We start from the raw sequence: 115,195 nt of genomic DNA, 5'->3' as shown, positions 1-115,195 counted from the left end.
CATCCTTTGCTTCACTCTTGAACACATCAATGATAACCCTCGTGACCAAGGTTTGTTAAAAGGCGCACTACTAAATCAAATTATACACTACGAAAACAAAACAAGTCAGAGTCACGTATACTTAATACAAAGTATGCATGCCTGTGGAAACAACTCGTCTATTTCAGAGAGGACCAGAATATGAGCCATCATGATAAATAGAGCTTGTATTGGTAATCTAATGGTTATCTTGCTCAGGTAAAGTTGACAAGCACTTATTTTGACAATGAAATGTTCCAGAGCATACTAAATATTAACAACTTACCACCACAAGTAGCAAACTAATACCACCGAAAACAAGGATATCAGAAAGAATAATCCATGTTTACACAAACGATGATGATATTGCGCAAACTTATACTCTCCTTGTAAATACTCATTCAATACCAACTAAAACTCTATTTTAATAGTCCAAATATGTGAATTGTTATTTCCCATGTACAATTTGATATAAAAAACCATTGTAAGGCGATGGGCCGAACTCAATTTATAGAGAACCTCGTAACTAAAACCCGGGGCAAAAGATCCCAGAAATTTGTCAATTAAGAAAATATATGCAGAAGTTGTCTTGATCTCCAGACTCAAGCAGGCTAACATGCAAATAACATTAAATTATACCAGGTTTAAAGCCATAAATTCGGTCAAAGATGACATCAACTTATACTTTAAATAGTATTTGTGAAACTGATGGCTATGATCCTGGATATTATGCAACAATTATTAACAAACACATTAATGTTCACTTTAACTGTTTATCTCTTTTTTCCAGGAGAGAGAAGGTTTGCACAGTCGATCCAAACAAAGTTTACTGAAATGCTAATGGCGAAATCAAGAAAATTCATGAAAATCTTACTTTTCAGTTGAAGAATTTATACATACATTCGTAAACTTGACTCTTAAGCTCAAATTGTAAACTTGTAAGAGTTTACTTCCTATTAAAATACCAATAAATAACATATTAATTCAACATTTTAATCCCATAATAAAATTAAATGGTAAACAACAATAATAAAGTAACTAAATCTAGTAGTTGATTACTTATAAATATACACCAAATTAGAATAAAAAAACATTTTTTTCAACAATTCATATTCTCAAATTTGTATGAAGACAAAACAGAATATTCAAGCAAAACTAAGATTCAAAATACAAACAATAGAAAGATCATTTCTAGGGAGCTGCAATTCAAGTTGTTCCCAGGAGCTGAATTTATGTCCAAGGTGCTAGAGTTACAATTGCGGATAAATCACAAAGAAGACCAACAATGGCAATGTAATCATAGTGAGGAAGGAACAAAACCAAATCGCAGTGAGGTAAAGCAACAAAGCCAGATCACAGAGGAAGAACAACAAAGGAGTTTGGTTATGGGCATCGTGAATGGAAAAGGTGGTGCAAAGAGAAGAATAACAAAGACAAAGAGAAGGGAAGCTAAGGAATGTTGTAACGAAGAACCCTTATTGCAGTCCTTCTCCTTTTTCGTATTTCTGCACGCCAAACGAAAGAGAGGGGCTGTTTCATTTAAAAAACAACCACAAGCTGAGTTCGTCAACTCAGTCCTAAACTCACAAATTTGGCGGAGTTCAGCCAATTCATCCCAAGTTCACTGAGTTCACTCAAACAATTCTACTGCCGAGTTAACTTGAAAATGGGTAGTGAGCTTTACAAGTTAAATCGCAAGTTTGATAACCACGCTTTTAGCAAAATTTCTCCATCCCAACCCCCCAAAATAATAATAAATCCAATCATCTAAAGTAAATGCAAACTCTAGTCATCTCCTCTAGAGATCTCCAAAACCATCACAATTGCCAACCTTTCATGAGAAAGAGTACTAGTAACTTCAGTGGGAGCTAATTACTCTAAGCTGACTAATATCACCAGTGAGATCACTAAAAATCAGAAAAGGGGGAATCAAGATAGGATAGGTTTGCAAATATCAATTCAGGTACCATGTCAAATATATGTTATTATTATAACGAAAAAATAGGCTAACTTTGAACAAATCTCACTTGGCTACACTCACATTTCTGTGACACCAACTAAACAAGCAATGCTGGCTTTATTTAGCTCTTTTTCTAATGAGTATATCATCTAAAACTCAACACATACAAAACAATAACCTAAATTATTTTGCAGATACTTTCATTTAAAAATAAAACATTACAAGATATTTTGAAGAAAAAGTAGAATGGCTATAATCCAAAATATTAGGACTGGATTGAATACTAACCACAGCAATCCATGCCCTTCTAAGACCATATGCATTTGCTTAAGACACCTTAGACCTCACCACAAAAAGTCATTCAAATCCACCATCCATAACTCAGCTGGTAAAGTCACACCAGAATGAGCATAGTTCCATATCAAATAAGATTATACAACAACAACAGCAAAAGTGGTATTGCTTACGATTAACAACAACAAAGACTTCTTCTGTTCTACATGTTATTTTGTTGTCTAAATAACACCCGCATTGTACAAAAGTTATATAGTCTCTCTCAACTAAAACACTATTTTCAAAACCTAAACTGTTGGTCAGAAAGAGTTCTCCATTTCATATTGTTATGATCACCCTATATTACCGTTAACGGCTAAGGTTAACCTATCCACTGTCTAGATTCTTCCACCCAAAATTATTGTCCCAAAACATATGCGGAAGATAAACAGAAAAAAATAACTGAGGCTGCAATCCAAATAAAATAAAACGCTATAAAAAATAAAAGCAATGCATCAATTAGATATTTCAGCACAAAAATAGCTTCTCTTCATTAACCCTACTATTTATATCCACCACAAACCTAGCCAGCAGTAACTCAGAACCACCATTACGAAAGTAAACTAAAACTATTAAACTAACCAGTAATCACCTATGGCAACATCTGAATTACCATATGACAGTATATAAGCAAAAACAAGAATGAGTATAAAGGAAAGAGACAAAACAAAAACTCATAACCTTCCTCAGTCCCTAGCACCTGCTCCCTCCCTCTCCAGTTTCTGCGAGAAGAATTTGGTCGCGAACATGTTGTCCTCAAAATACTCCATGTAAGGATGGTCCTTAGGAACAAGCCTGCGAAACTTATCAAATTGCTTATCAGCTTCGTCTTTCTTCCTTAAGAGGGTATATATAATACCCTGACACAAATAAGGCCTGAAATCTCTGGGTTCTTCCTTCACCAAATCCTGATAAGCCTTAAGCGCCTCAGGGAAATCCCCTTCCATCACTTTAATCTGCGCAATCAAGAGCCTGAAGTCCCTCACATCCGAGTCCCTCTTCTGCTTCTTGCAAGTCTCAGTCGCCGCCTGTACTCTCTTCAACAACGCTCTCAACGGCTCATTCAACTGCGAAGTCGCCATGACGAGGCCGTGGAACGCTTCCACGCGGAGCGGGTCCTTCTTCAACATTTCCTCGAACAGTTCACGCGCAGCGGCGTGTTCGTCGTTGTAGATGTGCATGTTGGCCTTCAGCAGCGGCCACTCGTACTCCTCCGGCTGGAGCTCGATGAGACGGTCCAGAACGGCGAACGCTTCGTCAAGCTTGCGCGCTTTGATCTTGCACTCCATGAGCGCGCGCAGAGCGTCGACGTCGGCGGGGTTGGCGCTGAGCCGCTCCTCCAGAACTCTCTCGGCTTCCTCCTCGGTGAGCGCAGTCTCGGAGTCGGCAGCGGGCGGGGAGAGGGTGGCGGCGATGGCGGGCGTGTGGTGGAATCGCATGAAGAAGAAGGCGGTGGCGGCGATGACGATGCAGGTGGTTTGGGCGAGGGGGGAGAGGAAGGAGTTTAGGGTTTGGAGAAGTGGGGATAGAGAGAGGGCGTTTTTGGAGGAGTGAAACGCAGGGTCGTTTGAGGAGAGTGAAGAGGAGGCTCTGATGGAAGGTAACCTGAACGACGATGAAGAGGGAAAGTGTGGTGGTGGTCGAGAGCGGAAAGAGAGGGAAGAGGATAAGAGCGTGGGTAATGGAGAAGTGTGGTGGCTGAGAGTGAGATTGGAGTGGCGCAGTTTTGGAAGAGAATCCATGGGTAAAGCCCCAGTTGGAGATATGAGACTGAACATTGGGGTTCTTGGAAGAAGAAGAAGGAGAAGGAGAAGAAGCTAAAACCCTTACTTAGGTGTTATTGCATCCAAGTCTTCTTCCTTTTTTTCTGGTGAAAATTTTAAGACAAATCATTTCTTTCTAATATTAAATATAGTGTCAGGATCACGTGCTCCTCTGTGTTTTCAATTTATTTTATTATACACCATAAAGCTAAAATGACATTTTTAATAATCCTTTAATTTCTAACTTTTATTTAATTTCGTTTTATTATTTTTATAAGTCTCAATTTAGTGTTATTTATGATTAACCATTTTAGTTTTCTTAAAAGAATTATTATTTTTTCACATTAAAATTTTAACCACTTTTCTTTCATCTTTCATTTGTTATTTATTTTTCTTTCATTCTTGGACAGTGGGCCAAAACCTTTATTCATTTTTGCTCTTTTCGACCCGAGTTAACATTTTGTGTCCCATTAAACCCCATTCCAACAAAAAAAATATTGCTTCCTCCACTCCCAAATCTAAACCTGCATCTCATCGAGTGTGAAATGTCATATTTACCCTTACGGGTGAAGGTAGAAATTGATGGGGTGCACTTCCGAAAACAACAAAGGCTATAAATGCAAAGAAAATGAATCAGGCCTCAAGCCCATTTAAAGTAAAATGGAATACAATATTCATCCGTGGGTAGTTTTAGTATTTAATCATCTTAATATTTTTAATTTATAAATATAGAAAATAAGATATATAAACTGTCTGCTCTCCAATTTTTCTCAATTGGAGATGATTCGTTTTGGAGCTCCGTGTCGCCTCAATGAATGGAAGCAAGTTGCATTGCCTTCAACTTGCAAAAATATTTCAATTATATCATAACAAAATTGTTATTTTCCCTCTATTTCTTCTCCTTCAATCCAACATATCATAACACACCAAAGTTGTTTCAACTGGACTCAAACCCATAACAAAGGCACTGGGATTTTGAAATATATAACTATTATGGCAAGAGATCCTATCATTGTGCATTGGCTATGTAAGCACGTAAAAAAATCTGAATTCAACAATCATTGCAATCCTTATGGAAAAAGGGATGACTAATGTATTGAAATTAAACCTAGAGACGTGTTCCCATCTAAACATAGTCTCAACTTCAGAAAAATCATTCTCATAGGAGACAGGTAAATTCATAAGATCTTTTTTTTATAATTTCTTTCATATCTCAGACTCAATAATATGAATCTCCTTCGACTCTCCCCACATGTGATACTTTTATTTATATGATCCAATATATTACTAGAGTCACGCTAATTTATTTCACAAAGTCTCACAAATCAACACATTCTCATAACAATCTCAACACAATATTTTGTTATGTCTTGATCACACTTTTAGTTGATTTATTAATCATTTTACACATCATAAATCCATTAAAGATCAAATATTTAACTAGCACATTCATTAAAATTAACAAAAATCATTACACAATAACTAAGCAAACGAAAAATCAAAAGAAGTTTTGCACATCATACATCCATTAAAGATAAAATATTTAACTAACACATTCATTAAAATTAACAAAAAATCATTACAAAATAACTAAGCAAACGAAAATTAGAAGATTTTTTTTTTTTAGCTTGAACGAAAATAATTTTGCTTGAGCACAAATTTTGTGCTTGAACGAAAATGAGGTAAAAAACAAGTTCAGTTTCTGTACCGGGATGGCCGACCGGTCTATTGACCCGGTCAACCCATGCGTCAAGACCATACTTTAAGGTACGAGGTTGATCACGTGTCATATGTGGCCGACCGACATAAGGTGCTCAAGTCAAACTGTTGACCTAATTAGCAAAGGTCAACCCACGGTTAGGAAACGACCTAATCCAACCCTAATCGCTAAACAACCCCCTAATTCGGCCCAACAGCAAGGGCCCATCAAGGTAATATAAATATCACGCATTCCAAGGAAGAAAGTAGGTCATTATCTACAGTATTCTAACCAGCCGAATACGATACCCCACTGACTTGAGCGTTGGAGTGCCATCTGCAGGTACCCCACCAGCCTGAGGAGTCGTTCAGCGAGAGGAACCGAAGGAGGAAGTGAGATACGACCGACCGAGTGACATCCGAAGACAATAGTTCTCTCAGTCCCCAACCTAGTTCGAGAACAGTTTCAATACTATTTTCGCTTGAACGAGAATCCTCTCACTCTGGTAAAAATAGACCCGAAAGCAACCAAATTTTTTACTCCATTTGGATTAGGCTTTTTGGAACAACTTTTCATAATAACCTTTCTAGATTTTTTTTTTGGAAATATGTTTCCGAAATTTGTTTTTCATAATTCCTTTTCTGGAATTTATTATTTGTATTCCGTATTTGCTTTTCCAAAATGAGAATTTGTTTTTCCAATTCTATTATGGAATTTTATTCTCACAACACAAAAAATCTATTATGAATTTTCTTTTCCAAATGTATTTTCCAATTCTAGAATTTTAAAAATTGATTGGCTGCAGGTTAAAACTGATTGGGTGTATAAAGAAAGAACCATTACTTTGTTTGATCCACTCCATGTTCTTGTAAACCTAGACATTCACTAGTGCTTCTTTACAAAAAAAATGTTTATTCTCAACAACATGCACATTGAACAAATATTACACATCAACATACTAAGTTACACCGTATAATTTTTCAAAAAGTCTCAAAAAAAAAAAAAAGCAAATTATCAAATAACACAATACTAAGTTAAATTAATAATTTTTTTCATCTCTTTCACTAATATTGAATAAAGCTTCAAAAGAATTCATCTCATCCACAGTTGGAGATCTCACATCGAATAAAGATAAGGACATTTTAGAGTATATAAGTGAGTGCAAATATTACATCGAATAAAGATAAGGACATTTTAGAGTATATAAGTGAGTGCAAACCTCACCTTACAAATCAGTTTGATAAAGTTGACTTGAGGTTAAAGTCTACTTCTTAATATGATATCAAAACTATTTAAAGTTTATCTTAGTAACGAGTTGAAGGGTCTAGTAGTGAGGGTTGTGTGTTGAAGATCCCACATATACTATATATAAGAATATTTCATAATATATAAATGGGGACAAATATCAATTTAAACAATCACAATTAATGATTTTCTTGTAATATTTTGTTTTGATATATGTATATATTTTAAATTTTTTATAAAAAGAAATATATTTTATATCACTTTATGAATTACCTGTATATATACATATATTTCAATATATATTTTACTTTATGATATATTCTTCATGTATTCTTTATGTAATGTAACTATGGATGTTATATAAAAGAAATTAGTTTCTTAAAATATTTTGAACAACATCATTAATGGTATTATATAAAAATAAAAAAATAAACTTTTTTTCTCCAATTTCAATATTTAGAAATTTTTTTTTTGGATAACTTTAAACTCATGTGAGGACCATGATAAAAATAACAAAATTATTATTCATATAAATAAAGAAAATGAGTTAAGAAAATCCTATTAAAAAGTAAATCATTCAATACTTTAAGCATGGTTTATTTTCTTTTATACATATTCTTCCAATATTATCCTTAATAGTGTTTCGATAACCTAAAATTGTTTTAGAATTTATCCCTAGATACTGAACAAATTTAAGGGCAAATTACATCTAATAATTAGATTAGAAAATAATTCATAATATATTATAGTTTATCTTTCTTTTTGGCATGTAGGGCAACTTGAGTTGGGACTTGAACATTAAAAATTAATTGTTATCGATTTAGAAATAATCATTGTTTTTTATAATAGAAAGGACTGCAATGCAAGAGAACATAGATACAAATATAAAAAATTATGATGCGTTTGGTCTTGTTTTTGTTGGTTTTCTTTTTTTAATTCTTTAAGTTGGTACAACTTTAATTAACTTAAAAATGGCCATAATGGGATGCAGCTGTTTGCCACAACATTTACCATGCTTTAAAAAAAAAACAAAAAACTCTTTAAGATGTGTTTGGATAAATGAGGAGATGTGTGAGAATTTGAAGGAATGAATGTGTGGAGATGTGAGAAGAAAATGTCAAGAAAGTGAGAGTGTTTAGATTGAGGTATGTTAGGGTAGATGTATGAAGAAAGTTTATACGAGTTTGTGAGTGATATAATGGTTGTGAGAAAATTTAAATTTTTTTTTTAAATTGTTAAATATTACTTTACAAATTTATCCTTGTCTATTAAAAATTTGTAATAATGAAAGTTATTTTTTTAAAAAATAAACAACTTTAAAAATTAAAATTAAAAAATAAATCTATATTAAATATAAATAGATATAATTTAAAAGTTATAATTAGAAAAAAAATTACTCAACAAATTAAATAAAAATAAAACTTCAAGTAATTTCTAAATATTAAACATGCATTATAAAATTAGAAAAAAAATCAAATCTTATATAAATAAAAAATAATATTTTTTATCATTAAAACCTTATAATAATGAAAAATAAAAAATATTTAAAAAATATAACATAATTAGCAATAGAAAATAATTTATAAAAAACTATTATAAAAAAATACTAACTCATAAACATAATAATTATAAAAAAATATATTAATACAAACAAAACAATAAATTAAATAAAAAGATAACTTCAAATAATTTCTTAAAATATTAAATATATACTATAAAATTAGAAAATAAATCATATTGTATATAAATAAATAAAAAATACTATTTTTTAATATTAAAAACTCTGGTAGATGAATGAAGGTAAGTTCGGAAATAATACATGCTGACGTGACTTTCCCTCTACATCTCTTCATTTTGTAGGAAGAAGATATTCACTGTTCACAAATATATTATTTTTTTTCTCTTTACTACAAAACCTGAATCTAAACAACTGATATCCTCTCACTTCTTTTCTAGTGAATTTTTTTTTTAGTAAATATGCATAAAAACAAACATATCCTTAATGTCAAATTTAAAAGAATGATTTAGTTTAAAAAAAGGAAAATATTCATTACAGGTCTATAATTTCTCTGTAATGATTAATTCTTATACCACTAAATAATAAGTTTGATTTATCACGTAATTGTTGACATAGTTTGTCGTTTTTACAAGATCTAATTGCAGCAGGAATAAGATTGAGCTGCATAAGTTTGTCCTATTGATTAATTGCATTATCATAGACTAAATAATTATTGTGGGCCTTAGGTCATTCTCAGTAGAAAAATAAATACACGTTAAATGCATAACTCGTAATTGATACTAGTGAAAACATATTTACTACATGTATCTGATACGCTCAATAGGAATCGAAAATAAAGTCAGTTATATATATTTTTCTCTTTTTTATATTAATGAAAAATAAATTAAATCATTACAACATGACCTACAACACCAGCATGTCCCCTGGCTATAAACATTTCAGCCATGATAACAACCTAAGCAGGGTAACTCAAAAGATGTTTTTTTTAAGATAAAATCGTGAAACTTGAGGTTGGAACATAAAAAATTATAAAATTATTATTTTTTATAAATAATTTATTTTTTGAAATAAAAAAATTATTTAATTATTTATTTTATTAAATAAATTACTTTTGTGTTAATTAATAAAATTTTCCAATTGGATCGTAGGTAGATTTTTTTTATACAAGTAGTTATTGCAGTTTAAATTTTTTATCTTAGTAGAATGGTAAGAATTTGTGTACATAAACTTATATACAATGAAAAGTCAACACAAACACTCGTTAGGATAGGCTCGAAAATGGTTCTGATACCATATCACGAATTGGACTTTAAGCCTAACTCAACCCCATAAAACCGGCTCATAGGGTTGAGGTTTGTACCCACTTATATACCATGAAAGGTTCTAATCTCTAGTCGATGTGGGATCTCCAACATCGCGTGAATGTTGTTACCAATAATATCATCTTAAAATATAAATTTTAAGTCTAATTCAATTAGTAAAATTAACTTATGAGATGTGAATTTTTGTAGTTTTATTTGTAATTTTTTAAAATTTATAGTTAATACAGAAAAATTCCAATAGCTCTTATAGTTCAATCTATGCGTAAACTATTAGCAATGTTGTAGGATTAATTTGACTAAAGAATTTTGGTTTTTCATAACAAATTTTCCAATATCAACTCTTAAACTTGAAGCCTTAACTACCAAGGTGGATGAAGAAGACCAGACGTGAGATTTATTCAAACATATTTAAGGTTTTTTAGTTATAAAAATAAAATAATATGGGTGGATGAAACTGTGTACAGTTTTCCGAAACTACAAATGATCTCAATTCATCGAACTTGTACTATACAACAAAAATTCAAACTGTCATTATAACCATTCTCCAAATTGAAGTTTTAAAAAAAAATTGTGATTTTTTTTTAATTTTTTGTCAGAATTTTTTTAATTATAAAAAATATGAATAGATGCGTTTATGCTTTTAAATAAATAGTTAAGAGGATATGATTTTCTAAATAAATAGTTAAAAGGTTGTTTCTCGTAAAAAACACACACATCTAACTCTAGTGCCAAACACTAATGAAGCAAACGTGCCATTGGTTATTGTGACCCGTTCTTATCACTTGCAGCATCAACCAAAACGACATGATCACAGCTTTCAATAATATATTAGTAAAAGACTAAACTCTGTTTTTCTGTGTGTTTTTATATAAAATTAGAGTTTACTTCTATACTAATAATATTATTTAATGTTAATTTTTATTGTGTGTTTCAAAGTAAAAATTTTATTTTTAAAACATATGAACACTACTTGATCTAGAGTTATATAACCTATGCAGTATGAGTTCCTTAACCTAATCAATATCTGGGTTCTTTAAAAATGTACATTTTTTCTATTAAAATCATAATAAATTTTTTATTCCTATAAATAAAAGGAGAGAAAAATATTAAATTGAAAATCATGACTAATCAAAGTACGTAAGACTGTAGGATAATTAGTTAAATATGGTAAATCTGATGCACGAGATGTGGGTATGAAGCCATGACAAATTGGGTTGGGCTGACTAGACACATGTTTAATGAGCTTAATCATTGTATCTCTTTTATAATCTCTATTTAAAGAGATCATTGTACTTGGTGTGCAATATAATATAATGAAAACCTAATAGTTGTTGTCCATGTGGATGTAGATTGTAGTTAGCGACCGAACCACGTTAAATCATATGTTGTTTATTTTCTGCCGTTGATTCATGATTATGTGTGTTGCTTCCACGTGCGTTTTTTCGATCACTAGAAACCTATCATAAGGATTCTCAGCAAAAACTACAGAAAATAAAAATGAATGTGGAAATGTGATTTTCTCCTATCACAAATATCTTGATCTTGCTTATTTTGCTAATACTCTCATTTTGTATACGAATTGAAGTATTTGTTAAATGTTTTCTTCCTTATCTACTTGTTTTGTTAATACAAAAATTTAATTTAATTAAATATTATTTTAAGAACTAAAAAAATTATTCATATATGTAGTTTATATTATTAATAAATAATTTTTAAATTAATATTTAATTAATTATAAAAAAATATTTTTATCTGTATAGTTAATCTCTATTTAATATAAATGACTAAAATTTGTTTTCTTTTCTCGGAAGGTTTCAAGTATTACTTACAGTGTGGGATAAACATGTGTTAAATCTATTGCTTTTGATAGGAATATATTACTTTGCCCAACTTAAAAATCCACATTTTATATTTGAGAAAATTAACTGAAATGAAAAAATCATTAAAAAATGAGCATAATAAACAAATAAAAGGATTCGTTAAAAATTGGAAACAAAAAAAAAGTTAATAACTAATTTTTGTTATTGATCAGAAGTGCTATTGAATTATAAGTGTTTAATAGAATTATTTTCTGAAAAAAAAATCAATAAATATAAAATAAATGAATGAACATCTTTTAAATGATATTTTATGTCACAGTTAATTCAATTTTATTAATGAAAACATTTTTTTGAGATATTCATAATTAGTTTCTTGAATAAATTTATACTCTATAATCTTTAGCTGTAGATTAAATGTTTTAATTATTTTGTTTAATTTCAATTATTATGTTTTTTATTTGTATGTTTCACTATCACTCAAATATGTTTAAAATAAAAGTAGCATAGTTTATTTTTATTAAATGGTGTTATGGTTAAAATCTCCTAAGATCTAAAAACATTTACCTTATTTGAACTTGAGGATAATAAATATAAAAAATTAGCGTTATGACGTTAATTGAAGGAATGTCTACAAATCATTATAAACTGTTAAAAAATGTTTCTCAATCTTTACATAATTTTTTTGTAATTGGTAACATCTTTATGGAATAATAATTTTTAATATAATTTTTTAAATCATATTATTATTATTGTATATATTTAGACATTTTATTTTATACACTTTGAGTATGATTCAATAATATAGAATATTAAAACTTCATATTAAAATTCACGTGAAATGTTGTGTCTTGTATAATGTCTATACAAATCAAATGTAATTAGTTTGCAACATTTTGTCTAACACACCTTGAATGACAAAAGAATTTCAGTATTTGTCTGACATGTTTAATATAATAAAATTTGATAAGACAAAGCAAATTTAACATATTTGAAGAACTTCGTAGTTAAACAAATTATATTTGAGGAAAAAGGTTGAATGAAAAATTGGTAACATAGATAAACAATCCAAGTTGATGAAATGAAACTTGCATGGAATGCATGTAGGTTTAACCCAACTATGTATTCCAAGGAAAACTACACCAAAACTTAGACCAACTAAATGGAAATGAAATTATTAAGGGTCTTAACAAATCATTTGGTCAGACCACACATCATAAGAACATAATTCTTATAATAAAAAAATAAAAAAATTACTTTACCCTTTGTTATTGTTCATGACAAATTTAATTCACGAAGATAAACTTGAGTAGATTATTTTTCTTCTACTTCATTAATTAGTAGTCTTCCGATATAATTTACCGAATTATGTTTTTTATAAGAATTGTAATTCAAAGTAAAAGAAGTGCAATCATGAAAAAAATTTGCTATAAAGAGGACATTGCAATTAGATAAAGAACTTCACTCTTAAAAGAGAAAAAAAATCTTAAAGAGGAAGAAATATTACCATAACAAAGATAAAACTCTAATATTTAAATATTCATTATATTATTTAAATTATTATTATTTTACTATTTTACTCAATGAAATGTTCCAAACCTCGTTCAATTTTGATTCATGATTGTTTTGATCTTAACAATGTATTTTCAATCTTAATGGCTTTGTTGGGGAAGTAGATTTGGAGATTGGGGACAGATAAAGGTGGTTTGTGTAAGGAGATTCTTGAATCTAAATATGAAGTTTGGAGAAGTTTAAGAGAGGACCGGAACCGTTGTTGGGGTTTGCTTTAGTGGAAGGATTTGAAGGAAGTGTGGGCTTTAGAGGGATGAGCAGGGAATTTTGAGGACGCTGTTAAGTGGAAAGTTGGTGATGGAAGAGAAATCTCTTTTTGGGAGGACAGTTGGTTGAATTGTGACGCGTTGAAGAGGGGTTTCCCGAGGTTGTTTTCTTTGAGTTTGGTCAAAGATGCAAAGGTGACACAACTTGTGGTATGGAGTAATGGTGTTTGGGTCTGGTTTTTAGACTGGAAAAGGTCGTTCTTCGAATGAGAGAAGCCTTCGGAGTGTCGTCTTCTTCGAAATTTACATAGGGCAGGGTTGGTTTTGGGAGAGAAGGATAGGTGGCTTTGGGAGGTAGGAGAGTTTCAAAAGTATTCGGTAAGTTCCGCCTACACCTTGTTACGACGGGATCGTGAGGAGGATTTGTCTTCTGTGTATAGTAGGTTGTGGAGATGTAAAACTTTGCCTTTTGCTCTTCTCACTACTTGGAGGGTTTTGGAGAATAGGATTGTTACTACGATCAATTTGGAAAGGCAAGGAATCGTGGTTGACAATCTGTTGTGCTGCTTGTGTGGGAAGGATGACGAATCCCACTGCCATTTATTTTTCGATTGTAGATTTGATTGGCTAGTCTGGTGTCTTTGTTTTGAGTGACTTGGTGTGACGTTCGTGATTCACTCTGATCCTGTTTCAAATTTTATTCAGTTCGGGATGTGTAATGCTTCAGGTCAGGTTAATGAGTTTTGGAGAGTAATATGGGTTGGAGTCGTGAGTGAAATTTGGAAACATAGGAACAATGTCATTTTTAATTGGAGAAAGGTCGATGTGTCAGAAGTGTTTGTCATGGTTCAAGTCAAGGTTTGGTCTTTGATTTATTCTAAGTCTCGTTTTATGATGTTCTCTTATTCTAATTGGTGTTTGGATCCTGTGGTTTGTATGAGGTTGGCTATTTGATGTTTTGTCATGTGAGATTGTCTTATGATAGTTTTGGGATTGTGTCTGTTTGGTAGGTTTCTCTTGGGAGGGAGGAGGATATGAGATGTTTTTTGTTTATTTTTTTTATAAGGGTTGGATCACTCTTTAAGTGATTCATATTTATTAATTATTTTTGCTGATAAAAAAAATAATCTTAATGTATGTCTAATATTACACTAATTTTTACTCATGTTAGTTTAAATTATGTGTAGACAGATTTGACTTTAAGAATTTAAATAGATAATATTTAAACAAGACGAAAAAATCTTTTACTAAATTTATAACATTGAATCAGAAAATGCATCTAATCTAATAGTATATTAGTGTTATTTGTGTCACATTAATATTGAATATATTAATTCAATATTAAAAGATGAATCTTATAAAATCCAGATAATCTTGAGATTTAGTTTTAAACTTGTAATTTAAAAAATATTGAAAAACTTGTTTTGTGAGAATAAATTTTCGTTTTGCTTTTAAAACTAATATTTTTTAATTTTTAAAAGTGATAAAAAAATTATATTATTTTAACTTTTCACCTTCAAATTCTATTTTTTATCAATAATGTTTTTATGAATGGATCAACCACACACTTTTTGATTGATACAAACTATGAGTTAATGATCCACATGATCTGTCCTGTATTGTGATTCTTAACATCCTGTATTGTGATTCTTAACATCCTGCATTGTGATTCTTATTTTCTGTCTATTCTATAGTCTAAGTGAATTTTATAGTAAATTTTTTGTTTAGTTTTCTAAATCTTAGAACTTAAAAAGTAAAACTGACTGAAATTTATGAGACATAATTTTCTGCAAAAGATGTGCATGATCTGTTACTTTCTTGTGACACCCTGTAATTTGTGTCGTTCATGAATAAGAATAAAAAAGACTAGAAGATGAGTATTTTTTCATGACTCAAAGAACACAACAAGTTAAAAGAAGAAAATAATGAAAAAAATGAATAGATTGAAAGTGAAGGAGAAATCTCAAAGACGTGTTGTACAATGGAGAGAGTGATTGGTTTGCTATTCCAAACACAAACAAAATATAAGGCAAGGAGTCTGAAAATAATGAGGATGGTCCATGACCTTTATGTGTACCTGCATTACTTTTTTTACACTAATCATTAACCATTTGCGAAACATGCTACCGACAATAAAACTCTTCAAAATATGTACACATCTCTTCTGTTTTACACATAATACCATCAAGGAGACAAATATGGCAGACAAACACACGTATGACATCATCACTCCATTACTTAGATGCACGCTCATATTAATATCAGAGAACATATAAAAAATAATAATACTAGCAATAAATTATATATATATATATATATATATTTTTGATATATAATAATAATAAATTAAATTAAAAAAATTATGTTGATAGTGTAATTTTTTTATTAAAAATGTATTAGGAGATAAATGCTTGTTGATTTTTTATTTTAATTAGAAAGTTAGAACATTAGATATTCTTAAAATATTTCTTATTTATTAATTTATTTTAATAATAAAATTTACTAATATTTAACCATAACATCTGAAAGAAAAAATTCAAAAGATGTTAATTAAAATATATAAAAATTACATGAACTATTATACTTACAATATTTTTTTGTAAACTGTAATTTTTTTTATAATTTGATGGTTGAAAGGTTTTATCACTTAGATCATGTACATATATATATCACTTAATGTTCATTTTTTAAATTTTTTACATATACAAAATTAATATAATATATAATTATAATTAAACCATCATATTATAAAAATTATTCTAATAAAAATATTAAAGATATCATGTCTGATTTAAGGTGGTTTTGATCACTGCTTTCATTATATATATAGACATTATTTTTAACATATGAGTGATTTTTTAATTAATTAATTAAATAATTATTATTTTACATATGATAGTTGAAGTTTAAAAAAATGGTAAGACATATTAAGGGTAGAAACGGAAAAATGTGAACAAGGACAAAAGGATAAAGACATAATTTACATGATTTTTTCTCTCTTTATTCTCTTGTAATTTATTCTTTTATTTCCTCTTTTAGTGACAATATAAAAAGTTGATTGGTTCAAATTAAGTACAATTTTTTATCGCAAGATATTAAATTAAATTAAATTACATTAATATGTTTTTATGATAGTAAAAGAATTAAAAAATTATTATTTTGATTGTATTATTTCATTAAATATTTTGAATAAATTTATTTATTTTTGAAATCAAAGACCTAAAAATGTTCATACATTATATAATTTGTTTTTATGAAATTGTGTTCCATATATAGATTTTGTCTTTCATTGACCATGTGGTTGTGTGTCATGTTATTTCATGCTACAGTATAGTAGTACACAATAAAAAAAAAAAGTTATGTTTCAGTGTAATTTTATCTCACATTTTTTTTTTATCAGCAAGCTTTTTATCTCAAGAGTTGATTCAGGTGTATATGTGTACATTTTTATGCATACTTTTGCAATATACTATTGGTTACAAATAAATAAAAGTATATTATCCAATATATCGTTGTTATTGTTAGAAGAGAGAGAAGGAAATAATGTATTATGTATTATGAATTACAATACTGGCTTTTATATATATATATATATATTAATAATATTAATATTATTATTACTAATAATAATAATAATATTAATAATTAATATCAATATTATTATTATTATAATTATTAAAAATATTATGTATGTAATACATTATATACGGATATAATTTGTATGTAGTTATTTTCGCTTTATAATGTCAAAATTTTGTACTGATTAAATTTGTATGCAATCATTTTTGGTTTATATACGAAAAAATTCGTATTTAACGTTTATTTACATATTGATTTAAATCCATATATAAATATTCGGATGTAGTCACTTTTGGTTTACATACGAAAAAATTCGTATCTAATCACTTTTATTCTTATATGCAGAAAAATTCGTATTTTTGGCTTACATACGAAAAAATTCGTATGTAATCACTTTTATTCTTATATACACAAAAATTTGTATGTAATTACTTTTATTCTTACATATGGAAAAACCTGTATGTAATGTCTATTTACATATTGAATTAAATTCGTATGTAATGCTTATTTTACATACAGATTCAAATCCGTATGTAATAATCGGTATATAAATGGACAATTCTTGTAGTGTATTTTAGTAATTTATTTCAATTTTTAATGTTTGTTATGTTTATAAACTAAGAAAGAACATGTTAGTTTTAGAACGTAAATTTGGATAAGTTAAAATTATTGTATTGAAAATTTGTGTAAATTGTACAATTAGATACTCAAAGAGCATGTGTGAAGATTTTATAAAAACTTTCAAAAGTTTTCTAAATCATTTTATCTAAAGAGAAAACAGTATGCAAATAATAAAAAAAGTTCATGGATTTTTAGTTTTTCAATGTACACTACAAAAAAATTCATTAAACAAACAAATGTTTACAAATACTATCATTGTCACTTCTAACTTGCATAATTTATTTTGTATACATAATTGACCATTATGGACTATTCAACATTTATTTCCTAAAATAAACATTATATTTATTATCACATAATTGACTTATCTTCAATAGATTATGTTCAAGACCTTATATTAAAAGCACAAAATCAATACACCGACAAAATGTGTGTTTGTCGCTTTTTCATCGATAATGCGCACTTATTGATGGATTTTTGGTCTTACTTATGAATTTTGATCATCGATAATATGCCTTCTTTTGTAGTGTGCTAAGCAAATTTTTGATTTGCTAAGGCTGAAAGTAATTTTGTTGGGTGAAATGTGTTTAGCAGAATTTTCATCCAGCAAAATTATACAGAGTTTGACATTGTTCAAAATTTCCAAAACCATTTCCAATCTTCAACCAATTCTTTGTTTAATACAAACACATTTCTAACAAGTTTCAAATGATTACCTTTAACTACTACTGACAATATTTTCACTTTGGCATCAACCCAATCAATTTTGACTATACAAAACCAATTGTTAAATTATAAGTAAATCCAAGAGTTGAATGAAATTCAAAATTTATCATTCAATCTTAAGCATTTCCAATATCCTCAACCAAGTCAAATCATCCATCTTCAAGTTTTCTCTAGAAAATTACTAAAACAAAATCCTTATAGTTACTTTCTCTAATTGGACAACATCAAATATCTAAAGTATGAGTTCAAAATTTATATTAACATAAGAAAGTTAACCATATCAAACTCAATCATACAATCTTAAACAAAACAATTAGTTTTTAAAGATGAACTTATCACACTCATATTCAGTTGTTATAATAAATTTTACATTCATCAAAATCCAATACTACTATTAAGTCATAACTCTTATGTTCAACAATAAAAATTCTCAACACACAAACATAATTGTTCAATCAATTCAAGAACGGTAAATAATATCAATTTGAAGTATCTCAACAAAATTTCTTCTAAACTCTAATGTTTCACATGTCTTCCAAGTTCAATTTCAACTAAAGAATAAACTTTCAATAATGATTCATCAACTTGAGCATTTACCTCTGGCTCATTTAGAAAAGTAAATAATAATAGTTTCGCTTACATGAAAATGTAACTACTCTAAAAATATTCCAATTGATCTTGATTCACACGTGAAGCTCAAACAGGCCCACAAAAAACTCTAATAATGAAATTGCAGATATTGTTATGACCCTAAACTAATAGAGATTTATCTTTGCCTATCAAACTACACATGAAAGCACATGAACTAGAGATGAAAACTACCCTGCTTATAAACAACCTAAGGAAAAATGGATATAGAGGAACTTATTCTAAACATAATTATGATCAACATTTAACTAAGAAATCTAAAGAAAGGGTAGAGGACAATTGTTTTTTTTAGAGATGATGAATTTTATGAAATGAAATTTCAATAGTTAATTTTTTTATTTATAATCTTTTTAACTTAAGCAATAAAATATCTAAACTTCATCTCATTTTAATCACTTCCACTTTAAGACAAATTAATTCAATTCTTACATATTAATGCTCACAAAAGCTTTTTAAAACATTTTAAGAGACAACTAAGAGAAACATTGTGCGAGTAATAGGTAATAATAATGAGCAATTTATATTTTATACTAGTTTACCCTTAATTTGGCTTATGCCTAACTCTCAATTGCAAATTGTAAAAGGTTCGCTAAACAAACAAATGTTTAAAAGTATTTCCACGGCTACTTATGACTTACAAGAGTAAGCAAACACTTTCCAAGATACCCATTAAACTTTCCCTAAGTTTAGTAATAAATATACAACATATCTCCACGCTATACAACAATGCGTTATTTTAAAAAATAATATGAAATACAATCACTCATTGTCTATAATCTAACTTCACACAAAAGTGAAGAATATATACAATTAAAACACACTATTTTACAAGTTATATGAAAGACAAGGTTTCTTAAGCACTAGAAATTTTTAAAGAATGAAATAATTGAGAGTCATTCATGTAAAGAGTTTTGCATAAATGTTTCATCAAAAATTTAAGGGCATGAAGAGCTTTTATTTATAGGTCGCAAAAAAATCTTTTAAGACTCAGTGCTTGTGCATGATCCTAGGTATCAAAACTTTTTAGAAAATATGTTGACTTTGGGGTGACACTCCATTTTATACTCCATTTGTTGAGTAAAAAGACATGATTTATCTTTGCAACTATTTCAGTTATATTGAATACATTGAAAAGAGCATGCAACGCTCAATAAGTAGACTATGTGTGTCTCAAGATCTTTGTTGAAATTCGTGAGTTTGCTCTTCAAAACTTGTAGACAATCTTCTCAAGTGTCCAATATTTTACTAGGACCATCAGTTAAGATCTTGATAGTCTAACACTTCAATCTTCTTAAACTATAATATTTTTTAATTTCAAAGGTTGATTAGAAAAATATTTTTTATCATGATGAGAAATAAATTCCCTAATAAAGCATATTGGTATTAGCAAGTTTTGGTTCATTGATTTTCTTAATTGCCATCTTTAAAATTTATAAATCATACTGGTATTAACAAATTTTGGTTCATTGATTTTCTTGATCCTTAAAATTGTTTTCTGGAATGGTTATTGAGGAATCAAACTTTATAAAAAAAAATTAGGATGAAATAATGATTAATGATTTAATAAATTATAAGGAAAGAGTGTAAGTATTTTGTATTATTAAAAGTGATTTGAGAGCATGTTTAGTGAATTTTCATCCCAGCCATAGTTCTTGCTAATAGTTTTATTAAATTTTCTTATTTTATATATTTATGTTTTGCAATTATTATTTAATAAGTAATTACTAATTTCGTAAATATCGAGTATCATCTTTGTAGTTATTGTGAATACTAAACCATTTGAATAGAATTAGATAAAATAGTTTACATATAGCCTAAACAAATACTTTCTATTACTCATTATTTGCAACGATATTCTTTTATTTTGAAGTATAAAAATTGTATTAGTCACACAACTTTTAGACTTTTAGTTCTCAAAAGCATATCTACATTTACTATACAAAAGAGTTCATATAAGTAAAATTCTTTTATATAGTGTTGATGATACCACTGCATCATCATTTGATCAAAAGAAGTTACAACAATAAATAAGGGTAAATTAACTTAAATTAATAAATTAAGCTCATGATATATAATAGATATATACATACACACAGTGTGTATATATTTGTACACATGTATATAGACACACACCAATGTTACACTAGCATAATAGACAGCGAATAAATTGTATAGATGTATTAAATTTTAATTTTCCTAACCTAAATATATAGCATGTATTGTAACATTCCTAATTTTACTCATATTTGTTAATATATTATGCATGCAATATCTAATTAATAGATAAACATATATTGTTTTCTCATATTTGTATCTCAAAATATATCCTTCTTCATAGGGATTTAATATATACATCCAAAAAAGTTTAAAAACAAAACAAAGCAAATTTTTCAATTTAAAATTATCTAATCCTTCTACTGCTCACTGAGGAGCTCTATTACCTGCAATCTCATCTGCTCCCGTGGAAATACACGATCATCACAATTAGAGAAACAACACAACCAAATATCAGGGTAAGCTAGCCATATAAGACAAAATTCTATAAAATTTCACTTTGAAATAAAAAAAAACATAAATCATAAGTCTCATACAAATTCTCAAATCATCAAGTGTCATACAAATTCTATATTCATCTTTCACATGTCAGAATTCCACTGACTCATATAACATAGACACTTGACTCTACTTCCGGAAGATTCGTGCGTTGACTTAGACTCAAAGATCGGCACCTGTCATACTATATCACTGTGAAATCCACACAGCTATGCGCATATATAATCTCAATATCATCTCTCTCCTAGTATGACAGGGTTAACTAATATAACAGGTCAAGTTAGTTATCTTTCAAACAACTTACCCATTCATATGAACCTCATTTGACTCTCACCACCTGAATAACTTCATCATTCCATTATCTCAGTAGAGTCAGGATATCTCCTTCTAGACGAATCCCTAGTCAATGCACATCCTAAACAATCTTAACACGGTATTTTCTTTCCTGAAAATACTATGTCTTGATCTTACTTTCACATCATTGCACACTTCTTTTAACACATCAATACACCATACAATCATAACATATAATTTAACTTTCTAATAATCCAAATATATCCAAAAAGTTATTTAACAATAGTAATCTAAAATAAACTATGCTAAAATAATAAAAATAGCAATATTCATATATGTATACAAAATTTTGGTTTGAACGAAAATATTTTAGGTTGATCGAAATCACACCAGAGAGCACCCAGACATTTTGGTTTGAACGAAAATATTTTAGGTTGATCGAAAACACACCATAAAGCACCCAGAAATTTTGGTTTGAACGAAAATAATTTAGGTTGATCGAAATCACACCAGAGAGCACCCAGAAATTTTGGTTTGAACGAAAATATTTTAGGTTGATCGAAAACACACCAGAGAGCACTAAAAAATTTTGGTTTGAACAAAAATAATTTAGGTTGATCGAAATCACACTAGAGAGCACCCAAATTAACAAAGTCCCTGCTATAGCTAAAATTACTCTAATCAACATCAACAACCAATACTCAACAACATTATAATTGTATAACAGCAACCATATATCCAATTTCACCTTCAAATCTTCTAGCCTAGTGTTCTATTGGAAATTAAGGCTAGCTTCCCTTACCTGAAAATTAGAAGATATTCACTAAGAGCTCCAAAACCACCAAGAACCCAAAGGTAACTTAACCTGTAACACAGAGTCCTAATAAAAAATCTAACTATATCACTAAGACCCTGAGCTAACAGAGATTAACCCTGAAGCTAAAAGGGTCACATGCAAGCAAGGAAGAAAACAACCTAACAAGTTCCAAATTTGACTCAAAGAGAAGAGCAAAAATGAACTTACTCTATCAGAAATTCTGATCGGGCAGTCTTGTAGTACTCACTGTTAGGAGTCTGATGGTGGACTCTGATCGTCGAACAGATGAATAACTGAATTTCTATTTATATGCCATTTTCATTTAAAATTATTCAGGAGTCATTTAAAATATACCACTTCTACTCTAAAGTAATTTTTCTAGATCCTTACATGTATTAACCACATACCAATCTTTAGAGCAACAATATTTTCCTTCACACACACTTAGTAATTGATCAAAATTGAGAAGAAAGTAACTAATCTTAGTAGGAATTGACCTAAAACTCAACTCTAATCAGTTTACAAAGACTCTTACAAGCTCCTCAAAAATATAATCTCACAATCGTCATTATATTCTTTAAACTTAGAGAGAATTTAAAAAATATAAACTTTAAGAAGATAAAAAAAATGAGCATTCATTCTATATTTATAAATTTTTATTCTTTATTATTCATTTAAAATATAAATCTTAAAATAAAACTCAGATCTTACCAAATTTGTAGAAATAATTACAGTGTTCAATTTTATTTTTGTTCTCTTTGTCTTTAATATATATTGAGTAAGTCATAATTAGAATTACAAATGTTGAATTTTATAACTCTTGGAGATGTCTTTGAAAATATGAAAAAACAATATATAATTTGTATCATATCTCAATTTAAAGCAATTCTAAATTAAGAGGGGCAATTCAAGTTATAGGTTTGTAATTAATTGGTAGTAGTATTGGACTCTAATATAAAATTTTGTCCATATATTAAAGTTTATGTTGTTTTAGATTAATTATTTGTAAGTTTAGATTAACCTTGTCTTACTCTTGACTTAGATAATTAAAAGTGAAAAAAATTCTATAAAATATAAATATTCTTTATTTTCTCCATCAAATTCTTTAGTTTTTTTTATATACTTTTCTTATTTTTATTATTAATTTTAAATTATTATCTTTTTAAAAAATAATTATTCCGACCAAATTATATTTTTGTAAATTGAATAACACTATAGATAACACCTAATTATTTTATCTAAGTTTTCTCTTTTTAACAATTACTCTTTAAGAGAATAAGTAATTCTCTCAGATTAAGATGTATCTTTTTTTAATATCAATTAATTTAATTTAAAATTTTCAAATGAATATTTAGATAATTATTATTGTTTTTTTTTTATAAAACTACATGTGAATGGGTTCTAGTTCTCTCAATTTCTTTTCCAAACTTGTGTCCAATATGTGGCTATAATATTAGATAAACTAACATATTCATGGTGATCTTGCATTTCAAAACTGTATGCAAATATTATTGAAGCAATTTTGATGTTGCCACGAATAATGGGGGAGAGAGTTCTCCTACCATAGCTCTTGCAAGCATATGTTAGAAAGCAAATTTAAGAGTAGAGTCTAAGTCTAGCTATTTATAAACAGGTAAGTCTAAGTCTATTTGTCCTTTAAGAGTTTTTTTGGAAAGAGTTTATGTTTTCTAAGAATTTGTACTAATAGATTCTCTACACATAAATGTTGTTCAGGGTTCTAAGACAAACGAAAGCTAAAGATTGAGTTAAAGCATTCCTATTTCAGAAAAAGAAATAATTAAATCTAGATTAGAAAAGTTAATATTAAAAAATAATAACTAGAATGTGTGGTATGTGATTGTCATAGTGAATATAATATGATATGTTTGTTTTGAAACCTTATTTGTATACTATTTTGATGGTTAAGTCACTATTTGTATTTGGTTGTTTGTTGATATATATGCAAAGTGGAAATTAGTTTGTTTGGATAAAAATGGAGGCTTCCTTCATAGGTGAGTTTGTCTCAAGTCTAATTTTGATAAAGAGAAACTTTTTCACTCAAGTCAAAGTATGGTAGTGTAAGATATATAAGAAAATGATAAAAAATTGGTAAGAAGAAGAGATGTTTCTTATTCTCTTATGTATATGGTTACATCACTTCATGTATAGGAAATATTGATGAGCATATATTTATTCACACACAATAGCCTTAATCATATATTATTGGACTATAATAATAAATAAATCCATTGTTTTAATTAATATTCTTATAATTGGGTTTATTTGGGCCTTAACTATTATTATTGTTAATTTTGTGTTTTTAGAATAAATTATCCGGAGAAAGCATCTACCTTTGTGAATGGGCCAAATATGCAAAAGTCCAAGTTGCTTCTTGAACCAAAATAGAAAAAATAGTCTGAGAAGAAGAAAGAGAAAATAAAAGCTACAAGATTACAGAAACAGAATTGGAAGCAAATCTTCTGCAAAATAAAAAGAATTATGGAAAGTGGAAACTGTTTACAAAATCTAAACTCCAATATTTTCCCAAGATCCTTGGAGCAGAAAAGCCTATAAAAGGACACAAGCATCAAGGAGAGCTTCATAGGGTTTTCTTAGTTTATTTTCTTCTTTATAATTCTTTTGTTTTGCCTCCGCATGGAAGGCTAAACCTTTTTGGTTGATTCCTTTGTAATTTCCCATTGAGTTATGAGGTTTTGTTCTATAAAAGTTTCGATTTTTAAGTCTCTATAGCAGTTGTTTTTATTGTCTAATCTTCTGAAAAACTAGTTTTTGTGAGAGGTTGTACTTGAACGCATGATTGAGAGTCTTCCTTGTCTTAAACTTTGGTTTCTTAGTTAGTTCGCATTGTTCTAATTAATTTATTGGGCGCATGATTCAAGGGAGAGGAGGTAAGCATTCCCATGGAGTATACGCACAGAACAAAGTGGGTATTGATTAAACTAGTAGACGCATGTTTTACTGGTGAGTTTCAGTTGAATTAGATTGGCGCATGTTCAATCTGGTTTAGCTCTGTTGGAGGATTGAGAAAAGATTAATCTTTAGACAACCTGTGAAGAATTCAATGGTGGAAGAACTTGGGATCAACCGCTTTTTATTTGCTATTTTAATCTCTTTTATATTTTCTGCACAACTATCTCAAACCCCATTTTTATCTTTATTGTTATTGCTAACTTTTATTGCTTGCAGGTAGATTTTAAACCCTGATCAACTGATTTTACTATTGGATTCGTTGGGAGACGACTTGGGGACATTTGTCCACAATTATACTATCATCTCTCTAGTGTTAGACAAGTCTACGCTAGAGTCATATTAATTTGACAGCAAAACGACAGCTATCAAATATGTAGGGAGTTTCTCTTTACAAATTATAATTTAATTAGGTAGGATACTAATCATGAGATTTTATCCTTATTAAATTAATTGCATATAATTGGATACAATATGGTACAATATTACATACAATAATTGCATATAATTTGATAATTATTATTTTCTTAATACTCCCCTCAAGTTGGTAGGTGAAGATCATGAACCTCAACTTGTGTCGTAGCGTCAAAAACCATTTTTTGCCCAGTGCCTTCGTAAAAATATCTGCGAGTTGATACTGTGTCGGTACATATGAAAGACTGATTATCCCAGCTTGTAATTTTTGTCGCACAATGTGACAGTCTATCTCAATGTGTTTTGTGCGTTCATGAAATACTGGGTTTGCTGCTATATGTAATGCCGCTTGATTGTCACAGAAAAGTTGAGCTGGCAAATTACATGACACCTTTAAATCCTACAACCTCCCCGTCTGAGTCGCAATAAGCTGTCAATGTCAGATTGTTTTCGAATGGCAATAACAATCCTTGTCTTGGTGATCCTTTGATGTACATTAGGACTCGAATTGCGGAATCCCAATGAGGTTTCCGTGGATCCTGTATATATTGACTTAGGGTCCGAACCGAAAATGCTATGTCAGGCTGAGTAACCGTGAGGTATATCAATCGTCCCACGAGTCGCCTGTATTTGACTGGATCCTTTAATAACTCTTCATCGTCTGGTGTGAGTTTTAGGTATTATTACATTGAAAATTTGTCTGGACGAGCACATGTGAGTTCCGTATCCTGCAAAATATCAAGCGCATATTTTCTTTGGGACATGTAAATACCAGCTTTGTGTTGAGGATGGTTGCTGCCCCTTCAAGATTGTGTTTGATGAAGACTTCTATGTACATTTCATGTGTATTTTGCTTTGCTTTAAGTGTGTCTTAGGTAGTGCTTAGAGGTTGTCTAAGTGTGGGCTTTTTGCTGAGTAACTCACCTCATAACCACTGGCCATGTGATAAGAACAAGCATAAGTTTTCTTAAACTGTTTTTCACATGTTTTACAAAAAACACGTTTACTGCATAAAAATAAATCTGTTCTTTTCTAAATAAACAGATTCATTTTTACACTAATGCCTTGGCTAAGTCTTGTGAAAATTAGATTTTGTGCATCATGTATTTTGACTAAGTCTTCTATCTTTCAAAACGACTGTGTTTCAAACAGTTAAGCTTTTCTGTTTTCGTTTTGAAAAATAAATCTGTTCATCTGTAAATGAATAGATTCTTTTTTGTCTCTGGTGCCATATCTAGCTTAAACGTTTTTCAGTTTTATCTCTGCACCAGAATGGTTGACTAAGTCTCCTCACTTAACAAATTCTCTAACTGCTTTTGAAAATAAATCTGTTCATTTTATTTTCAATCTGTTCATTTTATAACAGCTTTAACTGTTTTTCAAAATTATGTTATAAGTTGGTTTTCTATAAAATGAAAACTTGTTTATGAGTTTAAACATCGTTCATACATTTGCAAAAACAAGTTTTGACAACAGAGAATTAAGAGTTTACAAAGGATTAGCATTTGTTCTTCAAAGATTTCGAAAATCACAAAGTGCTTGTTCTTGGTTTGGTTCCAAAAGCTTGGTGTGAGGTGCTACTACTGTTCTAGCAATCTTGCCTACTGGTTTAAGGCAGATCTTTGTATCCTCAATCAGGTGTAGTCGTTTCACTTCTCATTTCTTGTAATAGTTTGGTTGAACACTCTTCTTGATAGGTTTTCTTGAAGAGTGTGTGTGAGCTGAAATAGGTTTTTTCAGCAAGAGTACCTAAGTTCTTGTGGGTTTCAAGAACAGTGGGAATTGTGTTTGTTTGTATTGTGATTTAGTGAATTTCACCTTGTTTTTAGGTGAAGAATGGATGTAGTTCAGTTGAGTGAACCAGTATAACTGCCCTGTGTTCATTCTCTCTCAATCTCTGCAATTAAGTTTCTGCATAATTTTTAAAACAGCAAAGAAATAAATCTGTTCAATCAATAATAAATCTTTTCTTTCTAGGCTCAGTTCATACTGTTCTTAATTTCTGAAAAAGTTGTTTGATTCTGATAAGAACATATAAAATTTGTTAAAAGCCACTGGAACAGATTGACTGTGATAGGTTGCTTAAGAAATTGTCAAAGCTATTAATTGAACCTCAAACAATTGCTTAAAATTGAAGCTTGTTGTTTTGTGATTCATTGTTCTTAATTTCTGGAAAACTGTTTGATATCAAGAAGAACACTCATAGTTTGTTAAAAGCCACTGGAACAGGTTGATTGTAAAGGTTACTCAATTAATTGGCATGCTATCAATTGAACCTTAATCACTTGCTTGAAATTGAAGTTTGTTGTTTTGTGTTTCACTGGTTTTCGTTCTAATATCAGTGTGTGTGCATCTGGAAAATCTATCTGCATAATCTTGTGATTAACCTTGCTGTATAAACGCTTTTCAAACAAAAACAGTGCTGAAATAAATCTGTTCATTTTCACATAAATCGATTTATTTTCTGTAAACTGTGTTAAACACTGTTTCTGCGAGAAAGTTTTAAAAGGTCAATTCACCCCCCCTCTTGAACTTTGGCACTATTAAACCCAACACTTTGGAACGGGAAAATTCAATCCCTATAAAATATTTTAGGTCTCCAAGATCTTTAATGCGAAATTGTTGTAATAGACAATCTTTAACACGCTGAATTTCTGTCAAATCATTTCCTGTCAAAAGAATATCATCCACATAAATCAAAAGGGCGGTAAATGATGAGTTATTTTGTCTTGTGAATAGAGAGTAATCTGTCTTGGACTGTTGAAATCCTACAGATTTAATCACATGAGAAAATGATGTTAAAAACCATGTCTGAGATGCTTGTTTGAGACCATAAAGGAATTTGTTGAGTCGACATACAATGTTCTCCCTTGTCGATGATGCCCGGGTGACAAGTCCATGTAAATAATTTCATGCAATGTGCCATGTAAGAAGGCATTTTGCACATCTAGCTGATGAGTAAACCAATTTCTGGCTGCTGCAATGGTGAGGAGACACCTCAAAGTTGTTAATTTTGCTGTTGGTGAAAAAGTTTCAGAATAGTTGACACCTTTAATCTGAGTGTACCCCTTTGCGACAAGGTGCGCCTTATATTTGTCGATGCTACCATCTGAGTTGTACTTTATTTTATAGACCCATTTGCATCCGATGGGTTTCTGCCCAACGGGTAACGGTGTAAAGGTCCACGTTTGATTTAGCTGCAAGGCGGAAAGCTCTTCGTCCATTGCTTTTTGCCAATTTGGATCAAGGATAGCTTGAGCATAAGTGTGAGGTTCTTTGGTGGCTGTGATGTTAGCAAGATATGCACTATGTGTGGAAGAAAATCCTAAATTAGAAAGAAAATTATGCATAGGATACCTGGTTCCATTCGGCCGGTCTTGGGCAGTGGTCGAATGATTGACTTGGGATCCCGTTACGTAGTCTTGAAGCCAGGAAGGTGGGGTTGATGTGTGACTGGATCGTCGAACAGGAAGGTTGGTTGGAGAATGTTTGGTAATGGGTGCTAGACTTCTTGGCATGGGAGAATAAGGTTGGTCTACTGTAGGTTCAGGTGTATTATGATGAGTAGGAGAAGAATGTTGGTTTGATAGAGGTTCAGGTGCATTGTGACGAGTAGGAGAAGAGGGTTAGTTTGATGGAGCTTCAAGTGTATTGTGACGAGTAGGAGAAGAAGGTTGGTTTGATGGAGGTTCAGGTGCATTGTGATGAGTAAGAGAAGAAGGTTGATCGAGTGAATGTTGGATAGGAGTGAGTAAGTCAATGTCAATAGTGGGCAAAATACCTTGGAATGGAGGTGAGGATTGTGTCTGTGACTGTTGGCAGAATGGGAAAACACTTTCATGGAAGATGACATCCCGACTTGTAAAAAAATGTGCATGCATTTATATCAAATAATTTGTATGTTTTTTGATTGAGAGGATAACCAATGAAGATGCACTGTCGAGCGCGTATATCAAATTTTTGCTTAGGTGAAACAACAGTTGCATAACATGGGCAACCAAAAGTTTTTAAGTGAGAAAGTGAAGGTGGGCGATTATATAGCATCTCAAAAGGTGATTTATTTTTTAATAAAGGTGTTGGCAAACAATTAATGATATATGTGGCGGTTAAAACGCATTCCCCCAAAATTTTAATGGTAAATGAGACTGAAATAAGAGAGCTCGTGTTGTGTTTAAAATGTGTCTATGTTTGCGTTCTACTACTCCATTTTGTTGAGGAGTGTACACACAAGTGCGTTGACATTCAATACCTTTTTTAAGAAAAAAATTACGCATAGAAATAAATTTCAATCCATTGTCAACGCGAATGGTTTTAATAGAGGTCTGAAATTGATTTTGTGCAAAAGTAATGAATGATTCTAAGAGATGTTGGGTTTCAGACTTGTGATTCAGAAGAAATAACCAAGTACTTCTAGTATAGTCATCGACTATAGTGAGAAAAAAACGTTTTCCAAAATGAGTTGGGGTTTTATGAGGACCCCAAATGTCACAATGCAATAGATTAAATGGAGAATGAGATTTTATTGTGCTTAAAGGAAAGGGTAGCCTTGTCGATAGCGGGTGACCTGATAAGCCCAACAAATACTCGTTAGGATAGGCTCGAAATGGCTCTGATACCATATTACAAAGTGAACTTTAAGCCTAACTCAACCCCATAAAACTGGCTCATGAGATTGAGGTTTGCACCCACTTATATACAATGAAATGTCTTCATCTCTAGTCGATGTGGGATCTCCAACAATATACCCCAAAGTGGTGGAATTTTCACTCAAGTAAAAGTGTGTAGTGATGATGTGACTCAAGGTGCTACAATTTTCAATCAAGCAAGAAATTTTTTTCTTAAGCAAAAATATTTTAAATATTTTTTAGCTCAAGTGAAAATAGTCCAATAGAAAAAGAATCAATTCAGGCGAATTGTCACTCAAGCGAAAACTAGCCATAATTGGTGAGTGTTTTTAGACTTTTATCAAGGTAAAATTGAAAGAGTATTTGATAATTATGTGTTTGTACTTTGAAGTACGTGATATGAGACCGATTAAAGTCGGAGGTTGGTGCTTATAATCTACTGCTTGAGATCAAGTAGAGTCAGGAGTTGATATCCATAACTTACTAAGATGTGTAATGAACTGCTTGGTACACCATGAGATACAATTTGCATTTAGTGTGGTGAGCTATGATAGACCGAATTTGATGAGATTTTAGGTTCCACTAGTAGCCCCAGTCACGTGAACTAAGGTACCAAGTTGTGACGAGCTTATGGGGGATACTGGAGGCATGTCTTGAGGCTATAGTGAGGTAGACCAGATTGGGATGGTATCAACAATAGTGCTAACCTACAGATAGGGTTGTCGGTTGATCAAAGGTACTGACCCACTGCAATGTGACCATAAATGTTAGTTTATGAGTTCATGCATAACAATTATGTCTTTCGAAATATTTTGAATTATGATGAGTATATTTGTAACACAATTTTCTTAAAAGGTAATTGATAATAAAATCTACTATTTTAGTAAATACAGACATTACTATAAATAATTTAGAAGTTTTAATTTTATAGGAAAAAATAGATTTGCATTAGTTTTGTTTGGTAATAAAAATTTGCCTTGAAAAAAAGGAAAGTAGAGCTTACATATAATGACAAACGAAACAACAAAAAAATCACTCAATTTGATGAAATTATTAATAGAATATTATTCTGTTAAATATTTTCTTTACATATTATATTAATATATATATGTATATATATATTATTGAGACTCGATTTAAACAATTTTCACAATATGAAATCTTTTTTTATTTGAATATAAATTTTTTAACAAGGATGAATGGTAACTATATCGTCTTAATCTTGTAACGGTTTGATGTTTCAGTAAACGTAATCATGTTAGTTATCTTGATTAATTTCGGAATTGAAAGTATTAAGAGAATAAATTAACACTCCGATATAAATATTATATTATATTTTATTAAAATATTGGATTCTTTCTCGAATATATATGTACGTATAAAATAAATATTCGTTATACATGCTTATAGTGGCTAAACAAATGGAATTTTTTATCATGATTGGGTTATTTTTTTTTGTTTTTATCAAAATAGTGTCCGTTTAAAAAAAATTATAAATTTAGGCAAGTCGTGCAAATTTGGCACGACTTCATATGCACAAATCGCTCCAATTTGACACGACTCTGCCATGTCATAATGAAGTCATGTCAATTTGGCACGACTTCTGTCCTGTCATACTGAAGTCGTGCCAACTTGCCACGACTTCTGCCATGTCATATTTTTTTTTAAAAAAAATTCTATTGTTTATATATTGGGTTGTAAGTTATGTAATGTAAAAAATTAATTTAATACATAATTTTCTAAGAGTGTTAGTTTTAAGGAACAAAAAATTGGATAATCGTGTATCACAATTATTCATTTTTTTTTCTTAAGTAATAATTTTTTTTATCACAATTCGAATAATACATTTTTTAAACCTGTTTATTTATTTTAATGTCATTTACATTAAAAATATAAAAAGGTATAAGTACTCTAATTATTTTGAAATAATTAAATAATTTAAAATTAATTATATATCCAATTTTTTGTTCCTTAAAACTAACACTCTTAGAAAATTATGTATCAAATTAATTTTTAACATTACATAACTTACTACTCAATATATAAACAATAAAAATTAAAATAAATTAAAAAATTAAGATGTGTCAGATTCGTGCCAAGTTGGCACGACTTTAGTATGACATGACAGAGTCGTGTTAAATTTGAACGATTTGTGCATATGAAGTCGTGCCAAATTGACACGACTTGCCTAAATTTGTAATTTTTTTTAAACGAACTCCATTTTGGTAAAAAAAAAAATAATAACCCGATGGTCAAAAATCCAAACAAATGAGTGAGCTCTTATTTTTTTTTGGATGATTTTTTTTGTTTTTGTTTAGTCTCCCAAAAGTTGAAAATAATTATTTCTATTATTATACTACATTAATAAACTACTAATACAATAAACCAAAAGTTAAATAATAATTTCAAGTGACCTATTAATGTTATAATATATAATACCAATATCAATCACTAAAAAAAACAAGATTCATAAAATAAATATTAGGAACTAAAAATAACTATTCAAAATTTTGGAGTTAAAAGTAAGAGCAAAATATTTTATAAGGATTAAAACAAAAATTCACATATTTTATAGAGATCAGTAATTTTAAATTGTACTAAAGTGAAAAAGAAAGATAAATTTTTTATAAACACCAAAATTAAAAAACTCATTAACTTTACAAAAATTTAAAAACATATTTAAATTTAAAATATTATTAGAAATATCAACAAATATTAAAATAGCAGAAAGAAGTTTGTCAAAATTAAAACTACTTAAATCATATTTAAGATTAAAAATATTATCAGACAAAGTAAATGTATTAATCATCTTATATGTTGAAAATAAAATCTTAGAACTGTTTATATCTTATAAGTGATTCGACAACTTAAAAAATTATAAAACTAATATAAAGATTGATAATTTATATTATATTAAATTTGTCTACATTTTTTTCTTCACACACAATACTTTTTATATTATAATTTTTTTTTTCATGTATATTACAGTTAAGTCAAATTTATTTTATTTTTTACATAAATTCATAGGATGAAAGTAGTGTATTTTATAGTTTACTGGTTTATAAACTAAATATAAAATAAAGAAAAATGATAAAATATAAAAAGGTAGAATTTATTTATTTATTCTAATATTCTAATCATAATTTTATTTATTTATTTATACATGAAATAACAGTTTTTTTTCAAAATTATTTACTGACGACACTTGTATGCCCATGTCACACTCTGCAATCACTGTAGAGTGTTCACTTCAACTTCTACATCTTCGGACAAATCAAATAAAGTCATTTATGCCGCTTATATAGATGATGATACTAGGATGTTGTCCTATGGTTTAATATTGTTTGGTTCTGTGACTACTACCCTTGGATCAGGATATTATTACATAAACAACATGTTTCGTTCTTCTTCGTTTTATTCATGATTCATGATGAACCTTGATTGCGTCTCAAATCTAAACTCTAAACTCGATCCTTGGAAGAATCTGAAACCATGTTCTGTATCCTTTCCTTCGTCTCTCTCTCGGAAGCTCTCTCTGCTCTGCTCCTTGAATATACCTCGAAAAACTCTTGGTTCTCCTTCGCTAACTCCTTCCAAACTGCTCCCATCACATGCATGCATGTGGGTCATTCACATACCAAATAAAATGCAAAAGAAAAGAAAAGAAAACAATGACAACATGGTGAAGCATATATAACAGCTCTTACATGTTTTCTTGTATTCGTGTGCATATGCAAATACGTACTATTATCAATTAATAGGTTAATTATTTCAGTAGTAAATACAGTGACAGTGGCTGTTGTCTGCAAGCTATAGTAAGCTAAATGGTCATAATATTATAGTAAAAAATTAAATGAATTAATTAATTTAAAAGCACAGTTTTTCAAATCTAGAGCTTCAGCTCGAGAAAAAAGCCTGAACTACCTAAAGTGAATTTAACTTACCAGTGGAGGTAATAACCGGGTTGATATTTGCATGTTTAGAAAGAGCTTCCATGCATTCTTCTTTGCTCATGTTGAATAGGATACACTCCTCTATCAAACGGTGCACCTACACAGATATATGTATGCATATTTATACCTTGATCATCAAAACTCATACATGCAACCAAAGGAAACAGGAGAAAGGACCATAAATATGTAAAAGATCTGGTTTTTTTCTTCAGAAATCAACAATATTTTCAGAATACAGAAGAGGGGTTTGAAGGTAGAGTAAATTGAAACTCGCCAGGCGGATATAAGCAGCAGAGGAAGAGTCTTCCATGGGTCTGAATTGATTTTGTCCGAGCAGAAGTGTCTCCTTGTGAAGGATGTGATGAGTTAGTATAAATAAAGTAATGTTTTGTTTATAGAGGAGGAAGAGATGGTTGAATGGAGAAGAAGGAGAAAGAGGTGAAAGAAGAAGAAAAAGAGGGTAGGTTTATGAGGAAGGTGGTTGAGAAGGGTTAAAAAAATACTAATAAGCGTGGTGGTGGCAAAGTGGTAGGGAAAGAGATGATAGAAAAGAAGAGAGATTAGACAAAGAAGGCACGACACATACATAAACAAATGAATATGAATAGGGTGAGTGTCAGGGAGGTGGGGTGGGACCCACAAGACCACGTGGGAGGAAAACGAGGATTGGTGGAGAGGGGATGAGAGGAGATTCTATACTGCACGAAGAGCACCAAACGACGTTGTTGGCATATTACGTGGCGGTGGGGCCCTTGTTCACGTGAAGTGTGGGACCCAAGATCCTTATGTCTTTCCAAAGTGGCACTGGTGGGACCATCCCATGCATGCATGTATCATGTTCTAAAACAATTGTTGGTGTCATCAATCAATGCTAAGTTGGAATAGACTTATTCAGAGGGTAAAGTTATTCCTTCCTTCAATTTTATTCACTTCAATTAATTAATATATTCATATAATCAATCTTGGTGAATCCAGACATACATTTGGTGATGCATTGGGCATAAAATAAGTTCCATTATGGAGCTCAGTTAGAACTTTTTATGGGTCTCCTCAATTATATTCTCAAATTATTCACATTTTATTTTTAACACCTATTTTCTTGTTACTTCAAATTTATTTCAAATATCAAATTAAAAAATATATTTATTAAATATACAATTTCATTCATCAAGTTTGTGTCTTTTAACAAAGTTTATCTCTTGATGTAAAATGAGTTCAAGAATAGTAAACTAGAAATACGTAATTAATATTTTCTTTGTTAATTTTACTTACTCATTCTATTTATTCATTTTGATATATCCCACTTAACCTATTTGAAAAAATTGGGTTGGTCGAGTCTCATTAATCCAATTATTTTTTATATTAGTAAAGTATCTACCATAATTTACTACTTTTGTTTTTTAGAAAATCCTTAGAAAGGCAGGTAGTCTTTATAATCAAATTTGGATTTGATAGTGAATTATATGTAGGGAATGTTGAATCTTAATCTTCTTTAGGAATTTTTATTGACTTTACATAATTATGTGTGTTTTTATTAGTTTTAAATTTTTAATTTTTTTTATAAAAGTTTTTAAGTTAGATATTATTATGTAATTTGATATCTCTCCATCACACTACAGGTAATAACAATTATCTTCCATCTATTTTAAATAAAATAAATAGTAGAAATAGCCATATGATACATTTACAATGAGTAAATATAATTTATTGATGTAAAAAAATATTTTCTTTTAGCTAACGAATAAAATTATGCATAGATCTAAACAATTATTTAATTGATAAAGATTATATAATTACACATCTAAATTAAAAAATGGATTAAAAAATGGTAGAAAAGTGTTACGATAAAATAAAATCATCGCTGCATATCACTCAAATAGTTATTTAAATATAAAAAAAAAATCTCAAAACACCTCATTTAATTAAAATAATCAATCCTAAAATTGAAAAAATTAATGCTAAACATAAAATCAAATATCATAAAAATTAACAAATGAGTACCTTTAAGATTGGAAAATATTTCATATTTCCTACTCCCAATTAAGTCATTCCACATAAGAAATATATGAAGATGTTGTTTATCCAATACAAGATGAAGAATAAAGTAAAATATTTAAAATCAGAGAGAAAACTCTACTGAAAGAGTTTCTTATTTTTAAAATAGAATAAATCTCAATTTTTTCCTATTTTTGTTCTCTAGTGTAGAGAGTATAAAATAATGTTTATATAGCCTAGCCTAAAGAAAAATAAAAGCTCTGGTTTCAATGTGGGATTAAATAAGTGAAAAGATTAATTTTCACCAATTTTTAATTTATTTGAAAGTTAATATCATGTAAGTCCTGACTAAAACTACAAAACATCAAATTTAAACTTGAAGCATATCTCTAGAACGAAAAGAAAAAGATTCTCAATTTTATCTCTTAGATGTTTGCAAAAATTTAATATTGCAAATGTTTACACTTTTTTCTTCTTGATGTGATGTGTCCAAGGTGCATGTGAAACACCTTAAAAAACCGAATATGATTAGAAAACTACTCCTTAATTAGTGTTATACTATAATATTCATATATTACAATTTATATTACACAGGATAGTTTAAATTAAGTTTTTTTTTTCCTACTCATGACTTGTCATAAAGAAAAGAATAAATATAAATGGAGACACGTTCTTTCTTTCTATGAATTTTTAAGGATTTTCAAAGCAATCCTTCATGCTTTCTACTTTTCTATTTTCATCTTCCTTTTTTTAAAATTTAATTATCAGGAGATGTCCATTTTAAAAATATTGACTTATATATTTGGTTTGTTATATAATTTTAGTAAGGTGATAGTTTAGTTTGAATGTTAATAATATAGTATTTTTGTAATCTTTCGAATATTTTTATTTTTCAATTGGGTGTTTAATTATTTTTAGTAATCTGATTCAGCAATTTACTTTCTATTTTTTTTTCAGGCAAATCAAATCACTGATCGGCTATCAAGGAAGACAGGCTAAAAGTGAACCTACTCTATTAATATATTAACTTATTTTGTTTGACAAATAACAAAAGAATATAGCTGGGTGAGGTCATAAATTTACACTTTTTCTCAAATAATGTGATGGCTTTGGTCACTCTAAATTAAATACAGTTAAATAATATTGATCAATTATTAGTATTTTAACTAGCCTAAACATATGGATAGTAGGGTTCATGAATGCTACACCCCAAAGCTACTAACATTATTATATGGTAGAATAGTGGATTTGTATTAAACATTCAATAATTAAAAAAAAAAACTTCAACAAATACATAGTATATTCGAATACATGTTTTTTTTCAGAAACCAACGTATGAAATAGTTATTTAATTTATTGATGATGAAATTTCAGGATTGGGATTTGTGTATATTCATATATACAATAAAATCATAACATATTATCACAGAACAATTAACTACATTGATCATAATAATAATTAACTAATTTATCAAAAGAAAAATAATTCAAAATAACTATTATTTCAGGAGATACATTCATATAGATTGTATATAGATTTATATTAAAAATATTTAACGAAGAGTATCTATTGATATTTTTTAGATGACACATATTAAGAAAACCTTAGTATATACTAACACATCTACTATTTTAAAGATATTCGACTTTTATGAGTTTTAGAGAAATTTAAGACATGTATGCAATGTTCGAAACTTAAAACAATGTAATAATAAATTGCACTTCAATTTCATCACTTAATATATTAATCCATTAATAAATCATTCAAGCATTATATTTAACAATTTATACACATAAAAATATTACAAATTTAAATATCTAGAAAAAATAGTCAGACCATTTAAGTACAAACATCAAATGATATCTCCATTTAGATAAAGGTAATTTTATTGAGCGAGGATATCATATGATTTACACCATATGTCTACTTGAAACATATGCTCTCATTGAATAAAAGTATTAGATTATACACTTATACGATCAAACAATATGTTTTTAACTATTTGTTTTCATTGAATGATAATAGATAATATATTTACTAAAGTGATTCAAATGAACATTTATTCAAACCGAATCATAAAAATCAGAATTTATTTTTACTAAACAAAAATATCAAATAAAACATTTATTAAAGCAATTCAAACAATACCTTCCATTAACACATTTGTTCTAACTAAGAAAAGATAAACAATCTATTTTATCAATACAAATTAACTTATTCATGATTTTCAGCAAAATAATATTCTCTAATTTAAATATAATTTAATTGTAACATCCCTATTTTTACCCATATTTATTAATATAATATGCATGTAATATCTAATTAACATATAAACATGTTATTTTTTCATATTGGTATCTCAAAAAGATATCCCTATTCATATGAATTTAATATATACACAAAAAAGTCTACAAATAAAACATTCAAAATAAAACATTTGTTCATCTGGCTGCTCACTGAGGAACTCTATCACCTGCAACTTCATTTTCTTCCGTGTAAATTAACACGATCATCACAAATTTAAAGAAAACAAACACAAAACAAAGCACAAGGTAAGCTAGCTATTTTTGAGAATTCTAATATAAATTTGTTTTTTAAAAACACATATAAATCATCAAATTCTCGTAATTTGTGCAAAGTCATCAAGTGTTTATCACATTTATCATCCACATTATTCTTGTCAAATTTCTACTCACTCACATACTCAGACATTCGACTCTACTTTCTCGAAAGACTCGTGTATTGAAATTAGCATTCAAAGACTTGCACATGTCATACTACTCATTGTGAATCCACACGGTCATGCACATAATTAATCTCAATATCTCATCATTTCATATGACAGGATAAATCTGTTTGATCTGCTCTGATCAGTTCTTTCAAACCTCAGACTCAGCTAAATGAACCTCCTTCGACTCTCACCAACTGAATAATAACTTCATCTATGTGATTCCATTCTATCAGTAGAATCAGGATCGTCTCATTCATAGGACACTCACAAATCAATACACTTGAATAAAAATCTCAACACGGTATTTCCTTTCCTGAAAATACTATGTCTTGATCACACTTTCACCCAGTACATACATCATTTAACACATCAATGCACCATTCAATCACATTATATTTTAAACTTTCTAAACAATCCAAATATATTTCAAAATATACTTAAACACATAACTAAGTTCCAAATATATGTTCTCTAAATCAATCATCATCTAAAATCAAACAACCACTTCTCGTCAAACATCTCATTTAAGTAATTAGACAAAATATTAAAAAATAGTTCAACTCATTTATACTATCATTCAAACACTTTCAATTCCTAGTCACAAACACTTTCAACAACTTATTCACCTTAAAATCAATATAAAATATTCAAAATCAACCATTTCAGTCAATATAATACTTTACTCTTCAAAAAATGACAATCCTACAAGAAAAAACTAGAAATGGTAACCACGTCACCGCCACATCCAGATCTTTTAACCTAGGATTCTATTTAAAAAATAAAATTAGTTTCCCTTACCTGAACTTGACCTAAGAGCTCCAAATTATCAAAAGCTCAAGGATAGCCTAACCTGCACCATAAAGTTCTGATAAAAAATCTAACTATACCACTAGAACCCTGAACTAATAAAGACTATTTCTGAAGATAAAAGCATCACATGCAAGCTAAAACTCAAGACAAACCTAACCAGATCAAAACTAACTGAAATGAAAATGAGTCAAAAATGAACTTACTTTATATGAGATTTTGATCGGACAATGTCGTAGAATTCAATGTCAGGAGTCCAATGGGAGACTCTGATCGTCAAACTGATAATTGAGAATGTTAGAATCTTAAAGAGAAGGGAGAGAAAAGAAAAAAAGAAACAAAAATGAACTACTCTAACAGAGATTCTGATCGAGTAGTCTTGTAGTATTCGCTGTCAAGAATCTAAGGGCGTACTCCGATCTTCAAACTGATGAGCGAGGAGCTCAGAATATTAGAGCAAAGACAAAAAAAATGGAATTTTTAGAGCATTTTTATTTATATACTCTTTTAAATTTAATAATAAAATATTCATATGTCATTTTAATTTCACTTATACTCTAAAACTATTTTTATCAGTACTTACATTAATAATAATTATCGTCAAAAGAAAAATTAGTTATTATTATTTTAAGCCTAAACATATGAATAAAATAGTGTTTAGGGATATGTATTTCTTATATATCCTCTTTTAATTTTTTTTATAAATATTTTTTATCATAATAAAAATAAAGTAATTAAGTATATTACTCATAATAAATTGTATTACTTAAATTGTATAAGTTGTATTAATTAGGTAGAATCAAATACTCCAAACTTGTATGACTTAAATTGTAAGTAAAATATGCTTAGTTATTTTTTAATTTATCGATGAAAGTTATTTTTTATCATTTATGTTCTAATTTTACTTTATAATATTTCCTAATTTTTTTTATATCAGATTTTTCATTATAAATGTTTTATTATAACTTTAAAATATTATTAAAAATAAAATTGAAAAACAATTTATATACATCACATCAGAGGACCTAAGCTATTCATAACTTGTTATCGTCATGTAAATGTAATTAATTTCAAACTTCTAAAATGTTTATTATTATTTTATTTTTATTTACTCTTAATACATTTATTTTGTTTCCTTTTTTTTATCCTTTATAATAAAGTAGAGTTTTATTAACGTTTTTCTTCTTCCTTGTTAACAACCGACTTTTATTTTATTATTTGTATTGTTTTTATATTTTAAGCAACACCTTATTTTAACCATAACACTATTTACAATATTTATTTTATTAGTTTAGTATTATCCTTTAAGATATTGACAATGATAAATGATATATTTTTTATATTTATATTATTTATTTTATCCCTACATTATTTATACATTTATTTTATTATTTTACTATGACACTTGAAGATATTTAAATTATCACCACTAATCAGTCATCTCTGAATATGGAATTTGTACCTGACAGCATTCCACCATTAGAGACCTTGAGATCACTGCATGTCTGCTACTATTATTCACTCTCTCCATCATCATCATCCTTGTCTTCCTCTTCACACAAACTATACACACTTTTTTTTTCTCTTTTGATGTCAATCATCGTAAGAAACAAATATTAAATTCCTGTTATAGCAGAAATGGAAAATGGAACGAGAAAAGGGATATGAAAAATGTGAAGAGGCTTTATGCATGAATTAAGCTGATACCCTAATAAGTTATTGAACTCTCTTTAATAACCAATTGCTATTATAACATCATTAATAAATTAAGACTCAATATGAGAAAGAATTGTTGGACTACAGAAAAATGTCCCTTTCACATGTTTCGAGGAGCTTTTAAATGAGAAAAAAATATAACCAGTTTAATTATAAACTGAAATTAACTTATAAATGGGATAAAGTTTAAATTTTTGAAAAAAGCTAATACAAAATAACTTTTCCATATAAGTTTTGCACATATTAATTTTCCTTTATAAACAAAATAATTTAATTCGTTTTCTCTCATATAGTTTTTTGTAAAAAAAACTCTATAATCTATAATATTATTAGCTTATGCTAAATACATAAAATTATTTATAAAAAATACATTATAATAAAAATTTATAATACCTTAACTTTTACATATTATAACTGCTTTATGTGTTTTTTATATTCTAAAAATATATTTTTTCCTTATAACTAAACACCTAATTCATCTTTCATGTATTTTATTCTTCACAAAATTACTTGCAGCGGGGACAATTACTCCCATAAACATGTGTGCTAAGTTGTTAAAAATAAGACGTTAATGGACTTAATTGAATGCACAAGTTGAAAATATAGATCTAGCATTAAATTGATATCTAGTTACTAATGTTTTAACTATCAACTTTAAAATCTAAATAATTGATAGTTTGTTTGACGATTTTCTTATTAAGAGGTTGTTCGAATTCTAGTAAGAAACTATAAAGAGGTTGACCCTTTTCCTAGTAAGGGATTGTCCCAATCTAGCACTAAACGGAAAAACTAACAAGAATCAAAGGAAGAAAAAGGAAGAAAAATGAAAAAAATAAAAAAAATCTCGTAATTGGGTGGACTTACAAATACGTGGATGATAATGAGAAGGTGGAGAATCAACAATAACACAAAAAAAAATGGTATTTAATGACTTTTAGCGATCGAAAAAAAAAATATCGCAAATTGTGATTGAAATAATGACCAATTTAATTTTGGTCGCTAAATTACTTCAAATTAGCGACCAATTTGGTTTCATAGTCTAAATACAAATAAATCACTACAAATTAAAGATCAATCTAATAATTAAATCAATAAAAATTAGCAATCGAGTTAATTTCGATAGCTAAATACAAATATATTACTACAAATTAGCAATATTCTATTTCAGTTACTAAATCACTACAAATTAGAGATCGAATTTAGCAGCCAAATCATAACATAATTATTTTATAATTATGATAATAATTATGATTATAATTTATGAAATGAGCACATGAATATGAGAAAGGAGCACATGCATGAATTATTTTTAACAAAGTAACCATGGTATTGCTCATTACTCTCATTCAAAAGTCTCCTTTCTATGCACATAACTTCATTTATCTAGCAAGACTTTACTAAAGCTCATAACAGTGCAATTGTAACCTAGTCATCTATCTTATACATATAATTTATTATTATCTGACAAAATACAAATAAAAAAATAAGCAAGCCTGATTTCGAAGCCAAAAAAAAGTGGGGAAACTCGCAATCCTTACAAAACCTTTCTCTTTTTTCCAGTTAATGCATGATTCAGCATCATGTTGGAATCCATATCCACACATAACCCAAAATTGGATGCAGAAGATGTATGAGAAGGTCCATGAGAACTCCCTGGAAAGGCCAAACTTAAAGAAGTTGGAATGAATGCATTTGGATTAACACCTGTCTTATCATGATCTGTGTTGGTAGAAAAGTCGTTTTCTTGGGTACCAAGTGGAAGGGCAAGGGAAGAAAAAGTGGGAGGGTTATTCCAATGTGGAACTGGATCAATTAGAAGTGTGTGAAGCAAAGGTCCTGCTTCTGTTACAGTTTGCAGTAATCTACCTTTTTCAGGCAAGGGTTTTACACAAACTAGTTTATCTATCGCTAGGGAATCACTATCAACCATGTGTGTTTTGATGTTATTTGATAGGGTCAAGTTGCTTGGTTCAACTATTCTTGTTTGAGACATTAAACTCGTGGAGAAATGTTTCTCATTTGACTGGAGATTTGACAAGGATAACTCACATGAATGATCTGATAAGACTTTGGAACTTGAATATGATACCTTGGTGCTATTCATTGATGGCTTTGTTTTGTTTTGGAGGCATGATTGATCCACTTGAGGAATAACACTGGTTGTCTCAACGGGGGTAGATGCTTGTAAATTCCTTATCAGCAATTGAAGCTGGTCTCTTGCTTCATCTCTTTCTTGGCAAACTTTCTTTAACAATTTGTACAAGTGTTTAACTGTCTCCTCATATTTCTTGATCTTAGCATTAGCCTCCATTTTTGCTGTCATCTTTTCGAGCCTGGTGCAGAGAAGCCTGTGCTTAACCTCCTCAATGCTCTGTCAATACAAGACAAGACAAAGTTTTGTCAGTGTGAAACTGAGTTCAAATTACAAACAATAATGTTTTGAGTATTGTAACTGAATGATTGAAGCATGTTACTATAGGGATTGTTCAAAATGTGAAGACAAAAGGTGTTTGCCTTTCGGCATGGCTCATGATGTATTTTACAAGCCACCACTGGTATTTACTTTTGACTTATCAGTTCGTTAGTCATGGTAAATAACAATGTTAAAATGTTCTTTGGCACGTGAAATAATAGGGATTCAAAAGTAACCAGCGTTCAACTTCAAAAAGGTAAAAGCAATGGCAGTTCAACTTTTCAAAGGGCCTTTTGATTTTAAGTATTACCTCTTTTGACAATATTGTCGACATACATGATTGTGTTTTCTAAACTACACTTTGTCCAAACAAAATAAGTTATTTGGTTGTTATTAGGTAAATCTTATTGATACAACTTGTTGCCGTAACATCAGCTATAGTTTCATTTTGTGAACATTGTTTTAACTGTAGCTCAACAGAGAATCTAGACTTTGATAATGTCCCTAAAAGGTATGGATTCATCCAATAATGTAAACAGAAAAATTAATAATTGGAACACAAATGAAATAATGAAGTGCATATAAAGTAAGTTATATATATAGGAGAATCATTTACCTCGTTCTCAGAAGAAATCATATTCATACGTACAATCTGAAAAATGAAATGCTACTTTTGTGGCTAAGACGAGGTGCTTTATGAATGTTGGGTAAGTGCTCTAGAAGACAAAAGTGAAATGATATATGATTTTGGTAAAAGAAACAGAAACTTCAATTTTATATTCTAATTCAACAATTATTCAGTGAACGACTATGCCGTGTTTATAGGGATGTTGCTTCCCAATATATCATCGATATGCTCTTCTTTTCATTGTTAATTGATTGTGGTCTATTTTAGGACATAAACTTTTTTAAGGCTATTATTGGGCACTTCATAATTAGGCTTTGACAGATGAACTACAGTTTTGCTTTTGTGTATTATACTATAGAACAAAACATGCATGTGAGTTTACCCTTGGGTTGGATTTTGTGTGCTAACAAAAAACGTTGTTGGTTCTAACAAGATGTAACTGATTAACTGAAGAATGAGAAGTGGTTCCTATGTAAACCATGTTGCAGTTTAGGTTTATGTTTCAGACCATTTATTGTTGTAACAAATGGATTTGACTCTACCTTCCCCTTGCGGACTAGCACATTGTAGCTGGCAATTGTCACTTAGTTTAACCGAATCAATTGCGTGCGTAACCTATCTTTATATTACGAAGTGGACTTTATATATTTTAGGTGGTCTGATAGCGGCCCGATAGCGGGTGGCACGATAGGCCCAACACAAACACTCGCTAAGATAGGCTCGAAATGGCTCTGATACCATATTACGAAGTGGACTTTAAGCCTAACTCAACCCCATAAAACCGGCTCATGAAGTTGAGGTTTGCACCCACTTATATACAATGGAAGGCTCTCATCTCTAGTCGATGTGGGATCTCCAACATAACATATTTTAATTATTAATTTTACAAAACTTTGACCTTAATTCTTAATTTTGTGAAATTTCATTTAATTTAATCATTTTATTGTAAATAAAAAAAAGCATAAAGATAACAACTATTTTTTCATATCTTTGTTAGGAAGATCAGAAAATATACTCACAGCCAGGAGTGAATGCACTTGTATTGTATAATTATTCCCGGACAATTTGTAGGTTTATTTATTTTTTATTGGTTTAATTACTTTTTTCGTCCCTATATTTATAGTCAATAGTCAATTTGGTACAGTGTTTTTAAATAATTTAATTTGGTCCCTAAGTTTTTTAAAATGTATTCAAAATGGTCCTTTCGGTTAAATATCACCAAACGGCGTTAAGTGGTGCTTGTGTGGCAGACACGTGTAAGTTACGTGGTGCTTACATTACTTTAGTGAATACTGAATTAGGGTTTAGGTTATTCAAATTGGGGATTTTGAATTTCTGATTTAGGATTTCTAATACGAGGATTGCTCCCCTGGTTGGATTTTGTGGTGCGCTTCCCTGCTTCGATTCCATTCGGAGGTGTGCTCCCCTCATTCGATTCTGTGGTGCGATCGTGAGTTACGATGGTGAGTTGCGTTCCCATGGTCGATTTGGAGGAGCGATTATGTGGTGCGGTCCAGGGGTGGTGAAGGGGCAGCGATTGTGATCCAGACCGTGGTGTCGTTTTGTGGTTGCTCCTTTATAAGGTCAGTAATTTTTGACTTAGTTTCAGAGTGGTTCTGTTTTTTATTACTTTTAGAGAACATATACAGAGTTGTTTATGATGTAGGGGATCACAGAATCGAATGAGGGGAGCACACCTCCGAATGGAATCGAAGCAGGGAAGCGCACCATAGAATAACCAAGGGAGCAATTCTCGTATCAGAAACCCTAAATCAGAAATTCGAAATCCCCAATTTGAATAACCTAAACCCTAATTCAGTATTCACCAAAGTAATGTAAGCACAATCCATTTTGAATACATTTTAAAAAACTTAATGACCAAATTGAATTTTTTAAAAACCACGGTACCAAATTGACTATTGGCTATAAATATAGGGACGAAAAAGGTAATTAAACCTTTTTTATTTAATTAAACTTTAGGCTATTTACCATTGAGTTTTTATTAAAAAAATATTATCTAATACTCAAAAAAATTATATTTTTTAATTAAATTTCTGTTATTTATTTTTTCTATTAATTGATATGTGCTTGTTATTTTGTCCTATTATCTCATTTAATTGTTTTTATGTATTAAAAAATTATAAATTTTTATGATCATATAAAATAATATTATTTTACATTATTTAATACAATTAAGTAAGATTAAGATAAATGTTACGTCATCCAATGCAACAAATTGAAAAGATATATATAAAAATCGTGAATACTGAATAGAACAAATAAATTTAAATTAAAATATCAAAATTTATAAAAGATTTAAAACTTAATTAAGCCTTTATTTTTTAATATTCTCTATATTTTTTGAATTTCGAGGTTTTCACTATATATATTTCATATAAAGTTAATTAATTTTATGTATATTCTTTTGTAAAAATAGTGAGATTTAAGTGCGCTACTTTTGATAAAGTATTTTTTTTAAGGTTTTAGTGTGAAATCTTTTATACCTTTTCAACGAGACAAAGACAATTCAGTGGTAAGAGTTGAAGTAATGTGAAATAGTAATCTATAGTAGACTAATAAAACGATCTGGATTAATAGTTATACTTGCTAAAATAAATCATGTGATTATGGTTAATAATATGATATTTGACAATATTGGTCGATTTATTTGAATATTGTTTGATAAGTTGTTACGTTTCTTAGAGGAAAATGAATTGAAGGACGAGGAACCTTTTATAATGGAGAATGATCCAACGATGTTATAGTACTGGAAAAATGGAGACTGATCTTAGTAATATAGGTCACACCTTTGTATGATGTATTCAATGTTTATATTTATCGCCTTAAAAAACAATCATTTTAGATGGACTTATATATTTAATTATTTATGTTTTTTTCTCTTTTGACTTCAATAATAATTAATGATTTTTTTTATGGTGTAATCACATTAACTTTTATTATTTTCTATTTCAAATGTTTCATAACGTACTAAATATATTATTACTAAATAGTTATTTATTATATTAATTAAATTATGTATTATTCTTGATCAGGTTGAAACCAAGAGAACGATTCAGACTATTTTTTGGCCGATCGGTTTTCACTTCCTCCCTTCCTCTCAAATCGAACTCATCGCTCTCCCTTCGTTACTATACCTCTTATTCTCGTGATCTACAGGCTCGGATGATATCTGCAAAGGACACTATGACGCTCAAGTGAGAATTCGGTATCACTCAGTGTTATTAATATTGTGTAATGACGTATGTGATTCTTGGAATTTGTGCCTATTTATATGATTATCATGAGTCCTTTATTATTGGGTCGGATTAGGGAGTTGGATCATGCTTAGGTGTGCATTACCTAGTGTTTGATCTCTGGTTAGTCTCATTAATCACGTTTAGGCGTAATGATTTTGGTGGTATCGGTCAATTTAGACCGAGTACCGAGTCATGGTTTCAGTCGTGCAGATGCTACCAATACATGTATATTATTTTAAAGACTAAAAAGTTATTAATATTTAAATTAAGTTTTATTATTAATATATAGTTTTTAAATTAATATTTAATTAATTATTAAATGTTTAACTGGATAGGTGTAAACCTTATTTTTTAATATTTGATATGTTAAATAAACTTTATTCTTATAGTAAATTTGGTCTGATAAGAACTTTTATGAAATCAATATAATTAGTAAGAATAAGAATATAATTAATAAGAATAAGGGTAGGTTTGGGAGAAAGATGTTGAAAGAGGAGAAAAAGTTGTGTCAAGCAAGGAATAGATAGTGGCACATTAATTGTGTATGTGTCTTAGGGTTGGGTGGACTTTATAGTGTGTATTTGGATGACACATAAATATACTAAAGACACATCATCACTCTTATAAAAAATGATAATTGAAATTATAATTATAAACTATAAGTTCCTCTAATTTTGTTGTTGTATATATTTCACTATCACAAATTTTAACAATTAATTTTTGTAAGTAAATTTTCTTCTCTCAAACCAGCAAATCCAAGGAAGAAAAAGAAAAATCACATCAAGAGACGTATTAACGGCCGAGATTGTGTACAATAATCCTGAAAGAAACCGTAGACAACCGGAAGCTCATAACGCTTCGCGGTGCGCCAGAGTCAAAGCCAGACGGTGACAGTGGCAGACTGCAGTATCCGCCGCCATTCGAAGCTGCAAAGATGGCCATAACAGCCACCATTTCCGTTCCTCTCACATCCCCCACGCGCCGCACTCTCTTCTCCCTCAATAATCTCTCCCCCCACTCTCCCAGATTCACTTTGCCCACACCGCGACGCACTTTCAAATACCCTAATTCCCGCCTTGTCGCCTCCTCCATGAGCACTGACGCCCCCGTCAAAACCCCCTCCACTTCCTTCCTCAACCGCCTACAGACCGGCTTTCTCCATTTCGCCAAGTACCACGGCCTCGGAAACGACTTCGTTTTGGTGAGTTCCATTCCGCTTCGCTTTCCCTTTATTGAATTAATAACCGTTCGGTGTTTGACGCGTCGTTTTGAATAGATTGACAATAGAGACTCGTCCGAGCCCAGGATCACTGCAGAGAAAGCGGTGCAACTGTGTGATCGGAACTTCGGTGTTGGAGCTGACGGAGTTATCTTTGTATTGCCTGGCATCAATGGCACTGATTATACCATGAGAATTTTCAACTCTGATGGTAGTGAACCTGAGGTAGTTCTCCTTTTGGTTGAATGGAGTTAGGCCTAGAAGAAAATATTGAGTTTTTCTCATAATTTAAGATAAACTTAGAAGCATTCTCATTTAACTTTTCCAAAAAGTGAAATGCATAATAAAGTGCATAAGTTGATTTTAATTTAAAGAGAGTACCCCAATCCGTTTTACTTTGTTACTTTTTTCCTGTAAATGTTTATGCAGAATTTTATCACTCACAAGCTTAAAAAAGTACAGATTCTTAGTTTTTTTTATCACTGACAAGTTTGTTGTCATTTATCTGATTGACGCTCTTCTTCATAGATGTGTGGCAATGGAGTGCGATGCTTTGCCAAATTCGTTTCTCAGCTTGAGAATTTACAAGGAAGCCATAGGTTTGGTTGTTCTTTCTATAACTTTTCTGTTATGTTTCCTAATTGCTCTTTTCTGAGCTTTTTTTACGTCTAACAAATCTCTGTAAAGAAAAGATTTGTGTCAGATAATGTTGAAAATTGATTTAATAAATTGATGATGATGATTTTTTTTATGATGGTTTAGCTGCCACCTCGGTCATTATCATTATATAGTAATGGACTAATGTATTTTCTTGCATTGCAGTTTTACCGTACATACAGGTGCTGGTCTGATTATACCTGAAGTCTTAGAGGATGGAAATGTACGTTACGTTGCAAATATTTGCTATTTACTTATTGATTTGTGATATTGTTTTAAGGCATTGGCTCATGCTGCTGCTCCTAAGGTGCCTTAATTAGTTTAACGTTAGGGAGGAATATTCTTTTTGTCTCTTATCTGATATTGGTCCTCTTTCTCAAGCTTGATAGATAATACTAACTGTTTCAGGTAAGAGTTGACATGGGGGAACCGGTTCTTAAAGCCTCAGATGTGCCTACTAAATTACCTGCAAACAAGGATAATGCTGTTGTTAAATCGGAGCTGGTCGTGGATGGAGTTATCTGGCATGTGACCTGTGTTAGCATGGGAAATCCACACTGTGTTACTTTCAGTAGAGAAGGAAGCCAGGTCTTTATTTTGACATACAGTACATATGTCATACTACGATTTGCTTTTATGATGAATATTCTTGCATACAATTGAATTTGGAACCATTTGGATCAGAAGAAACATAGCTTCTTTGAAATATAATTTTTAAGGTCAATAAATATTTTTTTAATTGCATCCCAAAAGTTAAGATGTCAAAGTTCATCTGCTGTGCTACAGCTTTACATGGATTAATATTTTTCAGCCTTTGCTGCTTATTCCATGTTTGTTTTAATCCTTGTTGCAACAGAATTTGCTTGTTGATGAATTGAAGCTAGCAGAAATTGGCCCAAAATTTGAACATCATGAGGTGTTCCCAGCACGAACTAACACAGGCAAGATATTTCTATAATTGGACTATGCTTGTTAACTTTCTTACCTTTGCTGACCCCATCGTTTTTTTTTTTATTTCTGCCAGTTGGGGCTTTTTATTTTATTTTACTTCCTTGAGCAATATAGCTTTGATGGCAAGCTAAATGCACATTCTGGCAAATGGTTGTTACTGACTTAGTGACATGCAATTCTTCTTGGTTTAATGTTTGGTAACATGATATTGTTGGTATTTTTTCTTGGACTTGGTCGAACTGTAGTAGTAGCTTAGGTTAGGCATATAATATTGTGCAATTATGGCTTGCTTTATTTATCAGCAGAGTTTCTCCATTGACGTTTTGATTCCTTGAGTATGACTCAAATGAAATGCGGGGAGTCATCATCACGCTAATTCAGTTGTTGTATATCTCATTAATTATATGGTTTCTTTATTAATGTGCAGAGTTTGTGCAAGTATTGTCTAATTCTCACTTGAAAATGCGTGTTTGGGAGCGGGGAGCAGGTTAGAATATTCTAATAGCCATGTTGTGTCAGATTAGTATTAGTATTGTTTGTACAATTGTCAGGGTAAGTTCAACGTGCCTCAAAATTTTGAGTTCATGTTTTGTTGTGCAGGAGCAACCCTAGCCTGTGGAACGGGAGCTTGTGCTACTGTTGTTGCAGCAGTTCTTGAGGGTCATGCTGGGAGGGTAAGCTTGCTACTATGCTTGTAACAATATGAAAACTATTAATTTTTCATTAAAAAAATTACCATAATTGTAGTCAATAAGGCCGAAGTTGCTGTATTAGCAGTGTAGCATGGTGGTGTTCCGGTGGGGCATTGTGCAAATGCTGTTGTGCTGCATTTCGGTGTTGCTGTTGGAGACAGCATAGTAGCGGTGTAACAGGGTGGCTGTACACATTTATCCCCCCAAATAGCCTCAATCTGTGATTATTAGAGAGGGTATTTTAGAATTTTAGTAGTGCTTTTAGGTTAGCTTTTGAAGAGAAGCTCTTCTATCCCTCGTGCACATTCTTCCCTAACCTTATTCTCTATTCTCTCCTGAACCCACAGACAATTCTTCTTGTCTGGTAACCTTTGTTCTTCCCTGACAAAGGCAACCTTTTATGGCAGCCAGACCACTCCGTTGAGGACAACCTCTTATTTGTTTTAGGTTCTTTTTTCTTTTCCTTTGAAGTTTTTCTCATCTTTTCTCTAATTCTGATTTCTCTCTTTTATATGCTTTGTATTTCCCTTTTCCACGGCTGCCTATAATCTTTTTCTCTGTGTTCCTTGTTCTCAGATTCCTTTTTTTCTTTCATGCTGGCTGGCAGCAGCCATAAACTTTTTTTGTCCTTGACTTCATGTGCTCTTTTGTATTCTCTATGGCGACACTGAGATGAATCTTGAAGAGAATGAAGATTCATATTAAATATTGTATTTGATTTTTAATGTCTTGTACTTTAGTTTCTTTGGGCTTTTGGGGCTTTTAGTTCTTTGTTCCCTTGACTACTATTTCTATCTACTTTATATTTTGTTTGGGTATTAATATCATGAGTTGTATTGTATTATTGATGATTGCTAGTGCCCAATTTTGTAGTGTTTTTTTTCTCTTTTGTTGAGCTTGTATATATATGTGTGTATATATATATATATATATATATATATATATATAGTATTAATTATTTTATTTAGTATACATGTGTATTATATTAGAGTAGAGGTTTTGCTATATGCTCTCAGTTTTGGGCGTGGCCACTTCTCTTGGCAACTAGGGATTGACCACTATGCTCTTTACTACAATCCTTTCTCCATCACCACCATCTTTCTCACAGCTTTCTAGTACGGAAAGTTTTCAGTAGCAAAATTCAGCTTGCTTGAAAAGCTGTCAGTATCTGGCCATAATGGCGCATAAAGGTTTTCTGGCAAAGGTAGCAAGGCGTCTAATCATGTGGCTTCAGATGTTGAACCTAAAGTGTATTTTGGAGATGTCACGATGTGTAGGCGATGGGCGATGGAATTGTCACCTAAATTTCCCAGATGTCCTTACACAAAGTCATACCATCTCTCCTCCTGCACTAAACATGGAGAGGCAGGAAGTTGGCATATCACCAATTGACAATTGCCATGTCGGGTCCTCATTCAACAATTGACGGGCCACTTATGGTTGGTGCCCCATGGCATTCGGTTCTGCTATGACCATGGTCATAAACCTCCTCAAGGCCTTTTGTTTGAGATAACCCTTGAGTACAATCACCCTATGGCTCACAGTTCACCAGAAAAAGAACAATCATCTATTTCAGTCACAACAGTTGAAAAGGAATAAATATTAAAGAACAGGGACAGATTGAAAGTTAGCTTCTGGAGTCAGCTCCAACTGGATATTGAAGATACGTTTTCATGAAACATATGTTTTCTATCAAATAGCTTTGTGAAGTACAATATTAACGGAAATGATAGATTCAAATGTGTGCACTGTAGCAATATAAAATAACCTTTGGTAGGTGCACCAAAAGAAAATCTACAAAGAAGTTGAGTTGAGGTTACCATAAATATATATTTAAGTTGAACTGGTGTAGAAATTACCACAACTCAAGTGTCCAACTGAATGTCTTCTCAATTTTTGTTCTATCTCTTAAACATGATAGCAAGTTTGCCTTGCTGGCAGTTCCCCATGCAGAAATTACTTTATCTGGTATCCATCTCTAGAAAGGTGGAGGAAACTTTGGTCGTGTGTGTGATTCACTCAACCTACTCGAACTGTCTTTTAAGAACACTACTTTTGCTTTCTTATTTTGTATTGACAAGGTGCCCTTATACCGATGTTAGCAATGGCATATATCAGATGGAAGAAAGAAAGAACTTTACTACAGTATACCCGTTTCTTGAAGTAGTGGGTTCCTAAAGAAGATGGAAATGCATTATGGAAATGTTCCGAGGAATTTGAGAGCTCAGTCCCCCAACCAAAACTAGCCCTCACCTACTAACTTCCATCAATTACATTCTTTTCCTCTATTTTTACCTCCGCTACTGTTGTAAAAAGAGCTAATTAACTAAATACTTATCTAACAGCTTTAACAAAGAAGGCCTAACCAATGTAGGTCGACCAACTTGTTTCTTTAGGCCATATTCTTGTTCGTTCTACATATACTTTCGTAATTGGGTCTGAAGATAACTGCTTGCTTTTTATAAAGATTTAAAGAACTACTCACTCATAGGCTAGCTCAATATACTGTTGGAAAGGACTTTGTCTTGTATTTCCAACATAATTTTGGAAGATGATGATATTAAAGGGAGCTGGAAGCTTCTGACAATCTGGTACACATTTCAATAAAATCAAATGAGTGTCATACTCTTTGGCTGCTGCAGTAGTGTCTTTTGTTATCTACCGCATTCTGCAGGTACAAGACAGATGGTGTCATTGGCCTTGCTTCACAAATAGTATTGATGGTCTAAACCTTGCAAAATTACTGTCAGTTGCATCACTTGTTCTAAATGCATGTTATGGATTTATGGTATCATTTATTGAGATATGAAAAATGATTTATTTCTACCATTTGCAAATTAGCGTTGTTCTTTCTGTAGTTTCTGTCACAAATATTGTTTTGGTCTTAGTTGTCATTTTGTCTTGAGTTGATACTGGTGTTATATCTGCCATTGTAAAGTGGCTTTGGATGGTGAATGTGACTGCGTTTATTTAGTCAGACGAGGTTTTTCAACAGGGGAAAACTTAAATATGTTTTTGCATTCTATATTTTATACTTACATACCAACACTGGACCTTTGTCTCTAAAATTTGAGTCATGATTTGTTTCCTTCGGTATCATAAATTGTCTATTGTAGTTAAATGAATTCCCAACACGCCTAACCTTTGACCCTTGCCATGATAAAAAAATTGTGAAGTATTGTCGAATGAATTCCCAACACATCTTTATTTAATGGATCATAAAAGTGTCTAGTTTCAAAAAAAAAGGTCAGCATTTTCACTGTGTTTGTTTGGGGTGAAAGGGAGGGGGGGAGGATGGATGAGTGTGGAAAGTAGTGAATTTGGATGAAGTGATTTGGGATGATTTGTGATGAAATACATCGATGCCCCACATGTATGGTTTTCCTTGCTAGTAAAATGAGAAAGAAGAGGAAATGTGATCTGTGAAATTGACTACATTACCCGTGCTTTTAGTTGAGTAACCCATGACTTGCATAACACATTCACGACCAAAATGGTTTGTCTTCCACATCGTGAAGCATGATTTTGTCCTTTTGGGATGTCCGTGGAGAAATTGGCAGAGATGGAAAGCCCTTTGAAGGAGAAGCACGGTTTCAAAGATGGTTTTCCATATTTGTGCCTTGATGTCCTGCCATTTGCCCAGGGTTTTGCAGGATAATTGATTATGTGGTGTGATATAATTGATTATGCATAATTAATTAATCACTTAATTGATTACGAATACTGTTTTTGGAAACACCTTTGGTCATTAGGCATAAATCATAAATCACAAATCCAATTGTCTTATTTTTAAAAAAATATGAAAGACAAGTATAAAATTGTCATTCATCACAAATTATCACTTTCCTTCTTTTTCCCCCAATCAAACATAATTCTATTCATTTCTCCTCTCTTTCCTTTCTATTTCACTTCAACAAAACAATCTCATTTTACACCAATTTACTACTTCTTTCTTTTTTTTCTCTCTTCCACTCCCTCAATTTTTTTCACAGTATCCAAATGGAGTCTTAATGGATAGTTGTAGAGGGATTTATATTTGATCTATTTGTAGAGACTGAACGCACACACATGCCTAAAGTGCAAGTTCTTCCTCACTGTACCCAAAAAATAATTGCGTAGATTTTGCCATAATCTTTTTAATCTGTCAATTTGAAACAGATATGCACGGTTGATCTACCTGGAGGGCCGCTTCAGATTGAGTGGAAGGAGGAAGATAATCATGTGTATATGACAGGCTCAGCCGATGTAGTTTATTATGGATCTTTGCCTCTTTGATAAACAGCCCATTGTTAAAACTAATACTTGTGTGAGTTAGGAATTACTGAATAATCTTTGCATGGGAGGCGGACTTCTTGTTTTTACTGAATGTTTCACTACGTATTTAATCTCTTCCCGCCCATTTGGTTTAATGAGTCACAATGGTGCATTCATGAGTTGAACGGTGAGTTGAATTGTGTGGATTAATGGCTTTTCATGATATCTGGTTTCAAGATTGTAAAATTGCAAGTTTTGCTGTGCTTCTAGGTAGAACTGTTGGAGATTGAGATTACGTCAGCAGTATTACTGTTACAGAAGAAAAAAATCAACTTGTTGATAATATAGCTCAAATGTAATATGGTGTGAAAAAGATACTCGCTGTTTTCAATTAAATGCTGCAAAAGGTGGATATATTTTCCAAGTCTGAACGATACCTTCTTTTGTTTCAAAATCTACTCAGGTTCCAATTCCATTGAATAGAAAAAAAACAATTTCTTAGAAAATAATATATGATATCAGTTATTTATATTAAAATATTTTGAAGCTGGTTGCGATCAACAACATAGTATAATTATTGAAACTTTTTCGTTTAGTAAAATTTGTTAAATATCTTTTTAGAAAAAGGGGTGATACTAAGCTTCCAAAATGATTTTTTTTTTTCCGTTAGAAAGGTAAGAAGTCGAGTGATTCCTGATTTTACTTTATTGCGGGTATCATCTTTAGACATTCTCTTTTTTATTCAGTGTATTCTATAAGTAAAATTACCAAAAGTGGAATGTGAGTTCTCTCGATCAACCCAAATAAATATCACTTCTAGATCATCTCCAAGGATTTACTGTAATGTTTTATTTTTTACTTAATAGTTTACTTTGCTCTTTTATTTTTAAGTTGATTTCAATACTTAAGTGTTTTTTTAAATGTAATATTTTAACTTTTTCGTCAAATTAACGAAAATGTTGTTATAAAGGTAATGTGACAAATGTCTTGTTCCTTCAAATTGTCATGTTTACTTCTCATTACTAATTCTGCTGAGATGCAAGAATCTTATACAAATCATATTTCTAAGATTGAAAAATATCTTTAGTTCTAAGATCCAAGATCTTAGATATTTCAAATTCTGTCGTATTAGCATAAAAGACTTCTTACAAAAACTCAAGTTTTACGATATCTTTATTATAATTTTTGTTTTAAATGTTCTTTACTTTTTCATTAAGTAAAAAAAAAGGATGGTAGGTGTCTGAAGCAAACATGTATACAAAGTTTTTCATAACCTTTTTTTTTTAATACATAAAAAATGTATCCGTATATAAACCTTCGTAAAGGAATAAACCTTTTAAAGGTAAAAATAGTGTAATATAAACCATTTGTCCAAAATGTTGAACAACTAACCTTCTGCATATCGGAATCATACTGAGAATAGTTAGATGAAAGTCCCTACCAACTAACTAGAAGTAGATATTAGGGGCGTTGCCCATATGTTGTTCACCAAAAAAGACTAGAATTTATATTAGTCTTCTGATACATAAGTAGTATGTACGAATCAAGTGATGGAATTTTCTATTAGCTGGGAATAAAGTATTCTTTTTTACTCTTACCTTGCTTGAGGAATGAGTGTGGTTGCAAAGTATAAACTAATCTGCTGCCCAAATTTGACTGGGTATGGAGTTTCACTACCTACACAGGCCGGATTCTGCCGCAATTTCACACATCCCCGTGTGAAAGCATAGAACGAGCTTTCAGATGGTTCTTACCAACCACTAATCAACCCAGTTGGGAACTCAAAGAAAAACGTGATTTTTCAACCATTCGATCAAATATGTCTTCAGAATAGTTCCTTTCCCTTTTTGTTCAAAAAGTTCTGTTACACTAGAAGCTGCACAGAATGTTCCGGGTTGGGAGAAAGAGAGGTAGAAGTTTCGTGGAACTTTTGTGGGCCGTGATTGTTCACTCGTTACTTAACGCGGCCTAAAAGTTAAAAGCACAAGTGAGCGTGGGGCACAAGCCTCACGTGGACCACATATTTTGGCTCTTACAACGACAACATTCGGGAAGCAACTACGTAACCAGGGGCGTTCGCGTAATTACAACTAGTCAAAAGCGTAGTCCAACATGGTTACTTTATTCTAGTTCGAAAACAAAACTTTGTTGAATTTTTGTTATCTTTACTCGTTGCCAACCCAAATCCTATAAATACCAAATACCATGTTCCAGAGTTTCTCATCACCACCTTTGAATCTCATAATTTCTTACAACACACTCTTTCGAGACACACAACACAACACCTTTTCCTTATTCAGCATGTTAGGAATGAAGAGACAACGAGGTAATGAAGGATTCGAGAACTTAGATTTGGCAAAGTGTCTTTTGCTGTTCTCTTGTCCACAAGAAAGTAACAAGGCACAAGAGAAAAGTTTTGGTTCTGCGGAATTTGAGTGCAAGACCTGCAACCGCAAGTTCTCATCTTTTCAAGCACTGGGAGGGCACAGGGCAAGCCACAAGAAGCAGAAAGTAGAAGGGGAAGAACTGAAAGAACAGGGAAAAAGTCTTAGCTTGTGGAGCAAACCCAAAATGCACGAGTGCTCCATCTGTGGCCAAGAATTCTCTCTGGGGCAGGCTCTGGGAGGACACATGAGAAAACATAGAGGTGTCAGCAACGAAGGGTTTGTTCCTATTCCTTCTATCGACCAAGTTATTGCCAAAATCCCAGTTCTGAAAAGGTCCAACAGCACCAGGGTTATGTGCTTGGACTTGGAGTTACACCTCTAGAGAATAATGCTCTTCCTTCATAACTTTTTTTAACATTTTTACCCGCTTCTGGACACATGTATTCTTTCCATTTTTTGTGTAAATTCATTGGATTTTCCATTGTAGATGATTTTTTTAGGCTCCTCGATTGTAGATTATTGATTCTTTATTAATTCATTTGTTTCTCACATATGATTTTGCTATAGTCAAATTACGTAACAATGATAGGTAAGCAACTAACAACTCCACTCTATCTATTAATAAATCTCAGATTTAGAAAGTTACTAAAGAGCTCTTTTGCCTTATAACAATGATAGATCAAAACATTCTTTGTGACACATGAGTCTGTTGTAGCTGCAGCTACTAAAGGAATACAATTTTCTGATTCTTCATCACAATTCACAACTCTTATTTGTAAATATTGAACACACACCGACTTACAGACCAACACACGTGCACGAGCACACTATCATAATGTAAATTGAAATATATATTAAAAAAATATAAAAAGTTATTAAATAAAAAATAATTTTAGAAATTAAAATAATTAATAGTATTTAAAATAATTTTTAAATTGATATTTTATTTTTAGTTATCAATTTTTTTTAATTATTTATTACTTTATATTTTAAACTATTTTTTAAAAGATTAATAGAGATTCATTAATTTAAAATATAAAATAATAAATAGTTAATTCAAGTTGGATTTGGTTGTCTATCCTAATTAAAACTAACCCAAACTACATTAATTAAATTGGATAATTATTAATTGGAGTATTACATTTGTGATTTATAAACTTAATGAAATGGAGTTAAAATAATGATCTGAAAATTTTCTATCGTTAATAAATCTGCATAGAATTATAAGCGTTAATCATGTGTGTGTGTATATATATATATATATATATATATATATATATATATATATATATTTTTTTTTTTTTTAATTTGTAATATTATTTAATTGTTTGTCAAAAATAAAACTGTGCATATTTAAATAACAAGGAGTCCATTGAATCCAAGTTGTTTTTTTTATCATATTAGTTGAATTCGAATTGTATAAATATATTTTGAAAATTGAAACTGATTCAAACTAATTAAAATAGTTGTTCTATTTTGAGGTTTGACTTAGTGTAATATTAAAAAAAAACTACAGAGGTAGATCACAAATTGTTGCAGTGCACCAACCAAATGTGAAACATAAAAGAAGAAGTTTGTTTTTGTGACTGATTTTCCCATTCCCTTCATGCACATTTCGCCACAGCACATCCATTTTGAACAGAGACCACACTTCTGTATCATATACTTTTCTTTTCTATTATATATATAACACACTTTATAGTAATCACCATTGCTCCCAATATTAAAATCATTATTATTTCTTTTCATAACAATTCTCTCAAATTATGTCGTCAAAGGAACAATTTAGACTTTCTTACACTTCATTATTATATTTCCTACTGACTAAAAACATTAAATATCTTTTGAATATGAGAAAGACATCACCAATCAATCACTTCTATATAACCTATAAATCATGATTCTAAATATATTTTTTAAATTATTTGCAACTTCATCGATATATAATTAAAAAATAATTTTAAAAATATATCATTCGTTGAAACAAAATAATCCATAAGGTGATATATAAAAATAATAATAATAAAAAGTATCTATTTTATTTGACATTCTAATCTGTTATAATTTTGAAAATGTTAAATGACAGTTTGTTTAGTTTCTTGGGAAAATGTCAGCGTGATCGAAATTGCCGTCAGCAATTACTTGAGCAATAAGGGCATAGTTGTCTTTCCACAAAGTCAAAATCTAGTTCAGTACAAAAAATAGTCAAAGAAGCGAAGTCCTCGAGTTGAGACTGTTATCCCATTAATTAATATTATCGAAAAATTATAATTATTAATTTTGCTTTTACCTTTTTTTATATTTTTCTTTCTTTCATCCTAATCCAATGAAAATAAAATAGAAAAATACAATCCAAATTCTCTTTACTTTCTTCACATTTACACTAACTTCCATTACAATATAGGTCAAAATTCACACTGTTCCAAATGTTCCAAGGACGTGTTTGGACCTCAACTTAAACCTTTGGAAAATGATTTTAAGTCATTCTTCTGGATTGCCAACCATTCCTAAACTTCATGTGTATGGTTAGGACTATTACACTCTTCTAGATGAATTTTTTAAAAAGGATTGAAACACCCTTTATATATATATTTTTTAATTTATTTTTGTCCTGATTAAAAAAAATAGTATTTCCTTTCATTTGATAAGAAAAGTTTATAGTTTATTCATTTTTATTCTGTCAATTATTTTAAATTTGAATATATCATATCTTTGTTATGACATAACGGAATAATCAACTATAGAATATTTTATAGAATTATAAGTTCTACAAATTGTGGTTTAAGCTTTTTGAATGTTTGACCGCCTTAAAAAATAGAGAAGCATCTCCATGGTCAATACTATGTTTTTCATATAAATGTATGTGTCATTTTGAGCATGATTTTTTTATCAGCAAATATAATCTAATATGTTAAAAATTTAAATATAAGGTGAATGTTTTATCTCCTATAAAGATAAGTAAGATTACTATATGCAAGAAGAAATACTCATAAAATTATTATTTTAATATTTGAATTAAAAGTAATGTAATTTTTTTTGGTGTACTGGTATGGAACGACCGGTCACTACCATGACTCAGTTTACTTGACCGAGCTGACCGATATCCCTACGGACGGTATAGCTGATAGACACATTTAACCACGTTCAAATCAAAGTTAGTGAAGGTAAACTATCATTAAGAATTAGGTAATGCAATCATAAGTGTGATTCATTCCACTAATCAGGCTCAATAAGGCAAACTCATTAAAATAATATAAATAACACACATTCCAAGAAGAAATGTAGTCATTATTACTGTAGAGACCTGAGTGTCGAATACCTCTTTACTGACTTGAGCGTCGGGGTGCCTTCTGCAGGTACCTACCCCATTTGACATTCACCCGAGACTGAAAGACTGAGAGCCGAAGGAGTAGCGTGAAAGCTAGAAAGATCACAGTGAAACCTTAGCAACCTGTTCGAAGAAAGAAAGAAGATGAAACATTCAATAATTCTATAGGTCTTATCTCCTAACAGTAATATTTATAAGTTATCACATAATTTTCATTAATGTGTTACCACATTATGATACCAGCATGACAAAGTATACACATGGAAAAACAAGTTAACCTTGGCATTTTTTGTGGCACACCAAATCAGTATATGTCAACGCACGCAATCCATCTTCAACCTTTACACAACAATCAAAATCAAATATTTCATTATCTAATGAAATATTATATATTGGTTGCACTTTTTTGTTATTTGACTCATAAATGTACTAACAAAACGTGGTGTTCCTATTATCTTATATTTGTTTATATATAATTTCAGGAGTTTCAAAGAAGAATCAACTTACCAAGTTGCAGTTGGTGTTGTAGGGTAGCTCACTATCCACGACTGGTTCAGTGGCAACTCCTCATCAACACGCGGTTTTCGATTCATCAGCACATACTTTTTTGGAATACCCAAAAGAGACAAACCCTTATGCCAACGTCACACGGAATATTTCAAAAACACAAGGGCATTCATGTCATTTTCCCTTCAAACTACGACCAGTCAACCTCAGTCTTTCGCGCAGTCTCACGTTTGTTACTATGAAGATACACAGTTTCTTAAATTTGAAGTAACAGAAGAGATCCTTCGTAATTAGTTTATTTAAATCGTTCAAATTCCTTGACTTTGTTCGTGGAAGAGCTTTATAAATATAAACCTCCATGTTCATCTTTTACTCACAAATCCCATCTTCTCACCAATCACATCATATCAGTCTAAACTCTTTCTCAAACACTCTCATCAATTAACCATGAAGAGACAGAGAGAAATGGATGGGTTAGCAACCATAGATTTGGCAAATTGTCTAATGCTTCTGTCTTGCCCCCAACAAAAGAAGTTACAACCAAAATATGTTGAGGGTGTGGAATTTGAATGCAAGACATGCAACAGAAAGTTCTCGTCCTTTCAAGCATTGGGTGGCCATAGGGCTAGCCACAAAAGGTCGAAACTTGAGGGGTATGAACACAAAGCAGATGCTATGTCTCTAAGTTTGGGAATTAATAAACCCAAAATGCACGAGTGTACCATTTGTGGACAAGAATTCTCATTGGGACAGGCACTTGGAGGCCACATGAGAAGACATAGAGCTTCCATCAAAGACCATTTTTCTCCAATTAACCATGTTGCACAAGTACCAGTTTTGAAAAGATCCAATAGCTCCAGGGGTATGTGCATGGACTTGAACCTAACACCGTTAGAGAATGACTTCAAGTTATTGTTTGGAAAGATGGCACCAAATGTTGGTGCCCTAGTCTGATCGTTTTGCAATTAGTTTTAGTTTTCTTCTTTTCAGAATTTGTATTATAGTTACCATTATTTTATTTTCCTATTGAATTCCTGCAATGCATTCTTTCAATTTTTTAAGGTGATTATTAATATATTAGATGAAAAATAATTACAACAATAATTTTGTTGAATTTATCCACATTTGTTTTTCAAAAAGATAATACAGAAACAGAAATAGCTGTAAGGCAAGTTCATAAAAGAAAAAAAAACACTTAAAAAAGTGACAGAAACAACAACAAAAAACTGTAAAAAAGAGCAAATCTTACTCAATGTTACTTAAAAGGGGACGAAAACCTAAACAATTGTAGGGCAAGTTGAAAAATGGTTAAAAAAAGCTTACCCACATTTGAGAATCCATGTTCCTAGAAAATGAGGACAAAAACATATTCAGTTGGAAGACAAGTTAAAAAAAAAAAACATTTATTAGAAAAGAAAATCATGAAATAAAAATCAATTTTAGATAAAAAATAATTAGTTATTATAGTGACTAGATTATATAGCATTTTAAAGACTATTTTTCTTTTTCTAAATTAGTTTTTATTATTGTTAAATAATTTCTAAATTGATATCTAATTAGCTACCAAATTTAGAATATAAATAATTGGTAGTTAATATCTTGGTAGCTAATTAGATATTAATTTAAAAACTATTTAACAATAATAGAAACTAATTGAGAAACCAAATTTTTTTTAGTTTCTAAAATGATTTCTAATTTAGTCACTATTATTACAGTTAATGAAGATGAATATTCCTTGTCTGATGTGGTGCATCAAATGGAACGCACGAGATCGCAATGGAGAAAGGGAGGTTATGATGAACCCTAATTGCAAATGAAAAAAAGACAATGACTTAAGCATAAAAGAGATAAAAACAGAGAAAAAAATACAAAAGAAATTCTTATTTACTTGTATATTATAAAGTAAAATACATGGTGTATATATAAGAAAAAGACTCAGACTTAACTAAAACAGAAAAGAAAAGTTGGACCAAACAAACAAAACCCAATAACTTAAAATAGAAAAACTAAATATGTTAACAACTATAATAACTAATTATTTTTTTCTCTATAAAAATTAGTTTATATTTCATGATTTTCTTACCATGACTAACATAATATTTTTATTAAAAAAATTATATAAATAAAAGAAATATTTAAGGAATGTCCTAACGTATACTAAGAAACCTTACGAGACTTCTTAAGATACAATTCATTCTTAAAAAAAACTAAAAATCATAAACACACTAAAAAAGTATAACCTGCCCCCAACTCTCATTTAAAAGCCTAAACTTAACCTGTGCTACTTGAAGACCAGTGTTTCATATAAAGATACATTGACTCATCACAAAGGCAAACCAAATGAGCACCCTCTTTGTAAAAAAGCTGCACCAGCATAGCAGATCCAGAAAACATTGATTTCAATTAGCCTTAGGTGTTGGAATAAATTCCGCTGCAGCTACATGCTGCATTGGATCTGCACACTGCCTACAATGTAATCTTCAACCACTTCAGTGGTTTGACTCTTCCCTTACATCAACCAACCGCACACTGAAACCATCCACGACATCAACTAGCATAATCATAAACTTGCCTACTATTATAAAAGTAGAAAATAATAAAAAAGAGTAAAACAAAAATAGTTTTAAAAAAAATTGTTCGCAAACTTAAACTTAACCACTGTTGAAAATTGGTGTTCCTAAAATAGTTAACAAAAATTCAAAGAGTTACAAGGTAAACAAAAGAAAAACTATTAAAATAATAAGATAAAAAAAAAAGTTACTCAATACCTAGAGTTGATATTGTTGAAAAAGGAAAAGACAACTGAAACAATTGTCAAGCAAGTTGAAAAAAAAATGACTGAAAAATGATAGCTCTTAGGTGAGAATATGGGCAGAAGATGAGAATTAGAAATGTAATAAGCAAATTGAAGCAGACATTTGAAGAGGCCTGCTTACAATTCAGCAGCAGCCAACCAGTAATCCATATATAGCAGACTTAAACTCAGTCAGGAATCAAATCAGGTTTACTCACAACATAAGATATCTAGATCAAAATTATTTAGTAATCATATTATTACTATTATTATTATTACTATTATTATAATAATTATTATTATTATTATAATTATTATTTTTATTAATATTATAATTTTTATTCTAATTAATATTAATATTGTAATTATTATTCTTATTAATATTATAATTATTATTCTTGTTAATATTATTATTATTCTTTTTATTATTATTATTATTATTTTTCTTATTAAGATTATCACTATTATTATTACTAACATTATTGATATTATTATTATTATTATTATTATTATTATTATTATTATTATTAATATCATAAAAATTAATATTAATAATATTTTTATTAAATTAATATTTTATGTTAATATGTATTAATATAAAATAAAATTGTTAGTATTATTATTATCATCATAAATTATTATTAATAAGAAAATTATTAATATTATTATTATATTTATTATCATAATTATAATAATAATAATAATAATAATAATAATAATTATTATTATTATTATTATTATTATTATTAAAATTATTATTATTATCTTTATTATTATTATTATTAGCAGAAGGTGTCCTTGTGTTTGTATTTTTAAATATTTTTATATAATATTATTACATTATATTTTTTAATAAATTTTTAATTAATATATAATAAATTTACAAATGTTATTGTAAATTTTTTTACATATATTTTAAAGAAAAAATATTAATTTTTAATAATAAATTCTGGAAGATCAAATAAATATTAGTATTAAAAATGTGTATAAAGTATATTCATTCAAGTAAATTTTTTTGTTATATTTTTTATATTTATATTTATTAAATTATAAAAAAAATTAAATATATTTATATTATTTAAGTAGAAAACATAATTTTTTATAGTGATGCCTAATATAAAATTTTTATATAAATAAAAAGTAGAAAACATAATTTATGTACTTTTTCAATTCAATTTTTTTGAATTTAAATTTGTCATATTTTAAAATAATAAAAAATTGATAAAAATGCCAAGGAATCCTCTTATATATTGTCAGTTTTATTTAAAATTTAAAATTTTATTTTAAAAATACTGTGTTTTCTAGTTTTTTTTTTTAATTTTAAATTTTCGGTTTAAAATTCAGAGTTTTCTAGTTTTTTTTTTTAAAATTCATATTTTAAAATTTAAATTTATGATACTTTAAAATTATAAAGATAAAATTGAAAAAAATAAATATGTACACAAAATAAGAGAATCTATTATAAACTACTAAATTAATATTTCTATTTAATATATATTAATATAAAATAACATTATTAACATTACAATTATCATAAATTATTATTAATGTTATTATAATAATTATTAACATAATTATTTTTAATATTATTTTTATTATTGTTATTATTATTACATCAATTTATTAAATTAATATTCTTATTTTATTATATATTCATAAAAATAAAAATTATTAGTATTATGATTATAAACAAATATTATTAAGATTAAAAAATTACAATAATATAATTATTTTATTATTATTATTTTAATTAATATTATGGAATTTATCAAGTATCTAATTACCGAAAAATAATATCAACCGATAATATTAATATCCTATTATTAACAGATATTATGGTAAATATTAATTTGCGTTGAATTACTGATAAATTATATTAATATAGATTTTATCAATAAATATTGATTAGTGTTAATTTACTGAGAAATTTTTACCGACAAATATACAAAATATTATAAATTTTTTATTTCCCAATAATTTTTCGTCAATAAATTAATAAATTTTTTTAGTATTGGAAATTCAGAGATTTAGAAAATAAACATAACCTTATATATTGAGGACAATTTATGAAAGATCACGGGAAAGAAAAAAATATAAGAGTTTAGATACTAGTAAACCATTATCATTACAATATACCAATAGCATACTCAGCTACAAGGAACTTTACTGATAAAGGACAAACAATCACGCCAACTGTGAAGAAATGTATTTCTACCTCTCAAATTTATATCCAACTACAAGAAATGTATTGGCGTGTTCCACCATCCAAAATTGATATCTGAAACACTACGCATATCATTAAAATGATTAAAAATATATACATTTTATTACAATCTCATTTTCGATATCAATAAATTTAATAAATTAGAGCATTTCATACCAACTTTTATAAAAATAACTCTGTAACGGATATACATACCAACAGACACCAAAAAATCACCAGCAAAAACATTGGCTAAACCTTATTTATACCTCCTAGTATGAACATCTCTGTCAATCCCAACAACACCCCAAAGTTCACTTCCACCCACACTTTCATCAAATGACTCGTTTCTAAAGAATGATATTTATTTTCGTCCAAATATTCCATATTGTTTCACACATAATGTACTAATACTCCCTTTTATCTTATATTCCATTCTTAAATCATGTTGCCAAAAGTGATGTATTTATGTTACATGGAAATGACATCACCCTACCAAGACCCAAGTAGCATCTTTTCCAAATTTTATCCACCACTCATGGGGCACTTCACGTCAGAGTAACCGGTCATTCCTCTTCTTGGAATTAAATTTTGTATGGAGGTTATCTTTTAAACATCTCTGGATAATATAACCTTGGCTGAGACTTTAGGTTCCACACTATCCAAATATCAAGTTGCTAAGAACTCTTACTCATTTCGTAAGGAGATTGTGCTACTGTTTCTTGTGTAAAAGTTGGGATATCCATAAATGTTTTTTTTAATTTATTTATTTATTATTGATAGAAAAAAAATATATGAAAAGATTTTTACATTAATACACCTAAGATATTAATACAACTAAGATATGGTTATGAATTATTTCGAAGGAACATCTAACTGATTTTCCATATTCGAATGGTGTATGCATCCTTAACTACTATGATTTATTCATGTTATAGGAGGGGCAATTTAACTCCTTGTCTAGCTAGGTAAGGGCTGGTTGATGTTTTGATGAAGGGATTTTTAGAGGGGAGCAATTAGCTGAAGAAAAGATGAAGAAGAGTGCCGTGGTGGAGGGATGAGGTAGGTGTACCACAAATGAGTTTAATATCACTAAAACAAAAGCTGATTCACTACAAAAAAATTATGAAATAAAAATTAATTTTTAGTGATAAAAAATAATTAGTTATTACAGAGTAAAAAATTTTTGGTTTTTTAAATTGGTATCTAATTAGCAACCAAGGTTTTTGCTACCAAATTTAGAAACTAAATAATTGGTAGTTAAAACCTTGGTTGCTAATTAGATACCAATTTAAAAACCATTTAACAATAATAGAAACTAATTTAGAAACCATTTTTTTTAGTTTCTAAAATGGTCTCTAATTTAGTTACTATAGCGACTAATTATTTTTTGTTTCTAAAATTGGTTTCTATTTCATGTTTTTCTTGTAATGATTATTATATCAATGCCAAATCCTCACTCATTTTGTCTTGGGATTGATTTTTCTTTTATCAGCAATAATGAATAAATAAATATAGAATACTTTAGGAATGAATCAACCCTTATACAACTTACTAAAAACAGTCAGTCAACAGAAAACCAATTAAAGAACTCTGAGCCTACCAAAATTCTCAAAAACCATAAACCAACAAGTTAAAATCAAAACTATCGAGCGTAGACAAACCAAAGGTTCAATACACCAATCTAAATAAGAAAAATAAGCAAATGAAATTTTAGAGGATATCCAAGATCAAACATTCAATTGAGCCAAAGAAAAAGCCTTTGAATGATTTGTTACTCCACCTTCAAAGACAACCTTGTTCCTAACGTGCCATATTTCACTAACCACCACAATCTAAACATTTCCCAATACTAAATTGATGTCATTAAAAGCCTTACTCGGGTTAAACTATAGAAAATGATAATGAGGATTACAAGAATCAACCAACCTCAACCCTAACCACGCTTAACAGAGACTCCACGCTAACCAAGCGAAATGACAACCAAAAATCAGATGAAGAAAATTCCTATCTTTTTCCCTCCACAAGCTACACATGATATCTTCAACTACAATCCCTCGTCTGACCAAATTTACTTTGGTTGCGATCTTGTTTTCCAGTGCCCTTCAAGCAACAAGATGAGCCGAAGGCAAAACATTAATCCTTCAAACACCCTTTAAGAAATGTTGATACACTACAAAAAAATGTGTAAAAAGTGGCGGTTTTAATATGGCGGTTATTAATAACTGCCACAAATTTCAGTATAATACGTCATTTCATTAACCGCCATAATTATCTTTCAAATTATGTCATTTTTAACTGTCATAATTTTCTTTCTGAAAACTTGTTTTATTCCTTTATTCCTATATTCACATTTTTAACATGATTTAAAATAATTTTTTTTTTAAAGTTAAGAAAATAAATTTTTTTTTTAATTTCATTTTGAAAATCAGAGTGAACCCTAACTCTAATGCTTTCACTCTCGTCCTTCTCTCTGCCTCACACTCACATGAACCCTAGCGCTCGCTGCCTCACACGAACCCTAACGCTCGCTGCCTCACACAAACCCTAGCGATGTCTGCCTCACATGAACCCTAGTGCTCGCTGCTTCCACACGAACCTAGCGCTCTCTGCCTCACACGAACCTTAGCGTTCGCTGCTTCCACACGAACCTAGCGCTCTCTGCCTCACACGAACCCTTGCGATGTCTGCCTCACATGAACCCTAACGCTCTCTGCCTCCATACGAACCCTAACGCTCTCTACCTCACAAAACCCTACTCTCTCTGCCTCTACACGGAACCAATTTGAAGGTAATTAAATGCTCGCGCGTTCTCTTATCAATGCCGACCATCGGCTTTGTTTGATGTTTAGGATTTGTCATGTGATTCTATTTGTGTATTTCATTATGTGTTTCATCTTTTTACTAGGTAGCTAAAAAGTTATCACAGAGGCGGTAGGGGAGAAAGAGTTTCCTGACTCGAGTTCTGATTTTCGAGCAATTAAAGCAAGTTATCACAGAGGCAAGTGAGAGAATTCTAAAACTCATTTTGAGTTCTAAGAAAATGCAATATCTCTTTCAAATGCAAAATTAGAGCAGCCTAAAATTCCAAGGTATAATTCTCTGCTGGTAATTTGAGTGAATGAACAGAAAAGATAGTTGAAAGTTGAATTGAAAAACATATTGAACAGATAAAGTTTCTGTTAAAACCCCATTAAGTCGATTGCTAAAAGAATAAGTAACGCGAAACATTTGGCTTCCCCAAGTGGCTATCATCATCAAATCATATTTTTTTCCGTAGTTCTTGAATGAATCATTAATATAGAGATAAGATGATGTAATATCTTGTAGATTTTTATTTTCAAAAAATAAAATGCAGTTTGATAGTATTAACAAACCTGGAATTCTGCTGGATGGAAGTGGTGCAAATCCTGACCAAAGCTTACATATCTTTTGATGGTGGATGGTATGTTCGTGATTGAAAACTTGAATAGGTAATGCATTGACTACACAAATTTTTCCTGTCCTTAATTGTTGTTAGCCTGATTAAGAGCTGGTTACTATTGAGAATACTGGTTGATATCAAGATGCTCTTCATTAATTTCCCTTTTCTCTTGACCATGTATGTCCATGATGTATTTTTTTATCTATGTATATTTTAGCCGAAAAGAGGGATAATCCATTGTCTGTACAACAAACAACACATTTTAGTTCTTATGGACATAATTGGGTAAGGTTGTCTTGTTGAATAATGCATATATACCGATGCTTGGTTTATTCCAATCCTTGAGCTATTTTAGATCGAGTTGCGATAGTTATGTGTATTGATAGTTGCATATTGTATAGGAACTACCAAGTGTGATGAATGAGTGAGAAAGAGAGAAAGCCTATTGACAGAACAATACTGTAGGACAATATTTACATCAATTCAAGCCATTTTGTCTTGTAAGTTATCGATCAAGATTCAGGGAGATAACTGTTTCAATAGCTAAGGCGTACGTTGTCACAGTTTCAATTGTTAAGCCAGTTGGGTTGTTATTGTGTGAATAGGCAGTGACTACCAAGGCCTACTTTAATACTAACTTGAGATTATTGACTTTTAGAAATAAGGCTTGAGTGTATATTTTGACTCAACAATTTGTATATGTAGAAAAAAGGTCTGAATAGATGTGCACAGGACGGGAGAAAATTCCACTACCTATGTCACCCTATGGTGGATCCAAAATCCTGGACCAGCAGGACCGAACAAAAAAATTAATCACTCTTATATAGGTTGCAACTGCCCACCGTAAAATGTATCAAAACCCGCTTTTTATGACACTTATTAGTTAGATTCAACAAAAGTGAACTTTATGAAAACATACTGATAATACTTTCATATACCTACCTACTAGTATGTTTCCTGAATGTTGTTATTCAGCATGAAGTTTATTATCAAACAAGAGAGTGTATGTGCTCTGCATAGTTTTTAAATAAAATTAAAATAAGAGCTGGGAGAAAAAAGTTAGCTCCAATGTACTGTCCAACCAATAGGTGGTGTCGGGTGGACAATTTTTATATTACAATAGATAGCACAATACAAAGAAAGTATTTGTTATAATAGTATAATAAAAAAATAGGATAGTAAAATGAAATTTATAAATGCCTTTGGTAAAAGAAGATAATACCTTCGAAAATATAGGAGTGTATTCAGTTTTCCCATACCGACAGAAAGTTAAGTATACTGAATATGAAAATTAGGATGGGGCATGGGAATTTAACGCAGTGACTACACTAGGTTTGTGGTGGTGAATAAAGCTTAATTGACTCTCGGGATTTGGCTTGTGTTTGTTGTTAAAGCATGAATTGTGTCTTGTACGAATATAGATATATCTAATGCCATTCACATACTAAAAAATTAGTAAGTAACTAGTACTAGCACAATCTAATAACATTACTAAAAGACTCATAAAACTGTAAGAATAATAATTATATTTTAAAATGAAGTTATTTTTTAATTTTGTTGGGGTTTCTTTTTTCATTACTTTCTGTCTTCACTTGGGAATAAAGTGAATGGGGGTGCTTATTGCACCTAGATAGGGCACTTGACCATTTGATTAAGAAGGCAGTTTCAATTAGGAAGCATCTGGAGAGGAATAGAAAGGACAAGGACTCCAAGTTTAGGTTGATTCTCGTGGAGCGCAGAATCCACCGTCTTGCTCGTTATTACAAGAAGACTAGCTCCTACCTATTTGGAAGTAGTAAGTGTCTTCAAACCCCTCACCTATTTGTTGCACTGATCACCATTTTGATTAATGATTGTTTTGATTTGAATTGATCTGCTAGTATATGTTTGCAGCAATTAATTATTAAAACACTGTCTGAAGATTATTAAAAATGCGTTCTCTTATGTTTTTCTAGTTCATTCACACTCTCTGTTCTCTTTCCTTTCTCTCTCTTTCTGGCACACACATTCTCTCTTAATACATTCGCATAACAACCTTAGATAGAATCAAGAAGGTTCTCCATGGCAACAAGCTTACCGACGAAGAAGTCCAAACACTAGCCAAAAAAGATACAACATGACAACAATTTCTTACTCTTTGTCAGATTTATAACTTAGATCAAATCTGCTAGTGTTTTTTCCCTTTTCTCTATTTCTTTGATCTGCTTTAAAACTTATAACCTTAGGAATTTTTGTGAATTGAAGTAAACTAATTGAGGAAAGTGTTAGAATTTGTGTAGGGCTACAATGTAGTTGGTAATAGAGATGGTAACATTTGGTAGGAAAATAGGTAGTGGTAATTGATTAGATTCTCGTGGGCATGTGTGATTGTGACACCTTCCCATATCATGATGATGCAGAGTAACCGTATGAGTGGGAAAAAGAAGTAGAGTAACAGTACTTATGGTAGTTTGTCATTTCTTCCAGATTCTATGGATTATAATGTACATTTGAATATTCTTACCCTACTCTTTTAATACAAGCTATCAATATAGTGTGTAAGGTGATTATTGTATTTTATGCACTAATCTGAATCATTTTGTGAATCAGGACTTCTTTGGATTAATTAGGAGTCATAACAAGAACAAGAATTGCTCTTGTGGCAGCATCCATAAGAAGTACATTAAATTAATTAGAATGGAAGAATGATTTTGGTGTTTATAGGGAGAGACCATGCAAGCTGCCAATGCCAAGAAGCCATGCACAACTACAAGTAAAGCAACAAAACCAAAGTCAAGCCCACTCAAGGATCCTCAAAATGTTGCTGCCAAGGTTTGCTTAATTACTTCAAACCTAAGTTAAATTATGTATGTCGCATATATGTTCCATGTTTTGATTGCAAATTAAGAAAACTTAAATATAAGCTCAATGCTGATAGAATGTTTGTAATAAGTGAGCGGCTTAAGACACTCCAAGAACTGGTCCTAACGGCTCCAAGATAGATTTTTCAAACTAGTTTGAAATGCTGCATTCTTTTGCATTTCCTTTGCAACAATATCTAGGATTATGATTTAATTCCATTGATGGATTATTATTGTTATGATGAATGACAGTTAATAAACATAAAATTTCTCTATTACTATTATAATACTAACAATAATTAATATTTATTTTTAATTTTAATTCCAATTCTTTGCTATATTTTAAAGTATTTTTGAAAGATTATTTTTTAAAGTGACTAATTTATCCTTTAAATTTTTTTTATTTGTTTCAATTTATTCCTTATAACAAATTAGTTTGCAGGTCCACTGGCCTTTGAAAACGAGGAATACAATGGGAGCTTACCTAATTTGAAATTGAAACGACAAAGGTTGAGTATGCATACATGTCTAGACCCTTACCTGTTACCTGAATTAGATATATTAATATATAACACTGATTTCATTTGCTATGTAGTTATTCCATCTACAACTTTCTTTGTTGCAAGCTTCACTTTCCTCCTATTTTAAATAATTAATTTGTCACATGTTATTTTTTCTTTCTCTCTTTTCTAAAATAATTCATTTATTTTTTAAAATTTGAAAATTAACTCTAAACATATTTTAATTAATTTCAAGCACCAGATGATGAAAGTCGTACTTCATCACTTAACCAGAATATTATTGGATCAAGTGGAGGCAACAAGACAAATTAGAATTAGGACTATGACTATGACATTAGTTGTAATATATTCAAATAAAATTTACATCTTGACAATTTAATTTAATTGTTTTTTGGATTAGTTTGACATTATAAACTTTGTTATCTTAATGAATGAATAAAATCATTTCTTATTATTATATTTATCAATTTTAATTATATTATGAGGTATAATTTTATTATAAAATTAATTTATCTTATAATTTAATTATATTATGAAATTTAATTGCGTACTTAAATTTAATTATAATATAAAATGAAATAATATTATGAAATCAAATTATAAAACGAAATTAAATTAATTATTATAAATATTAAAATTTAAATTAAATTCATATTATATCGTATTAAGTGGCGGTTAAAACTGCCACTATTTACGTTAGAATTGGTGTACCCAGTTTTAAAATTACGACATTTATAACTGACGTCAATTACACGCTTAAAACCGCCACTTTATACAATGCATAATATGGCGTCTGCTACAACGGTTCTTAATTGACCGCCACATTAAACTTTGTGGCGGCAAGAATTCTGGCGGTATGCGGTACCGTCACAGACGTATAATGCGGCGGTTAAAAACGCCAGTTTTTACGAAAATAACCGCCGCATTATACACGTTTTTTTGTAGTGATACCGGTAAAACCCACAGTCACTTTGGTAGACCTTGACCCCCGAACGACTAAGGATAGGTTGGAGGTTAGGGAAGAACTACGACAAGTAGCCATTCTGGACGAGGAGCACGATACTTGTGTCGGCACGGCCATGGCGGCTGCCGAGGCCGAGATAATGCATGCCACGCTCAAGAAGAATGTAGATCTGTTTGCGTGGACACTGTCTGATATGCCGGGAGTAAGCCCAGACATCATCACCCACAAGTTGTCACTATTCAAGGAAGCGCGACCGATCGCGCAGAAGAAGAGAGACTACGGCGATGAGAAGCGTCTAACAGCTAAGGCAGAGGTCGAGAAACTTCTATCGATCGGGTTTATACGTGAGGCTCGATATACAACTTGGTTGACCAACATCGTTATGGTCACCAAGTCGAACGGTAATTGGAGGATGTGCGTGGACTGCATAAACCTGAACAGTGCGTGCCCGAATGATTCATATCCACTCCCCAACATCGACCAACTAGTGGATGGAGCGGCCGATCATAAGATTCTTAGTTTCCTGGACGCTTACTCTGGCTATATAACCAGATAAGCATGCACCCTCGGGACAAAGAGAATACGACATTCGTGACGGTCGATGTCAACTACTACTACGAAGTCATATTGTTTGGCCTCAAAAACACTAAGACGATCTACCAACAGCTCATGAACAAAATCTTTCAAGGACTAATTGACCGATAAGTCTGTGTAGACGTAAAGTTTAACTTGACCGATAAGTCGAGTACCTCGAGAAGGTGTTGAAGACCTCAGAAATAAAATTCAATCCCAAAAATTAAATGTTTCAGAGTTGAGGGGAAAGTTTTTAAATTTCATACTGACCAGATAGATAAAAAATGCCTTCTGTATTATTAAAAGTGATCATTAATATTTATAAAAATCTTTTCTTATTTAATACGTCATATCTATGTATATATATCATTTATAATTTATTGAAGTTAAAGGTGACATTGCATTGGGAACATCAAGCGAAGGGACAAATGAATATGAATGGTTTGAAAATGCGGTGATTCGTGAATAGCGTGTGTGTTTCTTGTCACTTCTTGTAGAATCAACTTGTTTCTCACTGTACCACACTTTTTTCACCACTTTCTCAACCGCACAAATTTCAACGCAACACCATCATCGCAACAAATCACCAAGCAATGCCCACGGGGCTACCGGCGGCTCACGTTGCCGTTGCGACCGACGACGAGGGCTGGGTATGGGCGCAGATCAAGGCGGAGGCGCGCCGCGACGCCGAGTCGGAGCCGGCGCTGGCGAGCTACCTCTACTCGACGATCCTCTCGCACTCCTCGCTCGAACGTTCTCTCTCGTTCCACCTCGGGAACAAGCTCTGTTCTTCTACGCTACTCTCAACTCTCCTCTACGACCTCTTCCTCAACGCATTCTCCTCCGATCCCTCCCTCCGCTCAGCAGCCGTCGCCGACCTCCGCGCCGCCCGCGAACGCGACCCTGCCTGCGTCTCGTACTCTCACTGTCTCCTCAATTACAAAGGCTTCCTCGCCTGCCAGGTCGAGTTCCTTATCCCATCAATTCTAGGGTTCTGAATGCTTCAGTTCTAGGTTTTATCTAATTCAGTTTAATTTCCATGCACATCATTATTCACTCAGAAATTATGTATATATAACTTGTGGGGAAGTTAGTGTTAATGCTAATAAACTTATCGAAAATAACAATTTCTGGTTTGATAATTTACAATTTGATTTAAGTTTGATTAGTTGACAGTTTACGGTTTTTTGTTTTGATTACATAAGTTTAATTTTGATTATACTGTTGTTGAGCAATCATAAATTGTGATGGGTATGTCATGATCTCTAAAGTAGTTATTATGAAGTTAACAAATTTATTGACATGACGATTTCTGGGTTTATAATTCATTACCATTTCTGATTGTCAATGACAATTTCTGGGGTGACAATTTACAAATTGGAGAACAGAGTAACTAATAGTGCATGGATTATTTACTTTTGTTAGTTATTGAATATTGGGTTAATTGTTTGTGTGATTGGGATTTGCAGGCGCACCGTGTGGCACACCTGTTGTGGCGGCAATCGCGGCGGCCGTTGGCATTGGCACTGCACTCTCGGATTGCTGATGTGTTTGCGGTGGATATTCACCCGGCGGCGAGGATTGGGAAGGGGATTCTGTTTGATCATGCCACTGGGATGGTGGTGGGGGAGACAGCGGTGATTGGGAACAATGTGTCGATTCTGCACCATGTTACGCTGGGCGGGACTGGCAAGGTTGGTGGTGACAGGCATCCCAAGATTGGGGATGGGGTGCTTATTGGTGCTGGTGCTACAATTCTGGGAAATATTAAGATTGGGGAAGGTGCAAAGGTTGGTGCTGGCTCGGTGGTTTTGATTGACGTGCCGCCACAGACCACTGCAGTTGGCAACCCAGCGAGGTTGGTTGGTGGGAAGGAGACACCCTCTAAGCATGAGGATGTGCCTGGGGAGTCCATGGACCATACTTCCTTTATCTCTGAGTGGTCAGATTATATCATTTGAATTTCTAAGGTTAATCAAATAGTTAATGAATACTCCAAATGAAATACCATGTTCTTCTGCTGTTCTAAAGTTTTGTAATTTTATGTTTCAATTGAGATTTTGTACTGTGTGAAAAGTGAACCTGTGATAGGCTCTATTAAGGGTATGATGATCAGCTGTATGAAAACTTTGGTTACTGCTGAGAGTACATATGCTGACTGTATTATGAGTTGAAATTTCGACAGCCTGAAGTCTAATGATATGGTACCAGGATTCGGTTTTAAGTTCTAATTTTTTTTTAACATTCCGTTTTATGTTCTAATTTTTTTTAACATTCCGTTTTATGCTCAAGGATTATAATGTAGGTGTCTTCTTGATATGGTGGTATTTATGCAGTTATTAATATTTCCTATTACCGAGGTTTTACAACACAGGAGTCTGACATGAATTTTCTTCTGAATAGTTTCTTCTTCACTCCCAGCAACTTGCATGTGTTCTCTCTTTCTTTAACAAACTCACTTAGGCTTTCTGTAACTTTTTCTTTCGTTCATTTTGATTTGGTAATCAATCAAACGAGGTTGATCTTAGTCCCATGTCTGTTGGAATCATTTTGTGGTTGAGAGAGAAAAAGGAGAAGACAGTTTGATTTGCTTTTTCCCCCAGTCACCAAGGCCATGCATTAAGTTCAGAAATTTATTTTTGACTTCAAACATCAATTTATTTGTATTTGTATAATGTGGTTGAAACTTTGATTTTGACTAATAGAGTATAATCACTTCAAAAATATAAGTAAGTGTTCTAAAATGTAATGGGTATAAGTACGTGCTCTAAAATCTAATGAGTAGAACTTGTATTGGTTTGGGTAATTTGTAGAACTTAGAAACAAATTTTCTGAGCACTAACTAAACACCAAGAATTCTCTCAGTCTAAATTAAAAAATAATTACCAAGAATACATGAAGTTTAGTCTCCAAGCATGGACCATTTGACAGATAGATATTCTAAAACTAAGAAAAGCTAATATTAATTTACTGTTAAGAGTTAAAAAATAAATAATAAATATCTATGTTCTTTATTATGCCCTCAATTGTATATTTTATCATTAAATTATTAGTTTTCATCTTTATAATTGAAGTTTCAACTTCTGTCTCAAAAGTACACATTTTTTTATTTTTTATTAATTAATTATCAAATTAATATATATATATATAATTGATTATCAAATTACTAATGTGTGATAAAGTAACTTACGTGAGAGATTTTTACCGAGTATGCATTCCATATTAAACTTCCAATTTTACTAATTTTATAATTTAAAACTGTACATATTTTATCTTTTTTATTTTTCAATTGGATGTAAGATGTGAATAATAAATAAAAAGTGGAAGTCAAAGTGTAATGATATACCAAAAAATTAAGTGAAAATATCTCTGCATGCACTAAATGTTTGGAAAATGTAAAACAAATTCGGCAGTTACTGTAATGAGATGATGTATTAGAATTACTTAAACCATTCTTTTGTAAGACTTGTGTCAAGCTTTTTGGTATTCTTATCATGGCTGTTAAAGTTCTCAAATAATACAATAACATAAGAGTTCTTTCGGAAAAATTCCACTACATATTCTTAATGGAGTTTATCAAGAGGTGGTCTTGTGCACAAGGCTCCCATCTGGTAGATTTGGAGAGGGTAGTTGTATTGTATGCAGTTTTACCTTCAAAATGGAGAAGCTGTTTTCAAACATTGAACTAAAACCTAATGTCACTAGGTAGCAACCTTAAAATTGTGCTGAGCTCATTCTCCTTAGTGAAGATGTTTGTTTAATTTGAAGAAATAAATCCACATGTCATTACTTAATTTAAGAATTTGATAGCAAAAATATAGAGAACTTCATCAAGTTCTTGTCCTTATAAGTCATTCAATTTGAATTATCATGGATAAGAAAATATCAGTTTACTATGTTTAATTTAATGATATGAAAATATAAATAAATGTTGTGTTTCATTGTTTATAATTCTGCATTTTTGTGTGTCTGGTTGAACAGTTTCTTCTTTCTATTTCTGGAGAACTACGGAGTGAGGAAGTTGGAAGGTGTTTTCGCAGTTTTCATTGGAACTATGGGCCTTTCTTTTGCGTGGATGTTCTTTGATACAAAACCCAGCGAAGAAGAACTAATGATGGGTAGAAATTTATCAAATGGCTTAGTTTGAGCACATTCATTTGATTTTATGATGTAAAAATATACTAGTATTATTAGTGTCTTTGTGATGATTATATTTCATTCTTATTTCCAATGTCCAAAAAGATGTTAATACTATTTTCATATTTCTTTTAATATTGGTGCTTCTTGCAGGTCTTTTAATCCCAAGACTTAGTTCAGAAACTCTTCGTCAGGCTGTGGAAATTGTGGGGTGTGATAACCCCACATAATGTGTTCCTCCATTCTGCATTGGTACAATCAAGGGACATTGATATCCGTAACAAAGGCCAGGTTCAAGAGGCTCTAAACTACTACTCAATTGAGTCCTCAGTGGCACTTATGTGATCAATCTATCTGTGATAACAGTTTTTGCTAGGGTGTTCTATGGTACAAAACAGGCCAATGGCATAGGATTGGTAAATGCAGGGCAATATCTGGAGGAGAGGTATGGGGGAGGGTTGTTTCCAATTCTCTATATATGGGGTATTGGTTTACTAGCAGCTGGCCAAAGTAGTACCATAACTGGCACATATGCTGGCCAGTTTATAACAGAGGGTTTTCTTAAGCTCAATATAAAGAAGTGGTTGAGGGCATTGATCACTAGAAGTTGTGCAATTGTTCCAACTATGATTTGTGCAATTGCTTTTAACACATCAGAAAGTTCATTGGATACCTTGAATGAATGGCTTAATGTGGTCCAAGCAATACAGATTCCTTTTGCACTTATCCCCCTTCTTACTTATGGTAGAGGTAAGCTCTCCATCTAAGCCTTTAGTATAAATTTTTCCAATTTTTTTACTAGGTAATTTTTATCATGATGCTATAAGTTCCAAATACCAAGAATTTGATAACCAAGCAAGGCAAAGTGTAAGACTCTTCATATTTAACAGTGACCCTTTTAGCTCTAATTTTATTCTTCAAAAGCTACTAAGTTCTCTATTGATTATTAGACTTGGTATACAGGACTTAATGCCAAACTTGTGTCTCATCAAGTTAGATCTCTTGAGTCATGCATGAGAATGCTGGCAACTTTGCCAAACAATTTTGTTGTGCATGTATTTCGTTTTCAGTGGCAAGAAAAGAAATGGTAGATTAGTGATGCCCCAAATAGCTATTTCACTTTCACATAATTTGAGGATACTTCTTTTTCCCTGCATCATTCTCTCTCATTATCTAAATCCAAAGTTGGTTATGAACTCTGATTTTACTTGTTTGATAAAGGACTCTTTCATTTCGCTCATATTTTGTTTATAGTATTACATTTTCTGCCATTCTTAGTCCTATTGCTGGTGAGATTTGTCTTCATTAAAATAGCTGGCAGCTTCCTGTGCTAACTCTGTTACAAAATAGGTTAAGTGGATATCCTAAGATCAAGAAAGAATCATCTTCCTGTGCTGTTAAAGTTGTTCAGCCTACATTGAAGATATTAACTGATCAGAACTCAGAGGCAATATGGGTAAGTTGGTTTGGGCAGTTCGTAGATTTGCATTTGGATTCAGTATATATGATAGTATTTACCCTTATGTTGGGCTGTTGTCTAATGCTTACAAATTCATATTCTGCTAAGGTACTTTTTAGTTTGTACAATGTGTTCCTACAATTGATGGTGAGTTCTGTGTATTCTTATTTTGGAAGAACAATGACAAAATGCAAATTGCAACACATTATTAGGTAGATGTTCCTGTTCGCCTGTTATTGGCCCTGGTTGATAGGGTTCTAATGGTAAATGGCTCGTTGTCACAAATGTCATTGCCATTCATGACTGCCAAGCAGCAAGAGAACATTTGTTCAGAACTCCCAGTTTTGCACTCGAGTAGGCTGGAATTGCTCACAGCTATCATAAAGTGTACGGGCAGGTATGTCTATGACTACACGATAGCCTCTCTCTCCCTTAAAAAAAAGAAAGAAAACAGAGGCAAAAGAGAGAAAAAATATGGTTGGGATAAATTAAATGTAATCTTCTTCAAACCTTGACATTTTAGAATAATGTTGTCAATACTTTTAATTCCATTGTTAATGATCTCTGTTATAATGTGTCTTATCATCAAAGGGTTTACCCTTCACTGTTTTTGTGTTCTGGTATTGTTTCTATGCATGGCTTTCAAGTTCTTTCCTCTGATATATCTTTCATGTATTTATTTGTTGTCAGAGAAAGAACTCTACTTATTGCCAATATTTGTATTGCAGTCAACTATTACCATATGCTGCCAGTATTGTACGTATCATTACAAAGTACTTCAGAAATGTCAATCGGGTGGGATTTGTTCATAACCATGGGTGCTGGTACTATGAGCGAAGGATGGTCAAGGTATTTGTTTGATTTTGTTAATTAGTATATTTTTGGTTGGATTAAGGAAATAGCATACTACTATTTCAACATATGAAATATTGAACGTGTGTAACCCAACGTTGCGTCTTTATTTCTTGTTATGTCAACATGCAAATATTAGAATTATCCCCAACGAGCAACTATGGATGAATAGATAACAACATATAGTGTCAATGCATACAAATCTATTTATTTATAGGTTATTGTTATTTAACATCTTACTATCAGTTTTTTTATTTATTTTACAAAACATATGCTATTATTGTTTTATATTAATTTAGAATTTAATTTCTTCTAAGTTTGTATTTAAATATTACCTGTCAAATTAAGAAATCATAAATAGATATTAATTTTGAAATTTCTTTTGTAGTGATTATTGTACAATTACTGTATTAATTAATATTAAGAAAACATCTACTTAAAATTTATTGACTACTGAACAATTATTCATTAGTTTGTCTTTTTATTTATCATGCTAATAGATTTGTGTTAATATTTATTACATAGAATAATAAATATATTCAATCGAACACTTTGAATACAAATAATATGAAACATGATTATTAGATTTAGAACCATTACAATAATAAAATATTAATTAATGAAAAATACAAGTGTATCACTGTTTAAAAAGAAAGGGGATCTGAAGTTATTCTGATAATTTATCAAATTTTAGTTTGATATTGATTGGGAGATGTAACTGACTTTAATAATGATCAAAATTAAATTCAATGTAATTATCATACTTAACGGTTTGAAAGAAATTATTACACAATATATTTAGATTACCAGAATTGATAGGAGAACATTTAAACAAAATATATTTTTCATATGAATAATTAGATCTTTTTAATTTCATTATATATTTTAAAAATTATTATTAAACTTATATAAAAAGTATGTTTATAAAATATAATTATAAAAGAAATATTTTTTTATAATCTTGTAAACTAGTTAATTGATTTAAAAAGAAGATTATAAAAGTTTAAAAAATAAAATAATAAAATGAGATATATTAGTTAAAAAATTGATAGCAAGAAAACAATGATTATAAAAAGAATTATTATTAATAATTGTTGATTTATATTTATATTTTGTGTTTGCTTTTAAAAACAACATGTTCGTAAATAAGTGTATTAATTTAAAATTATTTAGAAGCAAATTAAATAATATTATATTAAAATAAAAAAAATAACAACACCAAACACTTGAAAACTATCTTTTTATATTAAATGTGTCAAGAGTCAATAATAATAATTTGTTCTTAAAGATAAATATCAAACACAAAATAAAACAAATAAACAATTGTATGAACTAAGTATAAAAATATGCATAATAATCTATTTAATTTAATATTGATAATAGTTTGCATTTTATGGAAGTATCATCTATAAAATTATGTGATTTTAATATCTTAATATAAGATATGTATTTTAGAATTCTCTTTATAGAATATATAGATAATTTAAAACTCTTTCTAAGAGAGACCATATAAGTATTATTTAAAATAAATTTATTAAAATAATTACAATTTCTCCTTAAATTTATTTAACTATTAATTCTTTTATACTTAATTTATTAATGATGCGTGGGCTCCTTTTCACATGATAATGCAAGTCATTAAATATTGTTTTAAATCATATATGTGTGTCATTGAATATCATCATTAGTTACAAATAATATTTTGATTAATCTGGTAATTATATCAATTCATATATCCACCCTGTGACTCATGATTTAACGTTAATCAAAATCTCAATCCAAAGATTAATTAATATTTTATATTTATTCCGCTTAATAGAACTAACATATCACATGCTTGGTATGGATAGATATTAGACTATGGAACTATTTTTTAAGAGAATCTGTTTAATAAATTTTTAATTAATGATATTATAAAATTAATAATATTTTTATGTTTCTTATATTACAATTTTCAATTGAATTTAGCATTTTATTAATATTAAACTTTTTATTTTTTGATAATATTTTTATTAATAATTAATATACTTAAAATATTACAACGACAGTTTCAACCCATACTATTTTTTAAATTACTTTTTAATCGTTGTACAATTTTATTGATTAAAAATTAAACAGAAATAAGCACCGAAAAATATTATTATAATTTATTATCTTATTTATTCACATAGTTAACAACTATGTAAATATATTTTAACTTTGAAAATATGTCGTTCAAAGATATATTTCAACTTTAAAAAATAAATATTAAAAATTTAAAAACAAAGGAGCCTAGGGAAAATTAAAGCAAGAAAGGTAACAAGTGCCTTTTCTTTTGAAAAATTCAAAATCGAAAAAGAGCGTGTGGTTACCGGCGCAGCCGGTGTTTGACGAGTGAAGCGAAGCTCTTTGGTTGGGTTTCTGAAGAACTCACGCTAAAACTCCAAACCTAATATACTCTTAAATACACTTCGCTTTTCATATATTATTACGAATTTTCAATCAGATTCGCTTAGGTCGCCATTGTTCAACCTTTGTTTCATTTTGATTTGTATATTGTATGGTTTAATGCATGCTGAAATCCAAGTAACAGTGTATGCGTGTGTGTGCGCTTTATTACGTTAGCAGTGAGTTAAAATCTATGTTGAAAGGGAGAGAGAAAGAGATGGAAAATATGTGTACGCCGAACCATTATTAATATATAAAATGTTTTTTATTATTAATAAAAAATTTAAAAAATAAAATAAATTTAAATAATTTGTAAAAAAACTTCAATAACTAATTAAATACCAATTTCGAAACTATTTAATAATAATATAAACTCATTATAACAACTAATTATTTTTTTATCGAAAATTGATTTCTATTTCATAATTTTCTTGTAATCATAATATACTTTTTCATAAATATCATTAAAAAAATATTAGTAAATAGAACCTAATTCTCCTAAACAATAACTTTTTTCTAATCTCATACTTTATGTTTTTCTGTCTTATGATAACTTCACAAAATAGAATTATTTACAATGTTTACATGTTCATATATAATTCAAACTAATAAAAAGAGACTTCAAATGTGCGTCCTTGGGAAGAACTTATGCCCACAATATTGGTATAATAAAGATAACTCTGGTTCCAGATGATCTTGATGAATTAGTGAAGAAAGGAGGGAGAAGTCTCTATGGAGTTATTAGGGTTTCTTTACAACGTGTCACAAAACTGTTTAATATAGATAATAACAATTTTATAGTCTCCAAAAACACCTTTGGATGGACAATAAGTGATGACTCAGCCATCTATGATATAACAAATGAAAACTCTATCTAGTTAATAGGGTTTTTTTTACAACATTAACAATAAGAACACTCAATCCAAATGAAAATTTGTAAGTAATACCCAAAAACAAAATTAAAAAAAAAAAGAACAAGTTAAAATGTCAACACTTAATCCAAATGTAAGTGATAGATGTAAAAGCAAGGAACTTGGATGCACATCACATGAAATTCAGCTTCTAGCTAAGAGACAACTAATTTGTGTGGCATGCATCCTAATTCTTAGACAAGTAATTATTTAATGAGGATTTAACATCAGGTTAGATTTCAAATCCTAAGATGTACTATAATATACTATTTTTGCCTATTTGTTACTATCTTCGTACCATAAGAAATTTAACAAACCCTATCTACATTGAACCGGCCAAAATATTGCAATCAAACCATTTTCTATTGATCTTTTTAGTCAAAAAGCTTAAATTCTTCGTGCGTCTGTCAACAAAGTTCTCAATAAAAATATGACTAATTAGTTACGTGTCCTCTCCATCAAAGCATAGCTTGTTTGAATAATTAAGTTAAACATGTTTTTATTGTACCACGTTGCTTCTTAATCCGTGAGGCGGAAGGTGCTAATCTATATATGTATGTATATACATACTTGTAAGTTGACGATTTACGCATTCATCGTAATCACATATTCATATTGTTAATATATGGTTAGTATACTATTAATATTTTGTAAGATTTTAAGCCTAACTCAGCTCTATAAAATTGATTTATGAGGAGGTGAGGTTTACACCCACTTATATACAATGAATTGTCTCAATTTCTAGTTGATGTGTGATCTTTAACATAGTTCCTCATGTCGAGAGTGACAGCTCATGTGTGGGATAACATATTATAGGTGGTTCGATAACATCCGATAGCGGATGGTCTGATAAGGCCAACAAACATTCATTATGATAAGCTTTAAATAATTTTGATACCATATTACGAAGTGGACTTTAAGTCTAACCCAACCTCATAAAACCGACTTATGAGGTGAGATTTGCACCACTTATATACAATGAATTGTTTCAATCTCTAGTGCAAGTGGGATCTCCAAAAATATTAAATTAAAATGTTATATTTATTATATCTCAACTATAAAAATATAAATAGATATATCCCTTAAACTGATATAAAATTTGTAATTTGAGAAACAGAAATAAAAGTTAGGATGAAGTAGAGAATTGTTGGTGTTTTGGGTGGGGTTGGAGCTTATTATAAATTGAATACTGGTTCGTTTTGTTTATGAATATCTTAACAAATTACTTGGCAGTTTGATGGAGTAGGTTACAGGCAGGCATGATACAGAATCTTCAACATGACACTTCATTCACCTTCATAACAAAACTAACTAAATTAATTATCCAACAAACAATGTGTAGGTGATTGGATTTTTTTTTACAAAGCACCGCGTGAAAAAAAGATTATAATTCAGTTGTAATAAACATATAGCATATGTGAATGGAATAATTCAAGAGAAACAATGAAAAAAATAATATTTGTATTCTAAATAAAGGACTTAGAGGTTGATTTATTATTGATTAAAAATTAAAACATGTAGTAAAGGATAGTTCATGCATAAGCTAAGGGTTAAAAATGAGATCTAAACATTAAGAATGGATTGGGCGTCCTTTAGGAGACAAATATGTAGGTCATATGGTGATTTATTGAAGGATGACGTTAGCGAGAATAACAAAATTGATGTTATGTTACCGAAATTTTAGAAAATTCAAGAAATCTCTAAATTTGGGGATATTAAAGTCTGTTTTTAAAATCGTCTTCCCTCTCAAATCAGTTCTCCAATAATTAAAATTATCCAACCAAAGGGCTTGAAACCTATAAATGCGACACACCCTTTCAATAAATTTGATAGTTAGAGTCAGTAACAAATTCTAGCAAAAAAAGAAAAACGCTATTTAAAAGTTGCATTGGTTTTGCATAAAAAAACATCGATTATGTTGGTGTGAGTTTTATTAAACGGATGTTAAATTCCATACTACTAACAAATCAGTTTAATTTAATATTAATTAAATATATAGATTGGATTAAGACGCTAAAGAATTTAAATATTTATTAAATATAATGTGAATTAAACTAACTGTAAAATGTCATATAATAATATTAATTAAAATATGCATGTTCACTTTTATCTGTTAATGTTTTTTTTAGAGATTAGAGATTTACATCGACTAAATATAAAAATATTTTATACTATTTAGTTATAACTAAATGTAAATTATTTTATAAAATTAAATTAGATTAGATATAAAAATATTTTATAGTATATAAGTAAATATAAATCTCATCTTATTAAATTTATAAATTAAAAGTATTTAGAAATTAAATAATAAATTGAAAACCAAATTTTTAGAGATAAAATATAAAATAAAATATAAATTTGATGCAGTACACTTTACAAACTGCATCGTAATAGAGTTATTGAGAAAATTAACATTAGAATGAGTATAAATGAAGAAGATAATTGTAGGTAAAAAAATATGGATAAAAAAAGTAATATAAATGAAAGAAATAAATAATTGAATAATATTTTTGTTTTAATATAAGTACTTTATTTTTCTTTAATAAATAATGATATATATATAAATTTATTTTTATTTAATTATTTATAAAATAATAAAATTATATGTATTTTAATATAAAATATAATAACAATATGAAATTGGATATATAATCATTAAGACCTAACCACCACCAGAATTCTATCATTGTGTGTAATTAATTGTGAATACGTGGACAATGAGAGACAGACCATAGCTAGTATAAAGTCTCCCCTGACCGTTGGATGCAGTACGGTACAAAGCTGATAGGTGTACGGTTATGATTAGAGTGGTTCAGTTACCTTTAACCACTACAGCAACATTTCTTTGTTCTTGCAAATGCCTAAAGGCCACAACACCCACGAACTGCAAATCAATAATTAATTAAAACTTTTTACATTTTTATATTTTCATGTTCTGATTCGTAAGATCTCTTATCTTTACTTCAGGTTCAGAAACGATTCTTTTTTTAAAAAAAACAACTCTTTCCACATTTCTAACATTGTAAATTTAATTATAATGATGACAGATGAAAATTAATCACAGTAATATTTATATGTTTTAACCTTTTTATTTCAATTATATCATATTAAAAATAGCTTGAATATATAATATTTTAATAATTACTATTTTAAAAATCATAAAAAAATTAAGAGCTATTTTTTTCCCTCTGGAATCTTAAATCCCCATACATGTATAAATTTGATAGCTCCATAACTCTTTTTGCTTTTCCGGGGAACACCCCAACTCAAGGTTTCTCTGCATTCTTTCTCAATCGACCAAGCCAAGTTAATAGAATCTTTTGACACAAAATTATTCTTTCTCTTCTTACCCTCTCTCATTACATCATTAACACAACAAAGAGTCCCTAATAATCATTTCTGTTAAACTCAAACCTTGGTCCATTCTTGTAAGTGATTTTCCAACCCTGATTTATAGGGTAGCTTCATCTATTTACTTTGCCATTTCTTTTTAGCACCACTAGTAATTTACTAGTACTACATTCTGTTCTCTTTCTTTTCAAAATCGTGAAATGCCGTTGACTCACGTTCCAGTAACGTTTTATTCGTTCTATATGGTAATCGGTTTACTCTGCTTGTAACTTGCTTCTTTATTCTCTACATCTTGTTTTTCTTCAGCGCTCTGAAAAGACTTTCAGATTTTCCCCCCTTTGATCCATGTTATCAAAGAGACCTTCCATTTTTTTCCAGTTCCAAGAGTTTTTCTTTCTAGCAAGAGGGTATCAGAAAAGGTGCACTTTTTCAATGGAGTTGATCGAGATCACAAACTTGCTTTTAATTATTACCAAGCCTTAAAGATGAAGGAAAAGTACCAAAACCCAAACCTTTTATGGTTCTTTAATAGTTCATCTCTTAACTTTTTTTCTGTGAAGTGCAAAACTTGGCGTAACTCAAAGAACCCAACCTTTTGTCTATTTTTCATGTAGATTACATGTTTTTTTATTCTTATTTTTTGGCCTCAAAAGCTGTCTCTGTTTCCCCTGCAACTAGTTCTTTTATATTGCCGTTGAAAACCGCTGAACACTTGTTTAAGATTTATAAACAACATTAACATAATTTTCTTGGACAAGAAAAATAAATATCTAGTCGCACATAATTTTGTATATTTATTTTCCATGTATGACCTCCCGTAATTAGTAAAAAACCCCAAATTGAATTATTAAACATTCCCTCTAGGATTTGGATAATCTGGATCTTAAAACGTTGCCGCCACCTTTATCTTTCTTTTTTCCTGATCATTTGATTGTTTCTAATTTGTCTCAGTTTCAAGTCATCAAAGGTAGAGGAGCAATGAGGACAGAGTGGAAGAAGTTATCCAAGGTATGCGTATGCAACACCACGCTATTTTCTTTCTTTTTCCTTTCCATTTTCATCTTATCTCGTTGATCGCGAAACGGTTATTTATTTTAATTTTAATTTTCGGGATGCAGTCTTCGTGGCCCAGATTAGCCATGAGGAAGTGGCTCAATACGAAGAACGGTGCTGAGAAGTTTGAGTCAGACTATGATGCAACAGGTGAAACGAGATTCTTGAATTGTTGTTATCGGTTTTGGATTTGCGTTTGGTTTTCACATTTGGTGTTGAAACTTGACCGGGAGTTTGTTTTGGTGTATGTGTGGACTCAGCAATTGCGAAGGAAAGAAGAAAGAGTTGCTCGGATGAAGATGGTTACGTGGGCGTAGCGGATGATTATTCAGGTAATTTACGAACAGTGAGATGAGATGAAGTGTTGATTTTGAATGATGATAATGAGTTTAAGGCTAACATGAATTTGATTAATTAGGTTTAATAGTAGTTATTGTTTTATAATTGGTGGATTTCTTTTGGAAGAAGGTTTGGTGGTTGGGAAGCAATCACGTGGCACTGGCACTGGCACTGGAGCTATGAACCTTAGGTAAATACTTGCATCAAACCCTATAAAAGTGATATGTGTGCAGTTATTTTGGTAAAAAATATAATTGAGAATTTATAGGATGTTCGTGGGAACGTGGAATGTGGGAGGAAAATCACCCAAGGAAGACTTGAGTTTCAGGAATTGGCTCACATCTCCTTCCCAACCTCATATCTATGTTATTGGGTATGTATCTTCTTCTAATCTCTCTTTCCTTTCTTTCTTATTTTCATTTTATTTTTTTATTTTTTCTCTTTCCAACTTATTTCCTCTCTACCAAACATATACCTACATAAATACATATTGTCATTTTTAATAACATATATTCGAATTATTTTTTATTTTAAATTATTTCATTCAGCATCATTGCTCAAAATCTAAAACATTCTCTTAAATATAAATATAGCATATTCTGTATAACTCACTGTCACTTCATTCTTTACACTATAATAAGAAAGCGGGACAATTCTGTGAAGTGAAACAAAAATTAGAAAGCTAGCATTAATTTTGACTAACATTTTTGTGGAATTGTCTTCATTTGATTTATTGGCGCGCATGTTGTTAGGTTCCAAGAAATCGTACCGCTAAATGCGGGGAACGTGCTTGGGCCGGAGGACAGTGGTCCAGCAGCTAAGTGGGTGGGCCTTATCCATGAAGCCTTGAACAACAACAACTATGACGACGACGAGGACAAGGGAAATCTCAAGTGTAGGAAAAGTTTCTCTGATTTTGTCTCTTTAGAGGGTGAGTTGGATGACGAAGAAAAGTCTCCTCAGAGTGGAAGAAGCTATTGCTTAGCAGCAAGCAAGCAAATGGTTGGTATCTTCTTGTGCGTGTGGGTACGAAGGGATCTTTGCAACCATGTTTCCAATTTGAAAGTGTCCTGTGTAGGCAGAGGCATAATGGGTTATCTTGGAAATAAGGTGAATGAATAATCCTACATCAATAGTATGCAACAATAGACCAAACTCCATCTTCTAATTATGTTTTCATCACATGCAATGCAATTCACGTAATTTTTCTAACACGCAAAAATGGCTATACAATATAAGGTCTGATTGACATGTAAGTTGTGGTGGACAAGTAATGTGTGTAATTTTTATTTACTTGTTCTGCTTCTTAACAGGGTTCAACATCAATTAGCATGACATTGTACAGCACCACGTTCTGCTTCGTTTGCACCCACCTGGCTTCTGGGGAGAAATTTGGTGACGAATTGCGAAGGAACTTGGACGTCTCGGAAATCTTGAAGAAAACAAAATTTTCTCGCTCCTTAAAATCTCTTTCTCATTCTCTCCATCCTCAAAGTATTCTGGAACACGAGTAAGTCCTTTTACTTACACAATTTTCACTTTTCGTTTTTAGTTTCTTTTAATTTGTTCTGATCATGACTTGAATTTTCTTGGTATGTGTATAGTAATATTATTTGGCTTGGCGACTTGAATTATCGACTAGTTGCTGGCTATGATGACACACATGAACTACTAAAGAAGAATAATTGGCAGGCATTACTAGAGAAGGATCAGGTAATATATGTTTGGTATGATTTTTTGTGTTTTAGTTTATTGGTTAACGTATCTTGCTAACATTATATTGTGTTGACTTGGGCTTGCAGCTAAGGATAGAGCAGAGAGCTGGTCGAGTATTCAAAGGTTGGAATGAAGGGAACATATACTTTGCTCCTACTTACAAATACTTGACCAATTCTGACCACTATGTCGCTCAATCCTCCAAATCCAAGGAAAAACAACGAACTCCTGCTTGGTAAATGAACATGCTTCATCAATCTCTTTCTCACATTAATGAGGCCTTAAAGTTAGTTTATTGAACTGCCTTTTAGATTATTGTAATTATATGATTACTGTTGTATTACTGAATTAATTTTAACGGAGACAAAATTGATTGTGCGGGATGTGAAATCAGGTGCGATCGAATTCTGTGGAAAGGAGAAAGGCTGAATCAGATGTGGTATGTTCGGGGAGAGTCAAAATTCTCAGACCACAGGCCAGTTTATTCACTATTCTCTGTTGAAGTGGACTTGAAACAGAGAAGCAAGAATCTAGTTCCCAGGTCCTGTACATTAAAACCCTTGACAAGTACTGCTTTGTCATCAACTTGTTGTGCTGCTAAAGTCCAAGCAGAAGAGCAACTCTTGCTGCTAACAAGAGCTCAAAGTTGCATCCAGACAGTTCCCAGGTTTTGAGTCAAAGAGACACTAGGCAGAGGTAGTTTCCAGGTTGATACCACCTTCAAGTGTAAACGTAGCCCTAGATGGTGCACTTAGGTATATATCCATCTCTTTTGGGTATTCATTTAAGTCTACCATAACAATCCCTAATGTTTTTTTTGGGGACTAGTTAATAGGTTTGTCTAGGAATTATGGCCAAACACCTCCACTTCTCAAGTGACTAGGATAGTTGTGAATATACTATGAATGACTCAGGAAATTTTGAAGAAAAGAAGAAAAGAAGATGTTGATCGGTAATATTTGTAAATTTTAAATTTGTAATCATAGTAATACTTATTACTATTAATATATTGATGTTTTTTTAAGACAATGTCCAACTTGTAGTATTCTAATAGAATAATGATTAATGATGTTTGTCCCCATTCCTCGGAAGGTTTCCTGCATTTATTAAATGAGTTGTTTTTTTATTGTTTGTAATTGTATTACCATCATTATTATTATTATTGTCTGTCATGAATATTCTTTAAAATCAAATATTAATCATGTTCATAAATACATTTTATAGGACCCGGATATATTCCAAGAAAACAAAGTCTGCAGCACTTTACGAAAATGAAATATGCAAATGAAAATAAACATAAAAAAGATTAAATATATTAAAGTAAAATATTCAAAAGAAAATGTAACTTTTTCGGAGTTTTAAAGTAATATTAATGTCCAGAGCCCATACTGCTTGGGGGAACTGTTCATGTTTTTAGTTGTTGTCATTTTATTGAACAGCTATTTGACCCAGATGCTGCTTCAACAAGCACTTCAAATCTGCAAGCAGAAGCTTCCTCATTATATTTCCCGAGATGTTGGGAAACATCAACCTTCATCTGAAACTGAAAATGTTTCTTCCAAAATATAGATGTCTAAGAAGGCTCCTTGAAATAAGTCCCTTCATGTATTAGAAGTTTGCTGCCCTTCAATGAAGGAGTTGGTCATCGTAGGAAAATTTTAATATTCATGAATCAATGTTTCACAACAGTAGCTTAACCTCAATCTCTTGTCTTGTTCCTATGGTCGCTAGAAGGAAGTCTTACCTGTCATGAAGGTTCTGGGTATCAACTATAACGCAGGTGTTTAAATATTTCCTCAATCGTGGACAAATCATCCTTGTTGAGAATAAAAGGAACTCTGAACAAAATGAAACGTGTGTATAGCTAATTATGCTAGGTAATTTATTTTAACATAATGGTATTGTTTATGGTGCATGTTTTTAGTTTACTACAAGATGGTCTTGTCCTGTTTTATTTTTTCTATATTGATTTCCAATAATTTCACTATAATATATACTAAAACAGATTTGCGCAACTGATTTACTTGTTTTATTTCATTAACCAACATGTTTGAACAGCTATAAATTAGTCATGTATTAACCAAAGTATCCCGGTATAGCTATAGGCAAAGTTTTATAAACTGTTTAAAATTGTTATTAAGTGGCATTCTCTTGATGATAAGATACATGTTAGGAATTTAAGGTAGAGAAGTATAGATGAAACATATACTAGAAAGACCCAAAAAAGTCAATATTTTGGATTGAAGGTAATTTCTTAGTTTCTTATGAGTTTCTTTACAACTATTACTCTCAACTCTATGTCTCCACTTAAAGAACTTAATAGTGACATTAGAGTCTAGTTCGTCTTTGTATTTAATATGGACAAATATTTGGACAAATATGATAGGTGGAAAATCTTAAGTTTAAAATCTTTTTGTATCAAAAGTCTTTCATTTTAGAAAATTGTATTCACCAGTAATACAAAGAAAGTGTCACCATTAAGAGAGTCTGACCTAAAGAAGTCTCAGCGTGAATATTGCATGGTTAGAAGAAAGAAAGTGTTAAAGAACATGTATGCAGGGAATTACTCTAGCAAGCTGAGAATCACTAACTTCATGAAGATTGAAAACACCGTTTTCTTCAACCTCACTATCCTGTGAAAAGTATTCTGGAATTACTTCAATAAAATGTTCATACAATTAATCACAGACAAACAAAAGGAAAAGAGAAACATACTTCTCCAAGAACACCGCAAAAGGGGCCAGACAACGAAGACAAAAGCATGACGATCACTAAAAAAAATCACTTTTAGCAACCATCAAATTCGGTCGCTAAAAACACTATAATCGGTCGCTAAATATATATATACAACCGAAACAGTCATCAAATAAAGATGAAAGCGAAAAACATAGTCGCAAAGCTTTTAGCGACCGAATTATGAAGTGGTCGCTAATTTGCAATCGAAATTTTGGTGGCTAAATCGGTCGCAGAAAATTCAATCACCAAAATTCGAAAATCAAATTAGCAACTAAAATTTCGGTGAAAAAATCACTCGCAAAAAAGTTGGTCACCAAAATTCAAAACTGAAATTAGCGACCAAACTTTTATAAAAAAACGGTGAATATAAATCAATAGCTGAAATATAAGGAGATAACGACCACCATTTTCGGCTGCTAATTTGATGACTAAATGGAGATCCCTATAACGACTGATTTCATCACCACGTCTTAGATGTAATAAGTCATTCCTGAGCAAACTATGCCCTGCATGAGAATATTTTGTAAATTTATTCAAGATAAAATACTCAAAAATTAATTATTAAATTTCATAGTTTATGCATGAAGGTAGTGTGGAGACAGTTATAAATTTTATTTTAAAGCTAATCTGTCACCGTTATAACTTTTATTTTAAAGCTAATCTGTCACCGTGTCAGCAGTAAATATATGGTTTATGGATGATAATGTTGATCCAGTGAACCTCTATAGAACAAGAAATTCCTGAGTTGCCCTAAACTAGTGATTCTCAATTAATGATCACAATAATTTTTTTTATAGAAAATTCAAGACCTTTAAATGCATGCCATGCAAACATTTCTTGGGACCATAAGCACTTGGTGGTTCTCAATTACTTAATTATGATGCTTCCTTTAGGCATAATGACTTTGAAACTTACTTAGGTTAGGCTTTGGATGCCATGGTTTGTTTTAGTGACATTCTTGAATTTTTTTCTGAAACTCAGCGATAGATGTTTATTTTCTTATGTTTGATCAAGAGGTGGAGGCTTTGTTTACTGTAAAAGTAAATAACCTACATTGTAGACAACAACCAATAATTTTGTATCCAATTGCAGAGACTGTAGAAACTAATTGAAGGAAATAACAGAAGGCAAAAAGTTATAAAAACGGATTGAACATAATTGCACGAAATTGCAAAACTATTAAACTACTACATTCATTTTGATTTACTTTAATAATATATACAATAAAATTACAATTACTGGAAGTTATAAAATAGGAATACTAACAATCCTGTAAGCTAACCACAAATGCAATAACAGTAAATAATTTAAGACTAATAAAATATGAATTAATAACCAATAGAGACCAAGCTGAAAAATTATTCCTTTCCATAACCATTGCCACTATCAATAAGCATATCCACGCTATTAGGGAGAGAGGCTTCAATGGTAATACCCTAGAGCAAGAGATGAAATTGTATTAGTGACCCCATGAAATCATAAGAAAAATGTGATTGGAATTTATATGTTCACACCTCCGCACGCACTTTCGTTCGTCTCCGTGCACCTTCATTCCCACCTTCGTTTGCACCTCCACACGCACCTTTGTTCACCTTAGTTCGCACCCGCAACTTCCTCCTCCTACTCCAACCATAATAGTGTTCGTTCAAGTACCCAGTTTTTCAAGCAGGGTTGATGGTTTATGTGGGGATGGAAATGGCTCTGATGGAGCTCAAAACTGTCTCACTTTTATTGCTTTGGGAGTTCCACATCCAATTGGTGAAACCATCTTGTGGAAACCCTTGTTTCTCTCCTGGACTGATACATTCATTTTAATTTACTTCAATAATATATAAAATTAAAATTACTAGAAGTTATAAAATAGGAATACTAACAGCTCTGTAAACTGACCACTAATACCATACTAACATGGTAAATAATTTAAGACTAATAAAATATGAATTAATAACCAACAGAGACCAAGCTGAAAAAAATTTCCTTTCCATAACTGTTGCCACTATGCCACCTTCAACCATTCCCAATAAGCATATCCATGCTATTAGGGAGAGCTCAACAGGGTAGGCTTCAATGGTAATACCCTAGAGCAAGAGATGAAACTGTATTAGTGACCCCATGATATCATAAGAAAAATGTGATTGGGATTTATCCGTTCACACCTCTGCACGCACTTTCTTTCGTCTCTGTGCGCCTCCGTTCCCACCTTCGTTTGCACCTCCACACGCACCTCTGTTCGCACCGCAGCTTCGTCCTCCTACTCCAACCATAATAGTGTCTGTTCAAGTACCCAGTTTTTCAAGCAGGGTTGATGGTTTGTGTGGGGATGGAAATGACTCTGATGGAGCTCAAAATCGCCTCACTTTCATTGCTTTGGAAGTTCCACATCCAGTTGGTGGAACCATCTTGTGGAAACCCTTGTTTCTCTCCTGGACTGATACATTCATTTTAATTTACTTCAATAATATATATAATAAAATTACAATTACTGGAAGCTATAAAATAAGAATACTAACAGCCCTGTAAACTGACCACTAATACTATACTAACACGGTAAATAATTTAAGACTAATAAAATATGAATTAATAACCAACAGAGACCAAGCTGAAAAATTATTTCTTTCCATAACCATTGCCACTATGCCACCTTCAACCGTTCCCAATAAGCATTCCATGATGTTAGGGAGAGCTCAGCAGGGTAGGCTTCAATGGTAATACCCCAGAGCAAGAGATGAAACTGTATTAGTGACCCCATGGAATCATAAGAAAAACGTGATTGGAATTTATCCGAGCGCACCTCTGTTCGTCTCCGTGTGCCTCCATTCACACCTGCAGCTTCATCCTCCTCCTCCAATAATAATAGTGTCCGTTCAAGTACCCGGTTTTTCATGCAGGGTTGATGGTTTGTGTGGGGAAGGAAATGGCTCTGATGGAGCTCAAAACTGTCTCACTTTCATTGCTTCGAAAGTTCCACATCAAGGTTGTGGAACCATATTGTGGAAACCCTCGTTTCTCTCACGGATTAACTGTCACCTTATTGCTGATAAAAAAAAAAAAAAAACTGTCACCTTTAGTTTTGGCCTTCTTGTCAAGGTTTGTGAGATAGGTGGAAAATCTTAAAGTTTAAAATCTTTTTGTATCAAAAGTCTTTTATTTGAGAAAATTGTTTGCACGATAATAAAAAGAAAGTGTCACCATTAAGAGACTCTGGCCTAAAAAAGTCTCAGAGTTGATAAAGATGACTAAAATGAGAAACATATAAAAAGAAAAACTCACATATAAATTCATTTTCTTAAGGTTTTTGGTCAAAGTGACGTCCTAATCTCTTATTAATCACGATTTATAGTGTTAAATGTGCTTAATCTCTTCATTTGAAGAACATAAGAAGACATTCATTGAGTTAAGGTTGAGAGTTCTATTTTCTATTTGACTTGTTTTTTTTAAATGATCTTGACCAACCCTGTTTTATAGTATTATTATTTATTGTTAATATTTTTATATTATTATTTTTTATTATTATTATTCGTCATTCCTTATGCAGAAAAATGATCTTCACCAACCCTGTTTTATAATATTATATATGCCTGTTTTATAGTATTATACATGCCTGTTGAGCCATTTACTATTTTTTGGGTGGAAATGAAAATGAAATTTCTTTATATTTGATTCACTTTATAATTGATAATTGGATGGTGTCATTTCAAGTGAGTTGGTTGGAATAAATCTCCAGCCTCTGAAATTTGTAGCTATTCTGAATTACTAATTAATACTTGATATGGAGCTCTGCATCAATATAATTAGTATTCGAAGTTGTACAGTCTTTTGTTGGGATTTTCTTGCCTTATTAAAACATGCCTTTTGACATACCATAGTGTGATATATATTAAAAACCTCTGCTATTACCAGATAATATTTGAAGGATGAAATAACTAGTAACGAATATAGCTGCTGTTGTCAAATAGGCGTTTGGATGGTGAAATATCCCAGATTGCTGAAATTTAGATTGAATTTGTTAGGTTTCCTCATACTTGTTCATCTCTTGCTATGTTTCCTGTGCCTAAGTTACTGAGAGTGATGACCTCGAAATTAGAATGTTCTTCTTTGCCGTTGCTCTTTTCTACTGTTTGCTTGGCTGAAAATATATCCTCTTCAGTAATCGCACTTGATGACCCGTAGTCTTTGCTTTTACCCCACACCACAAGATACAGCCCTAAAATAATTACAATAGCTCCAACCGCCCTGTAAAATTTTTCAGATTTACTTAGTTCAATTTTCTTAAAACTTTTTACTTAGTTTTCTGGGCATGTGATTTGGTTTCCTATTACCTTCCAAGGTACATTTGTTCTGCCAGAAAGAAGGAGCCCATGATAGCCACAATGACCATGCAAAGAGGGTTGAAAGTTGTTACAAACACCGGGCCTCTATCTTTCATCACCACGCCTTGGATGTAATAAGCCATTCCTGAGCAAACTATGCCCTGCATGAGAATATTTTGTAAATTTATAAAATAGTCAAATATTAATTAATAAATTTCATACTTTATGCATGAAGGTAGTGGAGACATTTATAAATTCTATGGTTTATGGATGACAATGCTGATCCAGTGAACCTCCTAGGGACAAGAAATTCCTGAGTGGTTCTAGACCAGTGATTCTCAATTAATGATCACAGTAATTTTTTTATAGGAAATTCAAGACCTTTAATGCATGCCATGACATTTATTGGGTCCATGAGCACTTGGTGATTCTCAGCTACTTAATATGATGATTCCTTTATGCCTAATGACTTTGGATGCCATGGTTTGTTTTAGTGACTTTCTTGAATTCTTTTCTTAAACTCCGCGGTAGATGTTTATTTTCTTATGTTTGATCAAGAGGTGGAGGCTGTGTTTACTGTAAAAGTAAATAACCTACACTGTAGACAGCAGCCAGCAATTTTGTATCCCATTGCAGAGACCAAGCTGAAAAATTATTCCTTTCCATAACAAGTGCCACTATGCCACCTTCAACCGTTCCCAATAAGCATATCCATGCTGTTAGAGAGAGCTCAGCAGGGTAGGCTTCAATGGTAATAGCCTAGAACAAGAGATGAAACTGTATTAGTGACCCCAGAAAATCACAAGAAAAATGTGATTAGGATTTATTCTTTTATCAATTGCGATAGATGATTATGACAACTCACTTGGAGAATCATGAAACAAGCGCAACTAAAGCAGCCAATTGTGATCATCACTGATCCCTTTATTGCATGTTGAAGATTTACCCCACCATTTTGCAGGTTGTTTGTATTGTTGCCGTGTGTTCCAAAAAGATCAAGTATTGGGCCCTTTAGCAGTGTCATGATCATGGCACCTGCAACAGTAGCTAAAGTTCCCACCACCTTTGCTTGACTGCGTATACTTTTTAATTTTATCTTCTCAAGCCTGTGACAGTTTCAAATAGCTTTCATGAGAATGACATATAGAGTTTGCTTCATGTAACATATTTTTGAGTTTTACAGAAAAATATTTAAGTGGATCCAAATGCATCCAGTTACTGACTTAACATGAGTTGCATATTTCAATGTTAATTGGGCTATTATAATTTTCTTTTTCTAGCAAACTAAACAAGTTAATGCACTAAAAAGAAAAAGATAATCAAGCAACTACAAAAACATTGAGAATCTTTTATTCGCATGAGTGGTGTACACCTATTTTATACTCTCCATCAGTCTAGTGGAATGCTATATATATTTCAATTTGTATTTTTTAATGATAAAAGTCTTGTTACACTTTTTATAGTTTATTTTTCTCTTCATTCTTTCAACCATGATATTCATCTTTCTTCTCTTTCCAGCTTTCTTATTATTATAAGAAGTTATTATACAACCTTGTTGTGCTAATATTACTTATGTTTTTAATAAAAATTTGATGATGTGTTTTTAGACATAAACCTGAATTATTGAAGGGCATGAGAATGTTACCTAAGAATCCAAGCCATGAGAAAGGTAATGGCAGGGAGCACATTGTACATGGAAACAGCAAAGGTTGCTGTGGTGTACTTCATTCCCAAAAAATATAAATTTTGGTCAATAACTGGCCTGCCATAAGAAAGTAATAACGAAAGTTAAGTGCGTGAATATTGCATGGTTAGAAGAAAGAAAGTGTCAAAAAGCATGCATGCAGGGAATTACTCTAGCAAGCTGAGAATCACTAGCTTCATGAAGATTGAAAACGTCATCTTCGGCCTCACTTTCCTGTGAAAAGTATTGTGGCATTACTTCAGTAACATGTTCATACAATTAATCGCAGACACACAAAAGGAAGAGAGAAACATACTTCTCCAAGAACACCGCAAAAGGGGCCATGACAACAAAGGCAAAAACATGACGGTACACGACAAACACATAGTTACTCATTCCCTTGTTGAGGGCAGCTTTGGATAGAACATCCATACCAGCATATCCAAACTGTAAGAAAACTACACCTATGAATGGCTTCAGTCTGTTAAAGAGTTTTTGTGGAAAACAAGCCATCTTGTTTCAGCTTGGGACTAGCCTATTTCTTGAGGGTCAAGAATAAGATAGCACACCGCTGCACCACAAATGGCTTGTGTTTATATAGTGGGGTGGGGTGTACATGTATAGTATACATTATATTTATACACACAGATGGAGCTTTGCTATTTCACGTAACTAAGTGGGAGAGTCACAGTAATCAACGTACTTGATCCTCAAATTGTTTAAAATGTCGGTGTCTGCTTTCAATTATTACTATCTTTTGCATAGTTGGAATGTTACTCATCATGGAGTACCTTTTATAATAATATCGTTCACTTGTTTCTTCTTTATTTGCTTCTTTCGTGATTCGTTGATTTTACATGATTTTTACTTATAAACTATGATTAAACTATGATTATGAAATAGATTTTTCTCTAGACAGATTTTCTCTGTACTTTGTAAGAAGATGAGGAAGAAAAGTAAGATGATTTCAAATGAGGTGCTTGTTTACTTTTAAAGAATGATTTGTATCCATGATGGAGCTGATCTTGATTATGTGACAGCACCAAATGGTCGTAAAATCCCGATTTTCTGCAAAATTCAGCAGATGTGTACTTTCGTTCCTCTTGGAGTTAATGGAAGAGGATGAAATAATCTAAAGTTGTGGATAAAAAGGGTTGTGAATTATTCAGATGCATTATTGAATATAAACCAATGAGTCAATAGTCGAGAGCGACGTATGAAGCATGATTAGCACAAGCATAATAGCCATATCCTCGGTTATTAGTTTTGCTTTCTTCTGTAATGCGTTAAAGGTTTGGTGACTTTGGTCTTAGGTCAAGACTTCAAAGAATGGAAAGCACTGAAGTCCACTTTGTAGCTGCTAGCTTTAAGCCTTTTTATGCACGGTTGTTTCTTTGTGCTTTTAATATGTACAGCCACTCGCATCACAATTTGAATACTCCACCTCCTTTCTTGCACCCACTCAAAGATTATTTTATATAAAAGTAGAACTTTTTCCCTCACTTATTGGTCAAATTTTTTACAGTTTTTCTTTCACCATTACAAAATGCTTCAACTTCATTCTTTATCTCTCTATATGCATCATATCCAACATTATGAAACTTAAGACTCCCCATAAATTCGATGAAGTTTTGTAAACTCCACTTCTAAATTTGTCTCGTAAATTTATAAAGAGTTTATTTCATATCAAAAAAATATTTTAATAACATAATTAATTAACATAGTTAAAAAGTAAATAAGTACATAAAACTAAAATAACTGAGATATGCACTGCAGTGATCTTTCTGATTAAAAAGAAATCCCTAATTAAAAAAAATCTCAATAGATATGGTCCTTCCGTCGTCCATTGTAGGAGTCATGTATACTTGAAACTGTATTCTGGAAGTTTGTAAGAAATACGTAAAGGTTTTTGGATCACTATGGTCCATAAGGGATGGCACAATAACATGAAACAGGATCTATTTTTATAATGAAGGATGATAGTTTATGGCATTTGGTTTGATAAGGGTGCTGAATTCCATGACACAATGATTATAAAATTTACACCTTATTTGAAAAACATAGCTTTAGTGGAAAGTGCGAAAAAGAAGACAAATAGAAGATGAAAAGGAGAAGAGAAAATGAGAAGAATTTGTATGTGAATTATTATTTTTACACTCATCTATTTATTCTTAGTTATTATTTTTAATTTTTTTATTATTATTTTTATATTATTTTATAGAGTTGGCAAGACTCAAACTCAAGTATTGACCAAAGAAGTTTTAACCACTATACCAAACAAGTTTGTTTGTCATATTATGATTTTTATTATACTTATTATTATTATTATTATCATTTATATCATTATTATTATTATTATCATTTATATCATTATTATTATTATTAAAATTATTATTATTATTACAATTATTAAAAATATTTAATCTTAATCCATATGTAAAAATTTGTATGTAATGCTCACTTTACATACAGATCCAAATTCGTATGTAAAAATCTGTATGTAATGTTCACTTTATTACATACGGATCCAAATTTGTATGTAACGTCACTTTACATATGGATTCAAATCCGTATGTAATCCTCAATTTACATACGGATGTGAATCCGTATGTAATAATCGGTATGTAAATAGCAAATATCTTGTAATGAATTCCAATTTTCCTAATTTTTCCAATTGACTCATACACATCTTTTACTTTACTTTATTTAAATTTCTTGTAAATACAAACAAAATTTCTAACAAACTTTTACATATTGTTTTCTATTTAGTGAATATTATACATGAGAATTCAATTGTTCCTTTTGAGTTCAGTTCTTAGAAATAAATTTATTACTTCTGACACGATACACTTGTTATAAAATAGTCATCACTTGTTTATGAATAAAAGACACATTTCATTCCTTTAATCCAAGAATGGTAATAGATTCGTTTAATTGAGGAGTGACAAGAACCATAATTGGAGTCTCACCTAGATACAAATACAAAGGACTTGAGAGGCTTAGGGTTTTGTGATGAACCCACAACACTGATGTCCATGACAAGAAAAAAGAGAAGAGCAAAGGAGTAGTAGGTGCCCCCAAGAACCATGAAACAAAGAAAAAAATATTAAGTAATAAAAAATTAGATCATGTTTTATCCACTCATATATTATATTGAGAAAAAATGAAAAACATAACTTCTGTAGGAAGCGCAAAAAAGAAGATAAAGTGAAGATAAAACGAAGAAGAGAAAATGAAAATAACTTGTATGTGAATTATTATTTTTACACAAACCTAAGAAAGAAAAAAAACCCTATATAAAAGGAAACAAACATACACTAACAATCCAACAGAAAAGGCCTCAACTAACAAGACCTTAAAAAATCTCTAAGAAACATAAGACTTTGCATCATGCACACCAATGATGATAAACTTAAAGATTTCGCCATACACTACAAGAGTGACAAATACAAGACTTCCAACAATGATAAACACACTACAATAAAATTATTGAATAAACTAATTTTAAAAACAAAAAATAATTAGTTACTATATTAAATAAATTAAATATTATTTTAGATATTAAAAAATATTTATATTTAAAATAATTTCTGTTATTAATAAAAAAATATAAATTAATTTTTAAATTGATATCTAATTAGTTATCGGTTGTAGTTGCCAAACTAAATCATATATCAAAATTCAGCATTAAATATTCAAATAAAATTATGTTAAATATATTAATTAACATAATCAATAGTGATATTTAAGATGAGAAGAGAAGAGTAATAAGTGTTATGTGTGTTGATTACTAAAAACATTTGCATGCAGCATTTAAAACATGAGAATAAATAAAAATATATTAGAAAGCATGGTAATGTAGAGGTGGAGATGATAAGATTGGGACATGGGTGATTCCTTGATGGTCAACAGTCAACGGAAATTGGAATCTTACTCAACGTGGGTCCCTTTCCACATTTGTTTCCCCAAATACTAATCAAATAGTAACGGAATAAACTCCTGTTTTCTATGGCCCAATTTTATTTCCTCTTTAATCTTTTTAAATCCTCACTTTATTCTTTAACTTTACAAATATGTCATTCACCTTAATCCTTTTTAGTACTCCCACACAATTTTAAAACCAACTAAACAAAACTTAACTAAGATCATGTTTCATATAGGGAATTAAATACATATAAAAAAATGCGTCAAAACATATAAAAATTAAATACAAGTTCAAAGTAATTCATATAAGAAAAACAGATAAGAGACGAAAAAAATAAATGAGAAATAATATAATCGATCCCATTTTGTTTTCTATTTATCTTTTTTTCTCTAATTTTTCTCCAACCAAATAAATAAGACATGTTTTCCTTTATAATATTAGTGACATAGGCAACATTTTTGTAGAGTCCGATATTAGAATGCTGACAATTTTTAATTTTAATTATTAGATAAAGAAGGAGGATTCGAAATAAATAAATAAATAAACTATAATATTATACCTTTGGTTCTTTCTAATAGGAATTTTGACTTTATGGTGTCTTTTCTATTGATTTTAAGGAACAAAACACAAATGATTGAAAAAGCATTAGTGTTAATTGAAGGGTAATGAAAAACAGCATTACTTAGATTCAAAACTTACGTGTTTTCAATTGAAATAAAGAAGAAAGGACAAAGAAAAGAAAAAAGAAAGTATGTTTGGTCTTTCTTTTAATATTAAATGTGATGAAAAAATAGTCTTGACCGAAAGCACGATCTGATTCCTATGAATTTCGCATCCCAAACAGATACAATTTCTTCCTTTTGGTTTTAGTGCTGGTTGGTTCATTCCAAATTTTGAACTCAAAATTAAACTTTAGGTCATTAATACTTCTCTAAATTCTGCACGTAAGTTTATTACTTTATCCTATTTATGCAGACTGCAGAAACAAAGTTATATGATCCATATGGTAAACAATTTTGATAATCTGAATTACGAACATAAATGGTGTTCAGTATTACATGTAGAAACACTATTTTAGATCATTATCAAAAAATTATTAAATAAAAATTAATTTTAAAGATAAAAATAAGTAATTATTATATTAATTAAATTAGATATTATTTTAAATATTAAAAAATTATTGATATCATAATTAGTTTTTATTATTATAAAAAATTAAATTTAGTATCTAATTAACTATTAATATTTTAATTATCAATTTATTTTTTAAATTTTTATTTTCTTTTTTCTTGCTTTTAAGTATTTGTACATACAATAGGAAACTATTTTTCATTTTCGTTTTTTGTCCAAATTTTAAAAAATAGGGAATGAATTAAAAATCAAGTGACAATTTGGAAATTAAAACTAAAAAAGTAATGTTTTTTTCTCAAAGTAAACGAATCATTAATGTCCAATATGCTTCAAAAAAATTGTTTCTTCAAAGAAAAAAACTTTAAAACAAAAATTAAAAATGAGGCTTTAGATCCCAGTTCTGCCATAGTAGCTATAGTTTAAGTTAAAATAAATATGATTTTTTTACTCAACACATTTTAATCAATAAATTATAAAAAATTATTATTATTTTCCATTTTTTAAATTTAAATTATTTTTAAGAAGATATTGTAACAAAATATTATATTATTATTTTAAACTACATTTTTTACACTTGAGCCGATAAAAAATACATTTGTTTACACTTAAATACAAATATTGTGAAATATATATACCAATGATAACTTAAATTTTATGGTATATTTTTTTATCTATAAATAAGAGATATTTTAGAAATATTCAAACCTTTTTACTAAAAAAAATAGGTTATACATAACCTCCAAATGTCAAAATAATCTATGTCTATAGATACCTCATAAATCCGTTCAAGAAATATTTGAGTTGATTTGATATATATGACATCGATTATCCTCAAATCAACTCCAAATTTGCTTGTAGAACACATATTACAATACTTTTGGTCATGTAATATTTTGTATTTTTTTAAATGGTAAATTTTGTGTGTTTGTCAACATGTAATTGTAAATAAATTCAATTAGTTATATACTAGATTGCAAAATTTAAAAAAAAAAATCAATATATTGTTCTAGGCTAATAAATACCAAAATTCTACTTAAATATCAACATTTAATTAATTACATCAAAATTTTACTTAATTTCATATGTAAACTAACTATGACTAGTAATGAAAACTAAATTAACTATTGTCTTAATAACACAATATTCTAAACAGAACAAATACTAATTTATAATAAGTAAACAAATATCTTACTCATTTATGTTAAACTTCTTCAAATGTGTCTATATTCATTGGTTCGTTATTGACAAAAAAGTTGTAATAAAAAATAAATATTAGTTCTTTTATAATTGCATAAATGAAACCAAAATATGAATTTTTTACAAAGTATTTTAAATAGTTTATTACCAATTTCCAATAATTAACAATAACAACTCGAGTTATGATCCATATCCATGATGTAATAATCATTCTGAAAGCTTCATTATTTCCTATTGCATTAATATAATAAATTTGGTTTAATTAATTTATGAAAAAATAATAAGAATTATTATAATAGTTTCTATAATAAACTATAGAAATGTAATTGAATCTTTCTAAATTATCCTAACATTCTATTTAAGATTCTTGTCATTATTATTTCCTTTTGTTCTTAAAGAAAAAATAAATATGGACAATTCAAAATTAAAGATAATAATCAATATTTATATCAAATCACGCATTCTGAAATCTAATCCCAATACCATATCACAAATAAAATATCAAACTACAAAAAAAGAGCAAATAAGACATACACACATATTTCGTTCAAATTTAATTAAAGAAATTCAAACTTCTAATAAAACCAAATAAATATATAACTAAACTTAACATATAACTAATATTAACATTTTATCCTTGCAAATCATCTTTGGACTACATAATCTAATATTAATTTTAATCTTAATATTAACATTATTATAATCTTATTTATAATGTTATCTTGATCTTAATTCTAACCTTATTTAGAATTTTAATAAAAAAAATAATTAAAATATTGAGTAAATTATTGAGATGTTGGTGTGCTAAGAACTCCCAAAATGGAGTATGGTGGTGTCACACCAAACTCGTTGCAACTTACTTGACAATTGTCATGAAACAATGGTGGGTTTGGCGGCAGAAAGAAAGCTTTGGAGTAAGAAAATAGTCATGCTAGCTAGTAAGGACTGCAAACAAAATGAAGACAAGTGATGTGTGGAAGCGTCGAAAACAAAGTGAGGTACCCAAAGTTGTTCATACCAATCAGTGCAACATCTGAATTAAAAAAATATCACATCATTTTTCTGTTCTAAACTATCGATGTTATATGATCAACAGTGTACATTTTACATCACTTAACATAATAATTAGTATTATATAAAAAAATATTAAATACAAAATAATTTTAGAGTTCAAAATAATTAGTTACTAAATTAGAGATATTTTATAAATTAAAAAAATTATTTGTATTTAATGTAGTTTTCATTTTTAATAAAAAAAATTGATATAGTTATCTTATTGATCTCTATATTTAGGTCAATATTAAATTTACTACATTAGTTTTTTAAAAAAAATCAATTTGGTCCCAAGTTTTTTAAAAAGTATGAAATTTGGTTCCTTACGGTATATTGACATGAACGACATTAAGTGGTGATGTACAATGTGACACATTTATGCATAGATTGAGTCTATGTATTATGCCACATTTATAATTAACACTACAATAAAATCATGAAATAGAAACCAATTTTTAGAGACCAAAATAATTAGTTGTAATAATAAATAAATTAGAGACTAGTTTAGAAACTAAAAGAAAAATTAGTTTCTAAATTAGTTTATATTATTGTTAAATAGTTTCTAAATTGGTATCTAATTAGCAACCAAGATTTTAACTACCAATTATTTAGTTTCTAAATTTGGTCTCTAAAACCTTGGTTGCTAATTAGATACCAATTTAAAAACTATTTAACAATAATATAAACTAATTTAAAAACCTTTTTTTTTTTTAGTTTATAAAATAGTCTCTAATTTAGTTACTATTGCAACTAATTATTTTGCTCTCTAAAAATTGGTTTCTATTTCATGATTTTCTTATAGTGTAATTATTAATTATATTTATTTTTAACTTTTGAATATTATCTCTCCATCCGCATAAATCTTAATCCCAAACTCATAAGCAAATATTACCTCTCCATATGCACAAACCCTAATTCCAAACTCATAAACAAAATCACAGCTCGTGCAAGTTTAATTTCTCGTGAACGTTCCCGTATTCTAATTCGTCAAGCAATACGATATTGATGTCCAAGAACCATTTATTGTTATCATATTGGGCTTTGGAGGAGAATTTGGAGAAGAAGTTGGTAAAGAGAGTGTATATGCGGAATGGACGTGAGTGGCGGGTCGATTAGATATTAATTTAGAATTTAAAATATTAATAACGACAACTTTGATAGCTAATTTAGATGTTAATTTAAAAATTATTTTATAATTTTTTATTAATAATAGAAACCACTTTAAATATCAATAGTTTTGTAGTTTTTAAAACAATGTCTAATTTAGTCAATATAAAAACTAATTATTTGTGGTCTCTAACTTTAATTATTATTTAATAATTTTCTTGAGCATTTATAATTATTTGATGGATTAATTTTTTAAAATACCTTTATTTAATTGATGTTTTTACCTTAAAAAAAGTTATCGATATTATAAGTTAAAGACATAAACTTTATTTTCTTAATATAATTTAAAATATAGTAGCCACATAATGGTTACTTTCAAAGAGACGAGATTAATTTAAATAATATTAAATAAAATTATAGAGAAAATTAATTTTTAAAATATTAATATAAAAAGAGAGAGAGAGTATTTGTATAAAATAATTTATAAAGTATTTTAGGGAAAGAATACAATTATAGATAAATTTATTATTATAAACTAACTTTTTAAAATAGGTAAATTATTGAGAAAAAACCTTATAAACAAACATTGTGTAACTGATGTACATTTTATTTATTTTTAATGTTATTATTATTGAGTATAGAGCCAAAATCAATTGGGTTGGGGTGACTAGAAACGTGTCTAGTGAGTAAGTTTAATCATTGGGTCCCTTTATAATTTTTATTTAAAGAGATCATTGTACCTGTAATCGGTATGCAACATGATAAAATAAATGAAAACCTAATAGTTGTCTGTGTGGATGTGGATTGCAGTTGGCGACCAAATCACGTTAAATCTTGTATCGTTTATTTTTCTGCAGTTGATTCATGATTGTGTGTTGCTTCCGCTGCGTTTTTTCTATCAATTATAACTTATTCAAAACGAGTTATACTAATAAGTTAAGAATAAATTGTAAAAAGAAAATTCATTTACAACATGCTCAAAATCTTAAATCTGGTTGTAATATTTCGCATTTCATAATATGTTCATGTATAATATCATGATGATCAATGCGCTTATCATTATTCCGATAAGAGACATATTAGTTGTTTAGGAAGACTTTCCCATTAATCATAAATTCTTCGGCACTTAATTTTGAAGAGAGTGGAATAGTCATGGTCATAAACATCAAGTTAAATATGCTTGGTTTTTTAAACTTTATAATAGGTTTTATGTTTATTACTACGTACTAAGGTCATTAATAATGGTAGACTTATTTTCCAATACAACAATATCAAGGTCCATGACTTGGAGTTAAATTAAACTTATGTATGAGAGACATGATTTTACTTTCAATCTAAAATCTTAAAACATTAAGTTTATGAGTTTTCTTCTCACTTATCCACATTCAATGCAAAACTCATATCATAAAACCACAACAAAAAGAGAAAACATTGAAAGATGCATGAATAAACTTTTGAGTACTATATCATAAAATGTGACTTGAACGTGAGTAATGTATAGCTGAAATGTTTCTACTTTTGTTGTTGGGTTGATCTATGCTTACTCATTTCCATGTTTGATATGTTTGTAGCTTTAAAACCTAAGGATTAATCCAATGTTCGTCGGTTGATGGGACCAGACAGAGCACACATGAGATGTAGTCATTCACCTTCATTGTGGCAAACAAATAGTCAAATAATATCTAAGATTCCAAGTACCCCATTTTTCATTTGTCTGTTCACAAAATTAATCTCTGCGAGTGATTTCTTTCCATGAAACTTTTTGGGTCCACTTAGGTATTATGTTACCAATCTACTTCTTCCTTCTAAAAAGCTTCTTCTTTAAAACCATGTTTCAAATAACTTTTCTCACAACATTCACAGAAATCATAGGAGACAAGACAACAATGAAGTTTATATCATTTAATGGAGGTTCCTAATTCCACACTTTATATCATGATCATATGCACTTTCGTATTACAAAAGGCAACTAGTCCTAAATTATTTCCATTTTACACTTTAAAATTTTCGATTTTACTTTCTTGAAAGTATTTACTTGTTCTCTGTATCTCTTCTTCTTCTATCCTAGGAGGCGAATCTTAATACATTTGTGGTAAAAAATATTAACATTAATTAAATCATAACAATCTTATCCCATGTTAATTTGATTTAAAAGAATTATAGTTATATTTTAATAGCATAATTATCAAATAATACAAAGGCTTTCAGTGCTTCGTTCCATTTGAAAATCATTTAAGTTCACTACTATTAGTTTTGATAAAGAGAAAGAAAAAAAAAACTGATATAAAAAGTAAAACATGTGATAAAAGGTGTAGGATATTGCAAGAATAGCGAAGTGGATCCCTGGCAACGTAGTTTGTCTTTGCATTTTAACCTATACAACTTTTACCAAACATCGCGGCGTGATCACGTGCCTTTTCCGGGCCATGCCCAGCAAGTGGTAAACACGTAGGTGTATTATTATCTTCATAATTTAAAAAATAGTATAGAATAAAAATTTTCTATCTCAATCTTTGTAATTATTACATCTTTTGTTTTCTTTGCAATTAGACTCAATCTTTTAACACTATAATTTTCAATTTTCATACAACGATAGATTCCTATAATTGAAATTATTGTTTTTTTATCTTTAAATTTTAGACCAAGTATTTATAATATAAAAATAATGGAAATAAACCATTTTATATGTGAAATAATTATTAAATTTTTAAAAAATTGTTATTATTTTGATATGTCTATTATAACTATTTTTTGATGAGTTAATGAAATAAAATTTTGAATTAAATTAATTTCATCTATATAATTTTTTTAATACTATAACCATATGGATGATTTAAACTTTAAATAAAAAATAAAACTAATTTCGTATTATAATATTTAAACGAATATTTCAATGTAAACATATTTCACCTTATAATTATTAATCGGTTTTTTTACCATGATGGTTTTTTTTTTTTTTACCAAAATGGGATCTGTTTAAAAAAATTACAAATTTAGGCAAGTCGTGCCTAATTGGGACGACTTCATATGCAGAAGTCGTCCCAATTAGACACGACTTCTGTCATGTCATACTAAAGTCATGCCAACTTGGCACGACTTCTGCCCTGTCATACTGAAGTCGTGCCAACTTGCCCCGTCATATTGAAGTCGTGTCAACTTGGCATGACTTCTGCCCTGTCATACAGAAGTCGTGTCAAGTTGGCACGACTTCTGCCACGTCATATTTTTTTATTTTTATTTTATTTTATTGTTTATATATTGGGTAGTAAGTTATGTAATGTTAAAAATTAATTTGATACATAATTTTCTAAGAGTGTTAGTTTTAAGGAATAAAAAATTGGATAATCGTGTATGGATCATGTTTGACAGTAATGTAATACAATAACTTGATTATTTGATTAATTAAAAAATGAAGAAAATTGTTATTGAATTTGGAAATAAATACATAAATGAAAATTTATTGTATTTGGAAAATAAATAGAGAATTATTGTTGTGAATTTGCAAAATAAATAGCTTGAGAAGTAATGATTTTACAGAACATGTAATGATGAGAATAGATTAATTAGATCTAAACAAATTAGTAAGATTCATTACAAGATATAAAATAAAACTATAAAGTTGAACTAGAAGTAAATTATTTATGGGAAGACGTGACACAATGTGGTCTTCGTATTTGTCGTCAAGGTCTTCGTGGAAGAGGATCATCAACGACATGTTCATCATCGTTGTTATTGGCTTCATTATGAGATGCTGGTGAGGGCATTGTGGGTCGATAGTGCATGGATGATGTTGACACGACTTTTGTATGACAGGGCAGAAGTCGTGCCAAGTTGGCACGACTTCAGTATGACAGGGCAGAAGTCGTGTCAAGTTGACACGACTTTAATATGACATGACAGAAGTCGTGCCTAATTGGAACGACTTCTGCATATGAAGTCGTCCCAATTAGACACGACTTGCCTAAATTTGTAATTTTTTTTAAACGGACCCCATTTTAGTAAAAACAAAAAAAAATAACTCCATCATGGTCAAAAAACCTTATTAATCACTACATTCACATTACTTGATTTATAAATGATTTTTCTAATTAAAATTATTTATAGTAACAATGTTTCAAAGTTGAACTCTTTTTTCTATTCTCATCAAATTTAACACACTTTTTATTATTTATTTATTTTATATTAATCTAAAAAAATAGCACAATTTCATCCGCAAGAATAAGAAAAGAAAAAGGAAATTGAGTTTTATTAATATTTTGAAATTTTGATAGAATTAGAGATGAGAAACAATAATGAGTTATTTTATTTCCATAAATATATAAAGTAAAGGTATGTAATTAAGACAATACTTATTATACATCTAATATCGAACACTTAATTAGTATTGAAGTACTTTAAAAAGGTACACATAGAAAGTTAAAATTTGAGATTTAGAAACGAAAAAAAAATAAGAAATGACAACGGAATAAGAGAAATTAATTATTCAACTAATTATTTTTAATTTTTCAACTTCATATTCAAGAATAAAAGTAAAATAGATATTGATAGTTGAAAAACAAACCTTTATGATAACCATTATTTTACATCAGTTCATTAATAATCTATGTGAAGTATAAAACATTATAAAAAATTATTATTTTGTTAAAATTTTCAATATATGATATAAAATATAAAATTTATATACCTTTATATTTATATCATGTGACATAGTAAGTAAACTTGTTCCAACAAAAAAGGGAAGTTTCCCTTCAAGGAAAACATGTTCAAATAATGTTGTGCTCCTTCAAAAAGCTTCGAGCATTATTTCGATTTCACTCCTTCAAAATGGCCCTTTATGTATAGCCATGTTTCTCCCTATTGATAGTGAATACTATGATTTTCCCTTTCCCATTTTTTATTTCAGATTTTTTTCGTCGTCAGAATATTATTATGTTGTTGATTTGTTGAAATAGTTCAAGGTAGTAGGAGTTAAGGTAGATCATAAAATTATAGTAGTAAAAAGGAGTTGGGATAAACGGTTGAAATAGAATCTATTATGTAATTTCTTGTATCTGTCTTTTCTTTGTTTATAATTTTATGTAAAATCAATCATTAGTGAAAATAGTAAATTACAAGTTAAACTAATAAACGGAGCATTGAGAGGATTTTTTTTACTGTGAAAGATGAAGAGGCTTCAATTAAGAAAATAGCATTATTATGATTTATTTTTCTTCTTTTTCTTATCTTTCGGCAATGTGCAATTGCTTTTTACTTTGTTCCTGCACGGACACATACTGTGTCTTTGTCTTTTAGTATGAACTTTATTTTTAAGAAAATAATAATTTCAAAACTATTTGTTCTTACAACACCAGAACTAGTGTAACTAAACCACAATTTCTTCAGGTCTAGGTTTTCTTTCGATTTTAATTTTGTCTCAATCCTCTTTAGTTTTTTTTTTTTAATGACTTCTCTCGATCTGCTTACAGTTTCTTATCAATCTTATTTAAAAGATGATGTATATTTATAAAGACATTTAAATGCTCAAGTTATTATAGAACATCTAAGTTATAAATGTCATTGAACTTATCTTTTACCTTTTATCTGTACAATCTATTTATACTATATTGGATGCATCTTTACTATTATATACTTTGTTTAGGTTCAATATTTTTGGTAACATATGCTTATAATTTGTTTAATAGTCTAATCTTTGATTAAGGTTATTGATTAAATTCTCCTTTTGAGGTGGTTATTGATAATTAATTTAGTTTATGATCTAGATGATAAGTTCGAGGATTGGTGATCATTTGACCATCAAGTCATACGAGATCGAAAAATCAAATGACATTAAAGTTTCTTAAAGTCTCATATTGAAATACTATAAGAACAAATTTTGAGAGACTAAAATACCAAAGTATACAAGAATCATTTCATCATTATATTATAATAATATGAATTAATTATTGGTGACTAGATAAAATTCTTGATTTTATTATATTAAAAATATAATTAATAAGTGAATGAATAGTGATTTTTTAAAATTAAAAATAAACTTATAATTAATTTTTTTTTTTATCTATGTAGAAATATGAATTTTCTATATTCTTTCTAGATATTTCAACTAATTATTTATTTATTATATTAGTAAAAGAAAAAACCAATTTAAACTTGGTGGGACTCAAAGCCAAGGCCCTTGAGATATGTCCATAGAGACTTTAACCATTACACCAATCAAGTTTTGTTATCATGATTATTATTATTATATTTATAAGTATGATTATCAATATTAATATA

General features: G+C 30.2%; 8 protein-coding genes, 2 long non-coding RNA genes and 1 pseudogene across 12 annotated transcripts; 7 read left to right on the top strand and 4 right to left on the bottom strand.

The window, feature by feature from the left end:
- Positions 1-2,777: 2,777 nt before the first annotated feature.
- On the bottom strand, positions 2,778-4,197 carry LOC137814390 (protein SLOW GREEN 1, chloroplastic-like). The gene has a single exon (XM_068617097.1). It carries the CDS (start codon positions 4,087-4,089, stop codon positions 2,998-3,000), a length of 1,092 nt encoding a protein of 363 aa, XP_068473198.1. The 5' UTR covers positions 4,090-4,197; the 3' UTR covers positions 2,778-2,997.
- A 29,615-nt stretch (positions 4,198-33,812) lies between these two features.
- LOC137814389 (uncharacterized) lies at positions 33,813-35,339 on the bottom strand. Its single transcript, XM_068617096.1, has 3 exons — positions 34,947-35,339; positions 34,664-34,769; positions 33,813-34,317 (listed from the first exon to the last, which is right to left on the bottom strand). The coding sequence occupies exons 1-3, from the start codon at positions 34,980-34,982 to the stop codon at positions 34,181-34,183; spliced, it is 279 nt and encodes a 92-aa protein (XP_068473197.1). The 5' UTR covers positions 34,983-35,339; the 3' UTR covers positions 33,813-34,180.
- A 13,560-nt stretch (positions 35,340-48,899) lies between these two features.
- Positions 48,900-56,239, top strand: LOC137814388 (diaminopimelate epimerase, chloroplastic). Its single transcript, XM_068617095.1, has 9 exons — positions 48,900-49,421; positions 49,497-49,664; positions 49,968-50,038; positions 50,262-50,319; positions 50,505-50,684; positions 50,953-51,037; positions 51,475-51,534; positions 51,648-51,721; positions 55,898-56,239. The coding sequence occupies exons 1-9, from the start codon at positions 49,155-49,157 to the stop codon at positions 56,012-56,014; spliced, it is 1,080 nt and encodes a 359-aa protein (XP_068473196.1). The 5' UTR covers positions 48,900-49,154; the 3' UTR covers positions 56,015-56,239.
- Positions 56,240-58,200: 1,961 nt separating this feature from the next.
- On the top strand, positions 58,201-58,931 carry LOC137814386 (zinc finger protein ZAT11-like). Its single transcript, XM_068617093.1, has one exon. The coding sequence runs from the start codon at positions 58,295-58,297 to the stop codon at positions 58,760-58,762; it is 468 nt and encodes a 155-aa protein (XP_068473194.1). The 5' UTR covers positions 58,201-58,294; the 3' UTR covers positions 58,763-58,931.
- Positions 58,932-62,583: 3,652 nt separating this feature from the next.
- On the top strand, positions 62,584-63,276 carry LOC137814387 (zinc finger protein ZAT11-like). Its single transcript, XM_068617094.1, has one exon. It carries the CDS (start codon positions 62,663-62,665, stop codon positions 63,167-63,169), a length of 507 nt encoding a protein of 168 aa, XP_068473195.1. The 5' UTR covers positions 62,584-62,662; the 3' UTR covers positions 63,170-63,276.
- Positions 63,277-69,636: 6,360 nt separating this feature from the next.
- On the top strand, positions 69,637-74,193 carry LOC137814385 (uncharacterized). Its single transcript, XR_011081640.1, has 6 exons — positions 69,637-70,003; positions 70,121-70,304; positions 70,571-70,685; positions 71,342-72,431; positions 73,226-73,447; positions 73,919-74,193. It is a non-coding gene; the product is annotated as an uncharacterized lncRNA (long non-coding RNA).
- A 1,729-nt stretch (positions 74,194-75,922) lies between these two features.
- Positions 75,923-77,758, top strand: LOC137814384 (serine acetyltransferase 5-like). Its single transcript, XM_068617092.1, has 2 exons — positions 75,923-76,496; positions 77,004-77,758. Exons 1-2 carry the CDS (start codon positions 76,128-76,130, stop codon positions 77,493-77,495), a joined length of 861 nt encoding a protein of 286 aa, XP_068473193.1. The 5' UTR covers positions 75,923-76,127; the 3' UTR covers positions 77,496-77,758.
- Positions 77,759-79,100: 1,342 nt separating this feature from the next.
- On the top strand, positions 79,101-81,342 carry LOC137816068 (metal transporter Nramp2-like; annotated as a pseudogene).
- Positions 81,343-88,563: 7,221 nt separating this feature from the next.
- On the top strand, positions 88,564-92,859 carry LOC137814383 (type I inositol polyphosphate 5-phosphatase 8-like). Of its 3 annotated transcripts, none has more exons than XM_068617091.1 (11): positions 88,564-88,748; positions 89,623-89,679; positions 89,790-89,874; positions 89,985-90,056; positions 90,193-90,253; positions 90,332-90,436; positions 90,816-91,173; positions 91,377-91,573; positions 91,668-91,776; positions 91,866-92,014; positions 92,174-92,859. In XM_068617091.1, the coding sequence occupies exons 2-11, from the start codon at positions 89,650-89,652 to the stop codon at positions 92,451-92,453; spliced, it is 1,446 nt and encodes a 481-aa protein (XP_068473192.1). In that variant the 5' UTR covers positions 88,564-88,748; positions 89,623-89,649; the 3' UTR covers positions 92,454-92,859. The 3 variants fall into 3 exon arrangements, with proteins under 3 accessions (XP_068473192.1, XP_068473191.1, XP_068473190.1); XM_068617090.1 differs by having other exon boundaries at positions 88,619-88,748; positions 90,190-90,253; XM_068617089.1 differs by lacking the exon at positions 88,564-88,748 and having other exon boundaries at positions 89,520-89,679; positions 90,190-90,253.
- A 3,170-nt stretch (positions 92,860-96,029) lies between these two features.
- On the bottom strand, positions 96,030-97,549 carry LOC137814382 (uncharacterized). Its single transcript, XR_011081639.1, has 3 exons — positions 97,307-97,549; positions 96,672-96,943; positions 96,030-96,593 (listed from the first exon to the last, which is right to left on the bottom strand). It is a non-coding gene; the product is annotated as an uncharacterized lncRNA (long non-coding RNA).
- Positions 97,550-98,279: 730 nt separating this feature from the next.
- LOC137814381 (WAT1-related protein At2g37460-like) lies at positions 98,280-101,201 on the bottom strand. Its single transcript, XM_068617088.1, has 7 exons — positions 100,826-101,201; positions 100,681-100,743; positions 100,471-100,587; positions 99,691-99,931; positions 99,423-99,584; positions 98,835-98,986; positions 98,280-98,748 (listed from the first exon to the last, which is right to left on the bottom strand). Exons 1-7 carry the CDS (start codon positions 101,020-101,022, stop codon positions 98,532-98,534), a joined length of 1,149 nt encoding a protein of 382 aa, XP_068473189.1. The 5' UTR covers positions 101,023-101,201; the 3' UTR covers positions 98,280-98,531.
- Positions 101,202-115,195: the final 13,994 nt, after the last annotated feature.

This window comes from Phaseolus vulgaris, chromosome 1 (genome assembly GCF_000499845.2).
Source record: "Phaseolus vulgaris cultivar G19833 chromosome 1, P. vulgaris v2.0, whole genome shotgun sequence".
Taxonomy (NCBI): domain Eukaryota; kingdom Viridiplantae; phylum Streptophyta; class Magnoliopsida; order Fabales; family Fabaceae; genus Phaseolus; species Phaseolus vulgaris.
The sequence above is the reverse complement of the archived record's forward strand: the minus strand, read 5'-3'. Positions and strand labels throughout refer to the sequence as shown.

Bases quoted from the DNA above. Each gene is read 5' to 3' on its own strand.
- LOC137814386 (XM_068617093.1), top strand. From the start codon at position 58,295: ATGTTAGGAATGAAGAGACAACGAGGTAATGAAGGATTCGAGAACTTA.
- LOC137814384 (XM_068617092.1), top strand. From the start codon at position 76,128: ATGCCCACGGGGCTACCGGCGGCTCACGTTGCCGTTGCGACCGACGAC. The intron at 76,497-77,003 runs GTCGAGTTCCTT...TGGGATTTGCAG, and splicing joins AAGGCTTCCTCGCCTGCCAG to GCGCACCGTGTGGCACACCT.
- LOC137814389 (XM_068617096.1), bottom strand. From the start codon at position 34,982: ATGGAAGACTCTTCCTCTGCTGCTTATATCCGCCTG. The intron at 34,770-34,946 runs GCGAGTTTCAAT...ATATCTGTGTAG, and splicing joins CTGCTGCTTATATCCGCCTG to GTGCACCGTTTGATAGAGGA. The intron at 34,318-34,663 runs GTAAGTTAAATT...TGATGGGAGCAG, and splicing joins CCCGGTTATTACCTCCACTG to TTTGGAAGGAGTTAGCGAAG.
- LOC137814387 (XM_068617094.1), top strand. From the start codon at position 62,663: ATGAAGAGACAGAGAGAAATGGATGGGTTAGCAACCATAGATTTGGCA.
- LOC137814390 (XM_068617097.1), bottom strand. From the start codon at position 4,089: ATGTTCAGTCTCATATCTCCAACTGGGGCTTTACCCATGGATTCTCTT.
- LOC137814388 (XM_068617095.1), top strand. From the start codon at position 49,155: ATGGCCATAACAGCCACCATTTCCGTTCCTCTCACATCCCCCACGCGC. The intron at 49,665-49,967 runs GTAGTTCTCCTT...TCTTCTTCATAG, and splicing joins CTGATGGTAGTGAACCTGAG to ATGTGTGGCAATGGAGTGCG. The intron at 50,039-50,261 runs GTTTGGTTGTTC...CTTGCATTGCAG, and splicing joins AATTTACAAGGAAGCCATAG to TTTTACCGTACATACAGGTG.
- LOC137814383 (XM_068617090.1), top strand. From the start codon at position 89,650: ATGAGGACAGAGTGGAAGAAGTTATCCAAG. The intron at 90,057-90,189 runs GTAATTTACGAA...TTCTTTTGGAAG, and splicing joins CGTAGCGGATGATTATTCAG to AAGGTTTGGTGGTTGGGAAG. The intron at 91,174-91,376 runs GTGAATGAATAA...GCTTCTTAACAG, and splicing joins TGGGTTATCTTGGAAATAAG to GGTTCAACATCAATTAGCAT.
- LOC137814381 (XM_068617088.1), bottom strand. From the start codon at position 101,022: ATGGCTTGTTTTCCACAAAAACTCTTTAACAGACTGAAGCCATTCATA. The intron at 100,588-100,680 runs GTAATTCCCTGC...TTCTTATGGCAG, and splicing joins GTGATTCTCAGCTTGCTAGA to GCCAGTTATTGACCAAAATT. The intron at 98,987-99,422 runs GTAGGTTATTTA...ATTCTCATGCAG, and splicing joins TGCTGGCTGCTGTCTACAGT to GGCATAGTTTGCTCAGGAAT.